This window comes from Cryptomeria japonica, chromosome 7, assembly GCF_030272615.1.
Source record: "Cryptomeria japonica chromosome 7, Sugi_1.0, whole genome shotgun sequence".
NCBI classification, from domain to species: Eukaryota; Viridiplantae; Streptophyta; class Pinopsida; order Cupressales; family Cupressaceae; genus Cryptomeria; species Cryptomeria japonica.
Genome location: NC_081411.1, coordinates 516,876,251 through 517,020,429, shown reverse-complemented (window position 1 = coordinate 517,020,429; position 144,179 = coordinate 516,876,251). Strand labels below are relative to the sequence as shown.

Below are 144,179 nucleotides of genomic sequence, written 5' to 3'. Positions count from 1 at the left end.
ATATGTTGTCACTGCTGTGTTCGGGTCCGGGGCATATCAATTGGCTACATCAGAAGGAGAACCGCTTGCAGATCCAATCAACAGCATGCACCTCAAACGGTTTTATACCTAAGCTGTACAGAGCATCAGGCTCCCCTACATACCAGAAAATACCAAAAACATTCAGAAAAATGTCCTGAAGAAAATACAAAAACATTCAAAAAAAGTAAAGAAAAATCATGCATCCAAACGGTGAACAACCACTCCGGTGGCACCTTGGGTAAGTACGATGGTGAAAACCTGGCAAACAGGCGCCACTCGTAAAGGCTATGGCTCCATTGTCTTTCAGACTTGTTGCGATCGCATCTACTTCATACATACATCCATCCATCCAAAACCATGGCTTGTTATTTCTCTACAATTATGATAAATACTTCATGCGTCTAAGCATCCCGCTTTTTCATAGTCATGTCTAAAACTGGGGGCAATGCCCTTAACCTATTGATGGAAGTGGATTCTACATTGTATTATGATTCATTTAAGTTCTTCATTCAAACAATCATCAAAAATCCAAAAACATTCAAAAATATCTCGCAAAAATACCAAAAACATTCAAAACAATTCAAAATCCAAAAACATCGACAAAACCATTGAAAAATCACACAAAAACATGGCAACACCTTGTACATACCCATCCATGCAGATACCAAAATAAACATTGACAAACTACTCACACAATGACCATTTACCAATCAACCACACAATCAACATCAACAATCAAACTGTCTTCAACAAGGATGCATCCTTCCTTACCAAAACAAAGACAAAAGTGACATTTTCTTTGACAAGAAAATTATGTTAAGCTATCAAATACTTGGTTGATTTGTGAGTACAATCGTTCATTTATCTGTATCAGGATCTTGCAGCATTGTTTTGTATCGTTTGCGCATTATTTCCGATGAAGTTCTGGGGCATGTACTAACAGTGTCTACGTGGGAAGTTCACTAAGCCACGTGATCTTATGCAAAATACAGTCATAGATCACTACGGCTTGCTGACTACAACGTATACCTCGACCATATGGACATGAACCATTACCAAGGATCCATATTCTTTATTCTTTATGTATATATTGTTTGTTTGCAGGTACAATGCTCTTCCTTTGGTTCCTCCTACCTCATCCAAACTGGATAAAGGTGTTATCTCTTAGTATGGTATGCACTTGTCTCAGGATATGATCAGCCTAAGATCAAGGAGGACGATCCAAGTCATGCATGAAAGGAGATAATCCTTGTCTATTCCGCAAGCAATACTCTGGTCGACTTGATCCCTTATATCAAGTCATTTGTATTAACTTGCTACATAAAATCCATGAAAGGAATACTCAGGTCATCTTGAATCATTATGTCAAGATGCTTGTATTCTCTTCCAACATTTTAAAGCTCAATGATGAAAATAGAGCACTATGGATCATCATTTCATCTCATCTGTTTATATATTGCATTCCGTTGCATATCACCCATCCGTTCACTCATTCATATATAGGCTTTACATGCAAAATGGGAAAATTAAGCTGGTCTTGGATACAATCACGATCGAGTACTCTGATACATCATCAATACATCATACAAAGTCTTACAACACCTTGCATTCCTCATGCTCACATCATCCTTACATTTAGTTGCATCTTGCATTAAACATTTATGTTATTTTTTAAAAACATTGCATATAGTTCATTTTTTACATTAATTTTCATCAAATCATTTGCATCGTTGCATCAAATCATTTGCATCATATAAAACATTGGTTCATATCATTTTGTTTATCCATATTGCATTCATCTAACACATTATCATATAAAACATTTGTACTTTACATTTTGTTTATCCATGTTGCATTTATTTTAACACAACATCTAGATGCATATCAATACATAAAATCATTCATTCAACCATTGCATTAACATCATCACATAAATCATCTCATCATTATATTGCAATAGGAAACATCAAAATCCTGTTCATAAAATCATCATAAACATATATCATCATCATGGCATTACATACATAAAGCATTGCATCAAACAAACCAAATCATACATATATAAACCTGCATTCATATGTCAGTATCCAACATCATACATCATCATAAAAACATGCATATAGGAAACATCTCATCAAATGCATACATATACATATACCTAATCAACTGCATATCATCAAAATATGGGATCTCCTCATATATATCATCTCATATATCTGAGTACAATGAAGTCTACAAAATCGGCTACCAAAAGCCATCCAAGATACAGTCCATAAATAAACAATGATACAATATATATGCAAAAATGCTCTCTCAAATGCCGCTCTGGCCAGATGCTGTACCACCACCACCACCTCTACCTGCTCCACCACTGGTGCCTACACCACCTGATCCATCTCTCCGTGGAGGCCTCATCGAACCCCCACTCCCTCCTGCATCTCCTGATCTCTCCCGCCTCAAAGGACCCATCACTCCCCCACTGCTCTGCATCCTCTATGATCGCTCTGATCTCGTCTGCCGCATCTGGGTATAACTGAGAGCTCGCTGACTGAGTGGTACCACCTGCTCATATAAACCTCGCCAGTACTCTATCTCAGCCTGTGCTCTCCCAAACTGCCTCATAACCTCCCCTGAAGGCCCCTATACTCCTACTCCAGCCTGGACTCTCTCCTGCAGCTCCGCCAATCTCTCCACTGCAGTATCTCCCTTCCGCAGCACCACCGTCAGCTCTGACTCCCGTGCAAATAGCTGCACATCCCTAGCTGCCACCTCTGCCTCCAAATCCTCTATCCGCGTCTGCAAGCGTACTATAATGTGGTCCCGCAGATCTCCAATGGCTCCCTCCTCTGTGTCCATAGCTGCCTCCCCTACACCTCCCTCTCCAGCAGTCCCCTCCCCTCTGTCCATCGGGATCTCCCTCACCCTCCCCCTCCCACTCAGCTGCACTCCTCTCGGAATCAATGGTCCCTGTGAGATCTGTAGAGGAAGTCCACCTCTCCCTCTCCGCTGGCTCCGCATCCCCAATCCTCCTCCACCTCCTCCACCACCTCCTCCATCTCCTCCATCACCTCCTCCACCTCCACCTACTCCTCCTCCATCTCCTCGACCTTCTGCCCTCCTCCGTCTCCGTCCCCTCTCATCCTCAAATGCTGGGATCGGCTCTGCTGGGTCCGATATCCGTAGGATCGAGTGCGCCGCCTGATACTGCGTGTACTCCTCTGTAACCCCTGCATCAATGACCCTCGGTCGTAAGTCCCATGGCCTCGCCTGCAGTGTCCAAAACTCTACTAGTGCCTGATCATAAGGTAGCACTGGACCCCATGCATACCTCTCCCGAATCACCTGTGCATACTCCCCTGATCCGCTAGGCAGTCCCTGCTGTCGTCCGAACTGCCTCATCACTCATCCAGGCACTTGTCTCTCCACATGATAGGAGGTCCTCCCAATGAGGAATCGGGTCATGAACACATACGGTAGTGCCTCTGCATCATCCTCCCATGGCTCACACTCCAAGTATGGCCGCCATATCACTGCATCTAAGTCATCCAATGCCCGCCGCCACCACTCTAACTTCCCCAAGTGGGGCTGACTCATCATGCCACTGTACATAAACATGTATGGCTGGTCCACGGCTCAAAATCTGAGACTCACTGGTCGAGTCACTGGTAGGTGCTCCCATGCCCAAACATGTAGCAGCGTCATGCCCACTGCTAGAGAACCCCTCCCTCAGTACACTACCTCGTGGAGCTCCTGATACATGTGCGCTAGCATGCACGGCCCCCATGCAAATCGGGTCCCCTCGGTCATCATCATCTCTATCACTTGTCCCCATCCCACTGCCAATCCATGTGACCGCCTGTCTGGACACAGAAGTCCTCCCACAATCCCTGACAACACTGCTAGAAGGGGCTCATATAGTGCCGCTATATCCTCCCATGCGATCGAGCCATCGTCAATATATACATCATCATCAAAAATCCTCTGACATGAAAGAATCCCCCAAGATCTGTCATATGTGACTAGCTCCCCTCGAATCGGAATCCGAAGGATGCGCCACACGTCCTCCAAGGTCACAGTCATCTCTCCCTGTGCCAAATGAAAGGTGCATGTCTCACTATGCCACCGCTCTGCCAATGCTGTAATCAAACCGTGATTCATACGAATCACGGGCATGTGCATCACCTCGTACGAACCAGTCGCAGCAATGCAGTCTATCTCAGTCTGAGTCAATCGGTCCCACAACCCCTGTGTCGCAGGATGACGCTCGCGTAACTGCAGTACGCGCAGATCCTCCTACACATAGACATTCATCAATCACCATCAGTTGTTTTGTTTTCAAACTTTCTTAAGTTTAAACCTAGACTATCAACAGATACTCTGATCAAGTATCTTCGGGTCTCAACAGGTAAGCAATCATGGCCACCTAGACTTCAACAGGCATTTATCCTAACAAATGACTTAAGTCTCATCAGGCTGCTATGGTTCAAAACAACTCCCACTTCACCTCGCCATCCATCAATCATTGGCATCAGGAGATTTGTTTTGTTCAAAACTGGGGCATCTCTTTATCCTAAGGCAACAGCGCTATTTAACCAACAAAAGCGCTAGTTTTACACAATAGCGCTACTCAACTAATACAAGCGCTCAAAAAGCTATACAACAGCGCTACAACTGCAAAAGCGCTAAACCAGCTATACAATAGCGCTCCTTAACAACAATAGCACTCAATTCACCCCACAATAGCACTACTTAGTCAATAGCGCTAATACTTGCATACAGTAGCGCTAATTCAAAACAAAAGCGCTTAAACAAAAGCACAATAGCACCATTGCGGCACAATAGCGCTAGTTTATGGAGCAAATGCGCCAAAACCAAAGTTCCAGCGCTCTTGCTCCGACTTGACTTGGACTCAGCTAAAAACCTATCAAAAATGCATAAAAGTTAAGTTTTCGAATTTGCGTACCGCTGGTCCATAGTCCTCTGGGCGCTGGAACTGTCGGACTCGCTCGAATCTGTGCTCGGTGATCGGAATCGGCATCGTAGCTGCTACTTGCTCCTCCAAATGTCACTATAAGAGCTCTCGTTTTCAACTGGTCGCGGTCACAAATGATCCTGTTTTCACCTCTTTCACCCCATTTATATCCTTCGTGGTCACCGTAACTTCTCCCCTACTCATCGCCGTGGTCCCCGTGAACTTCCCGAGCCCCCCATTTCTCCATGTTTCCCCCGATTTCTTCTATTTTTCACCAGTATACCTAACTTCTTCTCTTCTACCACCCTGCCAATTTTCATCCTTTTTCGCGAGATCGCCCGATTTTTCGAAATTTTTCGGCCCATCTCTCGAGGGGGCATACCACCCATTAAATTTACATTTTATGAGGCATTTCTTCACACCAGTTTTTCTTTCTTTGAAACAATGCGATAAACCGCACCGTCTCAAAGAGGGGCAAATGTAGTCACATAAATCTGTCCATTTTAATTAAATGAATATTTCGTATTTATTTGATTAAAAATCCACTATCCATCAGTTAATTAAATTAATATTTAATTAATTCATCCCCAAACATTCTTCTATTAATTAAATAAATTATTCAATTTATTTTAATTAGTTCATTAAATCAAATTCACAATCAATTAAATAAATAAAATCTATTTATTTAATTAAATCCTCCTATTCCTCTTTTAAATAAATTAAATAAAACATTTATTTAAATCATTATCCCCCACCCCACTTGCATTTTCCTACAAATGCAACTTGCACACATTTATTGGAATAAATAAATTTTTATTTTAATAAAATCCTATTTTCCCTCACCCACCAAATCCACTTGCAAAATCTAATCCCCTTCTAGATTCTTCTAAACCCTTCTTAATTAGCCTAATCCATCCTCTAAACTTTGTCACATCCCTAAGCAAAGGGAAGTCATTTCTCAAAACCTCAAAGTCTTTGATAACTATTAAAGGCTTCAAGTCTTCAACCACTAAATGGCTCAAAGTCTTTGATAACCTTTAAAGGCTTTCAACCTTCAACCACTTAATCCCCAAAGTCTCCAATAACCATTAATGGTTAATTCAAACCCTCCCACATGGTTAAAACATTTGTTTTGACTCAACCTCTACCCAACCCAAAGGTCTCATTAGGCCATTAATGCTTTGACCATGATTATCTCTTAAACATTTGCACAAAGATTTATCCTTGGATTAACTCTTAATCCAGTGGGTAATCTTAATTTGGACTTGACCCTTAGCCTTTAGATAACCATGAGGTCTTCTCGGGCCTTTAATGCCTCCAACCTCTTCTCTCAACCCAATCCTGTGTTGACACTTGTCACTATTTTATTGGTGCCAATTGTGCACATGGATCCCCAACTTTCAAGCTTGACCCTTGATTAAACCTTTCAATCCTGGCCATCCATTGCTCCATTTTTCCTATAAATAGAGCCCATTCCTTCATAATCCAGATCCTGAAAACTTGTATGCATTTAGGCTATAGACATTTTTAAAGAGCATTTAGCATAAGCAATCTAACATCTTATCATTTTGGTTAAAATATATCATGTTAGCATCAATAGCATAGTATTTAGCTTTTCATTTCATATTTGAAGCTTAATATTAAATCTCAATCCTCCATAAGCATCCATAGTGCAAAAAGCTGTTGAGAGCTACACTATTTTGGAACTTGGAGAGGAGAGGAACAAGGGAGAAGGAGCTAAGGCCATGCTAAGAGGCAGTTGGAGATGCCTCATAATCTTTGTTTCGTTTATTAGATACATTAGCATGCTTTTAGTGTCTCTCTTGGTATGCCTTTTTTGATTAGTTTTTGATTGACTAACACTAATGGTTTTTGTGTCTTTGGTGTTGTTTATCAGTTGCTAACCTTGTGCCATTTAGGAGGGCATCAGCATCCATTACACCACCCTAAAGTTGTTGTTCCACTTGTGGGTTTACTTTTCTTCTATATGCTCTAAAATTGGAGAGAATTGGAGATATCTCCTTTGCTATAGGTTCATCTATAGCCTCAACTCTAATTCTCCACTTGGTTTTCTTCTTACCATCTTTAACAATTTTTCCAGGAATATCCTTGACTTCTTCACTGACAAGGTTTAACGCCACCATTATGTCCTTAAGATGTTCCAAAGATTTGGATCCAGCATTAGTTGTGGAGAGACTATCTTCTACTTTTTGGCGGAAAATTCTTCTCACTATTTCCCCTCCTAACAACTCCTTTCCATCATCTCCAAGTATATTTATGTCGATTGTATCGAAAGAGCTCTTCATGTCTCATTGAAGATTTACATTCTGAACCACTGAAGCTATAAGATGGGATTGGAATTCATTTGTGACATGGTGTTTCCAATCTAACATCTCCGTCCAAAAGGTGATGTTATGTGCATCAGGATCCTCAATGATATGCTCTGAAATCAAGACATTAGGGGGCCATTTCACGATTTCTCACATCTCCAGAAAGGTAGTAGATAATCTACCATTTTCTCTTCTTGTCTTTTGTAGCTCAACTCGATGCACGGTGATCATCTCAATAAGAGTATCATAAATTCTCAAACCATGCTCGATAAAAGAGAGCCCCTTTAAAATTACTTGACTAGCCCAACCATCAACTTCTCTGGCTATGTCTTGTGATCGTTTAAAAATTTCTAACTTATCGGAATTGATAAGTTTTGTTATAGACACTCCCGAAGATCAACTAGCTACAAAGAATTTGGAAGACCAAGCAGACTGAATAAAGGAATTTAGGGCGTCTACATATTGTGCAAGCTCTTGATTCTTCCTTTCTGCAACTTTAGTTCTTTTTGATAAAATAGCAACAGAGAGTTTGGCATGATAAATATCACCTTCAGTCATCGAGGGACTCATGTCAGTTCTATATATTGAATTCACCTTCTATAATTTCTTGCTCATTTTTCTCTACGTTGGGATCAATGATCTCTAACACATGATGTTTTGTTTGTGGGTCCACGATCATCCTTGCTATTTGCCTTGCCTTTTTAGGTTTGCGCATTTCTCCTAATAGGCGTGTTACTGTATCAACCCTAATCTTAGTGACTGTTGAGTATCGCTTCTTCTGCTTCTCATTTGCCTTTTTGAGCCATGCAATGGATGAAGTAATCCTTGAATTTTTGATAGCTAGACTATTACCGGTAGCATCAAGTGACAACACAAGAATGTTAGATGTGGGTGTATGTGGATCTACATCATCAATTAGGGAAACTAGAGGATTTTGTTCTCCTTGTTTATCAAGAAACTAGGTATCTTCTACATTAGAGCTAATCTGCAAGGTTGTTCGCTTCTTCCTTGGTGGTGTCACAGCCCCTGCTTCGCAAACCAATTTTAATATCTAATTTTTCTTTAGGGGATCATTATCTCCACCAAATTGTAAATTTGTTCTGGATGCACCAACTTATGATATAAATTTTCCTGCTTCTTTTTTAGAGGTTTGAATAGCTGTATTGGTTTCTTTGGGTGTCCCTTTCTATGAGGAAGAGCCAGAATGTGTTTTAACCATATGATTTAACCAAACCTGAGACCTATTCAAAACTTGAGAAGTTCTAGCTTTAACATCTATCTCTTCTTCATTTTTTGAGCCACTGGAATGAAGGTAAAACAACATCATGATATAAGTTATCTATCATGTTTGAACCATCATTCACAACATTTTCGGGGGTTGAAGGAATAACATTGAAAGCTATCATTTGACTTAATGTCAGTCGCATGAAATTTCTCCTAAAATTTTCTTTTCCATCGACACAATCCTCCCAAAAGTTTTCTAATTTTGGCACATGGACATATTGAGTGGCCCCATAGAAATTTTGTCTGACATACCCCTTATTATCAAAATGGGCTCTCATAGGTAGAGAATGAAAACCAAGCTCAGTGAGCAACTTATCAGAGAATTTAGCAGACTCGTTGTTTTTGCATGAAAAATGAGATAAACTCATAGGAAAAGAATGTCCTTTCTTTCTCATTTGTACATATTTAATATTTACAAACGTCATATGGCGGCAAAGTTATAGGAAGACAAGATAATCAGAGGCATACATGGGCAACTTCAGAGGTGCCTTTTCATAACCGGTGACTCTCAAGTACAAGAAACATCTGAATTGGATGTAGAAGTTGTTGTAATTTTGAATCAAAGCTCTAGCCTCTTTTGAAATTCTATTCTCAGGGTTTCCTTCCATATCCCTTATGAGCATCATAAGGAAAGCATCATGGATGCAAGAAAAGTTCCTTGTGCCTTCTTCTTTTTGTAATTGGGGAAAACAATTGTGAATAGGAGCACCATTTGCAAGATTATCCACTTGTTTTAACCCAAGCCAAAACATCCTTCCAATAGCCAACACATCCTTCCAATAGCCAACACATAGAGAAGTACAAAGCATAAATGGAACTGTTTCCTATCATTAAAACGTGTAAGTTGCTCACGAAGTGAGTCACTTATCAATTTTGCCCAATCAATTTGATTCATATCATCACAGATAGTGACAATGAACTGGCACATCCGCCCAAAATATTTTCTCTCAGGTCTACCGACTACACGACACAACAAAATAATAATGTCCACAATATCATCTCTGAATAGTTTTGTTTTCATGCAGGAGGGTAACTTAGACTTACCTGGCTGAGGAGATTTCAACCAACCCTGAGCAATGGTATCAAAACACCAATCTATCCGGTTCTAAAATAATTCCCATCCCGACTGTAGATAAAAATTTACTTCATCTTCTCTCTTAGGAATATGCAGCGCAAGAGAAACATTATTTGTATCAATTCTAGCTATCACAATCTGATAAGTGCCCTGGATTTCACGAAATCGGGATGATAATGTTGCACGCGGGTGAAGACCAATTCTGGACATGCAACAACATATGGGTAACCATCGGTTTGAGACAAAGCGGACTCTACAGCTTTCTGAGAAATAGATCTTTTGTGTTGTGCAACCTTCTGTAGATATCAAGCAGTGCAAAGTGAGTGCAAACGGCCCTATTTATGTGTCATTAGTGTAGTCCAGCTTGTTTTCAATTGGTTGAGAGCTTTTGGGTGTCATAGAAACCGGAAGGAGAAAACCTAGGGTTTCTAACAATGGGTGAAAACTAGAATTGGGATAGAACGGGAGAGGAACATAGGAAGAAAAGATGTTCATGATTGTTAGATTAACAAACTCTTTCTATTTTATCAACATAAACAAGAGAAATTAGAAATTTCAACAATTTTGAGTAGAGAAATTCCCTTCTTTTCAAACCTGGTTTTTGTGTCTGTGCTTGAACGCTCCTTCGTATTCACCAAAGGTTTAGAATGCAAATGACAAGAGAAAACGTGACATACCTATGCATGCCTGGAGCAATTAATTTGTGCATTTCGGCAGCTGTCGTACTACCTTGATATTTGAAAAGAGACTTTTAATTAATGCTCCATCTAACACACATTACAAGTTGGTACTATGCTGACGTCACCATGCGGTTGTTGGTCATGAGACTTTCTACCATTGGAGCATTAGACCATCGCTCTCCTTAAGAACTGTGGAACAAGAGAAGTGTGCGTTGAAAAGTTCTTAAGGTGCGATCGACCGATATGTGACTTGTAAGGGACCCATTGACGCAATACTATCGGGGATCGGATGGAACAAAACTCAATGACAATGAAATGTAGAGAGTTAAGCTTCCATTACATAGTGATAAACTGATAAAACAAGGTGGGGCCCCTTTGGACATAATTGAGACTTGATGCTTGGAAAAAGGTTGATCAGTCGATTGGGTAAATTAGGAACTAAGGGACCTAACACATGAGCCGAATAAAAGAGGCTTATTGACCTAAAAGGGTTATTTCAACTTAGTGAAAATGAGGGGTAACAATTACAACATTGAATTTAAGGCATGACAAGATGTGTATATGTTGGCATATGGACACTCCAATGAGACATTGTGTGTGATTGAAGGTTTTGTCATTGATGGCAACCTTGCAATCCTATGGCACCGGCAAGACATTATACCAGCAAAGCATTACTCAGGAAACCAGCAAGACATTATACCGGCAAAGCATTACTCAAACAAAACAGTGCACCGGCATCAACAAAATCAATCTACACCAGCACCGGCACAGAAGATGTACACCAGCACAGAAGGAAATATGTATACCGGCACAGAGGCCGACAGGATTTCTGATATGTAATATTTTGTTTATCATTGTAAGTCGACTTGGCAAATTGTAAAATGACTCTTGTATATAAAAGAGATCATTGTAGGCATTTGTGGGATATGGATAGAATGCAATAAATAAATTATAAGGCAGACCTAATGTGCGAATTGTAGGTCAAGGGTATATGTAAAGAACAGAGCAAGAATCGATACTGAATCTGGCATTGAAGATGCTATTGTAAAGCAGTACAGAATATTGGATTTGTGTAAATCCTCATTGTAAGTCAATGTGACTTCTTATTGAGCAGTGAGCTCTAGGCAGTTGGCCTTCCTGCATGTGCAGGCCCCTATTGTAAGTAATATTCTCTTATTGGCCAATAAGTGAATATTGTGGGTCACAAATCCCACCGAGGTTTTTCCCACACCGGGTTTCCTCGTTAAACATCTTGTGTTATGGTGTTCATTTCATGTGGATGCTTTTGATTCTGTTAGTTGCATTAATTCTTGCATACCGGTATACTGTTACTACAGAACTGAGATAGCAATAAAGGAGAGCAAGAAGTTTATGGATGGTATAAACTTAATTTTGGGAGATATTCTTCAAATAATAACTACCCAACTACAAGGTTGAGGTTATAAATTGGTACAACTGCAAAATCTACTAACCTTTGTCATTGATGCCAAAGGGGGAGTAGTAGATGAGAAAATTCAAAACACGGGGATCACATGCTCAGGGGGAGCTCTCACATTTTTGGTAAACATTTTTGGTAAACATTTTTGGTAACATTTTTGGACTACACATTTTTGGATACTTTTTGAAATTTCTCGTGAGTGTTGCCATCAATGCCAAAGGGGGAGATTGTTGGCATATGGACACTCCAATGAGACATTGTGTGTGATTGAAGGTTTTGTCATTGATGGCAACCTTGCAATCCTATGGCATCGACAAGACATTATAGCAACAAAGCATTACTCAGGCAACCGGCAAGACATTATACCGACAAAGCATTACTCAAACAAAACAGTGCACCGGCATCAACAAAATCAATCTACACCGGCACCGACACAGAAGATGTACACTGGCACCGACACAGAAGATGTATACCGGCACAGAGGCCGACAGGATTTCTGATATGTAATATTTTGTTTATCATTGTAAGCCGACTTGGCAAATTGTAAAATGACTCTTGTATATAAAAGAGATCATTGTAGGCATTTGTGGGATATGGATAGAATGCAATAAATAAATTATAAGGCAAACCTAATGTGCGAATTGTAGGTCAAGGGTATATGTAAAGAACAGAGCAAGAACCGGTACTAAATCTGGCATTGAAGATGCTATTGTAAAGCAGTACAGAATATTGGATTTGTGTAAATCCTCATTGTAAGTCAGTGTGACTTCTTATTGAGCAGTGAGCTCTAGGCAGTTGGCCTTCCTGCATGTGCAGGCCCCTATTGTAAGTAATATTCTCTTATTAGCCAGTAAGTGAATATTGCGGGTCACAAATCCCACCGAGGTTTTTCCCACACCGGGTTTCTTCGTTAAACATCTTGTGTTATGGTGTTCATTTCATGTGGATGCTTTTGATTCTATTATTTGCATTAATTCTTGCATACCGGTATACTGTTACTTTATATTCTGCATATTCAGTTTTAAGAAAATTTCATTACCGATCAGATACTGATTCACCCCCCCCTCTCAGTATCTGTGGGAACCCTAACAGTATATATATATATATATATATATATATATATATATATATATATATATATATATATATATATATATATATATATATATATATATATATATATATATATATATATATTATTATTATTATTATTATTATTATTATTATTATTATTTCACTATATTTTGTTATTTCACTTGTGCATACTAAATATTTTGTACTTTGGCTTATATGGCATATTGATCGAGAAGAAGACTAAGAGGGTCCTTGTATAGTGTAAGGTTGGTATTATTGATGTTGTAGATTTTATTAGGATAAAATAATGATGATGAGCATTGGTTTTTGTAGTGTATCCTTATTATGTTCAATCAACTTATGTGGCTTTTGTGACTTAAATTCTATAAATAATATAATAACACCCTATGTAAGGATATGGCAAAAAAATTGTTACACCTTTAAGATATTAGAAAGGAGACATCATGTGGTGACTTAGATGTGATTGAGTGTTTTTTTATTAAGGGTAAAGCAAGTTTTGAGGGGACCTAAAACCTCGTACAACAAGTTTTAAAAAGACTCAAAACCTTTGAATTTTGTGGGGACTTGGAACCCGATTATAGAACGTTGTGACAAGATACAACACAGGCAACCAATAGCCAACCCATGGCCTACCAATACATATTAAGCATTAAAGAACTAGTTGTAAAAGCAGGTTGAAGCCATCAAACCAGACTACTTAGACAATCATGAACAAATGGATTTTAACAAGGCTCCCATAACCTTCACTTCTAGTGACATAAAGATAATACGTAATAAACTAACTATAATAAACTAGACCTCCCAAGCAGCCAAGAACATGAGGAGCATAGGGTTTTGACAGGCTCCCCAAACCTTCATAGTGGGTTTTAAAATGGCTCCCAAAACCATCCTCAAACACTTAGCAAAAGGCCCCATAAAACAAGTCCCCGTTTTCCTACAAATCTCATATCCACCTCAATAGGGACAGCAGAGAAAGAAACCACTAGTAGGAAGATCCACATCTGATCCAACCTCACAATCAAGTAGCCAAAGACAAGAAAATATCTCACAAAGCATCTTCCAAACTCTACCATAAGGCAAATCTCCACCTCCATATGGAACGCCTCCACCTTAATAGGAGTAGCAAAAGAGGAAGAAAAGAAACAGAAAGAGACAAACCTTGTCCTTACCCACAAGAAAATTCTCCACCTCAATAAGAGAAGACTCCACCTCCATATGAGCAACATGGAAAACGACCAAGGACAGAATAACACGAGCCCACTTAAGAACACGAAAACCTTCAAACCATTGGGCTCCAACATTACTCACAAGGCCAAACTTTTCCCCAAAACCAGAATCAACCCTTAACCAAAAATAAGAACAAAAACCCACAAAAATAGCTCCAAAAAAGCTAAAAGCCAATAACATGAGAAAAGGGAAAACAACAAAGCTCACCCCATAACCTAGAAACAAAACATTAGCATAACCCCTTAAAAAAACAAGTTTTTTGAAAAAGCATACCCACCCCAAAAAAAAAAAAAAAAAATGCATCCAGAAGTGCAACACCAGGAACGGCCAAAACAAACAGCCACCTATAAAACAAGGAGAGACCAGCATAGACCTCAAGAAAAGAAGCGGCATCACCAAAGAAAACCTTTACAGAGGCCAACATTAGGAGGACAAAGGGCCGCCCGAAAGAACGAACCATATCTCCAAAAACTCTACAAAAGGGGGACACCGGCTCCCCATCATACTCACCATCTTCCTCAAAAGCAGCAACACACCCAAAACCCCAACCAATAACTCCCGACACAACGCCCCACAAGGCAAAAGCCATCCAAACCGTATGCAAAACAAAGCCATCATGGGGAGTTGAATCACCAAAGCAAGGAAAAGAAAGGTTGAGGCAACTAGAGCCCCCAAAAACTACCGGAGAAAGAGAGCCCAAAAGACAAACTTGAGCACCAAAACTCCCTCTGTCGCAGATCCACCACACCAAGTGACGAAGCCAGAAGAACTGGTCAACAGAAGCTGGAAAAAAAACAAGCCTAAGCAAGTAGCAACGACCAAACAAAGAGAGCAAATAGCTCCCACAACGGCAACCAACACAACGAAGGAAACAAAAGCCACCCAAATAGAGGGAATAGGGTTGAATCCAACCAACACACAGAGGGAAGGAACCCCAAAAGATAGGGAATGACAAACAAGAGCGCATAGAACCCAGCCACAAGCAGAACTAGACCAAAGACAACTTGATCTCCCCCATCTTCGCTCCATAAACTCCTCTTAGATGTGATCCAGTGTTAATAGCAATATTATGCCATAGTTTATTTGTTAGCTAGTAATATGTTAGTTGGCTTCTTATTATTATTAACAATATTATCTTGTTTACTCAAATATAGTATTGATTAAAGCAGTTCTAATAGCTAGTGTTAAATTTACCTTCCCCACAATCAATTTGGTTGTGCATAACAACTTGTGAGTTGTATTAAGAAAGGTATCTTCTATAATAAATATCAATCAAAGCTAATCTACAACATCTAGCATAAAGTTGTGTAGAACTATAGTGAAGGTAGTATTTTTGAAATCAGTGTCATTTTAGATATGATTTTATCTTGAGGTACATTTTAGGATCATGACTCCAAAAATTCAATTATGACTCATATAACAATTTAGTGTTATTTTTAGCATTTATTAACTCTATGCATGGAATCGTTATATAGTGATGATTGTAACTTGAAATGAAGGTATTCATAACCAACATGTGATTTTCTTGATATTAAGCTAGCTTAGTTGATATATATTCTATCTTCTTTACCCATATCATATAGGATAGATTCATCTAAACAGAAAGAGTAAGTCGTGATTTTACAACTCTCACAACATAGGGAATGTTGATAATAGATCTATTAAGCCACCATTCAAGGAATGCCCATTAATGCAACACCAAATGTAGTTATCATTTCCCTTCATGAAAAATGAGATTTCTTGGTGTGAGATGAATAGTAAAATATAATTTTAAATTTTCTATTGTCTTTAGAATTGAGTGCATTGGATATAGTGAAGAAAATATGGATATGTTATTGGATTAATTATAGCCTTTTTTTACCTATTATATGACTTGGAAAGTGATGCAAGTAAAAGAATGTTGTGATTGAATTGATGCTTGGACACAAATGTGTTAATTTATTTAGTAAATGTTTGGGATTAAATTCTACCTTATTTAAATACAAAGTTGAATTATTTAGTTGGTTGATGACAATAAAAAGAGTTAATACAACCCACTTAAGATCTTTAGTAAATTGTCAAAGTGCGTATGTTTAGGAGACATTGATATGTTTCAATAAAATTGAATGGAAGATTTAAATTAGGAGTTTATGGATCTTGATCACACACTAAGTAAACCATTTGTATAGATTAGCATTAATTAAGTAGTTATATTAAATATTACATAAAGAAAGCCAACATTGGTATAACTAGCAAGGCCATTTAGATGTTAAGTTGTTATAATTTAAATTCTATGGTTAGAAAGAAACTCTATATCTTTAAAGGGGTAGGAAAATCCAATATGGATGTAAATAGAATGTTTGCTATAAAATTGGTTGTCAAACGGAGGCCCATGTTGAATAATCCATCTAAAAAGAATGAAACACTAAAAAAGGATGGAAGCTAGTTAATATGCCCAATAATGGTTTAGTAGGAATATGCTAAAAATATCTAATGGTGCAAAAGAAACCTTAGAGATTGAGTTAAGCTCAATTTGGGAATTATAGACACAAATCAAGGATTATCAAGAGCAATCTCTAGAAATAATGTTGAAGGAACTTTGCAAGGATTCTTAATCTTTGGGAGAATAAATACAAATAATAAGGTAGAAGTAATAGCTCATTTTGAAGTAATAAGATAGGCTATAGAAATAGGATGACAAAAAACTTCAAAGTGCAAGTGAACCCAATGCTAATTATTGAAGCAATCAAAAGGGAATGAACAGTAACTAGAGAATAAGCAAAATCCTTCGATATTTTAAGATGGAAGTGAAGAATTTTGAAATCATATACAACATATTATAAATCCAAGAAATATAGTGGCAAATATAACACCAAACTAAGTGTGGAAATATTGGAGAGATGTTTTCATATCCATCCTTTCCCCTCAATGGCATAAAAACTATTATCAAAGTTGTGTCATAGCAAGAGTCTATTCTTTGCTAGAAATTCTCAAACTCCAAATAAATAAATAAAATTATTTTTAAAAAAAGAGTTATTTGAGCCAATATGCGCAATTTTTGTTTCCTTGATTGAATCAAAGGGGAACACTACAAATGTGATGAACAACAAACAATCCTCCTACTTTTATTTTTACTAACCTTTTAACAACAAGAATATGCTTGGAGCTAAGAACTACAACTATCAAATAGATAGAAAATTAGATACTTTAATTTGAATTTTGAAACCAACCAAGAGTTGAATTTCAATTAAAAAAACATTCAAGCCTAAGGTCTATTAACCTTGAGTACCTTTAGCAAAAACAAAATAACAAAAATTAAGTTGGCCTAATTAATAAACTAAAGAGGTTTGAATGAATTAATATTATTAATAAGAGATCTATAATCCCTAAACAATTGGTCTCTCAAATTATGGCTAATGTACCTATTACCCTTTAAAATTCAAATCATGACTTAGTTGATTCCCTCCATGTTTGTTTCTCAAGGTTCTATTTGTTCGCCTCAATAATTTAAGTGCTCGCAGTCCTTGTGTAATTCTGAAGTTAGTCGTGCATCATTCACTTTCTCTAACCATGATCGCGGAGTTGTAGATTTTCAAAAGCCCTCGATCGCCCGACCTTTCTTTGTCTTGTGTTTTGGTCGCTCGCGCGAATGTTGTCAAAAGTTTGAAAACCCCGACAATGAGTTCTGAAGTTTGTGTTCTCCGCAACCGAGTGACTTGTGAAGCCTTCCTTGGATTTTGAGGCACCGCCACCATGTTGAGTTAGTTGTATGGACTAACCTTGATTTGCCTTGTAAGCAGGGATATGCGGATGAAGGAACCATTTTCAAAGCAGTGAAATAAATGCAGCATTAAAGGCATGTCACATCATATAGGTACATCGACAGGGTGGCGAATATTTTTCGAACCAACTTTCATTGTTTAATTGTGCTTTCATGAAGTGAGCTATCTAGTTCAAGCCCATGCAGAGCGGGATCCAAAATCATTGGGCTGGAGTGAAGGACACAGTGATTGAGTACTTGAACCTGGGAGAGTTCCTGCGAGATCTCAAACAGAAAGAAAGGACCCTGTTGTGAGATAAAAAAATTCATAGTGGTTTAGCCTATGTAGTTGGTTTTCCACATGTCGTGCCCTATGTCAACTTAATTGTTGCGTGTTCTAAAAGATACGACCCAGTGACAAGAAATTCGAAAAGAGAACGGAAAGGTCATTGCACAAATTAACTCTGAAAGTGTTTCACGTGCTCTGTGCCTCCTTGAGAAAGATGCCTCTGAAGACATGTTTGTTCTTGCCGGTGAAGATTATTTTCGAGCTCATGGAGACTAGAGCAAAAACTGCATTGCCAAGTCTTGACAGAAATCTGAAAGAGGAGGTAAGTCTCAATTTTCCTCCAGACTAAAAAGAATACATTTTAGGGATAAGATTTCAGAAATTATTGCCTTATTGCATCATGTAGTGGGAAATGCTCGTGTCGACTCTTTTGAATTTTGGATGTGTTGTTTCATTTTAGTAATTTGTAGTCCGCAAAAATCCATCAATTGGGCCTCTATAATTAGTTACCACTTAAATGAGCAATTGAGGAGTTTTCAACAATCTTTGACCTTTAGCATGTGTTCATACTTAGTATATGTTCTAGCAAGTTGAGAATATGTTTGGCATGGGTTGGAATTGCAATGCCCTCCCTCTGGATGTATGCCTATTTTCATAAAATTTTCCCAGCTCACCATGTAGGTGGACATGCAAACCTTTTCCTGCGTAATAGATGTCTTCCTAAAGGGACTTGTTAAGGAACTGGAAGGAAATCCCGGATTGCGAGTTTCCCATGAGGTTGTTGCCTTTGTGATGGAAATTGGAAGTTTCTACACCCAATTTGATAGATTCACATATCTTAAAATTGGGGGTTTTGAAAAAGCTTCGTTAAAGTTGCCTCGTTTTCCTAATGATATTATTATATTCTTGGAGGTTTGTTGGTAGATGGTTGTGGTTAATGTCAAATATTTGATATGGGAAAAAAAGGATATCTTTTCCCATTGTCAATGTCTCACTTTTCTTATAAAATAAATAGTGTTGCAAAAGGAGACGAGAAAACCCTAGAGGAATTTCGCGTTCATTCCTTGCCAACTAGGGATAGTTTTGACAGCAAAGGCTATGCAAAGCATTGCTTGTATGGAGCCAAGAATTATGTGCACCAGCCAGATATTGAAGATTTTTGGGAAGATTGTTCTGACGATGTTGAGTTGTTTAGAAGAGGTTTCATGAGATTCGCTCTTCAACAAATTCATGCTTTTGGCATTTCTTTTAATAATCTTGATAATGTGGTGGAAGATGAGGTCATCCTTGACCCAAAATATCACACTCTTGCTGACAAGGCTCCACCTGAGATTGATTGGTTAGAAGGTGAGCTCTCGGATTTGATGGCCCGTACAGCTTCCATGTTTAGAAGAATATTCGGTTGGTTGATAACAAACTTATAAAGAACTGAGAGGGGGGGAGGTGAATCGGTGATAGAAAAAACAATAACACTTTAATTGCAGACCGCTAAAAATGTTTAACCATTTACTAATGACTTTGCATGTAATCCAAAGTGTTATAAAAGCATTCACCACAATCAAAACATTCACCATAACACAAACATTTATACTGGAAAACCCGACTGGGAAAAACCACGGTAAGTTGGAACTCACAAGTTAACTATCTACAAAATAGGTAACTGACCGGTTAAGGTCTACAAATGCTTTGTTAGGAGCAGATCATGTTAAAGATCTCAAATCCTGTTAGGAGCTATACTCGGTTAAAGGTAACCTCAGTGGAGGATTTAGATCCAAGTTAATGAATCACCTTGTTAGAGGATTTCTATAATGAAGCTTGTTAGAGCTTACTCGATTAAGGGATTTAACTGTTGTAGTGATTAGAAAATAACAGGTGGTATGATCTAAGAATAGCACATTCTTCTTGTTTAGATCCTTTTTTGCTCACACATTACTGCATCACCGACATACTATGCAACTCCTTCAACAAATCGTATCAACTCCAACTCATAACATCACTCGTATCTTGCATTATAAAATAACTCATCACAATATCTTTTTATAGACTTTAGATTTCATGTCGGCTCTTGAACCTTGACACAATTTCCTAAGTTCAGTGAATCTAAACAATCTTCCTTAACACGACACAAATCTCTGCCATAGTGTCAGTTGGTGGTAACACATCACAACCAGTGATAACTCATCACACAAACTGCGAAACTGGTTGGAACACCGATATCGGTTGAGTGTTGACCGCATCAAACTCACAGACCTATTCACTTCAAATCAAACTGGATGATTGTCTCCATGCACCTCCTTGTCTCTCTCTGCTGCACCTCGAAACTGGTAACAATGGAACTGATCAAAATCGATTGTCTTAACTGCATATACCGGTTTAGACACCTTCATACCGGTTAGACTTCTTCATACATAAGATACCCGTTAACAATACATATGACTTACTAGTATACCGGTTTATCTTAACTAACAATCAAAACATATGTGTGCCATCAATGACAACACATAAAGTCATCAAATACAAAAATCATCATCATGCCAACATTCTCCCCCTTTGGCATTAATGGCAACACTTAGGAAAATTTTGACAACTAAGTGTGCTTACAAAAATGTACAGACTCCCCCTTAACAGTACATACAAAATTTTGACTCTTAAACTAATTCTACTCCCCCTTTGACAACAATGCCAAACATAAAAGTAAATTACATACATTACATACATTATATCAAAATTTGTCATCAGAAAATTGCATATATAGATAAATATAAGAGTTTTGAAGTCTTTACAATGCAATTCTCAATAAAATATCACTGAATGAAACTTCAATTGTGTAAGGTCATTGTCCCATGTTTCTAACAGTGTCTCAGTGATCTCAACATGTGTCAGAATTTGTGCAAGAAATTCTTCCATAGCATCAACAGTGCTCATCTTCAGGGTAGCCAAAATTGCTTCAGAATCCTTGTATGCCCTCTATAAGATTTCAACTTTTGAAATTAACTGATTCTTCAGCTTCTTCAAGGATCTGATCCGCTTCACCTGTTCAAAATCATAAACTTCTAATAGGTGTTGTAAGGTATCAACAAATTTACCAAAATTCAAAGCAAGATCTTGTACGAGTATGTATGCATCACTTATCCTCTAAAGTTGCTTCTCTGTATCTTCTTTCTTTTTCTTTAAGTCAAAACAAAATAATGAAACTTTAGATATAGTGGCTAAAATATTACTGCCAGTTTCTATACCAGTTTTTAACAAATCTCTATTTATTATTAAAGCAATCTTGCCTTTATCAATTTTTGAAATCAGTTGTTCTCCCCTTTTCTTCCTGCAATCTTTTTGTGCTAAGGCATGAGCTACCTCTTCAAGTGATTTTAGTTGTTCACGGGCATCAACAACTAATTGTCCAAGCTTAGCAATAGGGGTGGATAGATTACCTATATCAGTCTCCGGTAGGAGACTTGACAAAATGTCAACAACAGTTTCAATGGTCTTTGCTTCTCGGTTTTACTCTTTCAACCTCTTCTTTGTGCTTTAGATTTCATAACAGTAGCAATCTCCATTAACTCAGAGGCACTCAAATTGTCCATATCTATAGGACCTTTAATGTTGATTGAGTCATCATCATCATCAGCTAATGTTTTCTCCTTCTTCTCTGTTTTCTTCTCTTCATCATTTTTCTCTTCAGCTTTCTTCTCTAGTTTATGTTTCCCTATCTTTGTTTGTTCCTCCTGTGTTGGTGTTATGATGGGTGGCAGTTGACTTTCAACATTATGTTCTTTTTTCCGGTGATGGTTGTATGTCCACACTTTGTTGGGTAGCCAATGATTCCTCTACTTTCTATTCCTTAACCATATCAGGTTCTTGTTCTTTATCTCTAACCGGTTCAATATAGGTACCAGTTGTATCAACAGTATCCTGAACATCTTCAGTTTCATCCACAAAGAATATGACAGGTGGTGAAATAGTGTCACCTTTATCCTTCATAGGGTAGACTACATTCGGTGTAATAATTTCTTCAGTATCCAGCTCCGGTGGAGCTCTAGTATTAGTCTGATGATGCATATTGTGATAGTACTTTAACTAATCATTCATTCCTTGGATAGCTTTAGCTGCCCGATGAGTATCATCCTCAACTTCCTGATTTTTTCCTGCCAATAGTTTCATTTTCCTTGATCTTGTATGAAATTGTCCTTTATGCTTTGCAAGCATTTCTAACAACTCTTCATGAGACAATTCAGGAAAATATTGAACAAAAATTCCTCTCAATCATCTCTTGTTCTTGATCAATAATCAACTTCCATTTATTTTCAAGAATTAAAATTAAAGAATCAGAGATTTCCTTATGAATCTCATGTGATAACCGGTTATATTGACATAGGTAATTGATTAACTCTTGTACCACTTATTGTTTTTGAACTTCATCAAAAGAATCAAAATATTCTTTTACATTACTAAATTGCTTTCTCTTTAATAGTTTCAGAGTCCTCTCAAAATGACTCATTGGTTTGAAAGATGCAACATCGATAGAAATATTTTGCTTAGGGATTTCCCCTAATGATTTAGATTTCTTACCGATTGCCTTTAGCTTCTTCTTCTCTTCCTCAGAATCAATATCCTTGGATTCTTCTTGTAGCATGAGATGTTTGCCTCTCTTTCTAGTGCCAGTCTGCTTCTTTGTATACACTTTAGGTATCGGTTCCTTCTTGATTTGAACACTCCTTGTTACTCTAGTATCAGTTGACAAAGAAGTTGCTTGCTCATCTTTCTTCTTTTTCCCTTTCACACTACTGGGTTGTGTCGGTGCAATCCTTTCTTGATAAGTACCTAGTATTTTCTTCTTTGTATCCTTAGGTGATGCCAGAAGGTTGTTGGCATAACCGATTAGCAAGTCATAACTGACTTCATAGCCCATTTGCTCCATTTTTTCTTTTCCCGGTTCAACAGCCTCCATAAGGCAAAAATCGATGGTCACAGTGAAACAGATGTCTTTTTCAAAGTGTTTCACCACTTAATCTGATAACCTTAGTCTCATGCTCATCTTCTTCTGGAATTCATTGAAATACGTGTTCATAGCAACTGGAAATGTCTTCTTTGAGCCTTCATGCTATTCTTAATCTGGGCTTAGACAGGTGTATCATTAGACCATTGTATATCACCAACACCTGGAATAAAATTATGCAAATAGAAAAAAAAACCGAACAAAAGTTGTCCAAACTTAAACTTTCGATTGGTGTCCTTCTTGACCGATTCAAAATTCGGCATTAGTTGACTTCGCATAGCCTCGCACAAATCATAATCTGCATTTTCCTTAATCATCCGGCAGGCGGCATGAACCGCAGTCGATGGCACACTGTTCATTCTGCTAGAATGGAATATTCGGTAACTGATAATCATTGTAGCATATTTGGTTGCTTCATCTTGAATGTTACTAACAGACATGGCACGACCATCACAAATGGTCTTCGTAAGTTCAATGACAGTATTCTGCGAGATTTTCCTCAATTTAGGAACTTCACCGGTTTGGCAGAAACCGGTCACAGCATGGATAGCCTCCTTTGTAATAGTGTGTGGCCTATCTAAGTACATGTTCCCTCCATGGACACAACTGAGGATAATCCTGACATGTTTTTCCTCAAAATCTTCAAGAAAATAGACTGCATTATGAAAACCCTTTTCATAAACCCTAATGTGTTCGGGTTTCATCTTCCTGTTCTTGTCGCATAAAGATTTCAACTAGGAATAAATTGTCAAAGATCCTAAATCTTCTTCTAAAATCCATTGAAATACTTGTTCATAGCAACTGAGAATGTCTTCTTTACAACCTTTATACTATTCTTAATCTGGGCTGAGACAAGTGTATCATTAGACCATTGTGTATCACCAATACTTGGAATAAAATTCTGGAAATAGAAAAACAAACTGATCAAAATTTATCCAAACTTAAACTTCTAATTGTTGTCCTTCTTGACCGATTCTAGATTCAGCATTAGCTGACTTCGCATAGCCTCGCACAGATCATAATCTTCATTTTCTTTAATCATCTGGTAGGCGACCTGTACAGTAGCCAATGGCACACAATTCATTCTGCTAGAATGGAATATCCGGTAACTGATAATCATTGTATTTCTTCATCATGAATGTTACTAAAAGACATGGCACGACCATCATAAGTGGTCTTTGTCAGTTCAATGACAGTATTCTGCGAGATTTTCCTCAATTTAGGAACTTCGCCAGTTTGGCAGAAATCAGTCACAGCATGAATAGCCTCCTTTGTAATAGTTTGTGACCTATCTAAGTACATGTTCCCTCCATGGACACGATTGAGGATAATCCTAACATGTTCTTCCTCAAAATCCTCCAAAAAATAGACTGCATTATGAAAACCCTAATGTGTTCGGGTTTGATCTTCTCGTTCTTGTCGCATAAAGATTTCAACTGGGAAAAGATTGCCAAGATCCTAAATCTTCTATCTTACAATCTATGTAACTAGACAAATCACCCTTAATCAAAACTCCCTAGGGTACCTGTGATAATGTGTTGTACGAATCTATCTTGTCTGACTCCATTGACTCAGTAGCTTCACTGGTGATAAAAAGACTTTTTGATGGTGCAAAAGATGAATATGCCACTCTAATAACTTTGATTCAAGAGAGAAGATCAACCAAATGCCTTGTTTCCCTTCATGTTGCTAGGGTTTCTGGTTTCCCTCTCACTTGCACACCCAATTTGCCTTTCTTTGCTCCCAATTTGATTCAACTTCTCATTCCGTAGCACAAATCCGTTCACAATCTGCTAAGAATGCTTTGTTTCGCTTTGCAAGTGCTCACAAAATGCTCTTCGAATGCAAATAGGGTAAAAATAACTTAGTGAAATTGCATTTTATTAACTTTATTGATTGCATTAAATGCACTGCCGATAGGGTGAAAAACCCTAATTACCACTTAACAAACTCCCCTTTACCGATAGGTATGCTAACCAATTGATAATCCCTTACAAAACCGATAGATAACAATATCAAAAGTTCTCATATCCCAATTCAAAATGTAGAATTTTCTTACTATACATTCTTCAAGGGGTCAAGAAATAGATTTACCGATATGCTCCCCCTAGGCTTATTGAAAAGCTCAGTTTGTCGATGAAGGATTCTCCACGCTCGGTGAAGTATTCGACTCTTCTGATGGCTTTTCCTCACTTTTCTTCTTCCAAATTCTATTCATCTTCACTCTAGTTTCTTCAACATCAACCATCTGTTTTCCTTTCTGATCTGCATTGTGACTTACGGTTGGTTCTTCTTTGTTCTGCAAAACTTGGCAATGTGTCCTGGTTTGTGACAATGATAGTAGGCCATTCTAGATGCTCTCCAAGGTCCTGCATTACCTCTTACAGTTCTCCTTCTGTAGTTCATAGCCACATGTCCAAAGTTGTTACAAATTGAGCAAGTCACATTGACTCTCTTTTCCATCTCATAAGGACTAGATAGGTTAACATAGGGTCTTTTCGAATTTGTGTTGCTCCGATCAGTGATATTCCTGCTCCAATCACCAATAGGTCTTAGATTCATGTGAGATATCGGATTGTTTGCTCCATATCTGCATTCAACTGATCTATGCTCATGCATGTTGCATATATAACAATAACCTTCAAATCTTCTAGGCATATACCTAGTATTAGATCTATAACCAGTATTACAATCAGATCTGCTTCTACAAACATTAGCAGTATGTCCTTGTTTAAGACAGTTAAAGCAAACAGGTTTGTAATCTTTCTTACCGGTAGGCTTCTTAGCCTTAGGAGCAGTTTTAGCTTCTTGCATGTTGCTCTTAGTACCGGAAGATTCTCCTTTCTCAGATGTATTGTATCCTAACCCAGATGTATCACCTTTCATCCTTTGAGATTGGATCTGTTCATCCAGCATAGAGGAGATCTTGTTGAATTTATCAAGCTTCTCATTGGCTTCAGTAAGATCTTTAGTAAGATCTTCAATCCTTTTCATCAAGGTCTCTCTAAGAGACATTCCCAATTCAAGATCTGACTGTAATGCTTCTTTATCTTCTTTCTCCTCATACCAATGTTCATGCAAAGTTGCCTTCGCCTGCTTGACTTTAAGGATTTAATTAATCTTTCTCTTTGATCAAGTCTCCAGTTTCCCTCCTAGCTTCGAGTTCTTGAATCATACGGATTGTAAGAGCTTCAAGTTCTCTCCTTAGGTTAAGTTTCTCACCATTCAGTTTCTCCACTTCTTCAACCAGTGCATCAAAGTTCGCCTCATCTGAAGCGCTATTGTCAGAGATCTCTAATAATTGTTCAGTGAGTTCTTTCCTTTTTTCTTGGGAATCCTTGAATCTACCTCTCAAGGTTTCTAGCTCATCCCTAGTTTCAACAAGTTCTCTAGCCATCTCTCAATAACTCATATCCCCCATAATGGCTTTAGGGTTTCCTTCCAAGCGGTTAAGCCTTAAGGAAGTAGGGCTCTGATACCAGTTGATAAACTTATAAAGCACTGAGAGGGGGGGTGAATCAGTGATAGCAAAAACAATAACACTTTAATTGCAGACCGGTAAAAACATTTAACCAATTTACTAATGACTTTGCATGTAATCCAAAGTGTTATAAAAGCATTCATCACAATCAAAACATTCACCATAACACAAACATTTATACGTGGAAAACCCAACTAGGAAAAACTACGGTGAGATGGAACTCACAAGTTAACTATCTACATAATAGGTAACTGACAGGTTAAGGTCTACAATGCTCTGTTAGGAGCAGATCCTGTTAAAGATCTCAAGCCCTATTAGGAGCTATACCTAGTTAAAGGTAACCTCAGTGGAGGATTTAGATCCAAGTTAATGAATCACCTTCTTAGAGGATTTCTACAATGAAGCATGTTAGAGCTTACCCGATTAAGGGATTTAACTATTGTAGTGATTATAAAACAAGTGGTATGATCTAAGAATAACACATTCTCCTTGTTTAGATCCTTTTCTTCTCACACATACTACATCACCGACATACTTTGCAACTCCTTCAACAAATTGCATCAACTCCAACTCATAACATCACTCGTATCTTGCATTATAAAATAACTCATCACAATGTCTTTTTATAGACATTAGATTTCATGTCAGCTCCTGAACCTTGACACAATTTCCTAGGTTCAGTGAATCTAGACAATCTTCCTTAACACAACACAAATCTCCGCCATAGTGTCGGTTGGTGGTAACACATCACAACCGGTGATAACTCATCACACAAACTAGGAAACCGGTTGGAACACCAATACCGGTTGAGTGTTGACCGCATCAAACTCACTGACCTATTCACTTCAAATCATATTGGATGATTGTCTCCATGCGCCTCCTTGTCTCTCTCGGTTGCATCTCGAAACTGGTATAACTGCATATACCGGTTGTCTACATATATCGATTTAGACACCTTCATACCGGTTAGACTTCTTCATACATAAGATACCAGTTAACAATACATATGACTTACTAGTATACCAGTTTATCTTAACTATGACAATCAAAACATATGTGTGCCATCAATGACAACACATAAAGTCATCAAATACAAAAATGATCATCATGCCAACAGTTGAATGGAAAGTGGGGACAGCATGTTAACCCCTCACAAGGTCAGAAGTCATCATCTCGCAGAGATCAAGTGGTTGTCTTGGCTACTTCTGTTCAGGTATCAACAAACAAACAAACCTGCTACCAAATTGCCTAGCCAAGGCTCACAGTCTGGTGGTAATGGGGAAAGACCTGAGGAAATTGGAGCCAGACTCAAATCAACCTGCAAAAAGGATGAAGAGGTTGTGTCATCAAAAGGGAAGACACCACTTGTTGATACTTGGTTAAGATCAGAGATAATTTTAATGCTTTGGAGGTCGATCTGATGGATGGATTTGAGGAGAATGTACATGAGCTTAATCAAATGCTAGATCAGCTCAACGAGACTTATTAGAAAGAAATCGGAGATCCTCGAACCATTTCCCCAAAGGTGTTCAAGAGGCAGAGCCATCTACAAACTTACACAGTAGCCTTTGAAGTTGAAATTGATAGCATACATAGAAACATGGTTGATATAGACATATCACTTTCTAAGTCAAAGACAAGGTTGCATATCACAGCCACACCAGGGGATAGAAGCATTACCATAGTCATAAACAGGTACTAAGAATACAGGTAGAGAATTAAAGCTCAAGAGGCAGCATGTGATCCACAGGAGGTGGAGGTTATTGGCAATCAAAATTCTGAAGTTGGAGCAGCAATTTAGATTTTATAGTTTTTATTGATTTTCTTGATATTGGCTCATATGCCTTTTTTAATAAAGACTCGGTTTTAAATAACGGTTGTCTTCAAGAAACCGTTACCTTTTAAGATTTAAATAGTTGGACTTGAACTTAATTGACGATCTTTTGGGCAAACTTTGATTTTCTCATTAGAGAAAAACTTATGTTTATTAAGTATTTTTTTTTTCAGTTAATTTCAATATAGAAAGACACTAGTGGTTTCAGACATCCATGATCTTTGAGTTGTGGTGTATGAATTTTTTTTGTTTGTGTTGGATGATTTATTGATGAATGATCTGTATTGGAAAGTGAATGATTAAGTACCTCTGTTAATGCAAAAGCATTATCTATGAATGATACTTTTGTAGTGATTTTTGGTTTATTTAGGATTGGAAAATTCAAAAAGAGTATGATTCATGCTATATGTATGCCTTTCTAAAACTTTCTGGTTAAAAGCAATTATGAATGGTTTATTATTTGTTGAAAATCTTATGAAGGTAGTTGCCACCTTGTAAAATAAGCAGAGAAACAATTAGTAGATAGTTGTTTGAGATTGATTCAATTGTGGTTACATTTGTCACCTTTGTGGGTGTGCGAATATAGAGTTAGGTGATAAGACTGTTAACCAGCAGATTTTTGTCGACTCTTTTGGGGACTCTAAAGAACCCGTTATTGTGTATTATGATTTTTTGTGTAGTAGCTAGCCATGATTTTGTCAAGGCGGGTTGCCCCTATTTTGCAACCTAATGTGGATTGGATAACTAATAATCAAGAAGATATAGTTGTAGGTCTTCGACGGCTTGCTTGGGAACAAAGAAGAGTTGACCGCCAGTTTCACAGAGTTAACGAAGTTTTGGAGAGAGAAGAAGAGTTTGGGGAGAATGTCGTGCATTTAGATGTTGCCCAAGAAGGCGTGATATTTTTAGCAGATGAAGTTCTTCCCTTGCCGACCCCTAGAATTGATTAAATCTTCCATTGTAAGTAGAAATTGGCGACTCTAAGTCTTATTGTTTGAGCGTAAAATTCTGGCTTCCAAAAGATATACTAGAAGTGATAAAAAGAAAGGGGTGGTGGACAAAGATTTTGAGTTCTTGGAATCTATTAACTTTTCAGCCTTTTCACCCACAAGAAGGATCAAGTCTGTTAGCATACCATCTTCTCCTCCTAGGTCTAGTAGGCCTGCCCCTGCAAGTTCACATACACTTAGTCAAATTCTTGTCTTGCAAGGTACCATGTTACCAATTCAAGTTTGTTTTCCCACTCATAATCCCTTCGTCATGGCTCAACCTGTCCCATGGGGTGCTACCATAGGTCCTCTCGCATTCAAGGCTGAAGTTTAGCTTCATGATTTACCAAGAGTGTCTGGGAAAATTATACCTAAGTTTAATGGAGATGAAAAAGTTTCTTCCGATGAACACTTGAAAGTTTTCTTTACCGCATCCTCTATTCTGGTAGTGCAACACGAAGATGTTGCTATGAAGTTATTTGTAGAATCTTTGATGGGTCCTGCAGCAGATTGGTTTTATTCTCTACCTAATGGTTCCATGAACAATTGGAATGCATTGAGGACGAAATTTGAAAATAGGTTTAAAACAGCAAGATGATTCAGTCCTAGTTGCCTAGTTAAGCTCTATGAAGAAAGAAGTGCATGAGACCATGAGAGATTTTGTAGCCAAATTCAATAAATTATGTAACAGAATCACCACAAATATGAGGCTTGGCGATCATTTGTTGAAAGCTACGTTTATCAATACCCTGCCACCTGACATAAGTTTCACCGTTAAAAGGGAAGGTTCAAATGATGTAGAAGATGCTCAAAATTTGACGGTGGCAATTGAGGATGACCTAATAGTGGTTGGGAAACGAAAGAGAGAGCTGCAGATTGGTAAACCCTCACGAGTAAACTCCACTAATTCTGTAATTCAGAGGTTGGCGAATGATATCATCACTTTGAAAAGGCAAATGTGGAAGGGTCCGTCAACTTCTTATCAAGATATTCCTAGAAGAGATTATAATTACCAAGGAGCTCAAAATAAGACGTCTATAACTACCCCGAACCAAAGGCTAGCAATTGAAGGGCCTTATTCTTCGTCTTCAGGAATGCAAAATCATTGTAATTTCCACTTGACTTCTGATCATGATGGAGCTACTTGCCCAAAGATGATAAGGTATACACAGATGCTCTTAACAAGTGAACATGTCATCGAACCCTATGTAGAAGAGCCTAGATCATCCAAACATGTTGGTGTAAACTTCTTTGAGTATCTACCTGAGAGTGGTGATAAGGAAGATGTGTTAGTTGAAGTGAATGATCCAAATTGTGTTGTGTTCACAGATCACAGCATGCAAAGAGAGAACAAAGTAACTCTTTTTGCACTCCAAAATATCTTCTAACTAAGCAAAAGAAATTGGAGCAGGGAACTCCAGTATTAAACCCCAATTCTTTTGATATTATTGAGTCTTGTAAAAATACTAAGATCTAGATTTCCCAAGATAAATATCTAAGACTAAACCCTAAAGAATTGGTTAGACTAGTTAAGTATGTTAAGGAAAGAACTCCATCATCCTAGTGTGATGCCCAGCTCTCTTGTGAAAATGAAGTTTGTGTTGAAGGACAAGTTTGCTCCAATTCTAAAAATGATCCTTCTTGTTTGCAAGACCTCTCTGCAAGACTAGAACCTTTATATGTGTCTCTATTCATTGTTGCTTTCAAGTTAAGCAATTGTATTATCAACTCTGGGGCTTCAGAAAATGTGATGCCTGCTCAAGTAGCACAAGCCCTAAGTTTGTCCATTATCTCTTCTCAAGGTAAATGTTACTCCATGGATGGCTCTATAGTCCCAATCATAGGGCAGATAAAAGACGAACAGGTAGCTTTAGCTGCTTTCCCTAAAAAGAGAGTGAAGTTAACCATATATTGATATCCCTGCCAGTTATGGAATGCTCCTAAGTAGAAGCTTTTATAAAGACTTGGGAGGCGAAATATAGATGAATTGGTCTCATGCCCTAATCCCACTTGAAGGGAAAAAGATGCATTTAAACCTTGAGCCTATAGCCAAATTTACAGTATTGAAATCTGGGGATCCCAGGGCAGATATTTTGTTTGTAGAAACTGAGCCAGGCACCTACATGTGTTCCTCGACTCTCTGTGACAGTGCAGACCAAATTACTCCCAATTTGATGAATGATTTGTGGACACTAGAATTCGATGGAAGATGTGCCCATGCCAAATCAGAAGTAGGTGTTGTTCTAGTGTCACCTGATGGTTATAAATTTCCTTTTGCCTTCAAGTTGGAGTTTGCCAATACCAATAACACAGCTGAGTATGAAGCCTTACTACTTGGTTTAGGGTTCACCAAAGAAAAGGGGATCAAACAGCTTAGGGTTGTGGGGGATGTTGACTTGATTTTTAAACAAATGAGAAAGATCTATACTGTGAAGAATGGTTGGCTAAGACACTAGAGAAACAAAGTTTGGGATTGTATTGAGATGTTTGATGCTTTCTCGATTGAATCAGTTCCAAGAAGCCAGAACACTAGGGTTGATTCCTTGGTCATCTCAGCTTCTTTACTTCTACCTCATCCTGATTTTGTTGATAAAAAATTTCAAGTAGAAGTCATATACCAACCTAGTGTCCTTGATAATGTGGAACATTGGCAAGTGTTCAATGATGATCAACAGATCATCGAATTCTTTGAGAAATCCCACTCCTTTCCCCACTGTTATTTTGAAAGAAGTAATAATGAAAGTTGTGAGGTGTTAGAAGAGGAAATCATTACCCCCGATGATAAAGAGGTTGAAGTTGTGCAACTAAAACGAAACAAGATACCTAAGGGGTTAGTCTCTCTCGAAAGCCTATTTAATAGACATGATCAGTATTTGAAGCAGAAAAGAAAACCCTTCGAGACCTCAATTGAGTATGACCGAGTGAACATTGGGACTGAAGATGATCCAAAATTTGTCTGCATTGGTAAGTACTGCTCTCCCGAGGAGAAAGAAAAGTTTGTCCCCTTATTGATATGCTACCAAGATGTCTTTTCTTGTAGTTATGTTGATTTGAAGAAGTTTAGAAATGGCAACTTCCAACACAAAATCCCATTGAAGCTTGGTGTTGTGCCATTTAGACAAAAGCAACGCAACTATATCCCTAAAATAGCTTATGTAATCTTCAATGAAATTGAGAAGATGCGAAATGCGAAAATCATTTATCCCATCCATCACTCCACATGGCTAACCAACATAATTCCTGTCAGGGAGAAGAATGGAGAGATAAGGATATGAGTTGATTTCAGGAATTTGAATCAGGCTTCTCTAAAAGATAACTACCCTCTGCCTATCATGGATCATATTTTGCAGACTTTTGTTGGCTCTGAAATGATGTCGATGCTAGATGGCTTCTCAGAGTACAACCAGGTTGAAGTAGCCCCAGAAGATAAGCATAAGACAGTCTTTACTACTCCCATTGGTGTGTTTGCCTATCACAGAATGACATTTGGCCTTATTAATGCAGGAGCAACCTTTAGAGAGCTATGGATATATCTTTTGGAGATTTAAAAAATCAAATTATAGTGATTTGTTTAGATGACCTGACAATATTCCCCAAAAAAAGAGCTAATCACTTGCATGACCTAGAAGTTGTTTTACAGCGATGCTGGGAGAAAGGTATTTCGTTAAACCCTAAGAAGTTTGTTTTTGTTGTAACTAAAGGTAAACTCTTGGGCCATGTTGTTTCAAGGGAAGGGATTAAAATTGACCCTGAGAGGGTAAAGGCGATTATGCAACTAAGCTTCCCTGCGAACAAAGATGGCATTAGGTATTTCTTTGGCCAGGTAAACATTTTGAGGAAGTTTGTTCCTAATTTTGCTGAGCTAACAAAACCTATAACAAAAATGATGAAAAATCATCATGTTTTCAAGTGGAGCGTTGAAGGGAAACAATCTTTTGAGGATATAAAGGTGGTAATTGCAAACGCACCGACACTAATACACCCTGATTTCACCGACTTTGGAATATACTGCTATGCATCAGAAAATACCTTATCAACCATATTGTTATGGAAGAATGAACAAGGTAATGAAGCCCCCATTTCTTTTATGAGTATTTTGCTCAAAAAGTATGAACTGAAAAATTCTCCTCTTGAAAAACATGCCTATGTTGTGGTAAAGGCCTTGAAAAGTTTTAGGTTTTACATTTTGCATTCTCATGTTGTCGTCTTTGTGCCCGAAACCACTGTAAAGAGTATCCTTACCCAACAAGAGATTGGTTGTAACAAAAGAGGGTCTTGGATAGCCAAGGTGCAAGAGTATGATGTAGTCATCCAACCAGCTAATTTGGTTAGAGGGAAGGGTCTGGCTAAGATGATTGCAAAAGGTGGGCCTACTGAAGAAGAGAATCTCCTCTTGGTTTTGTTTACTAGCACAACAGATGAGTGGTTCTCAAATGTTTCGTATTTCTTAACATATGGTGATTGTCCTTCGCATGTGTCCCCCAAGGAGAGAAAGAATTTGAAACTTAAGGCAAGTAAGTATATTATTTGGGAGGGGAATCTACAAGAAAGGAGTAGATGGTACTTTCCTTAGATGCGTTGATACAAAACAACAAAGGAAGTTGTTAGAATTCTTTCATAGTGAAGCATGTGGAGGTCATTATTCAGCCTCTATGACAACCTTCAAGATCCTTCACTAGTTTTATTGGCCCGGAATGTTCAAGGATGCATATGAATGGGTTTCTAAATGTAAAGTGTCTGATGTTTACCGGTAGACCTCATCTAGCTGCCTTACCTCTGAGACCCGTGGTCATTGATGAACCTTTCCAACAATGGGGTATGGATTTTATCGACCCAATTCATCCTAATTCTAGTGTCAGACACACCCATATCTTAACAACCACATATTACTTTACTAAATGGGTAGAAGCTATTCCTGTGAAGAGCACTTCTTTTGAGGTGGTATGTAATTTCCTGAAGATCCTGGTAAGATTTGGGGTGCCTAAGAAACTGGTCACCGATAATGCTAGTTATTTTATTCTCCTGAGATCACTTTATTTTGTTATGAAAATGGCACAAGTCTTGCACATTCATCAGATTACTATCCCCAATGCAATGGACAAGCCGAGTCTAGTAACAAGAATCTAGTCTCCATCATTAAGAAACTACTAGACAAAAATCAGAGAGGATGGCATAAAAAGTTGTATGACGCTCTGTGGGTTGATAGAGTAACGTATAAAAGAGCTATTGGCTTGTCACCTTTTCAATCACTCTATGGAGTGGAAAGTGCCTTACCGCTACCATTGGAACTTTCAACACTCGGTTTGTAGAAAGCTACAGAGGACGAGCAATTTCAATCTGCAGTGGAGAAAAGAATCATGTATTTGAACAAGTTGGAAGAGCAAAGGGATGTAGTGGTAGATAAAATTGCCCAATACCAGCAAATGGTGAAGAAGATACTTGACAAACGGGCCAGAAATAGGAGTTTTACAATTGGAGACTCAGTCCTCCTCTAGGATAGAAGATGGGAGTCAAAAGGTGCACATAAAAATTTTGATTCATTATGGAAGGGACCCTGCAAGATTAGGCAAGTTCTTGCCGATAATACTTTTCTGTTGAACTATCTAGATGGTAATCCATTACCTCTTGCCTATAATGGGCAAGATTTGAAAACCATATGTTGAGGTGTTTTGTTGTCTTTTGTACATAGTTTTGCTTTCCCATTTGTTTGGTTTGTTGTGCCTTGTTTTTGACTATGTTGCCCATTGAATAAGGTTTTTGTCAAGTTAATCTGGATCCTCTACATCCTGTTAGTCCTTGTCCCCTTTCAGAGCCAATGTTACCCTTTAAAAATTCAGATTATGACTTACTTGATTCCCTCCATGTTCATTTCACAAGGTTCTATTTGTTCGCCTCAATAATTTAAGTGCTAAATCGCGATCCTTGTGTACTTATGAAGTTAGTCGCACATCGTTCACTTTCTCTAACCGTGGTCGTGGAGTTGTAGATTTAAAAAAGCCCCCGATCACCCGACCTTTCTCTTTGTCTTGTATTTTGTTTGCTCACGCGAATGTTGTCAAAAGTCTGAAAAACCCCAACCAAAGTTTTGAAGTTTGTGTCCTTCGCGACCGAGCGACTTGTGAAGTCTTGCTCGGATTTCGAGGTGTCACCACCATGTTGAGTCAATTGTACGGACTAACCTTGATTTGCCTTGTAAGCAGGAACATGCAGATGAAGGAACCCTTTTCAAAGCGGCGAAATAAATGCAGCATTGAAGGCATGTCACATCATATGGGTACATCGACAGGGTGGTGAATGTTTTTCGAACCAACTTTCATTGTTCACTTGTGCTTTCATGATGTGAGCTATCTAGTTCGAGCCCATGCAGAGCGGGATTCAAAATCATTGGGTGGGAGTTAAGAACACAAAGATTGAGTTCTTGAACCTAGGAGAGTTCTTGTGAGATCTCGAACAGAAAGAAAGGACCCCATTGCGAGATAAAATCTTTCAGAGTGGTTTAGCCTATGCAATTGGTTTTCCACATGTCGTGCCCTGTGTGTACTTAATTGTTGTGTGTTCTAAAAGATACAACCCAATGACACAAGAAATTCAAAAAGAGGATAGAAAAGTCATTGAACAAATTAACTATAAAAGTGTTTCACGTGCTCTATGCCTCTTTGAGAAAAAAGCCTTCGAAGACATGTAATTTCTTCTCGGTGAAGAATATTTCCGAGCTCATGAAAACTGGTGCAAAAACTGCAATGCCAAGTCTTGGTTGAAATCCGAAAGAGGAGGTAAGTCTCAATTGCCCTCCAAACTAAAAAGAATACATTTTAGGTATAAGATTTTAGAAATTATTGCCTTATTGCAACGTGTAGTGGGAAACGCCCATGTTGACTCTTTTGAATTTTGGATGTGTCGTTTCATTTTAGTAATTTGCAGTCCGCAAAATTCTATCAATTGGGCCTCTATAGTTAGTTACCACTTAAATGAGCAATCAAGGAGTTTTCAATAGTCTCTGGCCTTTAGCATGTGTCCATACTTGGTATATGTTCTAGCCAGTCAAGAATATGTTTGGCCTGGGTTGGAATTACAATGCCCTCCCTCTGCATGTATACCTATTTTCAAAAAAATTCTCCAGCTCACCATGTCGATGGGCATGCAAACCTTTTCCCGTGTAAATGATGTCTTCCTAATGGGACTTGTTAAGGAGCTGGAAGGAAATCCCAGATTGTGCATTTCCCATGAGGCCACTACCTTTGTGATGGAATTAGAAAGTTTCTACACCCAATTTGACAAATTCACGTATCTCAAAATTAGGGGTTTTGAAGAAACTCCGTTAAAGTTGCCTTGTTTTCCTATTGATTTTATTGTATTCTTGGAGGTTTGTCGGCTGATGGCCATGGTTGATGTCAAATATTTGAATATGGGAAAAAAAGGATATCCTTTCCCATTGTCAATGTCTCACTTTTCTTGTAAAACAAAGAGTGTTGCAAAAGGAGTCGAGAAAACCCTAGAAGAATTTCACTTTCATTCCTTGCCTGTGAGGGATAGTTTTGACAACAAAGGTTATGCAAAGTGTTGCTTGTATGGACCCAAGAACTATGTGCACCGGCCAGATATTGAAGATTTTTGGGAAGACTGTTCTGACAATGCTGAGGTGTTTAAAAGAAGTTTCATGAGATTCACTCTTCAACAAATTCATGCTTTTGGCATTTCTTTTAATAATCCTGATAATGCGATGGAAGATGAGGTCATCCTTGACCCTGAATATCACACTCTTGCTGACAAGACTCCACCTGGGATTGATTGGTCAGAAGGTGAGCTCTCAAATTTGATGGCCCGTACAACTTTTGTGTTAAGAAGAACATATGATTGGTTGAATGGAAAGTGGAGACAACATGTTAACCCCTCACAAGGTCAGAAATCATCATCTCGCATAGATAAAGTGGTTGTCTCGGCTACTTCTGTCCAGGTGTCAACAGACAAACCTGCTACTAAATTGCCTAGCCAAGGCTCACAATCTGGTGGTGATGGGGAAAGACCCAAGGAAATTAGAGCCAGACTCAAATCAGCCTAGGAGCAGGATGAAGAGGTTGTGTCGTCAAAAGGGAAGACATCACTTGTTGATTCTGAGGGCATTTACCATCAGATAATTAATGATAATTCATTTTCTGATTTATTGGAAATTTCTTCCTCTCTTGTTCAAAATACTCTTGTGAGTACTGCTAATAGAGACTCAAAACTTGAAAAAACTTCTCCAACCTGGCTGAAAACAGAAGTGTAGAAGAGAAAAACCGCCACATCTACCACCGGTGAATTTGATACAATCGCCCTGTTGTTGCAGAGTTCCCACAAGCCCAAGAAGGTGAAGAGGATGTCTCGAATCATCTCTGATTCTGTGTCTAGTCACCAGCTATTAGAAATCGTTGACCCCATAAAGGATATGAACGAAGGTGAAATAACAGGGAATGATTACAAAATCAGTCATGTGGATATAGAACCTTCTACCCTGGAAGGAGATGTTTATCATGTTGATTTTTCAGTGAATGCACTAATTAAAAGAACAAAGGAGCAAAAGAAAGAAAATTTGGATTTATAGTCTCAAGTGCAGTCATTGAAGGATTTCATTTCATCTTTTATAAATCCTATCACAAGGGAAGCCTCAAGTTCAAGTGTGTAGGGAATTGCCCCTAATAATATGTAAAAAATTTAGAGCAATCTCGAATACGCCAAGATTGTCACTGAGTGGATGGATGAATTGTTTCAGGGTGTTGTCATTTATGTCACCAAGTTTAGGAGATTGTATGTAATTGTGCTAAATAAGAGGAAAGAATTGGTAGTTGAGTTACAACAAGTCCAGAAGGAGCATGGCAATATATTTGAGCTTGCCCGAGAGGTTGCAGAGCTCCTTTCAATGAGTCATGCTACATTGGTGACTGAAAAATTGGTGGAGCATCCTAAAGAAATCGACCCTACTTGGCTTGAGGCTTTGGATTGGAAAGTAAAAATTTATGATGATTACATAGGTGACATTAATAAAGCACTCAGGTAGTACTTTGAAGACCTAGTTAAGATCAAGGATAATTTTAATGCTTTGAAGGTCGATCTGATGGATGGATTTGAGGATAATGTACGTGAGCTTAATCAAATGCTAGATCAGTTCAAGGAGACCTATTAGAAAGAAATCAGAGATCCTCAAACCATTTCCCCAAAGGTGTTCAAGAGGTTGAGCCATCTACAAACTTACACAGTAGCCTTTGAAGTTAATGGCATACACAAAAACCTGGTTGATACAGACAAATCACTTTCTAAGTGGAAGACAAGGTTGCAGGTCACAGCCACCAAGGGATACAAGCATTACTACAGTCATCAACGATTACCGAAAATACAGGCAAAGAATTAAAGCTCAAGAGGTAGCATGTGATCAAAAAGAGGTGGAGGTTATTGGCAATCAAAATTTTGAAGTTGTAGCAGCGGTTGTGATTTTATAGTTTTTATTGCTTTTCTTGATATTGGCTCAATGCCTTTTTTAAAAGACTCAGTTTTAAATAACGGTTGTCTTCAAAAAACCGTTACTTTTTAAGCTTTATATAGTTGGGCAAACTTTGATTTTCTCATTAGAGCAAAACTTATGTTTTATTAAGTATATTTTTGTTTTTCAATTAATTTCAATATAGAAAGACACTAGTGGTTTCAGACATCCATGATCTTTGAGTTGTGGTGAATGAATTCCTTTTGTTTGTGTTGTACAGTTTATTGATGAATGATCTATATTGGAAAGTGAACAATTAAGTACCTCTATTGCTGCAAAAGCATTATTTGTAAATGATTAGTGATTTTTGGTGATTTTTGGTTTATTTAGGATTGGAAAATTCAAAAATAGTACAATTCATGTTGTATGTATGCCTTTCTGAAGCTTTCTGGTTAAAAACATTTCCTTCGTTTGTTTTCCGATTAAAAGCAATTATGAATGGTTTATTATTTGTTGAAAGTCTTATGAAGGTAGTTGCCACCTTGTAAAATAAGCAAAGAATCAATCAATAGATGATAGATGTTTGAGACTGATTCAACTGTGGTTACATTTGTCACCTTTGTGGGCATGAGAATATAGAGTTGGGTGATAAATCTGTTAACCAACAGTACCACACTCCAATTGTTAGACCAAACAAATGACTGATAAATTTAATCTTTTCAATTTTTGTCAATCTTTTCAATGCCCTTTGACCCCATAGTAATGGTTATATACACAAATTGGTCTCTTACAACAAATTATGAGTGATCTTGTCATCAATTGAAGCATATTTATTATGACATTAGCAATTTTGGGCTAGTAAGAAACACCTTAAAATAGCACAATTAAGCATAGCATCTAATTTATATTAATCAATCATATTTTATTTTTGGGGGAAGGAGGGGAGAGGGGGAAGGGGAGGAATTGGCCATAAGAGTTAATATCATAGTAGAGAAATTGGTTTAACATTTTACATGATTCTTAACACATTTCTATATCATTTGTAGGTTTGATTGTAAGTGAAGAGATAATGTTAGCATGCATTTTAAAGGGGGGTTATATGCAATCGACTTGCATGTTCTAATGACTGATTTAACAACACAAAGTTACAATTACTTATGTGTTAACCCAATGTTCCATGCTCTAATAAAATGATGTTTGTTTTACAGCTTTGTAGCTACCATTTACATTGTATATTCATCATGCCATTGTATGCATCCTCACATACATGCAGACAATGCTCATTTATCAAGTTCCATGCCATTCATTTTGGTGTTACTGCCAACAAATCACCTTTCCTATCAACAAGACAATTTTATGGTAAATAAGTATGTCAAACTTTTTTTATTGCATACAAATGAATTCTAATTCAACTTATATTAAGAACAATTACTAAATTTGTAATCCCTTTTAACACTTATCGTACGCTTATTAATGGAATAGTTATATGGAATTAAAGCAAGCAAATAGATCAAATACAAAGAAAATGAGATCTAAAATATTTGCCCTAAATGAACCCCACACAAAAAAATCCAAAAAACATTAGTTATGTCTCTTCATCTTCACTATCTTACAAGTTTTTGTGATTGAATTGATCAATATGAGCCTTCAAAAATATCGTAGATTTTGCAAGCACATCTACAACAGTTTACTAGGTTTCCTCCTTTAAATCAATTTACTTATTCAACATTCTTGACTGCTGTTCTCAAACATGAAGTAGTCTCCTATATTAAGAACATAACGTGACCTCAAATGGCTAGATTTATGCTAAGCGTGAGCAAATGACCTGTGCAAAGGGTTCTAAATTACTCTCCCACAGAGTCTAATGAACAAATAGAACAAAAAACATGAGCTCAATTCTTAATTTTGTCGCTCTTTCCTTAATAGAACAAAATTATACCAAAACAAACTCGTCTAGATAACCCTATCTGTGATGTAGAGATTTGTCTCAAGCTTAATCTTTTGTATGGATTTCCTCTTTAAAAAAATATAATTCTATTGACCACTTATTTTTATTTTTAATTCAATTTGTTGCAAGGAAACCACCTTGTTTCGCAGCGTTTAGTGATGACTTCAAGACATATACCTGTTTTTTATAGTAAAATTGGTTCCAAAAAGGAAGTGGAAAAGATTCATTGTGCGAACAAAATATGCAGCACTAGAAAAATAGCCGAACTCAAAAAATGCAGTGTACACACATTTTTTAATAAAGAAATTGCATGTAACCCACATGTAAAAAACACAATTGGGGAACTAATCATCTAACTTCTTTCATTGGTTAAAGTGAAATTGTTAAGCATGGCTGTGGTGTGAGTAGTAGTGTGGCACTACAATTTTAAAAACAAAAATGATGAAAAGGGTTTGGTCTTTTATGAAGTAATGGACAACTGGCTTCACCAACTACGGATATGCCATTTGATTGATCTAAATTCTATTCTTTACTCTATCGAATTAAATTGTTCAATTCCCACGCATGTTAGCTTATAGGAGCTCTTATGTGCTTCAAACAAAGATGACAGATCATATTTGTCAGTAGCCTATGGATTATTAAAATGTCGCTACAGATGTAGCATCAGGGGACGACATACATTTGGATACCTGCAACACAAGTATGAGAATGGATCCGATGTATTTGCAGGACCACTACAAGCTAGTAAAATGCTGACAAAATCAAGAGATAAGAAAAGCTAGAATCATGAAGATAACATGCCAAACAAGACCTTTGACAAAAATTGAATGTGATGTACTCCCGAAATAAGTTTCAAGTTATTATACAAGATAATTAACAATCAAAACATAATCTTAAAAGAGTCAACAAGCAAGCTAAAGAGAACAACCAACAATAAGTGTCACGTTTAGTCAACCTCTAAAAAAGAAAAAGGAAATCCCTTGAATGCCTTCTCTTACCAAGAAACAAGTGCACCATCCTACAAGGAAGCTTCTCTAGACATTAAAGAGTCAGATAGAGGAGACTTTCATAATAGAAGACTGCAAAACATTAGAAACTAAGAATAAAAACCAAAGGAGAGAGAATTCAGCAACTGCTAAATACTAGGAATACAACACCAGCAAAAAAGAGATGAAATTCCAAAGGCAAAATCACAACAAATCCAGGTCATTACAAAATTTTGTAGACATGTACTTGAGAAACTACTAAGTTTAGCTAAAATCCCAACAATGAATAACACAAGATTCATGTTCTAAAATGTGAGGTACTAAAAAGTTAAAGCAAAAGCAAGTATGAGTAATCTAGTTCAAAAATACAACATACATCAATCAGGCAAATGGCACTCGGGAATGCAACTCATAACTTAGTACATATGAATATAGGTCCTTAATAAAAAGACCAAACTGGGGTCTTCAAAAGGGATTCTCATGGTTTGGATCAACAATGATTTTAGTTCAATCGGAGATGACAATAAACCTTGATGTTTTAATGGCCTCCTCCACAGTGAAGAGATCCATGGAGAAAGTTTTCATAGCAAAATCCTCTGTTTCTTTCTAGAAAATCCAAACCTGAAATGATAACACAGTGTGGAAAAAGACAGCTAGATATTATCCTCTGATCTGATAGGATGTCTGCAAAATGACTATCCTCCTTATTAAGGAAAAAAGAACTTCCTCAAAATGAACAGCAGTCTGAATATTATTGCAACCAAGTATCTAATAATGTTCCCTCTCAAGGACACAAAGATGCTTGATGCAACATAATCCAAGGAAGTCAGTTTATAGCTGAAAACATAAGTCGATGCCTAGTTTCTACACATTGGATGCAAGCTCGATTACACTGTATCTGACCAATGACCAGTAATAATAATACCCTAAGTCACCAGGTTCGAATTCGAATTCGAAGTTCGACAGCTTTGAAATTCGAATGAAGTTCGATGAGGAGAAAATTCGAAATGTATAAAATTCGAATTAAATTCACCATATGTAATTTTTAAAAAATTTTAATAAATATATGTAATATATCTATAAAATTGCCTAAATAGTTTAACATTGATAAATAGATTTGAAATCAAAAAGATGACATATTTATAAAATATAAACCATAGGAAACATATGCTTTCGTGATTGCAAAGATGTTCTTTTGTCAAAAATTCACCGCAGATGAAATTCGAAAAGAGGTAAAAATTCGAAAAAAAAATCATCATTAAATTCTCTTTATATAAATTTGAGTTTTTAAAAATATTAGAATAAACAATATTTAATTTATATATTTTAATTTAAATTTATCAAATTTTATATATTAACAACATTATTAGTTAACATTTATATTAACAACTGAAAGATTTTGGCAGCAGAATTGACAAGCTGGAGCGCAATGTCAAGCAGCTTGCTGATCAAAATTTCCAAATTCTTAAATCTTCGGTAGACAACATGAACATCTTTATCAACAGGTACGAGAACAATGTAGAGAAGGAAGGTGAACAAGAAGGGTCATGAAAGGAGGACCAGAGCCAACACAAAGAATAAGGTCAACATCGAAGGTCGTGAGCTGGAGGATATGAAGACCTCAGCAAACAACATGAAACAAATGGTTGTTCACGCTGAGGAGATCCTGAATAGTATTTAGTTCCAGTTGCTGTCCTTGGTTCTGTCTCTTTGTTGACTTTTGCTTTCCTGTTGTTGTCTATTCCGAGTTTTATGTAATTATGTAATGATGTTTTAAGCTGTGCCCATCCGGTGGGTTCATTTTGACTTTTTGAAGTGATCAGGCACTTTTTTATGCTTTTCTGTTCTCCTGGCTTGTAAAAGGTTCGGGTACCTTTCAAATACCTGTTTTTACTTAATCAAAACATTTATATTAAATTTTAATATTATTTAACATTTTATCCGGCAACAACTTATATTAGATGTTTAATAATATTAAATGTTTAATAAAGGTTCACATTTATCGGGCAACTTTATGAAGTTTCTTTAGTTTTAAAATTTACCTATATCCTCTTTCTCCCGATGCGGCCGTCTAAAACCCTACCGGCAGCAAGCATTGCGTCAACCATTGACTCGCAGCCCTCGTACCTCCCGACAGCAATAGCGAACTGGTTATCTGCCGACAGCAAAAAAAACACCTCTGCCTGTTTCCTGCGAATTTTTAACGAATTTTGGCCAATCGAACTTCAACGAATTTCAACGATTTTTATTGCATGTTTTAATGTTCGGAAAAATTCGAACTTCAAGGATGAAATTCGGCCGAACCTGGTGACTATGCAATCAGATGAACCATATTTTGCTTTATGTATTGGTCCCAGGATTCATAATGTACTTTGCAGTCACTGTAGCCAGTACAGAGCTAATTTATAACTAATGTCAGTACAGATTTTGAGGTCAGACTATTGGATACCATAGAGGACTGTTACTGAATTTCCTGGAAGACAGAATATCATAATATATATGATAAATGTCGAATTTCTTGAAGATCGCCCATTATGCACTACTCTAATGAATTTTTGCACTAGCCTCACCCTACACCAATAACAGAAAATATATTTTCCTTTCCCAAAAAACAGTTAACTTTGATAGAAACAATAACCTGAAGGGACACGAGCCATGTGTTGAAGGACCAAGCAGAGAAGTCCTGCATTGTAACAGAACCATTGTTATGTCTATCTTGCCTGGTTGGGTGAAGATCAATAAGACTTGAAAGGGCCTTAGAATGTGTGGATAGAATCTAATCCATCATTTAACATATTACACACCCCCAAATAAAGCATCTGCCAAGCATGGGGACTCTAAACAAATTAAACACGCAAATGAAAATGCAAGTCATTCATTGTCTGGTCATTGAAGAGCTTCCTTGCTTGGCTAGATGTTAATAATTATAAGGTTGGGATGAGTAGAAATTATATACTGAATCTTACAAAAAAAGTATATTCAAGGAAATTCAACTCAGCTGATACTCAAGTCTCAAACAATGGTGAGTTGAAACCCATCTGATAACACCGCTAAGGCACTTGTGCAGGAAATGGATCACCTTATTACTTGATTCCTGCATTTGAAAGAGACGAATGGCAGGGCCCAGCAGATGTCATGAAAGGCACTCCCTTGTATGTTGCCACACCCTTATCATCAGTGAATAAGTGCTACATAAGATGAAAAATTCCGTCAATAAAAGTACATTAGTTTTTAGCATATATTTTTCTCTGAATTGCTTAATATGACAGGAAATATATTTCTCTGAACATCAAATTACTTCTATTTTAGTAGAGTGAAGATTGTAACACAATTTGCTTCTTTTAAAACTGGAAAGACAACAGTGTTCTTTGTAAAAATTGTGCTTTTTACATAGATTTTAACTTAAGGAAAGATCAAAATCAATTATAATATCTAAAGAAAATTAAAATCGCTCTTTAGCTAATAAAGCCTTTTGGGCATCTACAATCTTCTGCACCTGATCAACCATGTCATAGGCTATCCTGTGTGTCTCTTTCAGTACAAACCTAGATAGTTACATTGCACTGTAGAAAAGAAAGTTTTTTTTAAAAAAAGGGTCATCTGGGCAATGAATATACACCCAACTGAATTCTATGGAATATGGTATTGTAAGTTGAGGGCTGAGGCATTGGTCAAATGGTAGAAATTGTATTTTATGGAACTCACCAAATTCTAACCAATAATGGATGAAGCAATGAATAAACAGGCCAAAAGATTTTTGACGATGAGCATCCCTTTTGTCTTGAGCTTTGAAGGACATGATGAATTTTATTTCAGATGTTATACAATTTTTCGAGTAAGTATAAAAGTCCAGCTGGTTTTGGGGGTCCCTTAACTCCAGGTACCTTTCACAAAAATGAAAACCAAAAAATTCCTTCTAGTGATCTATACTGCCCAAAGAAACATACAAGTGTGTCTGTCAGCAAAAAGGAGAAATTTAGATACCAATTACTGTTCAGGGCCTATGTTAACAATAAATTCTAATGGATGGTAATCATGGCAGTGTCATGCAGATTCTGATCCCGTCCAATCATTCATCACAATTACAATATTCAATGTGTGTGATTATAGACAAACTCTAAGGAGCCAACACTTATAACAACAGGACTACTTGCAAAAGGAGCCTAAAATTGTCCAAGGAGTTGAACTTAATTGGTTAAAGCTTTAAGTTCTCAATGTGGAGACCCAAGTTCAAATCACAATGGGACATCTAATATGGAATTCTAAGTTGTGACTCTTGGTCTTCCATAGTTGGCTCCTAATGTGGAGGTGTTTTCTAAATAAGTGAATTTCTAAATTGTGACTCTTGGTCCTCCATAGGTGATTCCTAGTGTGGTTGCTCAAGGAGCTGATATTAGTCTGGTGGTTGTGCTTTCAAAAGCTTGTAATGGTCTTGCTTTGATGCTCATATGAGCAAAAAATTTGTAAAGTCCCAAAGACCTCAGTTTAAAGTTTATATTTGACAGATTGTCAAATCATTGTAAAACCATGAGAGGATTGTAACATATGAGCAAAAAATTTGTAAAGTCCCAAAGACCTCGGTTTAAAGTTTATATTTGATAGATTGTCAAATCATTGTAAAACCATGAGAGGATTGTAATATAATATGTGATTTGTTTCGTCAGCATATAGTTGTTGGGTAGATGGTTAACAGAAATACTAGAAAGCTATTGCAGTCATTTGTCTGTAGAGGCATTGAAAAACTAGATCTGTTGGTGTCGTTTTAACATTATTTGATGTTAACAAGGTTATTTAATAAGAGTACTTCTTGAATATGAGAGGATATAAACAACTAAGTTTTATAGCTTTAAGTACTATTGAGAGACAGTGGGATACCGATGTAAGACAGGAATGTGCTCTGGCTTTTCCACAAAGTATTTGGCAATACTAACGAAAAAAACTTGAAAACTTGCTTGATTTTGCTTGTGGAGTGAGAGCATAGTTGTAAATTTAGCTAATCAGTACGTGCTAAATATCACTGTTTTGCAAGATAATTGTATTTACCGGTGTGATCTTTTCCAACTGCTTCTTCTTCGGATTCAAGACTTCCTCTGGCTTTCCTTCATGCCTATTTAGATAAATTACAAGAACAATAGTCAAAAAAACATAGACCAACATTCATTATAATGCCTTGTATTAAAAACTGAAAACTACAAAATTTAAACTCAAGCAACAGAGAATGATAACTTAAATAGACGCCTGAGTAGGGGCTGAATGCATAAATAAGACAACCATATAAATTTATTCAAGCATATCTTCCCCGACAAGGTTTAGATGGCTTCCCAAAAGAGGCATTCATTTACATCCAAAGCAGTTACACAACTTACCTCTTTGCTTTTTATTTTATAAATGCTAACTGAAAATTGCATTTTATTTACTTGTACAATTAAAGGTTATAATATAAAAGTTTGATATTTAGTTTTCTTATAATGGAAGCAAGTGTACCCTTAAGTTCTTTACCCTGATGTCTCATCATTTAAAACTTAGAGGCCACTCCCCACCCATCCATTGAAATTTGGAAGGCTTCCTAGCAAAGTTGCATGGACATGGATATTGATACAAATACGGATACGATATCAGATACAGATATGTGTTGATTATAATTAGGGAATGGCGGAATCCAATTGCCTTGGACAACATTGCAATCCGCCCAAGGGGGCCAGCCCCTTCCCAACGTGTAGGGCTGGGCCCTATACCCCACGGCATCTAAAGAAGACCCCACACTACATCTCCACACTACTTACATACAAGCTAACACGCCAACATAGGGCCAACCCTATCCTTATGCATTTCGGTTAATAAATTAAAGGACTTTAATTTATAAAGGCAAGCCGACATGATTAAGACTATTGCTCCACATATAAATAAACACAAACTTCACATCATTAATCATTCATTCAGTTCCATGTGAAATATATGTGCCTGCCTAATGCAAACTTAAAGGAGCAACATTGTATCTGCCATTACAGCGAATTACCTCTGCCATTAAAGTGAACTTCCATCTGCTAGTTAAGGTGCGAAATTCATCAATGTGGAAAGCGAACTGAGTGCTAAGGCTGCAGTCCATAAAAGAGCAGACTTCATATGCAAATATTGCAGATCTAGGGTTTGGACCTGATTGCTGTTAAAGGGGCAGATGTGACAATTTGATGTTTATGAAAGTGCAGTCTTGTGGAAGACATTATCAGTCCTAAGTGCAATCACCTTCAAGTACTTGAGATAAGTGTTGTAACCTTCATATGCATTCAATCCATAATCAGATCTGAGGATCTTTTCTAGCTGGGTTTTTCCTCCTAGGAGGTTTTCCCAGGGTAATTGTGTCTTGTACTTATTTTGCTCTTTTCTTGGTTATGCTTAAATCTGGAAAACTATAACCTATTCATTTAATCAATTTAGTTAGTAATTAAATTCTGATTTTCTGAGTTTACATTAATCTGAAAGTGTTAAATCAACATGGTATCAGAGCCAAGATCTAGCATCCTGTAGCCTAGATCTTGCACTTTCTTGCTGTCGTAAAATTGATGACAGGTTCCAGGATCAAGGAAAGATTGAAAAGGTTTTGTGATCAAAGGTTTAGCATGGTCACATCTTGGTCCAGTATGCTTGAAGATCTGACTCTTCAGCGTCATTCAAGCTAAGTATTTTTGAGTCATTGCATTCTTGATTGCAAGAGATTGAAGTATTATCGTTTGGCTGACCTAGTTCTAGGTCATATTGATTTTATGATTCTAATTGCCTTAGTGGGTAGACTTATCTAATATAGAACATTATTTAGATTTGCATACTCTTTTTGTTAGAACTTAAAAGGTATTCTAAATTTCTGTTTGAGTATTGCAAGGTATTATAGATCGATTCTTCGTTAATATTTTGATTGAAATCAGGAATGTCTTGGACTCATCATCCACAGTTGCCATCTATATAACTATGATCTAAATACTTGTTATGTTCTCTGCATATGTAATTTAGATATTGTTATTATGTTAAATAATATGGATTGGTTCTATTATTGACTTTTGATCTAAAAGTTCTAAGTATTCTTGTGATGAATACTTATATGCATTCTAAGTGAGTAGCTGTGCTTGGTTGAGTTATGATTTTTTTAATGATCTTCATTCATGACATTTTTTTTATTGACTTGAATTCTACTTGACATGAACGACTTATGGAGATGTGTACAGTCATGAGGAGCTAATGATTGTTTAACTTCGCATCATTGATATAAGTATACCAACTGAGGTGTAGGAATTTTATGTTCTATTAATTGTGGAGATGAACTCTTAATGAACAAATCAAGATCACTTTGACTTAATATTTTTGGCCTATGTGTAACTTTACTAATAGGTGTTCCTAATAGAAAAGTTTAGTTGAAAGATGATCTGCAATCATGTTCGTAGTATGCAAGGGTTAATGCTAGACAGCCTTGTAGTTCGTATAATATAGATCTTCTTCATGTGCTTTTGACGTATGGGATTCTTCTACTATCATAAACTACCTTAAGATCTGTTTGGTTTTGATCAAGTATAAATTGTGCTTGGTGGTTAACAAAGAGTATAACTAATATTTTATTAATATCATTTTGCAGAATGTTGTTGTTGTTAGATCAATGTTATCAATGCTCACTCGTTTTGATTTACTTCTAATTACTTCCTCTAGACTGAACTGCAAATAGATGAACTAATGGATATTATGGCTGCATTCAGTCTTTGGTCTTTTCTATGATTTGAGTGAACTATTACTTTCGTTTATTGTTAAACCAATGTTATAAAGTGTTCTAGTATTCATGTGTTTCAGAACATAGCCTTGAGATGTTCTCAAACCTTCAAATCTGACCATTGATGTGAAGAATGAGATCTACTATAAATGTTTTATGAAGAAGTTATGTGTGGCTCCTTGTTGTTTTAGAAATGTATTAAAGATTCCTTGATGTTTTAGGGCAAATCTTTCTTGCTTGGTTTTGTAAAGATAATGATCAACTATGGACCTTAATGGAATCTTGAGTTCTAATAATTGTAGATTCGTCACTTCTCCTATAAGAGGTTGATGGGGCACGGTTGGATGATTTGTGAGGGTTTTTTTTTTGTTTTGTTTTTTTGTTTTTTGTATTTGTGCTTACTCCGTCGTCTGTTCCAAGAGATTGAATTTATATCTTATCTTACTAACGTTGCATAATGTTCCTATTCATTGGCTGAAACTATTTTTAACAAATCTGTGATTCTATTTGTGATTTCTCTTTGAAAGATTTCGCAATTGATCTCTTAGGATTTTCATTTTCTATTGATGACATTTGATTGACAATCTTGTTGTGTAATCTCTTGATGGAAGTTATCCTCATCTTATCTCAACAATTGTGCTATGGGTTCACCTTATTGATTGAAAGACAGATGGACAGGATCCTTGAGATTAACATAAAAGATTGATTGTGCAGAAGTTAAGAGGGAGCACCTCTTTCTGAGTTTGGTATACTCTAACTTATGTTGGTTGATTACTTTTCTTATGAGCATTAGCATGGAATTATTTTCTTGGGTCAAGCATTTTTAATTTCATTGAACTGACTTGATGCTTAAATGTATGATTTCCTATCCTTAAGTGCAAGAAATTGATTGGATCTTTCAGTGGCTTGGAGTGCCTCTGAAACAGGGCATACTAATTCTTCCAGCGAAATTATTGGGATGGGCATACACTCGAAGGAAGTTTGAGTGCCTTGGAAGCTGTGATTGAACACAATTGCTGCTGAGAGGGAGTTCCAGCTATTTTGGTATATCTTAAGGGTTATGAGATTTAGGATAGAGTAACTCATGTGTGCAGATTGAAGAAAGCCATGTATGGCCTCAAACAGGCCTCTCGTGCTTGGTATGAAAGAATTGATAAATACTTGTTAAGTTTAGGGTTTTGTAAAAATGATGTTGACTCTAATATCTACTTTAAGTTATCCAATGATGAAATGCTAATTATAGTTCGATATGTGGATGATTTATTTCTTAGTAGTAAAGATGAACTTATCATTAGATGTAAGAAAGAACTAGCTTCAGAATTTGAAATGAAGGACTTAGGTTTAATGCATTATTTCCTAAGTCTAGAAGTATGGCAAAGGTCTAATGAAATTTACTATTGATATTTTGAAAAGAGTTAGAATGATGGATTGTAATCCTATGTCTACTCCTATGGAATCTAACTTAAAGAAGTTAAGTGTTTATGCAGCTAATTCTGATTTTGCAGATCCATTAGAGTACAGGCAGTTGATTGAATCACTGATGTATCTAGTTAACACTAGACCAGACATATGCTTTGCTGTGAATGCTCTCAGCTAGTTCATGAGATTGCCCAAACATGTTCATCTTGTTGCAGCCAAGCACATCCTAAGATACTTGCGAGGCACAATTGGTTATGGGCTGAAGCTGCTTAGGTTCAGATTGGTCAAGAAGTGTTACGAACAAGGAAAACACTTCAAGCATTCACCTGCTGGGATCTCTTGGACCTACAGGTACAGTCCTCAGTTGCATTGAGTATTGCTGAAGCTAAATACATTGTTGCAAGTGTTGCATCAAGAGAAGCAGTGTGGTTTCTCAAAATTCCTGTTATGTTGTTTTGATTTATTATCAGAGGTGTATAGAGATACCTGACAATTCAGTGTTTTATGACAGGACAATCATGTGTTGCAGATGTTCTCACCAAGTCTCTTGAAGCTTGAGTACTTCAAAAGATAGACTTGAAGTTGTGAAGAACACGCCTTGGTTGAGAGAGAGTCTCAACCTCAGTGATACATTGTGTTGTATCAACCACCCTCTTCGGACAATGTAAGGTGGTATTGTAATCTTCTCAGGGAGAAGAGTAATTGTTAACCATCCTCTGCGGGCAATGTAAGATGGTATTGTAATCTTCTCAGGGAGAAGAGTAATTGTTAACCATCCTCTGTGGGCAATGTAAGATGGTATTGTAATCTTCTCAAGGAGAAGAATAATTGTTAACCATCCTCTGCGGGCAATGTAAGATGGTAGAAAAAATCCTCTCCACCCTCTGCGGGCAATGTAAGGTGGATCCAGTATATGCTTGTGTGCGAGCTGGAAGATTATATTATGTAGTTCCATTGTATGCATGTGTGCAAGATGGAAGACTACAATATTCTGATTATGTCTATTCCATTTCTTGCTTGTGTGCAAGATGGAGGAATATGTTTATTAGATTCCATTCTATGCTTGTGTGCAAGATGGAGGACTATGTCTTCATTTTATGTTTATGGAGAGCAATGATTAAGTATCTCCACTCTATGCTTGGGTGCAAGATGGAAGATTATGATGTTACATTCTTCTTTGGGAGAAGACTGAGGTTAAGGCAATGAATGATAGATATGCGTGATCGATGGCATGGAAAGACTCCATGATGTGCATGAATAATTGTGTATGTATTCATGACTTGCAAGTGTGCATGTTAAAGTTTGAAGTCACCCTCCACAGGCAATACAAGATGGATACTATGGGATACTTGTTGTGATCCTCTCTCAATAATATTTCAAGTTGACAGCTAAAGTTCGGATTAAACATTGTATGTATTACTTAGGGTTGGGCCCTAATCTTGTAACCTAGTTGTAAGATTATCTTTCTCCCTAATTAAGAGGGAGTGTTGATTATAATTAGGGAATGGCGGATTCCAATTGCCTTGGGCAACATTGGAATCCGCCCAAGGGAACCAGCCCCTTCCCAACGTGTAGGGTTGGGCCCTATACCCCACGGCATCTAAAGAAGACCCCACGCTACATACATACAAGCTAATATGCCAACATAGGGCCAGCCCTATCCTTATGCATTTCGGTAAATAAATTAAAGGACTTTAATTTATAAAGGCAAGCCGACATGATTAAGACTATTGCTCCATATATAAATAAACACAAACTTCACATCATTAATCATTCATTCAGTTTTTCCATGCGAAATATATGTGCCTGCCTAATGCGAACTTAAAGGAGCAACATTGTATCTGCCATTACAGTGAATTACCTCTGCCATTAAAGCGAACTTAATCTGCTAGTTAAGGTGCGAAATTCATCAATGTGGAGAGCGAACTGAGTGCTAAGGCTGCAGTCCATAAAAGAGCAGACTTCATATGCAAATATTGCAGATCTAGGGTTTGGACCTGATTGCTGTTAAAAGGGGCAGATGTGACAATTTGATGTTTATGAAAGTGCAGTCTTGTGGAAGACATTATCAATCCTAAGTGCAATCACTTTCAAGTACTTGAGATAAGTGTTGTAACCTTCATATGCATTCAATCCATAATCAGATCTGAGGATCTTTTCTAGCTGGGTTTTTCCTCCTAGGAGGTTTTCCCAAGGTAGTGTCTTGTACTTATTTTGCTCTTTTCTTGGCTATGCTTAAATCTAGAAAACTATAACCTCTTGATTTAATCAATTTAGTTAGTAATTAAATTCTGATTTTCTAAGTTTACATTAATCTGAAAGTGTTAAAATCAGCAATATGGTGTAATGTCCCCATCTTGGGGGAACTCTATCTCTAAAACAACATATTTCAGGGGGGAACATGTCCTTGTGGAACATTCAGTCTTAAGACAAGAAGTCTTGCCCAACATTATTTTAAGTTTTTAAAAGGTAAAAGCAGTGTTCCAATCACTTGTAGCAGCAAAGATGAAAACAGCTATTTGAATGTGTAATGGCAGTTCCAGCACAATTCATACTCCTATTTCCAAGCATTTATTATTAGTTGAAAACAAGGAAGAGTATCAATATGTCATCTTTGCAATGACTGGGATTTGGGTGTTTTCCAAACAACATCATGTGATTTTCCCAGCCGCTTAGGGTTTTCAATGGTATGATGGTAATTCATTGGTGAAATTTAGAGTTTATTAGATTCCATTCTATGCTTGTGTGCAAGATGGAGGACTATGTCTTCATTTTATGTTTATGGAGAGCAATGATTAAGTATCTCCACTCTATGCTTGGGTGCAAGATGGAAGATTATGATGTTACATTCTTCTTTGGGAGAAGACTGAGGTTAAGGCAATGAATGATGGATATGCGTGATCGATGGCATGGAAAGACTCCATGATATGCATGAATAATTGTGTATGTATTCATGACTTGCAAGTGTGCATGTTAAAGTTTGAAGTCACCCTCCACAGGCAGTACAAGATGGATACTATGGGATACTTGTTGTGATCCTCTCTCAATAATATTTCAAGTTGACAGCTAAGTTCGGATTAAACATTGTATGTATTACTTAGGGTTGGGCCCTAATCTTGTAACCTAGTTGTAAGATTATCTTTCTCCCTAATTAAGAGGGAGTGTTGATTATAATTAGGGAATGGCGGATTCCAATTGCCTTGGGCAACATTGGAATCCGCCCAAGGGAACCAGCCCCTTCCCAACGTGTAGGGTTGGGCCCTATACCCCACGGCATCTAAAGAAGACCCCACGCTACATACATACAAGCTAATATGCCAACATAGGGCCAGCCCTATCCTTATGCATTTTGGTAAATAAATTAAAGGACTTTAATTTATAAAGGCAAGCCGACATGATTAAGACTATTGCTCCACATATAAATAAACACAAACTTCACATCATTAATCATTCATTCAGTTTTTCCATGCGAAATATATGTGCCTGCCTAATGCGAACTTAAAGGAGCAACATTGTATCTGCCATTACAGTGAATTACCTCTGCCATTAAAGCGAACTTAATCTGCTAGTTAAGGTGCGAAATTCATCAATGTGGAGAGCGAACTGAGTGCTAAGGCTGCAGTCCATAAAAGAGCAGACTTCATATGCAAATATTGCAGATCTAGGGTTTGGACCTGATTGCTGTTAAAAGGGGCAGATGTGACAATTTGATGTTTATGAAAGTGCAGTCTTGTGGAAGACATTATCAGTCCTAAGTGCAATCACTTTCAAGTACTTGAGATAAGTGTTGTAACCTTCATATGCATTCAATCCATAATCAGATCTGAGGATCTTTTCTAGCTGGGTTTTTCCTCCTAGGAGGTTTTCCCAAGGTAATTGTGTCTTGTACTTATTTTGCTCTTTTCTTGGTTATGCTTAAATCTAGAAAACTATAACCTATTGATTTAATCAATTTAGTTAGTAATTAAATTCTGATTTTCTAAGTTTACATTAATCTGAAAGTGTTAAAATCAGCAATATGGTGTAATGTCCCCACTTTGAAATAGAATTTAATAATAAATAATAATAATAAAATTTAAATATTAGAGATTAAATTAAATATAATTAATTAAAATTTATATAAGTTAATGAATGGTCAAAAGACATGGAAGGAAAAGTTGCGACTCCCTCAACAATGAGATATAAAAGGGAGAAGAGAACCTCATTTGAGAGGGGGGATAATTGGGAAATGAGAAGGGCACATCTGATTTAAATAAGAAGTACATACCTGATTATGAAAGGTTATGTCCCTTTCAAAGGCCAGAAATAATGAAGAGTTGCACTCTTTCAAAAAGATGCTAATGGTGAAAGGGTGTGTCCCTTGCCAAAGGGCATGCATGATGAAGAGGTGTGACCTCTCCCTCACATTGAGAAATATAAAGGAAAGGAATCCAAGCAACCAGGAACATCACCATTGATTGGATCAGATCAAAACTGTTACTCAGTTACAGGCAGTAGCTTCTTACTTAATTTCATATATATTCATAATTCATAGAGGAAATTATAAAGTCTGCCAGCAAGGAATATACATAGAAACTGCCAGGAAGGGAAAAGAGAGGAGGGAATAAACACGGATTATTGATCTAAGTCTGCCAGTAAGGTAAGAAAGGAGCACGGGAAGAATCTGCAGCTCTGCCAGAATAGGAAAATAGGAGCAGGCAGCAACAGGTATGTAGAAGACCATTTTTTGTTAGAATATTAAAGTATAGCAGTCAACAAATTATAATTATATTAAATCTTATTGATATATCATTAATGGTAACTGTTATGTATAGTGTTAATCAAATAGAAGGCATTAATATGATATTAATTTGAGAAAGAAATTAGATAAATAATATTAATAATTAAAATGATAATAGTGTCAGACTGGACGTATAAATATATATCTGCGCATTAATTTTGGAATACATAATACAATTAAATTCAGGCTGCACAAAATATTGTAATGCTGTATCTCCATATGATGTGACTAATATAAGGAATAATAAATTCAGTAAAATGGAATAATGGTAATAAATGGTTAATACTGATACAAAGATACTAACAGAAAATATTGATGATAACACAATACAAGGCACTAATGTAATATAATGGAATGTGACAATTATATCAGATATAATGGATTATCATAATGTGATGAATTGAAAAATATAATAAATGATTCATTGTAAATGAGGGACTCTCTTAAGTACGCCACTCCATAGTGGATGCCTACCACCTACCACATGGAGCCAAGAGGGGTGAAGCATCTGCTCTTGGGCTTAAGAGAGAAGGTGGTTGTGATGAGGGGGAATGGCGATAGAACACCTCACTGGGTATGCCACTACATGATGGATGCCTAACACCTGCCATATGGAGCCAAGGGGGATATGGTATTCTACCCTTCGGCCTAGGAGGGATGGTTTCTTGGACACTCTATCCAACTAGTGGACTAAAGGAATTGATTAGTAACTGACTTACAAACTGACTTTATATAATAATCTGATCTCATCTAGGAAATATAATAATCTGATTATATTCAACAGTCATTAATATAGCAGATTTGATATCATTCAATATAATTCATATTTCAGTTTAAGTATTATTTCATATATGTTCTCTAATTTTTTGTTGCAGGAAAACAATATGCAAAGGCATGCCTAATAAAACCCAATTACTTATTTATAGATTTGGCCAAATTTGGGTTTAATTAAAGAGTAACTAATTAGGGGACATTACAGTGGTATCAGAGCCTTGATCCTGGCATCCTACAAGGTTAGGCTAAAATAATGAATACATTTTAGTCAATTGGAAGATCTATCAATACATTTATTCACATATATGCTTCAAGAATCAAGTGAATTGATGTGTATACTTCATGTGCTATGTATGTTCTCATATATGCTTCGTGATTGATGTGTCTTCAACATATTCACTCCATAAGTGCATTTCTGATATATGCTTGTACCTTATGTGTATGTACTACTTCATTGTTTACATGTATGATATGTGGATGACTCATGCCTTATGCATATTCATGTCTATACTTCATATGTAATTGTTTATCTATGCTTCATAATTGACATGTTGGCTTTCTGCCTAAGGTGTTTTCCACGTGGGTTTTTCTCATGTATGACTTGGTCTTAAGTGTACTAATGTGCATGATTCATGCCTTACATGTATTCCTCTATATACTTCATGATTCATGCCTTTCGTGTATTCATATGTATTATTCATGCTTTACGTAGCTGCTTCATGCCTTATGTGTTTTGCTTCATGTTTTATGTATATCCATGTGTGTTGCTTCTTGCCTTACATGTATTCATGACTTCATGCCTTGCGTATACTCATAGTTTTTCTTCTTGCCCACGTGTAAATTATTTCATGCCTTATGTGTACACTTCATGTCTTATGATGTTTATGTGTGTTACTTCATGTATACTTTATTCTACGTGTATACTGCATGCCCTAAGTGAATTATGTGTATACTTCATGCTTAATGCGTTACGTGTATTCATGTGTACACTTCATATGTATTCAACCATATGGGTACACTTCATGTTTTATCAAGATGCTTCTTGCCTTATGTGTTTTGTGCTTTACACCTTATGCATATTCATGTGTATGACTCACATCTTATGTATTCACGTGCATGCTTCATACTTGATATATTGGTTTCATACATAAAGTGTTTACTCCGTATGTGTTTCATATCTATGCTTTGCACCTCTAAGTGACATATACGCTTCATACCTTATGTGTATTTATGGGTATTGCTCCATGCATTACTTATGTTTATGTTTCAAGACTTACATGTATACTACAAGCCTTGCATGTAATCATGCAAATGCTTTATGCTTTCCATGTGTTTATGACCATGCTTCATGTGTATCCATGGATGTGCTTGTATCTTATGAGATTGCTTCATGTATTTTTTGTATGAATGTTTTGATGCTTCATGCTTCAACGTGATTACTTCATGTCTGTGTGTGCCTTCCTTGAATATGCTTAGTATGCCTTATGAGTACTTACAAATGTTTAAGGACTATACTCTAAATGGGGTGCATGTTTCAAATCACCCTAAGCCCATCTTTTGCAAACATGAAGGACAACATAGGGGCTGTTGAAACCTATAGGAAGGAAGAATGTGTGAGAGTAAAATTATTCAAACCGTGCAATGATAGTATAAGAACTTGACGAATATAAGAAGTTCATTCCTTGCCTTCTCTCAAAGAGATATCCATAGGAATAACCATAATTGTTTCGCAATCACCATTGCTAGGGCTAGTTAAGGATCCACACATTGAGAAGATTTAGTTAGAACAATAGCTTGAGGACAAGCAATTTCGGGAAGGGCGGACTATAATGTCCCCACTTTGAAATAGAATTTAATAATAAATAATAATAATAAAATTTAAATATTAGAGATTAAATTAAAATATAAAAGAATATAATTAAATATAATTAATTTAAATTTATATAAGTTAATGAATGGTCAAAAGACGTGGAAGGAAAAGTTGTGACTCCCTCAACAATGAGATATAAAAGGGAGAAGAGCACCTCATTTGAGAGGGGGGATAATTGGGAAATGAGAAGGGCACATCTGATTTAAATAAGAAACGCAGACCTGATTATGAAAGGTTATGTCCCTTTCAAAGGGCAGAAATAATGAAGAGTTGCACTCTTTCAAAAAGATGCTAATGGTGAGAGGGTGTGTCCCATGCCAAAGGGCATGCATGATGAAGAGGTGTGACCTCTCCCTCACATTGAGAGATATAAAGGAAAGGAATCAAAGCATCCAGGAACATCACCATGGATTGGATCAAATCAGAACTGTTACTAAGTTACAGGCAGTAGCATCTTGGTTCTTGGTTTCATACTTAATTTCGTATATATTCATAATACATAGAGGAAATTATAAAGTCTGCCAGCAAGGAATATACATAGAAACTGCCAGCAAGGGAAAAGAGAGGAGGGAATAAACACGGAGTATTGATCTGAGTCTGCCAGTAAGGTAAGAAAGGAGCACGGGAAGAATCTTCAGGTCTGCCAGAATAGGAAAATAGGAGCAGGCAGCAACAGGTATGTAGAAGACCAATTTTTGTTAGAATATTAAAGTATAGCGGTCAACAAATTATTATTATATTAAATCTTATTGATATATCATAAATGGTAACTGTTGTGTATAGTGTTAATCAAATAGAAGGCATTAATATGATATTAATTTCAGAGACAAATTAGATAAATAATATTAATAATTAAAATGATAATAGTGTCAGACCAGACATATAAATATATCTGCGCATTAATTCTGGAATACATAATACTATTAAATTCTGGCTGCACAAAATATCGTTAATACTGATACAAAGATACTAACAGAAAATATTGATGATAACACAATACAAGGCACTAATGTAATATAATGGAATGTGATAATTACATCAGATATAATGGATTATCATAATGTAATGAATTGAATAAATATATTAAATGATTCATTGTAAATGAGGGACTCTCTTAAGTATGCCACTCTATAGTGGATGCCTAACACCTGCCGCATGGAGCCAAGAGGGGTGAAGCATCTACTCTTGGGCTTAAGAGAGAAGGTGGTTGTGAGGAGGGGGAATAGCGATAGAACACCTCGCTGGGTATGCCACTCCATGGTGGATGCCTAACACCTGCCATATGGAGCCAAGGGGGATATGGTATTCTGCCCTTGGGCCTAGCAGGGATGGTTTCTTGGACACCCTATCCAACTAGTGGACTAAAGGAATTGATTAGTAACTGATTTACAAACTGACTTTATATAATAATATGATCTCATCTAGAAAATATAATAATCTGATCATATTCAACAAATATAATTCTAAGTGTCATTAATATAGCAGATTTGATATCATTTAATATAATTCATATTTCAGTTTAAGTATTATTTCATATCTGTTCTCTAATTTTTTGCAGGAAAACAATATACAAAGGTACACCTATAAAACCCAATTACTTATTTATAGATTTGGCCAAATTTGGGTTAAATTAAAGCGTAACTAATTAGGGGGACATAACATATGGCCATTTTTTAAGACCCCCAATATGGATAGGGCTGGATACATCATTCATAAAAAAGACACATATATTTAACACAATTTTCTACGTTATTTGAGGAGATTTTCATTACTTCAAAAGCAATATAGACACATAAGTGCTACCTAAATAATGATAAGTTGATTTAACATTTTACAAATATACAAAAAAGGTAGAGTTGCATTGCAAGATAACTCAAAAAATGGGTCACTGAAATAGAAAAACATTTGATTTGTCTCTCATTTGGTGTAGGTTTTGTTATAGTAATTTTTTTTATAAATGCATGAATGAATTTTTTTAGAATTAAATTTAGGAAGATCTACATCAAAATTTAAAAAAATCAAATCACATAGTATCCAGCATGGTTGGAAATCAAGGTTTTTTGGGCGTGCATGGGTATAGTATTCGACATGTATCCGGGCTGTATTGGATACGTATCCGTTTCAGGTACGGGGATACACATGCCTAGGGAGGGACAAAGGAGTTTCCGGCTACTCTGCTTCCTAGATATCTCCAAATGTTATATGCCTGTCCATGCAGTCCAAACCTTGGTGGAATGCTAATAAATCATAAGGACAGGAAACTAACACCCACTTTATGGTCATGGTCTTCATCATTTAAATTTAGAGAGCTCTCGAGATACATGGGGATGCCAAGAACCATCCTTGTGCCTTCCCCGAAACTCTCAAAAGATCCAAATCATCCCTGAATGAACAGTCAGCAACCGAAATGTCCTAAGCATGTCCCACCATCCCCATGACAACCAAGGATGGTCAAATGTCCCTAGCAACAGTCAGGAGGGAAAAGAGCATCTACCATCAACATTTATCATTACTCATCTAAAATACCAATTCTGGTATGGATATAGCTATGGGTACCCAGTATGGCACTAAAAAATTCCATGTACTAAGAAATAAATACCTCTTAATTTGCGAAGATGAAAATACTCATAAATACATAATTCGATTATTTGTCAAATGTATTGACACAAAAAAAATTACAATTATTTAATAATCTTCATATTGCTCTTCATCAAAAGCATCAAAGTCAACATTTGGTTCAACTTCACTTAAATAACAATTAGTTACAGTGCACTTCCACTAGCCATGTACAATACAAGCTAACCTCTAGCAAGTTGTGCAAGCATCTAAGTCAACAGACTCAAGTATTAGATCCCAATTCCTTATCACCCCCTAATTCTAATCAAGTTTTTTAAATGACAAGAGATCCCAATAGCTAGAGGGGGTCTAGGAGTGGAGGCCCCAATGGGGTTGAGGGGCAGCACTCCTCATGGGGGTTAAGGGGCAATGCCCCACATGGGGTTGACGAATAGCACCCCTCATGGCGGTCTAGGGGCAAAGTCCCTAGTGGGGTCAAGGGAACCACCCCTTGTAGAGGTTTGGAGGCAAGCCAGCCCTCATAAGGTTCGAGGGCAGCGCCCTTGGCAAATTCCCTTTTGTGGTACAAGGTAGAGTTGAGGGGCAAAGCCCTTGCCATCAAGCCCAAATTAAGGCCTTTAAAATCACATAAACTTTCATGACGCATGCCATTTTCGCATTTTTATCACTTAAGGGCAAAATTATATACACAAGCACTTTTTTGCTTGTTAAAAATGTTTTTAAAAATAACTTTTTTTCTATTTTTTTTGGGCAGCCATTGGATTTGCTTGGGTTTGACCCATGGTGCCTGTCTGGCACCCGGGGACCCTAGGTGAACCCAATAGGTACCAAGTATGGCAACAAAAAATTCCATGTATTAATGAATAAATACCTCATAATTTGCAAAGATGAAATACTCATAAATACATAATTCAATGATTTGTCAAATGTCAATACACAATAAAATTACAATCAATATTTAAAAATCTTCATATTGCTCTTCATCAAAAGCCTCAAAGTCAACATTTGGTTCAGCTTCACTTAAAACAAAATTAGTTACAATGCACTTCCACTAGCCATGTACAATACAAGCTACCTTATCTAAAGATAATTTCTAGCATGTTGTGCAACGATAACATCTGAGTCAACACATTCAAGAGTTAGATCTCAATTCCTCATCACCCTCTCATTGTAATCAAGTTTCTTACATGACAATAGATCCTAATAACTAGAGGGGGTCTGGGAGAGGCCCCAATGGGGTTGAGGGGCAGCACTCCTCATAGAGGTTAAGGGGCAATGCCCCCCATGGGATTGAGGAGTAGCACCCCTCATGGGGGTCTAGGGGCAATGCCCCTAGTGGGATCAAGGGGAAGCACCCCTCATAGAGGTTTGGCGGCAACCCAGCCCCTCGCAAGGTTTAAGGGCAGCACCCCTAGCACGTTCCCTATCGCAATACACAATAGAGATGAGGGGCAAAGCACTAGCCACCAAGCCCAAATTAAGTCCTTTTAAATCACACAAACATTCATGACGCATGCCATTTTCACAGTTTTATCACTTAAAGGTGAAATTATATACGCAAGCACTTTTTTGCTTATAAAAATGTTTTTAAAAAATAACTTTCTTTCTATTTTTTTGGGGCAGCCCTTGGGTCCGCTTGGGATTGGCCCATGCTCCTTGTCAAGCACCCTAGAATGGACCCTAGGTGAACGCAATGGGTATCCAGTACAGCAATAGAAAATTTCCCTGTATTGAAAAATAAATACTTCATAATTTGCAAAGATGAGAATACTCAAAAATACATAATTCAGTGATTTGTCAAATGTCAATACACAATAAAAATTACAATCAATATTAAATCACAATTAGGTAAAATGCACTTCCACTAGCCATGTACAATACAAGCTACATCATTTAAATATATTTTCTAGCAAATTGTACAACAATAACATCTGAGTCAACACACTCAAGAGTTAGATACCAATTCCTCATCACCCCCTCATTGTAATCAAGTTTCTTACACGACAAGAGATCCTAATATCTAGAGGGGATCTAGGAGTGGAGATCCCAATAGATTGAGGGGCAGCACTCCTCATGGGGGTTAAGGGGCAATGCCCCCAATTGGGTTGAGGAGTAGCACCCCTCATGGGGATCTAGCAGCTATGCCCTTAGTAGGGTCAAGGGGAAGCACCCCTCACAGGGTTTTGGAAGCAACCTAGCCCCTCGCAAAATTTGAGGGCAACACCCCTGGCACATACCCTGTTACGATACAAGGTGGAGTTGAGAGGTAAAACCCCTGCCACCAAGCCCAAATTAAGGCCTTTGAAATCACACATACCTTCATGACACACCATTTTCGCAATTTTATCACTTAAAGACAAAATATATACACAAGCACTTTTTTGCTTATAAAAATGTTTTAAAAAAAAAAACTTTTCCCTAATTTTTTTGGGTTTGGCCCATGGTGAACCCAATGGGGACATTTCTCTGGACTTTCACCATCTTGGGGGAACTCTATCTCTAAAACAACATATTTCAGGGGGGAACATGTCCTTGTGGAACATTCAGTCTTAAGACAAGAAGTCTTGCCCAACATTATTTTAAGTTTTTAAAAGGTAAAAGCAGTGTTCCAATCACTTGTAGCAACAAAGATGAAAACAGCTATTTGAATGTGTAATGGCAGTTCCAGCACAATTCATACTCCTATTTCCAAGCATTTATTATTAGTTGAAAACAAGGAAGAGTATCAATATGTCATCTTTGCAATGACTGGGATTTGGGTGTTTTCCAAACAACATCATGTGATTTTCCCAGCCGCTTAGGGTTTTCAATGGTATGATGGTAATTCATTGGTGAAATTTAGAGTTTTCAATCTTATCATTCCTATTTGAAGATCAAAGCAAACACTCAGGGTTTCATTCTTATTCTTGCAATGTAAACTTTAGGATGAAAATCTAGATTTTTAGGGTAGTTCAATAGTCTAAAGGAGTATCCATGAGCCATTTTTTAAGCATTATTCATGACAGATTTCATGGTGACACTTCTTGTGTGTCTTTTGGCAATGTCATCAATTCTTGGATTAGGATTTGATCATCCCACATTCAGAAGATGTTGCTCGGGCTTTCCCATCTTTTCAAAACCCTAGAATATAAAATTCAAGTGTTTGGCATATCATCATGATTGGATTTTGGAATTCTTCAAAAGATATGATGGATGTCAAACAAAAATACGCTTAATAATTTTAGAGCTCATTCATGTGCAAATTCTTATTTCTAGTACTAGCTATATTAGGCAATCATCATTTCTAAGCATGTTCTATTCTAGAGATGGATGAGGGCCTATTTTTAGGCCACTTCAGTTAGTTTCTATTTTACTAGTTTTTTTTTACAGAATTAAGATAGGTTGCTTTAAAGATTTATTTTTAGGATATTTAAATATTATTCTCAAACAAATAAAGGTAATCAATGTAAGCGATAAATAAATGCCTTGGGCACAAGATATTCTTAATGGCAATTGAAATTGATCTTAATCAATCGAGATTTTCACTCACATATTTTATCCAATTTGTGTTATTGTGTAAGGTTTTATTAAGTGGATTGCAGTAAAGAACAACATTTTTTCATATTATTGGTAAAAGTAGATTTTTGAAGGGGCTCAAACTCTTATATGACAAGGCACTGAAAATAAATGAAGCCCCTGTTGGAAATATTGTCATTCATGTCAAAGGGGGATGGACAAGATTGTCATTTGATGTCATGTTATGCCAAGATAGTTTATCGTTGATGATGTCATTGATGGCAAAGAAGAAATCAGATTGCTACAGTCAGTTATACCCTAGATTGAAGACATCAGTTATACCCTAGATTGAATTACTATGATTAGTGTTGGAATCAAAAGAGATTGAAGAGAAGAATAAAATAAGTTTTGTTGAAGAGGCCGACTCCCTATGTAATGACCTCTTATAGGGAAGTTGAAATAAGTAAAATAAATTTAAATTAACTTTCGAAGCATGGACCAATACATGCCTTGTTAAGAACCACCTTCAAAGAAGAGAATTATAAAGTAAATAAAATTTGATTTATGAAGCCTAACTCTCTATAAGGAAGACTAAAATAAATCAAGGCCGACTTCAAAAGTTATAATCACCTCCTTCAGTGAAAAGATATAAAAAGATATAAATAGAAGATGAATGGAGTATCATGAAGCAAGTTTTCCAAGCAATACTGTTCGAATTAAAAAAAAATTAAAAGCAGATTTAGAAAAGATGAGCAGAGATATATGTGAAGGATTAGCATGGAATAATGGAGCAGCTAGGGTATGTGTGAGCAGAATTATGAAGGAAGCATAAATGCAGATGTATATGGAGAATATGTGCAAATACTAATGAAGAATAAATGCTGTGAAGAATTAGTGCAGATGTATATGAAGAACGTGCAAATACTTATGAACAATACATTGCAGATTTATAGCAGACATTATGTCTGATTTGGAGCACGATTAGGTCGGAATTTGGAGCAGACCTTGATGCAATCAACAAATCATTTTGGAGCAGTCATAAAGAGTATTCATCACATCAATTTTATTGCAGACTTTGAGCAGACTTATATGGCAGATTTGAGACTTATATGGCGTATTTGAGAATAATGAGATACTTATGAGCAGATTCATGAGAGATTTCAAGGCAGAATTGTGAAGAGTTTTGTTAGCAGATTAGAGAAGAGTTTTGAGCATATTTGTGAAGAGATCTTGATCAGATTTAAAAACAGATTTTAGCAGACTTGTGAAGAGGTTTAATATAGAAGAGGTTGGTGCCTACCATAAGAAGAGATCGGTGTCTCTAGTGGGTTGGTGCCTACAAATCATATGAGAGGGGATTGGTGTCTCCTATAAGTTGCTGCCTACAAAAATTGTTAGAGAGATTTATATATAAGCAATATTTTGCCGTGGTTTTCACATTAATCGTGTGTTCTCCTGTGTTCCTCTTGTGTTTCATAATTGATAGATCTTGTGTGGTAGCTATTGTTGTGATTGTTTTAGGTTTGAAAATGTAAACAATATCAAATACAGAGATTTTGCTTCCACTTCACCCATCTTTTTATTGTTATAGAATTATTGTTTTTGAGTCCATAAAAGTTATTTATATAATTTGAAACAAAATTATACAAGTAATGGTGTTATCAACAAACTGTTCATACTAGCATTTTACTTTCTAGTTAACTCTACCTTCAATTTGCATCAATCTTCTAATCTTTGGCAATAATAATGCTATAACCACACTAGCAATGTATTTTACAGAAGAGAAAGCTTAAAATTTATAACATAATTTGCTACTCAAAATTTACAAAAAATTAAAAAACCTTGTTATCTTACCCAGAAAATATGACTTGCTCACCAATTTTAGCCTCCTTTGGTGGCAACAAGGGTTCAATAATGCTATTGTTGGGGTTAGAAGCACAGAGAACCTACAAAGTTAAGCACCCTCATGAATGTCATTTTCAAATTAATAAACAAAACCCATTCATGCATCTTCAAACTAAGTTTAGTGTCATTCCAATTCTGTTATATCCAGATTACAAAGAGAGAAAGCTTGGCAACCAGAATATAAATCAAATAATAAAATATAGATACACAGAGATAATCTAATGACATATCAAGCTTTTTACCCTTTCCAGTTAGAAACAATTACTCCCAGGGACAACAAAATTTAAAATATCAAAGCAATATGTTTCGCATAGACTTCCTATCTGCAAAATTAGAATCATATATGACATATTAATGTGTCACGAGATTCATCTGAGGTTCCCTAACAATCCAAATTTAATTTATCACACTGAGGTTACCTCCAGATTTTGTAACTCAATCTAGGGGGTGTTAAATTATTTAGTAAAAGACTAGGGAGTGTTAAATTATTTGGTAAAGGACTCTGAAACTGAGGACATTATAAGTAATAACAACTCATAACAGTTAAAACTCTTCACAGACATTACATATGGCGAACACTTGATTTTAGTTGAACCTAATGAGACCATGGTTGTTGATATAAATATAATTATATGTATGTTAATTGCCGAAAGGTAAACAAGTTGGCATAGATAAGGAAAAGTACATGTTTATAATCTAAATGTACATCTCGTATATGTGTGTGTGTGTATATATATATATATATCCACACACACACACACATATATGTAGATATATATACATATATGTGTATATACATATATGTAGATATATATATATATATCCACACACACACACATATATGTAGATATATATACATATATGTGTGTGTGTGTGTGTGTGTGTAGGTATATATGTACATGTATACATACATATACATATATATGTACATGTATATACCCTGTTCCTGAGAATTGGGACTCAAATTTGAGGAAAAGGCAAGAAAGGTGATGAAATTCTAGGTTTGCGGGTGGTGTGAGCAAAATAAAAATCTTCAAATCTATGCAATGCAAAGTTGCAAGGTAGCCTAATTTTCGTTCTATTCGTCGTGGGCATGAACCGTCAGCACGAACAAGTCCATATAGGTGGTTTATGCTAGGCATGCTCCTATTTTGCTTCCAAACTCACTTGAACTGCCCATTATGCTTTGGGAGCCCAAGCCAAAAATTCACAAAACGGGGCCCCGTTATTTAAAAAGTAGTGCCTTGTTATTTAAATAATACTAATCTTGATTGGATCTTCATTTTACCTTAACCCTAATCCAAACCATAAGTGAACATAAATTTTAATTAAACTCTAAGCCTTATTAAATCTAACCATAATCTAATCATTATCAAACCCTAACCTAAATTGAACACACAAACACACACACACACACATATATATACATATATATGTATATGTATAATCAATGTTGCACCCAGCCAAGAGAAATTTACTACCGATGAAAAGGAGCAGTCTCAAACTCAAGACAAGAAGGATGTCAAGGATCTTGCCCAAGGGATAGCAAAATAGATAATGATAACTAAGAAATGTGGTCAAAGGCGAAAAATCAAAAGGAATCAAGACTGGGTCAAAAATTACTGAAGTGCTTAGTGTGACTTAAGAAATCCAGGAATAAACCAGAATGCCACACTTGGAGTGAAGGAATTTAAGGAAAATCATCCATGAAAACTAAGGTTTCAATTGTATGAGGAGTTTGGAAATGACAATTGTAGGGAAAAGTGCTTCATCGTCATTCTCATTAATGCTAAGTGGGTAGATTGTCTAGAGAAACTAGGTAGGTTTGTTGGCTAACTTATATATATATATATATATATATATATATATATATATATATATATATATATATATATATATCTGTGTGTGTGTGTGTGTGTGTGTGTGTGTGTGTGTGTGTGTTCCATTGCTTGAGCATGAATTACACATGATGGTGCATATATGAGGATAATGGTTGAGAGGCCACTTTTTGGAGATCCTCTACACCGTTCATGGTATTGGGTGGTAAAGCGATTCTCAAACAAGTCGCACTCCTTCCGATCGGGTAAGTAAACGGTGACTAGTTTATATACTGTGGTGAGAGGTACGTAGGGAAGAGATGTGTGTTCCCACGTGAGAAGACATATCTCTTCACTACCTAACCCCTCATCCACTTATATAGCATGCTTACATTGAGGAGGATGTACACACCGAAATTGATAAGTGTGGTGCATCTTTAAAACACGTTATAGCAGATAAAATACAACTTTCAGATCATATCTCCATCTCTTCTATTTTGATCACAGAATTTTGAAAGAACTTAACATGGTATCAAAGCGAAGTTAAGGAAGATCATATTAAAATTCTGTAACGATCTCATAAACTTTCACCAGGCTCTTACTAAGATCACATTCCCATAATCCTAATGGCAACCGGAATTAGATTTGAACATAGATTAGATGGAGCATCAAATTTTGTATCTTGGAAATTCAGGATCATGCTTGCTTTGAAAGAAAATAAAATTGACTCCCATGTCAAAAGTGAAATTCCTGAACCCTCTGATGATACAGAGAAAATTCAGTGGAGCAAGGACAGTGAGAAGACCCTTAAGATAATTGTTGATTCAGTAAGAGACCACATTGTACCAGTTATTTCTAAATATGAGACGGCCTTTCAAATGTTCAAAGCACTAGCTGACATTTATGAAATCAACAACACTAGCAGGGCTCTCACCCTAAAGAATCAACTACATCATATAAAGATGAATAAAGGAGAAACAGTTACATCCTATTTCTTGAGGATCACTGAGCTTAGGGATCAACTATCCACTATTGGACATCTAGTAGACAACAAAGAACTTGCTATGATGGCCCTACATGGACTTCCTACCTCATGGGAATCGTTCATTCAAGGAATCAGTGCTCGTTCTAAATTTCCTAAGTTTGATAGATTGAAAACCAATTGCATTCAAGAGGAATCTCGGCTTGTCACAAGAGGAATAAAACAAAACAATGGTAATGAAGACATTCAAGTTCTAAACTCTAATTCCCACAAGAAAGGAAAGAAGAAGAACTTTAAGAGAAAGAGGGACAACAACTCAAATGGGAAGAGGTCTTCAAAGAAGAAGAGAGACATTTCTAAAGTACAATGTTTCAGATGTGACCAATATGGGCACTATGCAATGAAGTGTCCAAACAGGATCAAACAACAAGCTTCAATGGCAGAAATTAAGAAAGGGAGTAATTCCGAGAAGCTAGTCTTCTACTCAACCCTCTCTAGTCAAGTCACCTCTAGTTTCAACACATGGGTGATTGACAACGGAGCATCTCGACACATCACTGGATTTCGTGAGCACCTAGATACACTTGTGGAAAGTTCAAATGAAGAAGTGACAATTGGTGATGACTATAATTATCCAGTTATGGGAATAGGAACCTGCAATATCAACCTAAAGTCAGGCATATCCCTACAGCTGACAGGAGTTCTATTTGTACCTGGTATAAAGAGAAACCTTGTCTCAGTTTCTGCACTTGAAGATAAGGGTTACAGATTAACCTTTATGGAAGGAAAGGTACTTGCTTGGCCAAAGAACTCCACCATCAAGAAAGCCCACACCATTGGAGTAAGACAAGGGAGCCTCTACAGACTTTGCACCACTCCACCTCTAGCCTTGATTCATGAGACTCCAGATTCGAATGAACTTTGGCACAGAAGATTAGGGCACCTTCATTTCCATGCCCTACCTAAGATAGAGAAGATGGTGATCGGCTTACCCAAGCTAAGTCAAAAATCTGAAGGAGCCTGCAAAGGGTGTGCCTTGGGAAAGAATACTAAAGGGTCTTTTAATTCTAGCAACAGTAAATCCAAAAATGTATTAGAATTAGTTCATTCTAATTTATGTGGACCCATGTTTGTACCCTCATTAGGAGGATTTTTATATTATGTAATATTTGTAGATGATTATTCTAGGAAGACTTGGATATATTTTATGAGGTACAAAGAGTCTAAAGAAATCCTTTCTAAATTTAAGGAATTCAAAGCTCTTGCAGAAAATATGACAGGTAAGAAAATCATAACCTTAAGAACAGACAATGGGGAGGAATACACTTCTGATATGTTTAAAGATTATTGTATAAATGTTGGGATTAAGAGGGAGTTAACTGTACCTTATAACCCACAACAAAATGGGGTAGCTGAAAGAAAGAATAGGACTATAGTAGAAGCTGCTAGGGCTATGTTGTTTGACCAAAATATAGAAACCTCATTTTGGGCTGAAGCATCTAGGACAGCTGTGTACATTCAAAATAGATGTCCTCATTCTCTTCTTGACAATAAAACCCCTGAAGAAGCCTTTACTGGCAACAAACCTGACATAAGTCATTTCCGGATCTTTGGGTGTCTAGTCTATATTCATGTCCCCAAAGAAAAGAGGTCAAAGTTAGAACCTTCTGGAAAGAAAGGAGTATTTGTTGGGTACAGTGAAACCTCTAAAGCCTACAGAATATACATACCTGGTCAAAGACAAATTGAACTAAGAAGAGATGTCATCTTTGAGGAAGACATAGCATTCAGAAGGTCCAAAAGCTCTAATGAATTAGAACACCAAGATCCTCCTACAAGCTTGGATGAGGATTCCACCCCTGAGATTCAGAGGGAGACCCCTGAAGATGCTGAGCATGAAGATCAAGGCTTACCTTTAGAAGAAAATTATCCCGAAACTAGGAAGAGACCACTTTGGGCTAAAAAGATGCTTCAAGAAGCTGAAAATTATGCTGCTCCAAAGGGGACCTTCAGAGAAAGTAAGAGACCTAAACTATTTTCCAATTATACTGCCTTGATGAGTGAGATCATTGATGCAGAACCTTCCTGTGTTGGAGATGCGCTCAAGCATCAAGTTTGGAAAGATGCTATGTCAGAAGAGTATCAGTCGATTCTGAAAAATGATGTCTGGGATATTGTGCCTAGGCCTAAAGGCAAATCAGTGGTATCTTCTAAATGGCTCTACAAAATCAAACATGCAGCAGATGGCAGCATTGAGAAGCACAAAGCAAGGTTTGTTGCCAGAGGTTTCTCACAGAACGAAGGTATTGACTATGAAGAGACATTTGCTCCTATTGCCAGATACACTTCTGTCCGAGCAGTTTTGGCTATTGTAGCGTGTAAGGGATGGAAAGTCCATCAAATGGATGTCAAGACTGCTTTTCTGAATGGTAAGATTGAAGAAGTTTATTTGGAGCAACCTGAAGGTTTTGTGATTCATAAGGCTGAATCACATGTCTACAGATTAAAGAAAGCTCTTTATGGACTGAAACAGGCCCCCAGAGCATGGTATGAAAGAATTGATCACTATCTCTTGGAATTAGGGTTTTTCAAGAATGAAGCAGATCCAAATCTCTACTACAAGGTAATCAATGGTGAATTATTAATTCTTATTCTTTATGTTGATGATCTACTAATCACAGGAGAGGATAATTGTATTTCTCGATGTAAGAAAGAATTAGCCTCTAAGTTTGATATGAAAGATTTAGGAATTCTTCACTACTTCCTTGGATTGGAAGTTTGGCAGTAGGCAGATGGTATAATCCTTAATCAAGGAAAATACACAATTGATATACTCAAGAGATTTAGAATGTTGGATTGTAGATCCATGACCACACCTATGGAGACAAATCTGCACAAGCTAAAGAAAACAGCTGCAGAATCAGAGTTTGCAGATCCTACACTCTACAGACAGATTATTGGATCTCTGATGTATTTGGTAAACACAAGACCTGATATATGTTATGCTGTAAATGCACTAAGTCAGTTCATGTGTGAACCCAGGGAAATACATCTTGTTGCTACAAAGCATATTCTGAGATATCTTCGAGGAACTATTGGTTTTAGTTTGAAATATAAACATGTAGAGCTTGACCTACATAGATTCACTGATTTTGATTGGGCTGGAAGCATAGTTGACAGGAAAAGCACATCAAGATGTTGCTTCAGTTTAGGATCAGGAATGATCTCATGGATATGTAGAAAACAGTCTTCAGTTCCTCAGAGTTCTATAGAAGCTGAATACATTGCAGCCTCCATGGGAGCAAGAGAAGTTGTATGGCTCCGGAAATTGCTTGTAGGACTGTTTGGTCAGCCCTTAAATCCTGTTGTCATCTATTGTGACAATTAGAGTTGCATCAAGCTTTCAATGAATCCAGTATTTCATGACAGGTCTAAACACATTAAGATTCCTTATCACTATGTTCGAGATATGGTGGAAAGGAATGTGATCCGACTGAATTATATTAGTATAGGTGATCAGATTGCAGACATTCTTACCAAGCCTCTCGCCAAGATCAAGATTGAACACTTTAGAGATAAACTTGGTACGGTTGAAAATGTTATTTAATTTTGAGATAGAGTCTCATTTATTCTGATATACTAATATATTTAAAGATGTTTAGTGTGTAAACTCTTTTATTTGTCATGTGTGTGACTCCATGACTGCATGGGCATTCTGTGAACATTATTGAAGGGTGACGACTTTTCAATAATGAACACTTGTTTCAAATTGATATTGTAAGGTGACGATTTTACAATTATCAATTTAACTATCTTGATGGATATCATGTGACTTGATATCTATGGACATGTCATGATAGTATATATATCTCTGAGACATTATGGTAGATATTTGTTGGTTGATATCATTAAATAAACCATAATTATGATAGAGATCTTCATGGTGAATATTATGAACATAATATTTGTGGACATGCCATGAAATCATTATCAGTATGGTAGGCATCATGTGACTTGATGCCAGTGCACATACCTTACTTGATAACTATGAGTTATGGTGAGTATCATGAGACTTGATATTCATTGTTGAACCATATCTCTGAATATCACTATGGTGTGATATCTCCTCTCTTCACAATCAATGGATGAATTGTGACGTTTTCTCTAACATGAAATGTGTCCTCCCTAGTTAAGAGGGAGTGTTAATTTTGTAACGTTGGTCATACTATTTCATGCTTCCGATATATATATATATTAATTTGATTACATATACTAATATGTTAACGTTAACTAATGATAAATAAAACCAAATTTAACTTATCGCGTTTGACCAACGGTTACACCATTCATGGTATCGGGTGGTTAAGCGATTCTCAAACAAGTTGCACTCCTTCCGATCGGGTAAGTAAACGGTGACTAGTTTATATACAGTGGTGAGAGGTACGTAGGGAAGAGATGTGTCTTCCCACCTGGGAAGACATATCTCTTCACTACGTAACCCCTCATCCACTTATATAGCATGCTTACATTGAGGAGGATGTACACACCGAAATCGATAAGTGTGGTGCATCTTTAAAACACGCTATAGCAGATAAAATACAACTTTCAGATCATATCTCCATCTTTTCTATTTTGATCACAGAATTTTGAAAGAAATTAACAATTATGTGTTGATTTGAAAGGAATGATTCCATGCCTTAGTCAAACTTTGTTTCTAGGCGGTTGTGGTGCACAACTATGCTACATCTCTAGTTTAAGCAAGAGATCATCCCAAGTTGCACCACGTGATAAACACTTGCACTCTATAGCTATCAAATGCCTTGTTAACATTTCCAGCGTTTCCAGAGGAAAAAAAAATTTGTACCAAGTTAAAAGAGTACTTGGGGCTTGAATTCATCGAGAAGCTCTTTTCCATTTTTTCACCCCTAAGTGGTCTGAACTAGAAATGGATCCAAAACCCAATTTACCTTAATACAATTGGATAACACATCTATAATTTCGATTGTAGATTCGTTGAACTTAACCTAGGAATGCCAAGTATAAACCTAGGAGCAGTGGGTCATGCAATGGACTCCACTTAATCCCATTGTAGCATCGTCCCAATATACACATGATCACACCACATGGATGGGAAAACTTGTGCGAAATTAAGACACGCATTCCTCTAGGAGCATTGCATTTCTTGTTTATACTTTTTCCCACACTTGAAAAACTTTGCGCGTTTTCTAAAGACTTGTGAGTACTCGTGAGCCTTAGTTGGCCATGAGTCACTTGCAGAAAAACTCGAAAACGGTTATTTTTTTAAATCACCGCAAGTTAAAACCTACAAAATTGCTAAAAATCATAGACTTGACCAAAAAACCGGCAAAAAACGAAATAAAGTTTTTAAAATTTAAGTTGTCCAAAACCTAAGTTTTATTTCATTTTTGTGTGTTTGTTTGCCAAGATGGGAGGAATTATTCGTGACACGAAAATGACACGACGACAAGCAAAAACCCCAACCAAGCCTCAGGTCTTCATCGATTTCTTGAATATGTTTTTGTATATTCGAACAAAATTTTGACTTTTTTTTTAAACCAGATTTCCAGCCTACAATTTGGCTTATAAAAAATTTGTTTGGATTTGTATTTAAATTTTAAAGCAATAGCTGATTTATTATTAGTTTTAAAACAACAGCAATTATAAAAAATCCAATAAAGATACAATTTTTAAAATCCAAATCATAGGCTAGCTGATGTATAAATTTTAAAACAACAGCAATAAAATTAAAGATTAGTGGAAGAGCAAAAGAGTATTTGAGAAAATAATGGCTGCACCATTCTATCCAATGGGTGAACGGATGGCAAGATTAAGACACTCGTCAACTTTCTAGTTGCTTCAGGTGGACAATTACTATTTTTTGAATCAATTGATGCCTCCAATGAAGTGAAGAATGCAGAGACCTTGTGCAACATGTTAGATGAGGTGGTGATGGAAGTGGGAGTGTAGAATGTCATCCACGTTGTGACCGATAATGCAGTTGCATATGTAGTAGCTAGCAAACTTCTAATGGCTAGGCATCCGACATTATTTTAGTGCCCTTGTGCTGCCCATTGTGTTGACTTGCTCCTTAAGGGCATAGGGAAACTAAGTTGGGTGAAGAATGTGGTTGAAGATGGAAGGAATATCACAAAATACATCTACAATCACACATGGGTCCTAAATCTTATGAGAGAGCACACTGATGGTAAGGATCTCATGCAATCGAGGGTCACATGCTTTGCTACCAATTTCCTCACCTTGCAGAGCATACTAGCTACATTGCCCAACCTGAAGCGGATGTTAGTGGGTGAAAGATGGTTGGAGAGACCTTATGCTAGGAAGCTTGAAGCAGAGAAGGTTGTGATTGCCATTTTTTATGCTGGTTTTCCCAAAATGGTGGAGGAGATTATCAATGTAAGTTTTCAAACTTTAATTGATAATTTATTATTTAATTTTCACATATTACAATCTGCTGATTTTGTTAAAATTTTTATATCTGGGTGTCAGAAGCATTGGTGAGGGTGCTACGAATGGCGGATGGGGATCATAACCCCATGGGGTATCTATATGAAGCCATGGATAAGGCTAAAAGGGCAACTCAGCACTTGTATGCGTCAAACAAGACCAAATATAAACCCATATGGCGCATAATTGATTGGAGGTGGAACCAATAACTCAAAGATATTCATGTTCCTGCCTACTAGTATCCCAAGTTTTTCTTCTCCCCAACTTTCAAAGCAGATGTAGAGTTTAAATTTGACCTTGACACATGCATTCGAAGATTAGTTGATGATGAGCACCTTTGAGACCTAATACTTGATGAGTTGCAAAGCTATAAGAAGGCCAAAGGGTCATTGTTTTTTCACATGATTGCACACATAGAAGAGCCTATAGCTAGGTAAAAAAAATATATGTTTGATTTTATTATACCATTTATTTCACTCTCTAAGTTTATTAAAATCTTAACAAGTTATAAATGACATTTTTTATCCTTGCAAATTTGTGGTGAGAAGATTATGGTGGCATAATGCCTAATCTTCAAAAGCTTGCCATCTGCATATTATCCCAGCCTTGTAATACTTTTGGTTGTGAGAGCAACTAGAGTGTTTTTGAGGTCACTCACACAAAAAAGCGCAGTAGGTTGACTCAACAACACTTGAATGACGTTGTATATGTGTGGTACAACCTTTGATTGCATGAAAAGAAGGTGCAAGGGCTGGATTCACATGAAACACTTGACTCGGGTGATATTGATCCATATTTAGTAGATTGGATTGCTGCTCTTGATGATGTTGATGTCGATGTGGATCCATTCCTTACTACTTACTAATGATCAGCAAGTGAATGGGAGAGTGTGGCAAAGGAATGGAATGCGGAAGTGGCAGTACGTGAGGAGGAACGTGAAGTTGGTCATGCAACAAAGGTACCTATTGAGGCACCTATCACTATGGATGAGGCACTTATTGAGGCACCTATTGGGGATGTTGCAACTACTTCAGCACCACCCACCCAACGGCAAAATTACAAAGGTTGTAGTTGTTTTGTGATCTATGATACATTGATATGTATTGAACTCAATTTTATTCAGATGTTGCACTTGTATTTTGGTCTATGCTATTTATTTAACTCAAACTTTGATTTATATATGTGATGGAAATCAGTATATGTTCTACAAATCCTATGTATATGTGTATTTTTGAAGAATATTTTAGGAAATTATATATTTTCAAATATTCGATAAATTTGCAAGTTATTGCCAAGTTTTTTGGCAAGTCACGAGTTTTTTTTTTAAATTGGGCCAGCCGAGTCATTGCCAAGTCCAAGTTTTTCAACTATGCTTTTTCCTATGAATTTGTCTATTTAACACCAAATCCAAAATCTAGTCTCACTCTAGCTTAAATTAATAAAAAAAATGAAATATTCAATCATAGATTTATCGGAGTAAAATCTGCAGTGTGAGTGTAAACTCATGAGTGGGTGTTCACATATTGGACAACAATTTCTATCATTGAGAAATCATCCATGAGTGCATGAGGAAGTGCCATGTGGTTAGTAGACCCATGCAAAATGAAAACACATCTATCTCAAAGTATCAAATCGATTTTTTTTTTTTTTTCAATGAATTGTCAATTTCAACCTTGGATTTGAAATTTGTGAAGTTTTCACACATCGCCCCATTGCAAATGGGGACCCCCACTTTTTCGCTTCTTAGCTTAGTTTTTTGTTTAATTCGTCTTTAGCTTGACAATGTAAGCTTTAACCTTTGTTTGCAAGATGGGTTTTGTCTAGTCAAGTCCGAGTTAAGTGTGTTTATCCATCCTTGAAGTGACTTAGAGTGCAAAGTTTGTCCTTAGGGTGTGATCAAGTCAAGAATTCAAAATTCGAATCTGAAACTTATGGATAGGTGTCAAGACTAAGGATTAATTGGGGAACTGTGAGGAATGTGAAAGCTTGTCCAAATTGCTAAAAGTTGTCAAAAATTGTCAATTTTGTCATAGTTGTCTAAACACCAAACAATCTTCTCTGTCTAAACACCATAAACATCTTTGAGAGAGCTTCCTTCAAAAGAGTTACATCCCTGTTAGCAAATCCAAAAACAAAGAAATCCTTCCACCACCAACCCAATGTTTTTTTCCCCCGAATCAGAGTAAACATAATCTTTTACAAAAGGCCCCCAAACTTGTTTAAGTGTTGTCTTGACCTAATTCATGTCAAGAAAACTATCAAGACTAGGATGACCGGCCCATGAGTCCTCCCTGAAAAGAGCCTTGCCACCATTATGCACTCCCCATGAAATGAAAGTTATAATGATTGACTTGCAAGACTGCATGAAATTCCCAACCCTTGACCCCCGTGGGGGGTTAGTGGTGGTAAAAATACTACTAGGGCAATCACTATCTAGATACTTTCTTTGCAAGATTTATGCCAATTTCCTATGAGATTCCTTGAACATTCGCCAAACTAACTTGGCTCCAAGCACTGAGTTTTGAATGGCTCAGCTTCTAATCCCAACACTGCCCTCATCCTTTGACTTGCATACTTTATCCCAGGCAATGAATACTATTTTGTCTTTGTCTTCATTTCCTTGCCAAAAAAATTTTGCATCATTTGATTGATCTTGTGGCTAACACCAGCTAGAAGAGCCATGCATGGTAGTACGTAAATGGGCATAGCCAACATGACCAACTTCAGCATGCTAATCCTACCGGCCCATTTACCCTTGCAGGAGGACATCTTATCCATTTTTAGTTGCAAGGTGTCCCAAAGTTTAGTGGATCTCAAACCTTTGTAAGTGCATGGTAATTGCCCAAGTTTGAAGTCGAAAATCCTAAGATTCTCCACATCATGTTGAGTTGGAATGTTAAAAAAGATCACTAATTTGTTCCTGGTCACCACCTGTTCTGATGCTTTGGAATATAGATTGAAGGCTTGCTTAAGCTAAAATGCTTCACTTCGTTTGTTGCTCCAAAGAGCATGGTATCATCAGCAAATTGTTGATGGGATAGAGGAGGCAATGAGCTAGTAACCTCTATGCCCCATATGTTGGCGGTGTCCATTTCCTTTGCCAAAGCTCTTCCCAAAGCTTTGGCCATGATGATAAAGAGAAAGGGTGAAAGCTAATCACCTTGACGAAGTCCGCAACTAGCCTCAAAAAAACCTTCAAGGGAACCATTCACCAATATGGAAAATCTTGGGACTGAAATGCATTGCTAAATCCAATTCAACCACCATTTGTTGAAACCGAAAGCTTCCATGACTTTTAGGAGAAATATCCAATCAACCTTGTCGACCTTGTCGTAGGCTTTCTTAATGTCCAACTTGATTCCCATGCTTGACTTCTTAACCGATTGAATAGAGTGTAGTACTACTTGAGCTATGATCACACCATCCAAGATTGATCCCCAAGGCACAAAGCTTGTTTGTTCATCCGAGACTATGTCAGGAAGGAACTCGTTTTAGTCTATTAGCCATCGACTTAGTCATAACCTTGTAGATTGTATTGCACAAGGCTATGTGTTGATGTGTTTTTTATGCACATGCAAACACAGAATAAAATACCCAAAAGTATCTTATCCTGTCTCGAACAAAGCTTCTCAAATGCTGAAGATTTGCTTAAGGATCACTTGAGACAACACCAAGGTTTATAAATGTTAGGTCTTGATGTGTGGATAAGCTCTGTTGGTTGATGCAATTGCTGGTGTCAAAAAGGGACTTATGTTGAATTGTCAAACGCTTGAACCGCTGGAAGATGCCTTTTATCCTAGAATAGCTTCAGCTTAAAAAAAAAGGCAAAAGATGAAGGGTTGAGAGAGTCTATTCTAAGACCTAGAATGTAAGAAGACAGTTGAATGATTAGCTAGAATCCTATTGGGCGGGGTCTCGCCATCAACTTGAACAATTCGACACAGGCTCAATGCAATCTTCTAAGGGCATTTCAATGATATTAGAATCAATAACATCAAACATTGATCACCATTCAAGTTAATGCATAAGCAATGGATGTATAATGATTCAAAGTTAAGCTCATATCATTCCAATTGACCACACAAGGCACACTTACAATCAGCAAGAGGCTAGTGGTATGGACTAAACGGATTCCACATAAATACATTCAACAATTTCCTCCATCCAATCTAATTAACATGAAAACAAAATGAGAAGTAGAACCATGAGGCTTGTTGAAATAACAAATTTCACCACAACTTCAATGAAAAGAGTATCTCATTTACAAGTCATAACAGCAATTCTTCCTTCTCCTAATCTACTCTAACTTCTATTTTGTCTTCTATTCATTGTTCACTACTCTATTCACTACTCACTATTCTATTTGCTAACTATTAACCTTTACAAATGAGAGATTTGAGCCTTTTATAGTGCTCTCAATACAATTCAATAACAAAGATCAATGGCCGAGATTTTACAATGAAAACCCTAACTAGGGTTTGTTACAACAAACTCAATTTTGGCCAATGAAATAATTACAACACTTTGGCTTGACCAATAGATGATAAGGGTGGGTGCCTCAAAGTTTGTACCATCATGGGTGAGTCGGGTACATTGAATCAAGGCGTGCTGATCTGGAACTCCTCAAATTGGTGAATAGTGACTAGGATGATGACTAGGATTCCACCTTTTAACTTGTACTTGTAGGCTTGATAGATCATCACGAAAGAATATTTCTTGATACTCAACGTTATCCAGCTTCCGTAATGATGATGATCTTCTAACTTTGATTAACTCTTCTAAAACAATCCTCTTGAGGGCTTCAATCATGGAGGTGCAAGGTATAGATCTTGGTTTTCTTTGAAGTATTGGTGTTGCCTTGGAACGAATTCTTGATGGCACAACTGCTTCTCTGCTTTGGAACTCCTTCTCTGTGACTCCCTGGTGCTCTAAGAGTTGAGATTCCTCTTGGGCATTCTATGCTTGTAAACGAAGTTTTCTTCCTTGCATGGTGATGTAGATCTTACAATCTTTCTCCTTTTGCTTTGCAATCACCATCCTCTCTCATCTACAAAACAAAACAAACATGATATCAAATACATAATATATAACTTTGATAGTTCTTCTTAATTTGATATATCCCTTGATTTTATGTGTTTTGTAGGTTTGATAAGAGGATTTAGAGAGAGTTCGCCTTCATCAAGGAGCACTTGAAGTTGTTTTTTGCTCTTAGAGAGGAGCTCCTGAAGTTCACTCCACCCTCTAATGTTCATGAAATTACCCTTAACTTGCCTTGGAACTCACTTTCATTCATTTATCTTCATTTTATGGGTTCCAATGATAAGCCTTTCCACCATTCATTGATACAAATATGATGAATTGCCCTTAGGGAAGACTACTAGAAGAAATTTGCTCCCCCTGCTCAGTTTATGAAGTTCGCTTTCAACTCAAAATAACTATTTCTTTGCATATGAAGTTCACTCTTGGAGGTCATCACATGAAATTCTCTCTCAAACTCATTCTCATGAAGTTCGCTTTCCATCTACAAGACATGAAGTTCGCTCATGTACCTCAAAACATGAAGTTTGCTCGTGTACCTTAAAACATGAAGTTTTCTCATTCCTTCTAGTTCATGAAGTTAAATTCTTACTCGTCTTTCATCATTCAAAATCGTTCTCTCTTAGGCATGCTAAAGTATCAAATTAGCTCTACGAAAAGATCTATTAGCTGCCTTGTATCTTGTCTTGGGTAAATTCGCTCATCTATGCTAATCCTTGAAGTTCGCTCATCTATGCTGATTTGTGAAGTTCAACATGAAGATCGCCCATGTATGCCAAAACATGAAGTTCGCCCATGTTTTTCTTTTAAGGGGATTTGGCCCACTCACTGAAATCTTTTTGTGACTGATTTTCCCTACCAACACCCCCGAACTTATCATCACTATGAAGGATAGCATTGAAATCGCTACCAAGAATGACGTTCAGGTCCTTAAGTGAATTGATGAACATTTCCACTTCTCTCCACAATTCCTTCTTCAAGCATAAATTTGGCCCATAAATATTGATTAGGACAAATTTACCATAAATATTGATTACGACAAAGTTAAGATCAAAAGCCAAACTTCTAACTTTGCCACTAATCCAATTAGATCGCTCTGCCAATTATCTATGATAACAATATGCGAGTTCCATAGGAAAGCTAAACACCTGAAAGCCCTCGTTGCCTATACTAAATATCCATGCCAAATCCCTAGCTTTGTTTAATAAATATCAAAATCAGCATTGTCATTTTTGTTTCCTCTATGAGAGTTGTCTCCTTTTAAAAATGTTTTAACCTCCACTTGACCAAGCATTGTTTGTGAGGGGCATTTCAGCCCCTAACGTTCCACGTTAATAGCCTCAGGGTAAGGGGGGCTCCCTTCCCATATATAAGCAACCAAGAGATTTTAGCCCAGCCTCTCGCCTCTCCATCTAAAGCCCTCTTTTCCTGATGAGACTTTCTTCCTTGCTGACTATTTCCCACAGTCTAGATTCACTTTTTTTGCAAGAATCCAACTGATTCCTAATTTCTCCCCAGACCCTCCATAGGACCATCCAACAATAGATCAGTGGGATCCCCAAAAGGTGCAATCTGCTCTTTTTCTATCATCTCCTCATCCTCCAAGTCTACTAGTTGTGCGATCTATTATTGCGGAGTGTTCAAATTAAGAGAATGTACATTATCTCCCTGTTCCTCTTGGATCTCTATAACATTATCCATCAAGTTGTATGCCTCCAATATTTGATCTTATAAGATCAAGAAAGGATGGGCTTCTTCATTCCTCCTAGATCTCTATAACGTTATCCATTAAGTTGTATGCCTCCAATATTTGTTCTTCTAAGATCGAGAAAGGATGGGCCTCTTCATTCTATGATTCCAAAAAATGCAGATCATCTAACAAAGAGACCTTCTCACATTGAGGGATCTCAGGATAGTCTCCAACTGTATCCTTCTCTAAGTTTTCATTTGCTTTGATCAGAAGTTCTCAGGGGGGGTTTTGTTCTTCCAGGATTGGGGATTCCTTTGTGAGCCCTTGAGTCTCTTTGAGCAGGATTAGATCCTTGACCTGGATGATCCTCCTAAACCCCAGCACTTGCTAGGGCATCATCACACTTTCCTCCTGCGATGCATCCAGGCTCCTTCAGTCCACAATCCTTTGCAACTAGGGTTTCTATCAACCTCTGCTTCTTTGTGGAGCCTGCCTCTATTCCTTCTATCCATTGTGATTTGCCTCTATCCTTTCCCATCTCAATCTCAACTTGGTTCACCATTTGTCTCATTCCCACCGTGTGCAAGGTGTTCCTCATGTCCACAAACAAATTTCAATTGATTTGGATGGCTTTGGATCCTCACATCCCTTGTTTGTGTGGGCCTTGCCCAAAACTACTTGCCTTCATATTTTTACGTCGAAGGCATTTGCCTATCACTTGAATTTTCTCCACAATGACCTTTTGAACCCATCTTCCAAATTCTGTTATGATTTCTAATTCTTCCAATACTCTGGAATCCATGTCCACCTACACAAGTATTGTAGTAATGGATCCATCTTTCCCATTAAGGAAATCTTTGTCTATGCCTATCAATGTGCCCAAGGCATCCCCAATATTGATTAGGGCTTCCATATTCCAGTAATCTGACGAGAGCTCTCGTAAATTGATCTCAATGGGCATTTTTTAAGTTTATGGAGCACAGGGTTGAAATTGGGTACCCAATCCATTTTATGAAAACTAGAACCCTCAAAAAACAAGGGATCCTTACAAAGAATGTCTATTTTTAAATCTAAGTCTATGCATTTGATCAAACACATAGAGAGATCGAACACATAGCTTGCCTTCAATAAAAATTCATTCAAGAGAGATCGAACACATAGCTTGCCTTCAAACTGGTGTAGCCATCATTCTCTAATCTTGGCTATTTGTCCCTCCTTTCCGCACCATTTAACAATGAGAGCATGATCCTTCAAACGATCCACAACTGGACCGATTAATTTCGATGAAATCACAAAGGCTTTGCTAGTGTTTGGTCTCTGATCTTCCTTATTTCTTCCTCTCCTAAGGTTTTCATTATACCAAAACCCCCCATTCCATTTTTGGCCTGAGGCAGTGTGTTTGTTGATTCCAACGAGACGGGGTCTTAGAATCCTACATTTTGTTCTAGCATCTACCTACTAAAGGAATATGGTGTCGGAAAAAATGTTCCCACACCTTTCAACATTTGTTTTCCTATCTTAGCGCTTCCCTTGCCCCATGTACTCCTGCGCATTTTTCCTTTGGTCGGCATTCAAGTGCATCCACGCACATCTACCTCGCAGTGCACCCCTAAATGCCATAAGTTGAAAAAAAAACACCAAAGGTTCTTACCTTGTGGTAAAAAAAATAAATGTTTGACAAAATGCATATATAAAGCAAACTTAAGTAAATGGTACATATTTGATTTACTCAATGTTTACTATCATCAATTAATAAACAAGAAGTGTTCTGACCTCTAAATGGCCAAACCATAGTTGAAAAACTCGAGACTCGCCGAAAAACTCAAGAAAATAATTGGCAATAACTTGGCAAATTCATCAAACATTTGAAAATATATAATTTCTTAAAATATTCTTAAAAAACACACATATACAACAAATTTGTAGAACATATACTAATTTCCATCATATATCAATAAAAGTTTGAGTTAAATACATAGCATAGACCAAAAAACATCTACAACCGAATAAAATTGAGTTTAATACATAACAATGGATCAGACCACAAAACAACTACAACCTTTGAATACATATTATGGATAAGGTTCGGTATCAAGGAAAATTGTAATCAAAATTTGCATCTACGAATAAAGCTCAAAAAAGACTATTGCCACTAGGTGGATGGTGTTGAAGTAGTTGCAACATCCTCAATAGGTGTCTCTACAGGTGCCTCATCCCTAGTGATAGATGCCTCAACAAGCGCATTTGTTGCATGACCAAGCTCGCATTCCTCCTCCTCCATGATACCACTTCCGCATCCCATTCAATTGCTTTCCTCTCCAACTCAATTAGGTGATCATCAATAAAAAAATGGATCCACATCAACATCAACATCATCAAGCACAGCAATCCAATCTGCTAAATATGAATCAATGTCATCCAAGTCAAGTGCTTCATGTGAACCCTATTTTTGCACCTTTCCATGCAATCAAAGGTTGCACCACACATAGACAAGGGCATTCAAGCGTTGTTGAGTCAACCTATTGCACTTTTTTGTGTGAATGGCCTCAAAAACACTCCAATTGCACTCACAACCAGAAGCACTACAAGGCTGCAATAATATGCAGATGGCAAGCTTTTGAAGATTAGGCATTGTGGCACCATAATCTCCCTACCACAAATCTGCAAGGATAAAAAATGCCATTTATAACTTGGTAAAAATTTTAATAAACTTAAAGAGTGAAATAAATAGTAAAACAAAATTAAACACATTTCTTTACCTAGCTATAGGGTGGCTATCCTACATTTGCAATCAAGTGAAGAAAACAATGGCCCTCCCTTTGGCCTTCTTAAAGTTCTACAACTAATCAAGTATTAAGTCTTCATTCCAACTTTAACCCCTGCATCTACTCTTAATGTCAAGGAGTGTAAAAACTTGTGGTTCAAGTAGTGGGCAGCAGCATGAATATGTTGGTGGAGTTGTTGGTTCCACCTCCAATCAATTATGTGCCATATGGGTTCATATTTGGTCTTGTTTGACCCATACAAATGCGGAATCGCCTCTTTGGCCTTATCCATGGCCTCATATAGATACCCCATGGGGTTTTGATCCTCATCCACCATTCGTAGCACCCTCAACAACGGTTCTGACAACTAGATATAAAAAAATTAACAAAATCAGCAGATTGCAATATTCAAAGATTAAATAATAAATCATCAATCAAAGTTTGAAAACTTACATTGATGATCTCCTCCATCAATTTGGCAAAACTAACATCAAAAATGGCTTTCACAACATTCTTTGCTCCAGACTTCTTAGCTTAAGGACTCTCCAACCATCTTTCACTTAGAAACATCCGCTTCAGGTTGGGCAATGTAGTTAGTATGCTCTACAAGGTGAGGAAATTGGTAGCAAAGCATGTGACCCCCAATCGCATGAGATCCTTACCATCATTGTGCTCTCTCATAAGATTCAAGACCCATGTGTGGTTGTAGATGTAGTTTGTGATATTACTTCCATCTTCAACCACATTCTTCACCCAGCTTCATTTCCCTATGTCCTCAAGGAGCAAGTCAAGACAATGGGCAACACATGGCCTCCAAAATAATGTCGATTCCTAGCCATTAGAAGTTTGTTGACTGCCACAAATGTAGTTGCATTATCAATCACAAATTGGATGACATTCTACACTCCTACTTCCATCACCACCTCATTCAACATGTTGCACAAGGTCTGCATTTTTCACTTCATCGTGGGCATCAATTGATCTTAAAAATACTAATTGTCTCCTTGAAGCATCTAGAAAGTTGACAAGTGTCCTATTCCTACCATTTGTCCACCTATCCAATAGAATGGTGCAGCCACTCTTTTCCCAAATTCTCCTTTGCTCTTCCACTAGTCGATGAGTGTTTTGGACCTTACTCATAACGACTTGGAGCCTTGAACCTACCAAACACAATCAATGTAGCAACCAAATGCTCCCAATATGGTATAGAAGCAACACTTAATGGAATATTATTGTAGAACCAAAATATAGCAAATGCCAACTTTGCCTCATATTGCAACTCTTTATTCCACACAGTTCCTTGCAATCCAAGTTGCGCACCAGGAGTGTTACATGGAACAAAAAAGTTTGCCATATGGCTGCCCACAATTCTCGAATCCTCATATTTATGGCCTAAGGGAAGAAGGGGTGCCCACATCTCCATGTGACCTTATAGAACTCAAATCTGCCATTGGGGCTGCCATTGTCTCTATTATTCTCTTTTTGTTACTTGCTTTTGGTCATATGCTTCAAGCATTGCTATTGTGCCCCCTAAAGCCTCTTCAGGACATTTGTCACGTGGTGTAATATCTTGGCAACCAATCTTTGCAAGGTGATATTTGGGCAGTCATAAGCCTAATGCACTGGATACAAATGACCTCTCCTCGCACTACACCTAGTGTCCCATGTTTCCAACAAGGGTCCCTCTTTCTGCCACCAGCTCTACTTGTAGGAAAAGTAGGAAGAGAAGCCATTTTCTTTAAGAAAAGTAGGAAGGGAACCTAGCAAAAGAGAGAGACAACATTAAAAAAATAATATATAATGCATATATTCTATTTTTTTGCCTCTTCTTCAATGCATGTAGAAAACATGGAAAACACAAACATAGTTTAACATATACTCTGTCAATTCCCTTGAATAACAGCCAAATTAAATTGGAGCTCTCAGACCCCAAAACCTTATCTATGTCATTTAAGGCTATGCTGTGTTCCAATGCAACTGAACATAATATGCAATGGCATGTGAACTCTCTAATTTACATTAATGTAAGTTAATGAATTATTTCTTAGGCCTGTAATTTGAAGATCAGAACCAGAATGTGAGGGTTAAAATATAATTGACTGAAAGGTTTCTATCATGTAATCTATTTATTTACATTCATGTTTTCAGGATTTTTCTGAAATACAAAATTGTTTTTATTTTCAGTAATTGGAGACAAAATTTGCAAATATAGAAGTTTGAACAGCTAACCAAACAGAGACCATTCACGTGCTCATACAGCATACTAACCTGATGCCAAAAAAAGAACCATAAACTAAGAAAAACAATTGACTCTTCAAAATTGGGTGGTATGACTATGTATTGTATGAATTTAAAATTTAATTCAAAATATCCTCAGAAAACATTATCACCAACATCCACTTTATTGCCCTTCTTGATAATCTCAAGGTCTCAACTTTTAAAACTTCTAGTAGTGAAGAAAACAAAAAAGCCAGCAACAAATAGATTCTCGTTGTTGATCACTATCATATTGGAATTTGGAAAATTGCAGAATAGAAATTACAAATTGACAAAAGCATATCTATTATTCACCATATTTAGTTTTACCATACATTGAATCTTTGTTGGCTGCTATTGCTTTCAACTTGCTGAATTTCTTTTTTTTCATGCCAATATTTTTTCCATTTTGATATTGTTATTCCAAACCTTTCCAACTACTGTTGTGAACCCTACAGACCCCTCTGACAGAAGTTATGACCTCTATGAAGTGACCAGAAAGTTAAAGTGAACAATACCCAATAAGGGCAGCAATAGATTATATGGGGGTTTTAAAACCATAGAAATGTAGCTGCGATTTCTACTATAGTCGTCTCCTTATTCCCACGCTCCATAAATTGAACAGCTTTGCAGATAGGTATGTGGATGGGTCCCATGATCCCTTTAATTTCCACTGTCCTTTCTTAAACAAGCAATAGTTCCAAATGTTTCATTGGCCCATTTTTCTATGTCACGATTTTCTTTCCCTTATGCAACTTGCCTTGGGAAATAAACAATATTTCAAAATAGAGCAGTCTGGCTTTATCTGCCATTCTAATTCACTCCATCGTCCAACTCCATACCAAAATCCTCTCCACAAAACCCTGTCCATGAAATCAATTAAAATTTGCTTGCAAATAATATCTAAAATAATCTTTAAACTAACTCTCCAAGAATGGTCCAACTGAAGAAAATAATCTTTCAACTCCCGGATATAAATCTTCTCAACCTCCAAATATTATGCACACTTGTGAATCCTGGATGAATCGCCTTGAAGATTGGCTAAGAAGGTTTTCGTCCTTAAAACCAATTTTGCCATAGGATTTGTGTCCAAGGGTAGAAGATGAACAATTGCTCAGTCTCCAAGCTAGATTTTGAAATGAAATTGCCAAGAATGAAATTTCCTTCACTATTCTCCTCTTTATACACTTTCTCCGAGAATAATAAAATATTATTCCTTTTCCTGCCTTAAGCAACTTAACAATTCAACTTTTATATTTGGCTCCTCATAAAGTCACTTTTTAATTTAACGTCCAACTTTAAAAAATAAAATAATTAATTAAATGCAAGTCACTTGAAGTTTAAACAATTTAATTTAATTAATTAATTATTCCGTTTTCCTCCCAATTAACCTCTGGGAATTAAAATAGGCTTAGAGTCCCTGTTTGGTGCTTACGTCTACAAAGGACACATTACAAGAATCCCACACCAAAACAGTTCTGCATTAGAACTAGAAGAACAAAATTGATAAACAAATAAAAAACCCATATTGAAGGCAACATGACCTGAAAAAACCCATGGAGTAAGCTCATAATAGTGGTCTTGTAGAAATCTCAATTAGCTCACACTTCATGTTTTCATGCAGAGCATACTCACAAGATTCTTCTTTTCTATGAAAATCTTAAGTCAATCATCATCTAACTCTCAATTTGCATATATTTCTTGTTTCTGTTTATTACTACTAAGGCCAGACAGAATCTGTGCAAAATTAACCAATTTTTTATCGAAATAATGAGACCACAAAAACTGTTTCTTGAAGCTTCTGCAATAGTTTACAATCCAGGTCCTTTTCGATAACTGGAATGCAAGCAAAAATTCCACTTTCTGATATGTTACTTTCAAAAAGGGTTCTGAGATCCTGTCTCATATAACAAATTTTGAAAATAGCCAAGGAAAGAGAAGAAACGATTGGCAAAATGATAAGTTCAAACAGGGTAGGGAATCATCATGTCATAAACATAAGGAGAAAACACAGTGAGTTTTCAACTTTTCAGAACATACATGACCTGCTTGAAAATAGTCATGTGAAAGAAAACAATTACTTAGCCTGTACATATAATGAAAGATGAAAACAACAACAAGAAAAACATCATTACTCACCAAACCTGCAGACATCATATCCCTGAGCTTCCCTGGCTTTACATTTGTGATAACAAGTACCCGACGATTCTGCAACAAAAAATGGAATGCATGATCAGGCTTCTCTCAATCCCTAGGTAACTGTGTTCACATGCATCAGCAAAAACTCTAACCTTCACTTGTAGAAAGTATTTAAGTAGGTATTGTCGTATGGACAGCATAAAACTAAAAACCAGAAAACCAAGTTAGAGGAACGATTGGCATTGGCAATAAGCTCCTATTAATAATAGACACTATTCAGAATGAGCATAACAATTACTCAGGGAAGCCAAAATAAGATCAAGATGCAATCACCCAAACATCCCATTCCAAACAATATGTCTCTGATAACAGTTTTTTTGTCACCCTCTTTAAAAATGGAAAGCAACCCCAATGGATGGACTAGTACAAAGAAACAATGGAAATTAATTTATAGAAGCACAATAAAATCACTACACAATCATCCAGGCATCTCATCCAATACAAAACATCTCTGATCACAATTTTGAATTTTCTTATTACCCTCCTTACAAATGGGAAGCAAACACAACTGATGGTCTATTGATCCATTATGATGTAGGAAGTTTCAAGGGTTCTTTATATCCACATGAAACAAACACAAAGAGATGCAAAAAGACAAAGGAAAACCAAGTGAAATATTTCTTCACACCACTGCTTATGAGTTTATCCACATACCAGTAGTTCATCTGCACCATAATGTTTTGCCAGTCCACTCACAACCTGCCTGACCTTGTCTTCTCCCACATCTATTTCCTCAACCAGCAAACTGTTACAAGTCAAACACAAAGCTTCAATAGTAAGAGTCACAAACTTCAAAGTTTCATGGCATTTCTCTGAATAAACATGGACAAGAATCGATAGCTTCTTAATTATTTACACATTCACCTCTCTGCTGATGGGTGTTTCCAAGCCTTGCGAATGACACCAACTTTAATGTCAAGTACTGAAATACTGACTTCTATTTCCTTCTTTTCAATTGGTTCCTTTTCTTCATTCTTCTTTTTCTCTTCTTTGGCTTTCTTCTTATCCTTTTCCTTTCCCTTTTCACTTTCCTTATCCTTCTTTTCTACATTTTTATTTTTATCTATCTGGATAAATCAACATGCTTGAGATTTCAATCAAAAAACATGGGGTACATTGCATAAAGAACTTTCATACAAAGTAGATGCATGCAAAGACTTTTAAAGAAAGAACAATCCTAAAAACAACTATAGGCTTGTGCATCAATTGATTTCTTGACTAATATAAACTACATATATGACTTCATCCAGTACCCAGCTAAACTTTTGTATTATTACAGCCAGATAATTGTTAGTCAAGATTTGTTAAATCAAGGGAAAATGGGAATAAAATAATATTTTTTGGCTGCTACAAATATAGAACTAGACAACTCAATGAACTGTTTAAGAACTTACCAAAACATAAATCTAAAATTGATACCATTATGAAGCAACCAACATATCCATGGTGTTACTCTGTTCGTCCTGTTATCTATTATGCTTTTCTGACAAGATTGCAATATGACTGCTAGTGCTGCACAATAAATGACATGAATAGGCCAGATTGTGACTATGAACAGATATGTAAATTTGATGGTATTTGTATACACAAATACCTCTTAAATTCCTCCTTTAAGTCAGCTATATAGGGTTCATTAACACATCAAGAATGCTATCATAGTCTCTCCATGTCAATTAGGATGTTTTGACCTTTTACTACCCTCTCTAGCCTCAAGTAGTGTTTCTCTAAGCATAGTGTGACCATCTGTAGAGGAGACTTAGAGGTCATTATGACTATCACGATGGATCCCAGGATTAAGATATTACACACAAACCGCATCAAATATTTATGTCACTGTTTGCTGTGATCTTAGTTGCTCCATTGGATCCCCATCTGAGGAGACGTAGAGGTTTTGTGACTGTCACAATGATTCAAGAATTAAGATAGTACACACAAATCACATCCACTGCTCTTGGTGCCCAGTTATAGCTCTCTCTCTCTCTCTCTCTCTCTCTCTCTCTCTCTCTCTGAATACTGGGTTGAGATCATCTTACATTGCTTTTTCAATTAGATAATGTTATTATGTCTTTTTGGGGCCATAACACATTTACTAGCAATTGATTTCACCTTCTACCTTGATATAGCAGTGAAGAGTGAGAAACATATAGACAGTAAAATGCAATCTAGTTATGCTGTAAATCCAAGGTCAAAGGAATTAAACAACAGAATGTCAGACGTTAATAAACTCAAATTCAGAGCTTAGCTTTGACTCTTTCTATGTTCTGAGTATAAGAATTAATAAGAAAATAATACTAATTGATTAATATTTGTAAATAATAAAATATGCCTGCTGGAACTAAGGTACCTTCTCTGTGCCATCGGTCATATTTATATCAGAACTAATAACTGTAGACTTAACACCATCCTCTCCAGGCTGAAGTGGTTTTCCTGGGAAGAGCTGGAAATACAAATGGACAAATTCAAGTATCAACAATACAATTTCAAATAAAGCAGGCCCAAAGGAAAAGATTAAATACAAATTACAATTATGTTGACAACAGTGACCAAGAGTTCCCCCAAGTCAACTGAGAATGAAAACTTTTTATTTTGTAGAAGCCAAATTTCTTATCAGCTACACTGCTAACTTAACATTTAAGCCAGGGGCAGGCCTTCAGTAAGAAACGCCAATATAGGAAAGGCAACAGAAAAGCTGAAATAGACAGTTTTCTTACAGTAGAGTTTGCCATCATCATGCAATCAGACAATAAAATATACATTCCCAAGCGTAACAGCAAGGATAAGATAAATATTTGCATTACCCGTGATATAAAAGGAAATGAGATAACGTGTACTTTAGATGTCTTTAAAAGAATTGAAGGCAAGTGGTAACATGAAAAGCGCATGCTAAATATGTAGAGGGAGGCCATTAATTCTTATATATACTACTTTCCAACTCTACTGTTCCATCTGACCTATTTAAAATGAAAAAGGATTTCACACTACTACATATTAGATAGCCAGTTCACCAATATACATGAATTTAATTGTTACGGGAATTGAATAAAGTACAAAAGAAATGTGCAGTAACACAGAATAAATAGATAAAGGAACCCAGTAGCTAAATGAACAGATTTTGCACCAAGTTAATTACAATTAACTACAACTATTGTTCTCTCGTATAAACATCTACAGTTCTCTCTTACATCTAACACTTCAAAAACCTTGAATGGCAATTAATTAGCGAGGATACTAAATGATTAATTGGAAATAATAAAATAACAAAAAGAGGGTAGAAAAAATAGGGAAAAATTGACCATAGTTCATAAAAAATATTTTTAAACTTTTGTAAGAAAATACAAAAAATTCCAAATATTACCACAACTGTGACTAATCAGAAATGCCTTGCTTTGACTGGAGATGTGGATAACGTTTGTTCATAATAATTAAAAGATACTATTTTCATTATGAATCCCCTCTACTTGCAATGCATTTTCCTCAAAACATAGAGAAAGATGGATGCAGATCCGTGACCATTTGATGTTCCCAAAATAGCTCATTTCTCACTCAGTAGATTTTATGGTGCATAATTAAAATGTTAAAACATCTTCCAGCTTAGCATAGAAGCTTCTGCCTTGCAATTATTTATCTTTTTACTACGTGTTCTTGAGCTGTGAATATTCTCCAAAAAATTACCTGGTGACCTGGCTAAAAAGCAAATTCCTTGTACAAGCTTCAAAAAGAGGAACACGAAAATGCATACTTCTTTTCTTTTCGTGACAAATGAAAAACATCATAGACATGACTTGATCTTGGTAACTTCAATACATAAGCTGCAGATAGAATCTTCTTATGGTCATAAACCTTGGTCAATTACTTGAAGTTTGACCACTCTGCTTTAATGAGGTTTGCTTGCATGGTTAAAGACTTACAAGTTACAAATAACCAACCTCCTTCAAGCTTTTCCTCTGTTCACTGCAAATCAGCTTGTTTCATGTGATTAGGAGTGCATTCCAAGTTTTGCTTAAGGATGCAAATTATCTTTCACTACTGTAGCAGATAGTTTAGCTGATGGAACTTTGATACTAGTGCCAGTGAAAGCCTTGATCCTTGGCATTTCGTCCCATTCAGAGCAATGAATGAAGTCATCTCAGTTGATATATCGTAAGTGGTATTCAGTGCAGTGCAGCCATTTTAACTACTGGTTATTATTATTAGAAGCAAAAAACCATAAACATAATTCTAAGAAAATGTCAACAGTCTGCCTGATCAACTGGGCAGAGGTTGTTCTGGTATTGTGCTGCAGTTGGTGTGGTCTCTCCTTCTGAAGAAACTTTGTTCTCTCCCTATTGAGGTGGGGGTTGTTTCTGTGCTGTTGGAGTTTGGTAACACTTTTGGTGGTCCCGTTTCTTCTATGTGGGCCCTCGGTGCTTCCACAATTGGTTTCCTTTTGAGGGCTTTTTCTCTTACTACTCAGTCCCATGGATCTCTTCTTGAGGTGTTGTGCCCTCCTATGGAGGTGGAGTGGCTGCTTGGTGTTTGGGTGGTTAAGGGGTTTTTTGGTGCTTCCTCTCATGGTTTGGAGGACATTTCTCTTGAGGCTGGTGATTTTTTGGTTGCTGGATCTTTTCTCTCAAGCTATTTTCTGTCTTCTCCTATTGAGGTGGAGAGTGCGGCGGAGCTTGGTTGGATGGATGCTTCCCTGATCGGGCCTCTGTTTCAGCTCAAGGTGGTTGAGGGTACCACTTCAAAACCCTTTGAAGTGGTTCTGGGAGCCATTTCAAAAGCTAGTTTTAAGGTTAGGGAAACCTTTCAAAATCCCTTTATCTCTAAGAATCTTGTTTTATTTTCCTTGTCTTTTCTTATCTGGCTGGTTGCTGATAGTTTTCAAGGGCCCAGTCCAGATTGTGGTTGTTTTTGGTTATGGGCTAGTCATGATTTTTGTTGTCTTAAGTCTCTGTCTCAGGTCAAGGGAGCCGGAAACATCCCTGTTGTTTGGCTGAGGGTGCATGCTAACCCTCATCATAGTTTGAATCTTTAGCCTAGCTGGTGTAGCCAACTTGATTTATATTGATTATTTTTTAAGTGTTTGGCTGGTTCTTCCTGCTGGTGTTTGCTGGTGTTTGCTGGCTTTTGCTGGTTTTTACCGGCTCAGCTTTGTTTGGGCTGCTGGTTTTCTTGGTTAATTTTCTTTGGCAGAGTTGTTCTTTGGGTTCCAGATCCTGGTAAAATCTGAGGGTTTCGGGTCCCTCCAAAACCTGTTGTAAGGGGTTTCGGGCTACGAAACCCGGGGACGCATGCCCTACCTGAAAACCCCTGTCCCAGTCCCGGGGACGTTTCGGGGACTTGGGGATGGCCAGGGGACGTCTCCCCCCCCCCGTCCCCAAATTGCCAGAATTTTGAGGGGACGTCCCCGAAATGGGGGGACGGCTTCCCTAGCTGTGAGGGACGTCCGTACGTCCCGGGGACGGCTGGGGACGGATTGGGGACGTCCCAGCCGTCTCGGGGACGGCTAGACATCCCCCACATCTAGGGCTAGGGAAAAATATTAAAATAAAAAAAGTCGTATTTTCATTTTTTTTTTTTAATGATGTTTTTTGCATAATTGAGGGAGTGAAATATCTCATGAAGGGTTTTTTGCCAATAGAAAAATAACACCCGACGCCTATATAAAATAACAAAAGTATTTTTTACCCCAACTTGGGGGCGCTGCCCCCAAACCCCCGTCGAAAAATATAGGGGGAAACTGCGCTGATGGAAGTAGTGAAAATTTAACCTCCGAGTCTGATTAGGCTCCATTATGTATGTTATTTCTTTAATATCTATTATGATATGCATATTGACAATGTGAATGAATTGAAATTCTGAATTATGAGTGCATATTGAGTATTGAGTCTATTGATAATGTTGTATGTTCGATGTTTGCATTCTAAAATGTTTTCATAGTATCATACACATGCTATATCCAAGTTTTCATATGAATATAATGTATAGATGCATGCTTTATCCATGTTTTCATATGAACATTTAGAATTTTCCTATATATTTTAAATTTTCCCTATATTTTATATAGCCGTCCCCTTTGCCGTCCCCCCTCGTCCCCAAATTTGGCAAAAAAATTTGCCGTCCCGGAAACTCGTCCCCCTATCCCCCCGTCCCGGAAACTTGGGGTAACATAGGTTTCGGGTCCCCTCAAAACCTGTTTTTCCATAATCAAAAACAGTCTGCCTGATCATCAGTTTGCATGTGGCTCATTGTCAATTACAGGCCAATGTGTAAACAGAATTCCTTCAAACACTACTTGCAAAACTAGGGTCTCAATTACATGTAATTACAGTAAGAAATCAATGTAGCATGCACATTTTCACAATATCAGTTTATGTGTTTGATTCGTCGAAATGTTTCCTTCATTGCACCAGTTTCCAACACCTTGTGAAGAATGCACATGGTTCCACATATTTAATCATCCAAAAACAATTAGTTACTAGTTCTTAATGGGTTTTAACGCTACACATCCCACAGAAACAATTATTCAATTGGTTTAATTGTGTTTGCAATTCCTTTGAGTAAATTGAAATTAGCTTTGTCACACTTTGTATTGATACCATTTATTCACTAAGTAGTGGCTTTGTATGCAACTTAGAATTTTATTTCCTAGAATTATGTCATTTAAATTGTTATTCCTCTCAAATCTTTGATTGCATTGAATAGCTGGTCTCTAATTTAACCATCTTGAATATCAGAAAATATCAGAAAATCTCGTTTGCAAGGCATGACAAATAATAGCAGTGAACCACAGGGACGCATTCTCCCCCCTTCCCCAAGCCCCACGTTTCCAGGACAGGGACATCTATGGGAGGTGGGACAGGGATGGTGCGTCCCTCACCATCCCGTCACCACCGCCGGAACATCTAGAAACGGGGAAACAGCCAGGCGTATCCAGGATGTCTCGGGTATGCACAGGCATCCCTCGAACGCCTAGGAGATGTCTGGGCATCTCCCATCGCCAAACCTTAAAAAAGTCAAAAAAAAGTGCTTTTATTTTTAAATTTCATTTTTTTGTTGCACTTTTTGGGTTAGGGTCGAGAACCCTAATTTGATGTGGACCCCATCCATGCCCTCTATGCTTTACCCCCTCAAATCCTCTCTTTTTCTCACATTTGTTTTTCTGATTTTTCCTAACAGATAGGTGAAGAGGAGAAAACTCAGAAAAGAGTGATTGAAGAAGTGAAAAGAGATAGTTTGAGTGAGTGCAAGTGTAAGAGGAGTGACAAGGAGTGCCAAAATTTCATTTGATATGTAATTATTATACATCTTTTCATAACTAGTTTTTCAAGTTTTTCATTCATTTGAGAATCAAATCTTGATTTCTGAATCCTAACTTGTGTTTTGAGTCTCTAGGCCAAACTCTACTATTTTACCATTAAAACTTTTACAAAGTTGCATCCCTTTTCTTACAAACTCTGACAGGTCCCAATCAGCCTTGTTCTACATCTCTATAGGATTTCCCATATTTAAATCAGAGAAGCAACTGGTTGTAGGCAAATTGTGAAACTTTGGAGTGCTTTCTGAAAACATTCACATTAAATCATTGCAAATCATTTTGCTTGCATGCTAGTTCTAGATTTGAATTTACTATTGCATTCTAGAATTAGTTTGCATCTTAGCTTGCATTGAACACAAATGCAATATTATTATTATATCATTATAATAATTAGCCAAGTTGCAAGGTTCGCCAGGTTTAAGGCCTGGTACTGGTCCGGTTCGGTTCGGGCTTGGGTCCTGGTCCGGTTCACCTTTGAGTTCGACCAGGGTTCATGCCCGAGCGAGTTGGTCCGTCTAGGGCGAACTTGGATGCCTGGGCACCCAAATTTACTATTTGTTTTGCAAAATTTTATAAAATTGATAAGAATGAGGGTTTCTTGTTTGTAGAGATATGCAAGTTACCATGCATGTTTAAGACTTAAAATTATAAAGAACAGCAACAGACTATTGATAGATTTTTTCAAATTTTGTTTGTGTGAAGCAAGATAAAACAGAGCAGCAAACAATTGAGTTCTGACCTCTTACTTGTTAAGCTTATACAGTGTACTGGAGCAGTGCTCAATCACAACAGAAAAAAACACATGCACTGGCTCATTCTGATTTACAATCCTCGGCTTATGAACAACAACAGAAATATTCAGTTTCTTGAGCTCACTTATGATTTACACGCTTAAGCAGTTGGACTCACTGAATACAGAAATCCCTAAACTTGTATCAGACCTTACAATCTGAGATATACACAATACTTCTGAATCTTGATAGAATAGCTGATCTCCACACAGATTTAGAGTCCCAATTTTCTCCTAAAATAAACATATGCTAAATTGCAAATAGCTTCTTATTCCCACGCCACTTTCATATGGCAGCATTGCAATGGAATGCCAGATTCTCTACGTAACATGATCCCCATCCTTCTAAGAGACGAATGAAGAGAAAGTGGGAGGGGCGGGGTGGGCCCATGCCCCTGGTTGGGTGGGAACTCTAGTGCAGAGGCCCCTACAAGAATCGACCTCCGAGGGGGGGGCAGGGGGCCGATAGGAGGCAGCTACTGCAAAGGGATGTCTTCTCTGCCCAAAGAGAAGTGGCACCCATTTGCTGGCTACTGCCCAAGCTGGAGACATATCTCCACCGGGTGAGTCCCTATCACACATGGGAGCTGTGGATCAATCAATCAAAGGGAGGGCTGTTCTCCTAATTAATACACCTGCTAGAGTAACCGTTGAGAACAATATATATATATATATTAGAATAATGAATATTCTCTACCTCCTATGATGATGATTGATCCAACGGTCAAGAGGAAAGATTGGCAACCCTAGCCTTTATTAGAGGCTATGTTATGGATTATAGTTGATCACACTAATTAGGCGGCGTAGAATTGGTTCTAACCTGAAACTATAATTAACTTTAGTAAGTCACACCCCCGGAATTTTGCGTCAGGGCTGGGTAGCTGAAGGTTCTACTGAAAAAAGGGTTGGGAGCAAGCTGCATACTAAAGTGGGCCCCTTTATAATAGTGGGCACTTAAGTGGTGTTCAATGGTCCCTTTGTAGAGTCCCGCTTATCAGTAGTCTGATATGATTTGTATACATTCGAAACTTCTTCAGTTGTAAATCACAGACAAGATCTAACAAGTTTATGGTGGTTTTGTTGTTTATATGATGCTATGTGACATTCTAATCTCAATTAATGCTTCAAGGCTCCATATATATATACACATTGTTTTTCTACTAACAAAACCAAACCCCTTTTCGAAATTTTGCCAAACCGGCGAACCAGGTTCTCGAACCCAAACCGGTGCCCGAACCCAAACTGGCATTCTCTGATCTCTCTGTTGCAATAACTATTAATTGCATTAGTAAAAGAGCATATAAGAATTTGCATTTGCATATTGCATGCACACTTAAAGATGCAAAAGTAAGTCTTAACTACCGATTATATGTACTAATGAACAAAATATCACTCAAATTGTAATAACCAGTAACCACCCTTAATTTTTTTTTTAAATGTTACATTCAATTGTAAATATTATGCATAACAGCTTCCTTTCCACTTTCCGATCACCCAGATCTCAAAATGGGCAAGGTAAGAGCATACGGTGTCAGGATTACAAATCAACTGGAACCATCCTGCTGCAAGAAAGCATTTGGAGGCAAGCTGGCCAATACTACTTCTTATTCAATGGGATGCATATGCATTACCAGAAATTAAAATTCATCTTCCACTTGTCCAATGGAGAGCGTAGGGGCACATTCACTTATTCAGCATGAAAGCTTAAAAATATTGAGAAGTTAAGCAAGTTCCTTCCATTGTCCAGTGGTGGACGATTACAACAAACCACTTATTCAGTGGGGTAAGTATTAGCAATAACCACAATAAACCCACTGGCAATACTACCATCCAAGGTTACAATCCAAAATGCATGAAAGAAAAGGTTTTTGGCGGTATGACCATCCAAACATTACAATATGCAAAATATCACTGTTCACTGCTGTTTAAAGAGCTGAGACAGAAGGTAATGTGAACTTGGAAAGATATATCATTCCAAATGAAGCCAAACCACATGGATAACGAACACAAAGGTACCTCAGCAGAGTAAAAAGAGAACTGTTGCAGGTCTACAACACTTGATTTCTGCTGGTAACAGAGCTGCAGAGGATCTGATATGACTATAACAATGCTCCAAAATCACCAAAATAATGTTATGCACACATCAAACAGCTTACCCAATGACAATAACTTCGTCAATAGCAAAACTAGGTTTACATAGCACTCCAACAAAAATAACAGCAGTCTACAGTCTGATATAGCTCATGACAGAACTATACGGCCTCCCTGGAAACCAACAAACAGCTCACAATGCCATGAAACTCAAAAAATCCCCACGCAATAGTGTTTGAAGGAAGTTCACATGAACCAAGCAACCCCCAAGCAAGGTAAATGAGCCCTCTAATCTAGGTGATTCATTCCCCATATTCCAACCCCATTTTGCACATGTATGGCCAACTTGAACATGGTGCTAACCTGGCCACAGCTCATCAAATCCTGAGAGCAAGATATTACTGGCCCACACTATTCAAAGATACATTTGATCATGTCAAGACTTGTCACACTTGCCAAGTCGCGGCTTTCAGAGAGAAGAATCCTGCCATGCCACTCAATCCAGTGATCGAAGCAAGACCATTTGCAAAATGGGGAATGGATTTTATTGGTGTCATCAACCCTGCATCCTCGGCACAGCACAGGTATATCATCACTGCTACTGACTATTGTACCAGATGGTCAGAGGCTCAAGCTCTCAAGGTATGCACTACTGAGGCCGTAATTAAATTCCTTGAGGAAAACATTATTACAAGATTTGGGTGTCTTTATGCATTGGTTTGCGACAATGGCTCGGCATTCACATCATTGAGATTTTCAAATTGGGCCTTTGAGTACGGTATAACCCTTAAATTTTCATCCCATTATTACCCTCAGGGTAATGGGTTAGCTGAGTCGAAAAACAAAAAACCTACTTAGTGTAATCAAGAAATTGCTGGAGAGAAGTCCAAGAGAGTGGCATACCCAACTAAGATTTGTCCTTTGGGCAGATCGGATCAGGACCAAGAACGCGTTAGGGATTTCACCTTACTTCCTAGTTTATGGTCAAGACCCAGTATTCCCTATGCAACTTAGGATCCCAAACTTAAGGTTTATCCAAGAATACATGGAGGACACCGACGTTGTCCAAGCTCGATTAACGCAACTGCTCAATCTTGAGGAAAAGAGAGATCAAGCCTTGGAAAATTTTGCAAAACATCAAGGAGTTGTCAAAAGATGGTTCGATAGACAGGCTAGAGTCAAGGCGTTCCGGATCTCAGATCTTGTCTTATACTGGGATAAAGCACATGAAAAGAAGGGAGAGCATGATAAATTTGATAGACTATGGAAAGGCCCTTATCAAATCTCTGAGATTCTAGGAGAAAATGCATTCAAATTGAAGACCTTAACTGGGGAAGACGTCCCATTACCTGTCAATGGGAGATATCTCAAGCATTACTTCCAGTCCTAAAGTTCAGGAGGTCTGCCTTTGTATATAGTTAGCCTAGTTTCTTTTCAGTTTGGTTTGTTTGGTTTGGTGTGTGGTGTGTTTTGTTTTAGGTTTTAGTTTAGGTGGTTTTCTTGGTGTCTTAGGTTGGGTTGGTTTGCTTGTTTTGAGGGGTATCCATTTGAAAAGGGCGATTTTGTGATGAAGCACTCTGACTCCCGTTGAATTGTCTGTTTCATTTGGTCAATCATGAAGTTTTTTTTTAGAAGCACGAAGAAGTTTTTCTTGATAAAATTTTGAGTCAGGCTGTATTTGCAATGAAGTAAGATTGGCTTATTGGACTCAAATATTCGTGTCCTTCAGTTATTATATCTTTTCACACTTATAATCTCCAAGTCATTATGGTTTTCAGGCTAAGCTGTGATTGGTGAAAAATCTAAAATCTGGCTTCAGCGCCACCGCAATCCTCAAACCCTAGTAAGCTTCACCGCTTGCGAGCCAAAGGAATTGATGGAATAAAAAAAATGAGGAAATGAAAGAGAAAAATCAAGAAAAGATGAAATAAAAAGAAATACCAAAATTGGCTAACGGGAATATACGAATAACTCCATCGGGGCTATGGACGCCCAGCTGGCAATGGAGCAATGTTCGTGAGCTTGCAGCGATAACCTCATCGGGACTATAGACGTCTGAATGGCAGCAAGGCTCTATCCAGGATGCTTTTGAGGTTCAGGTAAACTATGTAGCTAATCACAGGGGAACCTGGAGATCATGATTGTCTTGTTGAGGGGAATTGACTCATTGCACACACATGGATAACTATGGACTTAGTACTCTGTCTCAATATGAAAGTCTCTTCTTGTATGTGTTGTTTAACTCATTGATTTATTAAGGGAGATTCTCTGAGTATTCTTTAAAGATGGATTGATTCTCAGATGTTCACGAACATTCTTAGTGGTGTCGCCAGATGTTGTGACCATTTCACACATCGCCCCATCAGAATGGGCACCCCTCTTTTTCTTAGGGTTTTGCTTTCCCTTAGTTAGTTTTTCTCTTTGCTTGTTTGGTTTTGAGTGAGTGAGTGGTTGCCTGGGCTGGCTAGATTAGGGCCAATCTCTGAAAGCTCGTTTTAGGGTTTCTTTCAAGTTGCGTCTAGCCTAGTTTTGGGAGGTCATTACTTGTCTGCCTGGAACCTTAAGTTTGCCTTAATAAAGTATTTCGTTTCAGGAGAATCGGGATGGTGAGATTGAAGAAGAGGGTGAATAGGTCTCAGGTCAGGTTAGGTCTAGTTTAATGGTTTTCTTGTCAGAGTCTTGTTTTCTTCCAAGTCTGAGTCGATTGAGCAAAGTCAGTGATCAGAAGGAGATCGAAGTGGTGATTTAAGAAATTGATGAACAAATGCACCTGATGATGATTGAAGGAGTTTTGGAAGAATATGACCAATATTGTTGACTTTTGAGGCATAATTGAGAAAGTTGATACATTTTTGCCTTGAAGGAGAGTTTTTAGGCTTTGAAATGATGAAAGCCAGTCTAGGAGGAGATTTTCGCTCCTGACCCTTCCAAAGGGTCCAGAGCGAAATCTCCCTTTCCTGCCTTCCTTTAGCCCTGAAAACCCAATTCGACCTTACCTAGACCAAATTGGATGGAGATTTGTCTTGATTGTGAAGCAGGGGAGTTGATTTGATCAAGTTTGATGGAGAATGGAGTGAACCAAGGTAAGAAACTAGCCAGGAATATGATTTTCGCTCCTGACCCTTCCAAAGGGTCTAGAGCGAAAATCCTTGTTGCTTTCATTTTCTTCTCAGTTTTGGCTAAGTTTTGTTTTCTAAGGCATGTTTGAGGACGAACTGATATGTTCTTGCCTAGAGATGGAGTTGATTGATTTTGAAGAACAAGATTTTAGGCCTAAAGGAAAATTTCGCACCTGACCCTTCCAAAGGGTCCAGAGCGAAATTCATCATAAACCTTGTTTGTTGCCTTGAATGGGTTAGAAACCTTGTTCCTAATGTGGAGAATGATCTAATTTTGCCTTGTGAGGTGGTTTGAAGCTTGAAAAATGAGCAATCTAGCCTGGAATCATATTTTCGCTCCTAACCCTTCCAAAGGGTCCAGAGTGAAAATCTTCTTAAAGCTCATTTCCTTCTGAGTTTGGCTAAGTTTTGATTTGCAGGGTATCTTGGAAGGAAGGTTAGACATCCTTGTTGCCTTTGAAGGTTTGAAAGCATATGAAAATGAAGGATTTTGGACCAAAAGGGAAATTTCGCTCCCGACCCTTCCAAAGGGTCCAAAGCGAAATTCCAAAAGCTCTTATTTTTGCAATGAAGAAGGTCAAGTTTTTGATTTGTTATGATGTGGATGGAAGTGAAATAACTTGTCTTTGCCTCTTGAGGTCGTTTTGAAAGGGATAAATGAAGAATCTAGCCCAAGTAAAGCAATCCTTGTGGCTATCTTCATGGTTGTTTATCTTCTTGAATCACTCTCATCTAGGCTTGTTTGCTTCATGAATCAAAATCTTCACAACCTAGGTTTGCCATCAAAATTTTGCAATTTGCCTTCAACTTAGCCTAAACAAGGTGAATAATAGGTGTTCTCAAGGATTTCGCCCTGGACCCTTTGGAAGGGTCAGGAGCGATTTCCCTGACTAGGCCATGAATACCATATTTTCTTCACTTCAAAATCCTCCGGAAGGCAAGCTTACGCTTGTTTTGGCCTAACAAAGTCTTGAATTTCAATTTTTTAGCTCTTCACATGAGTAAATTGGGTGAAAATAGGCATTTCGCTTTGGACCCTTTGGAAGGGTCAGGAGCGATTTTCTCTTTTTTAGGTCAAAATTCACCTTTGCTTGATCATTGACCTTTTCCAAGGCAATCTCCAGGGTCTATTCATCTCAACCACTGACTTGGCTCAGCAATATTTTGAAGGAAACACTGCATTTTTGGGAATTTCGCTCTCGACCCTTTGGAATGGTCAAGAGTGAAATTCACTCTTCAGGCCAATTTTCCAATCTCTTTCACTTCAATTCATCAAAATTCCTTTAGTTTGAATCCACTTCTCAACTTGCTAGCATTGGTTTGATCCTCACAAGGCGAAAAAGGTCAATTTTGCTCAACAACCTAGCCAGGGACAGGACCTATCCAGAATTTCACTCTGGACCCTTTGGAAGGGTCAGGAGCGAAATTCTCACTTGAGCTCAAAATTCACATTTTTGAAGGTCATAATTCTTTCAAGGCATTCTAAATAGTCTCTTTCACCTTTGTTTAGGCCTAGTTTAACTCAAATCTTGAAGGAAAAGGTGACTTAGGGTTTTTCGCTCTGGACCCTTTGGAAGGGTCAGGAGCGAATTTCTTTGTTTGTAGCTCATTTTTCATCATTCCAACTTCAATCCACCTCACAAGGCTAGGAAATAGTTCTCTTCTTTCACCCAATCCAAGTTTGATTTGATTTTGCAAGGCAAAATAGGAGTTTTTAGGATTTTCGCCCTGGACCCTTTAGAAGGGTCAGGAGTGATTTTCCTCCTCTGGCCTAGAATCATCACTTTTGGAGACAAACATCAACTCAAAGGCAATCTCAAGGGCATCTTTTACCTTGGTCTAGGCATGGCTTAGCATAAATTTGAAAGGAATAAGTAGATTTTATGATTTTCTCTCTGAACCCTTTGGAAGGGTCAGGAGCGATTTTCTCTTTTTAGGGCTATTTTGCCATCCTTTCAACTTCAAATCTCCTCCAAGGCATAGAACATCTTGTCTCACTCCTCTCTAGGGTATAAAAACCAAAATCTTGTCTTGACTTGCAAGGAAAAAGGGGCATCTTAGAAATTTTGCTTTGGACCCTTTGGAAGGGTCAGGAGCGAAATTCTCACTAGGCTTCAAAATTTGCATTCTTGGCAACCAAAATCTACTCTAAGGCAATCCAAATGCCTTCTCACACCCTTGTTCAAGCTTGGCTTTGCTCAAAATTTGGAAGAAAAGATGATTTTAAGGATTTTCGCTCTGGACCCTTTGGAAGGGTCAGGAGCGAAAATCACTTCTAGGCTCAATTCCTTCATCTTTCATGGTTTCTAGCAACTCAAAGTCACTCTTAGGGGCAACTTCCTCTTGATTTTACCTTATCCCACACTTGACCTAGAGAAAACTTGATAGCAAAAGAGGTTTTGAGAAAATTCGTTCTAGACCCTTTGGAAGGGTCATGAGCGAAATTTTCATTCTTGACCAAAAATCATCATTTTTTCAACTCGAAACTTCTTTGCAAGGTAGGATTTCATCCTTCATTGTTGTAGGAACAAGGTTTCATGTCCAAGAAAGGTCAAAAAGTAGGTTTATAAGGAATTTCACTCTTGACCCTTTGGAAGGGTCAGGAGCGAAATTTCCTTTCCTGGCTAGAATCCTTCATTTTCACAACTTCTAAACATCCCCAAAGGCTAGATCATGTTCATTCTTCATCTCATCATGCCTTGGACATCAAGTTTTGGCCAAATAAAGCAAGAAATGTCTCTTAGAGAGATTTTCGCTCTGGACCCTTTGGAAGGGTCAGGAGCGAAAATCTTTGCCGATGTAGGGCGCTTCCCGAAACTTCTTCACATTGAAGTTTCCTAGGTTGGTGTCTCCGATATTGCTCCACTTGGACACCATCCTGGTCTCCAATTCGTCATTCCTTTGATCCTCCTTGATGAGAGCTTGTCGAGTAGTAGATCCTCCGGCTTTGGGGGTCGTCATTTGATACCTACACAAAAGCTTAAAGTTAGTTAGGGTTTGAGCATAATATTTTCATTATAGGAGATTTGAGACCTTTCAAGGAAATAACCAAATATTAATTTGAAAATAATGATAAATCTAAGAATTATGAATTTTCAAATTAAATTAAAATCAGATTGTACAAGACTTAGATTTTTCAAAGGATTACTATGGAAAATCAAACTAAATCTTGAATAAAAATTTCAAAAATCTGATTCTTCATACCTCTTCCTTGAATTTAAGCTATCAACCTTGAAAAATGAATGAAGGGAGATGAGAATTTGCTGGACAAGGACGTTTGATCTGAATTTCAGGTCCTCCTTTGGATGAATTATGCTTCAATCAGCCTTCAAAAGAATTTCACCTTCCACTAGCCTTCAAATACCTTCCAAATTCTGGAAATTTGCCTTCAACAAGCTCAATTTCGCACCTCCAAATCTGCTCTTCAAGTTCGCATGAGAGATAATGAATGAATGATTTGAATTTGTCAAAATATACCTCCCTTATATAGGGCACTCACCTTGATTTCCCTCAAGGCCGACTTGGCAAATATGGAATAAAATAAAATAAAACCCCTCTTGAAGGATGGCCGACTTGCTTGTAAAGGCAAAATAATGAAATATTGAGCGCTCAAGCATAATTTTTTATTTTTTTAAATTAATTCCAAAGCTTAAAGGTGGATTTTTCATGTATTTCAAGGCTTAGAAATTAATTAATTAGATTATAAATGCCCTTAATTTATGTGAACTTGTTTTAGTCTTCCAAATGTCTTGTAATAGGCAATTCTAGTGAAAGGCTATAGGCTAGCTTAGGAAATGTTAAGGCTTGATTAAGACTTGATGAATTTTTTATTCTCCTTAGGTTATCTAGGCTTGTTTATCTTTTTGATGAAGAATCTAGCCCAAGCAAAGCAATCCTTGTGGCTATCTTCATGGTTGTTTATCTTCTTGAATCACTCTTAGTAGAAATAGCATTTAGATTTTAAGTTTGAAGGACGAATGTTGTGCCTGATCTTTGATAAGACTCACATTCCAAACCACTAGCTTCTTACTGATTGTAAGAACGCCTTGTGTGGTCAACTGGAAACATTGAAATTGATTAAGAGTTCAATTATCATTGGAAGTATTGGTACGTATCTCCCTGATAGTATCTATCTCCTTGGTGATTTGAAAATCGTTGAATACCCTTAGAAGATCGCACCAATTCCAGTGGAGTTGTAATCCTTTGGCGATACTGAAATTGGTAGAATCTTATCAACGCCAATCTTCATTAAGTCATTCTTAGGATTAGTTTAAGTATCTCTTCCTTGAAACCCTTATCTTTTGATCTTTTTTGAAAATCTGTTAGTATTAGGAAAATCCTGTTTCCTCATTTGGAAAGATAGTAGCACGGACAAACTTTCTTTGAAAGTACGTAAGGCCCCTTGAAGAAACAGCAAACACAACGACCACTGGTGCTTATCCGCAAGTAGAGATCCTACAAAGCAAAACCTTGAAGTCCTTCCGATTGATCCTTTTTGCGATATCTTCAGCATTCGGAGACTTTACTCAAGGGAGAATAAGATACCTCTGGGTATTTTATTCTGTGTTTGGTCGTGTACAAAATACACATCAACACAAAGAAAACTCAGAAAAATACCCTCAGAGAATTCCAACAATGGTTGGTACAGCCTGAAGAAGGAAATGGTAAGACCCAGCAAATAAGAAACTCTTCAATCGCCAGCAAATAAGAAACTCTTCAATCGCCCTCCAAACTCAGTAACTCCAAAATATTCATCAAAAATCACAAATAACATCCAATATCAGAAAACATCAAAAATCCCCCTCTCTACAAACTAAAACCTGAAACATGGTGGCCTCTAAATGAAACCACACCAATCTAGCGAAGGGAGCTTTCGTCCTCGAAACTAGAAATCTTGAGAGGGTTCTTTTCCTCAAAAGATTGTAGAACCCAAGTTCGTTCCAGCTGCATAACAATATCATTCATCAGCATTTGGAATAATGAGCCCCAATACCTTATATAGCTTTTTTTGTTGAGGTAATTTGCAATTTGAAACTAAAATACTTCATTTTCACCTCAAAGGCCTTTTTGAAATATTAAACATCTTTTCATATGCAAAGACCCCACCTTTTCTCCTCGGTCTCCACCTTCAAGGTGTACTTAAAGAATTTTATAAAATATAGCAGTTAAGCAAATACTTTATTAATTCAACATTAGAAACTTATGTGTATATGTTAAATATTTCATCCGAGTTGTGGAAAGCACTCCAACCACATTGGAATCCAACTCTAACCACACCATGATGAAACTGAAATAGTAGGATGATGATCAAGTGATTTACTAAAAATAGACATGCTCTCCAAGAAGTTTGGAGAACACACCAAAGTTCGAAAACACTTCTAAAAGTGGCATAATAATACATATTGCCTACTGAACTCATTTCCAAGAACCAAAGTCACTACTAACCAACCTAGAGCACTCCAAAAATTTGGAGTCCTCCCCACACATAAGGAAAAACTCAAAAACTCAAAAACTGGACAAAATTTCACGAATTGATATTGCTACAAAATGGGGGCATTACAAAAATGAAGGAAAGGAGAAAAACCCATAGGAAAAAACCTCTCCAACAGAGAGAATGAAAGAAACAAACATGTAAAATGATGGAAGTGATGGAAGGAGGACTCAACATGACCCCTCAAGGACTACATCCATCAAAAATATACAATAGATATCCCCCCCATAGAAGAGAAGTGAGACTATAGATCCCCCCCATAATGAATTAGTTCCTTTGCAAATGGTAAATGTTCGTGGGCAAAAGAAAATCCAATGCCTACAAGCCAATGCCTACTAGCAACATTCCTCCCCTTGGGACAAAGTCTCATGATAAATGTCTCTAAAAATTGCTCTCGTCTCCACGCTAGAGTATACCACAAGAAAATCATGTGCTAACCCAATCAAAGAAGATGACAAATCAAGACCATGTGGAAACCCATGAAATGATGATGTGTAACAATAGTGTGTTAATGTTATCAAAGAGGAAGTGAATATCCTCAAGCGTGTCCTTGAAATCTACAATATGAAAGTAACAAAAAATCTAACATGCTTGTGATCAATGCTAAATCTAAAAGAATCTGATCATCTTGCTTAACTGAAGTACTGGAAGCCAATTTGAAGAAGCAAGAGGAGGAGATGGAAGCTTAGCACACATCTCAAGAACACCAAGGTTCAAGTGACCAAACTTCTTCTAAATAATATGATTCGCATTAGATGCATGAGTGTGAATATCAATCAAGGGAGTTGCATCACCATCAAGAGAAAAATGTGAAAAGGTATACAAGCAAGATGAATGATCAACCATTCCACTAGCAATGATATCTCTATTCTCTAAGTCTTTGTAATCACAAAATAAGAGGTGAACTCAACTAGCTTCTCTACTCCACTAAGTATAATCTGATAGATAGGATATTGGTGGGCAAGGATGGGACACAAAGTGCATCACTGAATGTGCCTTCTTCCATGTCAATAGATCCTTTCCCACAAACACACAAAATGCGACATAAAGTGCAAGGGTTGAATGAAGAGAACATATCCTATGATAAAGCCATAGGATGTGAGATTCCAAAATCAAGAAGCCGTCATCCTAACTCAAGACTTGTAGAAGCAAAAAGTACTTTACCTTTCATCTTTTGTTTCATTAGCTAATCTTGTTGTCCTTGACTGTGTAATGATAATGGTGTAGAAGAAAAGGGTGAACAAGAAGACATTGTTGAAGGCAATGAAATATTGTTCTCCTAAAGAATATGCTTCAACTCTTCTAACTATTTTTTATAACAATTGTGTTCATCATGACCTTGTTTTTTGCAATATGTGCATGTGGGTCTCTCCTTGTTAGGTTTATCTTCTTTAGAAAAGAGATGAAAGGCTCATTAGATTCTGTCTTAATTTTTGGTTTCTTCTTTCCTTTGTCATTGGGTGTGTGTTTAAACAATGCTTGACTCTTGGAAAGTGCATCTAAAGGATAAGCTTAGCTTGCTCTTTAGTCAAAGAGTAAGAAAATGTCACAAAAGAAGGCATATTAAAGCTTCACCTAAAGCATCCATAGTGGAATAGAAGGTAGAAGAAAAGACAGCGAATGGTCCTTTTAACATAAACAAAATCAAGAATATAAATTCCTTATCAAGTTTACTTTTCCCACAACCAGCCAATTGAGATCTCAATGATATGGAAAATAATCAAATAATCTTCAAAGACATTTCTGCATGCATGAGGTGAGAAACAAATTTTTATTTTTTTTTTAAAGTTTCCATTGATAATAATTTTGGGTGATATATAGTGGTAATGATGAGAAATTTGTTTCAAATTAGTGCTTAAAAAGAATTCTTCATTGAAGGAATCCTCTTGAGACTCTTAAACAAGTAATCCCAAGAGAGTCTAAAGATAGTATAACAAATAGTTACCGGCGTTAAAAAAGGGACTGAAGAATACAAAAAAATGCTATTGTCTGAGTTTGGGTGTACATTGACATGAGCAACAAGAAAAAACCATTTCCTTGATCTAGTAAATTCAACTCCAGAATTTTAACTTTGTTAATGAAATAAAATTGGTTTTACATTCTTTTGCACATTGCAAATTAGAAGGCAATGAAATCAAATTAACTGACAGAGTTTTTCAATAAATTAACAATATATAAAGGTTAGATGAAGAATGAAGCAAGCATCATATAAGCACGTATGATTCCTTTAATTCCCTATGCCAAGCAATGAGAGAAAGTGCAAGTACCGTCAATCAAAATATATAATCTGAAAAATCACTAATTATCATCTTGAATGAAAAAAGTAAATACAGCATACAAAACTCACTTTTGATGCGAATTCTGGCTTTTCCACATTGATCTTCTCATATACTGCACTGAAGTCTTCCTTATTCTACAATTTAAACCAATAGTTGCACTTTAAAAATCCCAGCAGTAAAAGCAGATTGTTTTAGTAGAATGAAAGATAATGCTACATAACATTTTTATATTTGTAACTGAAAATGACTTTGCTCAACCAACAATAAGTAGCAAGTCTACACAGTAACAACCATCACTGACGAATAGCACCAAATGTTGAATTTTGCTGCTACAAAGCATGAAAACAATTTACAGTATTGAAATAATAAATACCAATTGCTAAAAAAATTCCAACAACCCACTCTAACAATTTTAACTCAGTTATTTTCCTCTTTAACATTTTTCCATGCCAATGTGGTATGACAAAAAGTATCTTAAGTTTACTTAAAGTACAGATATTTTCTACCCGGGAAGTTACCAATAAGTAGTGTCCAGTAAAGCTGCTTCAACAAATTATAACTTGGAAACAATGTTGTCTTGCTTCAAACAGAAAACATGAGCACAAAGAAAATTAATGAAGAATAAATCATGCTCAACTAGATTGTCTCACAGATGACAGGAAGATCAAATCCAAGTTAAATATATCAATTCTTTGTAAGCCGCTATATCTTCCATCTAATACTTCACTAGTTAAAATTCTTTCAAAAATGATCCACATGACGAACTTAATGGGGCTCAAGTCTGAATTTTTTACAAAATTACATATTAATTATATCATTCTTTGGCTTCCTCAAAATCCATAAGTCCAAAATGCAGAGCTGTTAATCAAATAAAAACAACAGTCAAGTTTCTTAGTTGAGTTATCCGTAGCAGTACACAATTACAGAAAGTAATATGTTACAGAAAAGGCAATTTTATTTCTCATCTTTCTACATTGTGAATGCATGATATAAGCATACCCCCTACAATAAATTCAGTTAATGCAGTGCAAGGTGCAATACACTCTAAAGTATGAGAGATTTTTATAATTTAAGAGAGAGCACTGAATGGTAGAGTACCTTAAGGCACAATCACAAAAAGGCATAACTTATTGCAGGATTTTTGCCAAGGTAGAAAGTTCACTCAGCTATCTTGATCCCATGAAAGGTATCATATGAGCATACTATCTCAGCTTTGTATCTCTACCATTCACCTCCCTACAGATGCTCATGGATTCCCACCTCAGCTGCTTCCCTGAAAGGGAGATCTAAAAAATGATGAGGAAGAACAAATCATCTAAATGATCTAGATCTTCTCTCCTCTGACTCAACTCCAAACTAACTTCCTACTCCAAAAATAACCAGCAAATGTCAGGTGTGATCATTATTTGAACAGACAACTTACACAAGAAATGCTAGCCAAATGGCATTAGGTTCCCACTCTGCCAGATGAGAGTGAGCTCTCACCATCTCTACATTAAGGAAGACCCTCTGTCTCCCAATAAGACAGATTTTGCAAGCTTAATATTCTTTGGGAGGTACATAATTTAGAAATGTTAAATTTTGAATGGTCATTCTATTGGGGGGTCCAAGGAAGGTACTATCAGTCATTTCTCACCATCTCTACATTAAGGAAGACCCTCTGTCTCCCAATAAGACAGATTTTGCAAGCTTAATATTCTTTGGGAGGTACATAATTTAGAAATGTTAAATTTTGAATGGTCATTCTATTGGGGGGTCCAAGGAAGGTACTATTAGTCATTTGGAGAAATTGAGAGAAACTTACCTGCCTTTCTTTTGTTATAGTGACCAGAGATTTTAAACCCAAAAAATAGCTTAATATTCTTTGGGAGGTACATAATTTAGAAATGTTAAATTTTGAATGGTCATTCTATTGGGGGGTCCAAGGAAGGTTCTATCAGTCATTTGGAGAAATTGAGGGAAACTTACCTGCCTTTCTTTTGTTATAGTGACCAAAGATTTTAAACCCTCTTTCTTTGAGAGGCTTGGGTTTCAATAATCAGGCCCTGTGTGAATCTTCTATGCCTTTCAGCCAAATTACTTCATTCTTCAATCAATTTCAAACAACAGATGTATATGACAAACTGCAACTTTCATCAGTATCAACTCAGTCAGTCAATGTCCTGCTGGAATGTCTGGACCAGCTGCATAAGAATTAGACCAGCCTGCATTGGTTGATGATGAAAATAGCTCCTCTAAACCAATCAATCTGGATATCCATGATAGGACAGTATCACTAGATTTTTTACTTCGTCGATGAAACCAACTTTGGATGTTAGAACTTAGAACAGCCCATAATACTCTATTATATCTAAAAAAAAGTTCCAGCAGATACTCTTAGCACTAGAAAACTCTCTGGACAGCATTATAGTCTGTATAATGGCAATCTTTCAGTGATCGATACTTGATGGCTATATCAATCATAGTGTTGAGCACAATTGAAAAACTCGGACTCAGCAATAACTTGGCAGGCCTAAAAAACTTTAAAACTCAAGACTCAGCGAAAAACCTGGCAATAACTCGACAGCTTCATCAAACATTTGAAAATAAATATTTTTTAAAAATATTCTTCAAAAACACATATATATTGAATTTGCAGAGCATGTTGATAATTTTGTGTGTTCCACAACATTTCAGGGACAGGAGCGCGGACAGGTGGATGGCAGTCCGAGGGCCATTTTTTGTCACGGCGAGTGGACGGAGATAAAAGTATTTTTAAAAATATACATATAACTGAATTTTTCAGATTATATATAGAGAGAGAGACAGAGAGACAGAGAGAGACAGAGAGAGACAGATTTGCCGTATGGAGAGGATTGTTCATTGTGTTCCACCCCTTTGTGACAATAGGCCTAATATGCTCCTTGTAGAAATGAAATCCAAGATCCTTGTCACCAATTGCTTGCTTCATTTGATCAAGCATGCTATTAAAACTCTCATAACTCTCTCCAAGGCTAAGAGAGTTTCTATCTACATACTTGATTACCCCCACAACAGGTGAAATAGCAAATATATTTGCAAACAACATTTAAAATTTTAAAAATTAGGACATTAACACTATTAATAATGAAAAATAAAATTTTAAATAAAAAGCAAAAAGTAAAATGTAAAACAAAGTACAAACTCAGCCAATTTTCCTTGACTGATATCGGGCCACCAAGTGTCACTAAGCACTCTTTCTCTCACCACCTTTACTTCTTCTCTCGTTGATTGAACCCACTTTTTCCACTCTCCACAACCACCATGGATTGTAGAGCATCCTACACCTCCAACATCCTCTCTAGCAAAATAAAATAGCTAGCATATCTAGTCTCAACTAGTTTGAGGAATTCTTTCATTGAATAAGACCAGAATAGTGCAAGTCAAGTGTGATGCTTACATACAAACATTTGTATGTCTCTAGCCTTTGCCACTACTACTTCACCCAATCTATTTTGCCAATGTCTTTCAAAGCATGTACACAGCATGGAGTCCAAAAAATATGTTTGTAAGCACTCTCAACCACCAACCAACTAACAAACATGAGCTGAATCTATCACAACTTGTACAATATTAGAAGACCCAACCTCCACTATGGCCTCCTTCAAAATGCCAAACTGGTAATCGGCATCCTTAAATTTCCCCAAACAATCAATAGCTCTAAGAAAGCATGAACCAACAAGGCATGTAACAATAATATTAATTATTTAATGAGTGGCCAAGGTCGAATATCAGTCCACCCATCCATGACAATGGAACAACCAGTCCTAATCTATGTTTGTCTCATCTCCTCCATCAACATGTTCACCTTTGAATATTGTTTGTCAAGGAGGAAGGTGCGCAATCTTTGGTCTCCTAGGGGAGCATAAGAGGGTCCAACTACCATTGCATTTGTCATCATAGCTTTGAAATAAGTGACCTTGCGAAATGAATGGAATAGCATGGGCATTAAAAAAATTGGTCATTGAATCATCGACTTGCTCACGTTTTTGCATATTCATCAACCCTATCATTGTATTTTTCTGACCTGCAGAAAAAGAGGCCTTCCTCTTCCCTCTATCACAACTCTCTCCAACTAACACATTGGAATGGTCATGCAAATCAATAGATAACCATTTCTTATTGTAAGTAGAACCAATGATTTTGTCTTCACTCACTCCAACCAACTTTGCAATTTCAACTTTTGTTCCAATATTACAATTTCACAAAACTCTAACCCCATGTCCACTCTCATACAATAGATGGGTTCTAACCCTAGTATAGATCCCACGGTAATCAGTTTTGCAAATATGACATAACCAATGCCTGTTGCCCTCTGCATTTTTACCCTTGATGATGGTCAAATTAATGGCAAATTGAACTAATGGTTTCTTACGGTTTAAAGGGTCTTCTGCAAATTTTTGAAGGGAGGGTGAAGGGCAAGTAAAACATTCTTGTGGAATAGAAAATGAGTTTGGATTTTCAGAATTAGAAGAAGGGTCTACTGATATTCTGTTTACTTCATTTTTAATTTCTTCATTACCCTCATGACTAGCACTACTGCTACTGCTCATTTTGTAGTGTTTTTTTATGAGAGCAAACTGAAATTTTGAAACTAAAACAATGAAAACATTTTTAAATTTACAAACTTACTAACAAGCTAAAAATTAAAAAACCTAAAAAAATGGCATACCTTGACAGTTGACACTATTGTTGCTTCAAATTTGCAGTTGTTATTTTGTTTCAGGCTTAGAGCTTTTGCAAAATGTGGCAAAATGTAAAAGAGAGGCATCCAATCTCACCTGTCAAACCCCCTTCCTCGTCCCTGCAACACCTAACTTGAACCAATGACTAGGAAACTCAAACCAATGGCTAGGCAAGATGGAGGAAACTTAAAAATGAAATTGTTTTGGAAGGAATTAGGGTGTATAAGGGGTGTGGGAGGGTTTGTGGGACCCCCACGCTCCTTTACAACCCAATAAAGTTTTATAAAGTTTAATGTTATTTTATATTTTTAAGCGTTGAAGTCTAGGATGATGCAGGGGACGCTTGGTCATCCCCAAGACAGTCGGGAGATGTCTAAGACCTCCCCGTCCATCTTGGGGACAGCCAAGCATCCCCTTTAGTTTTACAGGCATTTCCTAAATTGTGGACATATCCCCAGACATTTTGGAGTTTTTGCAAATGGGTGGGATAGTATGAGGATGTCCCCTAACATCCCACCGTGCCTGAAACTAAGGGGTACAAAGACACAGGGTCTCAGGGTGGGAATGCATCCCCATGTAACACAATTTATAAGTGATTTTATAATATATTTTTCTAGAAAGCTCTAAAGGAGATTATAAAAAGAGGATGAAGGGTTTCATATGGGAATTCTGGTATTTAATATTTTCTAGAAACCTCAGTTGTGGAGTTGAGCAAAGTTTAGCCACCATAGGATGAAAACCCTACGGAAAAGGTTGGTTTTGGGGATGAATAATCTTCCCTAGCCAATTGCAAAGGTGGATTTATACAAAATTCACATATGAGCTAACAAGTGAAGTTTGTGAGTGCATTAAGATATATTTCCTCAACAATATCTCTATTGAAAGCTTCAAGAATGAGGAAATCTTTGGGATTTGCAAGGCAAATAAATATTTCATGAGAAAATTAATATTATTCATGAGAAATCGAGGTGTTGCATTGAGGAGCTGGATCAAGGATTTGATGAAGTTGGCATTTCCCTATTCCAACATCTAGAGATCATTGGCGTCTGTTGACTCTAAAATTTAACTTCCAAATAATAGCCTTATGGGAAGTTCAGTGATTGGGGAACCACATACGCTTCACTAAACGACATCCAGGATTTTAGAAGTCAGCTCTTCAGAAAGGGTGGGGGAGAAAAGGGAAGGATTAAATCTTCAAACAGCAATCTAAATCTAAAGCGATACAACAGAATTTATAATGATCTAAAGTATTAGTTGGAATCTAGAAACATATCATCTCATAATAGAGACACATAACAGCATACTCTTTTCTCAATTAGACAGATAGAACAGAGCATGTAAGGTCATTCGAACACATCATGCAATATTTATATCCTTTTGTGAAATATGCTTATTAAGGCTAAAGAGAGGAACATGTATCTTACTAACTCAATATTTCCTACTGATTTCCCAGACAAGCATGATATAACATCCATTTATTCAGTATAAGCAAATGAAGGAGTAGAAAAACATGATTCAATCACCAAACAGTCAAAATGGAAACTATAAGAGCTACGCAATATTTTAGCAATTCATCAAACTCATTTGCACATAGAAATTTAAACATTCACTTAGATTGAAGCTCACAACAAAGGCAACCAATGGCACGGTCTCATATGCTTCTTTCATTCATGAAATGAAATAAAACTAAAATCTAAGTAATAACTACTACTGCTATTTTTGCTAAGGAAATCAGCCCTTTTTCCAACTCCAGAAGTTATTTTTAATTTGAAGCCCATGGGGCTATTTAAAAGGGATTCCCTCAAGGAATCAATCAAAACCCTAACAAAAAAGATTATGGCATATTTAGTGCATGACCAAAGCAACCATTTCTGCAAAATGATCCAAATCTCATCATCAGACCATTACTTCTCAACAGAAAACTTTCCAGCACACCCCTCAACTTTTAGCTACAACAGAAAAGATGCGGGGTGCCAAAACATGGGCTCACATCCTTTCGACAGGTGCCACAGTCAATCTTCCTTGGGAAAAACCTCCCTAGCTTTGCTTGCAAAGAGTAAACTTTATTCGGGATGATAGAGCCTAGGACTCAACTCGGACACTTGGCAAGATGGTGGCCTCAAATCATCTCCTTTCCTTGAAAACCTCTAAAAACCACATGAAGGCAACATGTGGCGGCATCTTGAAACATCCCTCCAAACTTTATTTTTCAGAAGAAGTTTGCACGCTGCTTTGACACGTGGCGGTTGCACGCGCCACCAAGGAATATTTGGGCTGAAACCTTCCACTACACCCAACCAACACATGGCAACAACGCGTTCTGCAACAACATAAGAAAAGGAAAGCAAAAAGTGGGAAGAAAAAGATAAGAGGAAAAGCCCGCGAACCTTTGTAGCTTAATCTACAACGTCTATTGTAAAAAGGTGAGTTTTAAATTTTATTTAAAAAAAAAAAATTAAATATTCCAGAGTTAGATGCAGCTACCTTGCTTTGCACCCACCTAGAGGGATCAACTTGATTCAAGGGCATTGAAAAGATTCCTATGTTAGAAATTAGATTTTTGCAGCATATTTTAATATGTTGGATATTCAGCAAATAAGACAAACTCATGGGTCCCAATTTCTAGCACAAAAATACAATCATGGGTGTTCTTGGTGTTTTCAACTAATTTCTCCTAAAACCCTCTAAAGGTTAGCCACTTATCATTCTCAAAGATTATTAGGCCAATTGCAAATGACCAAGGTTTAATCCTAAGGCTTACACCTTCTGCACGTTTGGTCCCGCAAAACCAAGGGGGGTCAAGGGGGGTAGCCCTACCACAATACCTCTTGATCCTAACACTTGAAATTGGTATTGCCTTAGCAGAAACATTCTCTATAATTCAATCGAGAATTTATAATATGATCCATGTTTGGCTAGATTCTTTGATTATTATCCTTTCAAAGTGAGAGATAATCAAAACCCTGACTACATCCTTTCAAAGTGAGAGATTATCAAAACCCTGACTACACTACAAACAAAAGTAAATTTGTTCATTTTTATTTTAAAAGTTCTATAACCCTAACTTCAGAAGTTCATTTAGATCAATGCCTTATTAGGGCCATAGAGTCAGATCAGATCTTAACATCCATAATTGCTTAGCAAATATTTCTCAAAACCCTTGGGCTAAATGAAAATAATGCATTACATCAATTTCCCCACCACTAATTTATTGCAGTTCTCCTTGCGATCCCTGAAACCATATTCCAACCCTTATATTCTGATTAAAGCAATTTAATCTTCCCCTTGGAAAGAAGCATGAACCAGAACATACACCATGATTACTCACAAAGATGAAATACAAGAAACTTATATTTCAAAGAGATCTAAACACAATTCGATGGAGACAACTACACAAAATAGATTTTAAAACTCCATTGTATCATCTGATTTTGAATACTTGCTTTACAATTGCGAAATGTTGTTTCTGTCTTTCTGCTATAAACACTTAAGTATGACACAATACAAAGTTGTTTTCCAAAATTCAAAAGTTCCCAAGGAAGGTACAATGGCTCTGATTTGCCTTTTATTAGAACAAGGGAGCGAACAAGCTTCAAGCCAATTATACAGGTGTCACATTTACATTTGACAACCAGTTCTAACAAATTATCCTAAAAGATACGATATCAGAAATTAGCAGAGAAGAAGAATAGAAAAAGGAGGTGAAGGAGAATATGGAACAAGGGGAGATGATGGAGGCTCTTGTACCTCTGGCTCAACCTTTTGAGCTTCTCCCTCCAAGTCAATAATTTTCACTCCTTTTCCCTTCTCTTGCTGTTCAATGGCCACTTTCAAATTCTTTGCAGTGGCTATTCTTGCCTTATTTCTTCACCAGCAACCTGATGTTGCTTTCCCTATTTAACAATTTGCCTTTTGAGCAAGGCCTCAGCACTTTCCATCAACTTTTCAATTCTTACAAAATGGTTCTGCTCATCACTAAAGAAACTAGGAAAATTTGGTTCCATTTGTTTTCTCAATTCCTCTGCCTTCATTGCCATGTTCCATTTTCTTCTTCTTTCATTGGCCTCTTCAATGGTGGCACAATTTCTAATCGTATCTTCTTGATAAAACATGACATGATCAAATCCTTTCTTTGCATGTGCCATGAATCCCTCTGGATCAAAATCTCTCTCTTTCATACCTCATTCTATATGATTGCAATATAGAATAAGTTGTCAAGGCCATCGTTGTTTGCAGCAGTGAAGTCTGAAAATTTAACTGATGTTGGAAAGAATGAACCTTTTCTACTCTTTCTGAAATGAATTTTATCAGCTTCATTTAGCTGCCATATTATTTCCAAGTAAGGTAATCTTCTTGACACACACTTTGGGAGCACATGGGACTGAACAAATGTGTAATATACCATGATTGCAGTTGTATTTGCATGGAGAAACCAATCTCCCCAATTATGTGAAATCCCAAGATCCTTTCTTCTAGCAGCTAGTCTAAGAAAATCCATCACATCTCTGGGAATTCTGACCTCAAGTTCACTAAAGAAGCACAAAATCTTTTGAATAAAATATTGCTCAAAGATAACAAAATCTGCATTTTCACAGTTCTTATCCCAGATATATGTCCAACATTGGACTGTAAGACATTTTCCTTCATTATCATACATTTTGACTTGCAACTTATCATCCCACAACCCCTTCCCTCTCCATAGAAACATATGACAGTAGGAAGTACCACTTGAATTCAAATCTATCAAGGTGTCCTTTAGCTTTCACAAATTGTTCATGCATTCCTTCCAAGAACGTTGCAAAATCAAATTCTATGTTTACCATTGGATCCTGAGGAATTGGCATTCGATGCATAGCATCATGACCTAGAATTTGGCACAATGTATAGTAAGTTTTCACAAAATAGTCCTCAAAGGTATCCAAGGCAAAAGGCTCTATTTCAAACTTAGATATTGGGATAATTTGCCTCTTTGTTCCCTTAATTCTAAATCTAGGGATTACCACACCCCTATATGGATGAATATGTGTTTTATAATTATCCTCAAACTTCTGCAAAATTATTGGTTTTCAGGCTGCTCTATTCAAACCAAAAACCTCAATAATGCCTAATCTTGACGCATTAATCATCTCTTTGCCAATGGCTGTCAACACAGCTCTCTTCCCAACATCATATCTTTGCACCACTATTCTCATGAAATCGGCATCTACAAACACTTATGGGACTGCTAGCTTTCCCATATCCAATATCCATGCATTCCTCATGGGAATCTTCGACTTTATCTTATGATACCAATGCTCAAACAAACTCCATCTTGTCTCTGGCAATTTGGCATCTCTAACACCAGCTAAGTCATCTAGCAGTCTGTCCTCTGGGTCATTAGGACCATGAGCTGGTATGGGTAGTCTTTTCCTTCCAATTGTTTGAATAAATCCTCAGCCATCTTCTAGGAGGATCCAGAAGCAGAAACTTTCTTACTTATTTTTGTTGTTTCTGTTTCTATGTGAACTAGGGTTCTGAACTCTACAACCTAGGGTTTTTCCTCAACTACCCTGGAGTCGATTTTACCTTTTGATTTCACGTAGGATTTGCAAAGCTCAAAATTCTGAACATAAAACTCAAAAGAACTTGAAAATTAGCTTCACTTACTGTTCAAACCAATTTTTCTTCAATTTCGTCTGCAAACCTTAGTTCTTTATACAATTCACTCCAGAGCTCAAATTAGCAATTTCAACAAGTGCAATGAATTGTGGTGATCATAACGGTCCAGACTACATATTATTTGCCAGCAACAGCCCAAAATCCAACCAATTCCAGTCATTTCGCCATTACTATATTTCGTGTTAGGACTGCACCAGTGAATTAGCCGTTCTTCAATTTTGAATGAGAACCATTGATTTCTAAGGATCGCAGCAAATCAGACATCTGAGATTAAGAGATATTGTTTGAAAAATCCTTCAACATAGGTGCAAGATTCTGGCCAATGAACATCTTGCAGGTTAGCACTCACTTTTCAACGAGTGGAGACATGTCACCATTTTGCAGCATCGTGGGGCTGACAAGTTCCTGACACCTCTAACACCACAAGGCTGCTACAAAAGCTTTTTCTGCTACGTGTCACCATCGTGCAGCATCGCAGGGCTGACACCACCCCGACAGTTCTGGCATAGTGAGGGCGCAATCCAATAAGATGCAAGCAAAGTGTTTCCCTTTTAAGAGGCTCCCAGGTCCCATCTTTGATCTAATGATTCACACTGCATCACAGGCCTGACAGCTTTGACTCCTCTGATCGCTGCGAGCGCATGCTAGCCATTGATTAAGCCAGTAAAAACAAAAAATAAGACTTAGGAAAATTATACTGACAGATTAGGAAAAATTAAACATAACTAGAACAGCAGGTCACTAAAAAAGGGGGCTGGTAAAGAACAACTTATAACCCTTCAAGTTATAACTTAAAAACCCGGTAACTGGCAAGAGCAAGTCAACATGAAAATAGAACGAGTAGGGTTTAGGGTTTTAGCTCCAAAGCTAAAGGTTTTCAGGACTTAAAGGTTTAAGACACAGACTTTGACAAATTCAAACCAGGGGCTCAAAAGGATTTTTAGCCAAAATTTGAAGGTTCCACCAGGTGTCATTAACTACGGTGGTTAATAATAATTTAAAAGAGGGATCGCCAGCTGTTTCAAAAGCATTTAAAAAGTATTAAGTCAAGATTCGGGAGGATTTAAAAGGTTTTTGCTGAAGGAGGATTGGTATTAAAAGGTGACAGAGGGCCAAATAAGAAGTTGTGGAGTATATTCACCCCATATTGAAATGCTAAAATTTTCTGCCAACATTCCTTGAAGCTGCATGGGAGTATCAAGCACCGTAGTTGTCCGACGTGGAAATTCCCAACAAGAAGTCGCAGATAAAGAAGCTAGCGTAGGAAATAAAAAGTGGATGCTGCTGCCTCAATATAACCAAGGTGCATAGCCTGTATATGGAGGTGGACCAGGGAAGGAGAATTTTATCGGTCATCATTCTAAGGACTGAACCGGCCCAGCACTTTCAACTCCTATGACACCTACAAGTTACAACAATTATGGGTATTCTCTTAATTGTATTCCAGTTGGCATGTTAAGTTTTTGACAGAATGTAGATTCCAGCTAATTGATAAATACAGTGATAATTCATGAATATGAAACATTTGGTAGAGTTGTTATTAAAACTGTTTGCTTAATACTTCTCTGTCTTAAATTATATGAACTTCCATCTGTGAATAATTTTTATATTTGAAAGAAGAGTGACAGCTACTCAGAAATGTTGAATGATTCCACATTCCATCAATTGATTGACGAAATGCCAACAAGTTAAAAATCAGAAATAGTGCAAGTTCGTGGGAAAAATTCAGGTAAGGATCTTTACAGCAGAAACAGAAAACAATTTTTTCAGTGACAAAACTACAAAAAATTAGCACTGCTAGCCCTTTAGAATAGTAGGGGGCTAGAATAAGCACAGGCAGCTATATCCTCAACATTTCCCACCTCAGTATGGGTATACATGGGGTGTACTAAAAGGAACAGGCTGGGATATGAGCCCATTAGAATAGTAGGGCCCTTAGAATAGTATAGGAGCCCACCCACAACCACACCCTTTTATTCCAGTAGGCACCAGTTCTCTTCATCTGGCAGCATTGCATCAATATGGATCAAATAATCCATTGGGTGTGCATTCAAAGATGGATAAAATCGCTTCTTATCCCTATTCTTACACAAAGGATCTAGTAGGTCGGGTAGCTTCCGCTATCTTCTTTTCCATTTGGATTTCAGAAAAGAAGAGTAGCAGCCACAAATGGTATCTGTTCACACTAATTGGTATTAGAGCTTCTTGTTTGAACCTTTCATGTTGAGTATCTTTAAGCCCTGGAGAAGTCAAATTAACTTCATTCTTTGTAATCCAGATGATTAAGCACTTCTTAGTTGAGTGCTGTGGGAAACTCTACAGGTGAATGCAATTCTATAATGTGCATTTTGAAGCAATTTGCAGAGCAATTGCAACTGTCAAGATACCATTGATGTTGTTGGTTCCCTTGAATGTCCTGAAAAGGCCATAATCTTGTAAATTTGCAAAGAGGAGATAGTGGCAAGAGAAGGCAAGGCTTTATTCTTTTGGAACATTCCTACATTCGATTTCTCAAGGGTAAGAATCCCTTTGGGTGTGCTCTGTCTTTGTGATGTGTCAGTTCTTGCTTTGTTCCATTTCATACATACTTTAGTTTATGTCAATTACAACACTTAAACAATTCATTTCTAAGAATATATTGTCTGTCTTCGTAAGTAGAGATGCAAAAAGAATGGCATTCAACATCAATTAAGCTGCTAATGAATAAAAAAGATTTGTGTTGGTGAATTAGATGTGGACGTCTATGCTTATTATGGATCATTTAGGACACCAACCATGAATATCTGTACTCCAATGTTAGTTAATTCAGAGTCTCTATGGAAGCTAACATAATGAGAAAACAAGAAATAGAAAACAATCAATCCTTAATATGTCATAAGCATATGTTTGTGCCAATGCAGGGCATAGACACATCATAATAGCTTCAAAGGGATCCATTATAAAAAAAGTCTATTTTATGCTTATAACACTAAAGTTAATCAATTGGCATTTTTCATTAATTTTGTTAAGTCTCTTTGCACAGACAAATTTCAGGTATTTTAAAGATTATTTATGAGTATTTGGGAGGCTTTTGATAGAAATCCTTTTTGCTACGTGAGAATGGTGTTGGTATTTTGGTATGGTTTTGTCATTGATGTCAACACCTACTGAAACACTAGCACTTTGGAGATCCAGCAACATTCACCGGCAAGCAACTATTGCACAGTTACTGGTATATGGTTCAACGGCAGGATATAATGTTCACCGACACTTGGAATGATATGGAAGACACTTGGTAATGTCGAAGACATCATGTGGACACTTTGTTTTGAAGAATTAATCATTGGCATATTCAGATTTGCATATTTGCTTTTACCGGCAAATAGGTCCAGGGTTACCTAGGGTTACACCGGCAGGTTTATCTTTTCCAGATCAGTATGGCACGCTATGGAGATGATTTATTACTGTTGTAAATGCATTAAGCTGACATGTTCAATCGGTTATTGCATCGGATATTATATTATTTGTAAAATGTTTTTATTGTAATATCTTGTAGAGCTGACCTACTAAAATTGGTCTTAGGTTATGATATAAATGTAAGATCTTATTTGTAAGATCGAATGTGGGATGCGAAAAAAAGGAATTGTGAGAAGGTATATGCGAGATTAAGCAGAGGTATACACGAAGACATCATTTGAAGGTGAAGCTAGGTTTTTGTAGAAGCATATCAGCATTACACCGGTACTGAATCCAACATATGAAGATGCTATTTTGTGCAGTACATTCTTATTGGATTTAACCATCCAACTGTAGTCAGTGTGACTCCCATTTTGTGATTGAGCAGTGAGCTCTAGGCTATTGGCCTTTCTGCATGTGCAGACACCATTTATGTACACTTACCATCTACAGTAGTATCATCTGATTGTGGGTAAGGTTTCCCACCGTGGTTTTTCCCCTTACAGGGTTTCCACGTACAAATATTGGTGTTATGTGTTGTGAATGACTTTATGTTTATGTTTCATGCATTAATCTTTACCGATATAGCAATTTACTGTTAACACTGTCTACCGGCATACTTAACTGGTTTACCGGTATTAAGCATTAAGTTGGTTAAATGGTTTTGGTTTAAATTTATTAGATAGTTGATTCACACGCCCCCCCCTCTCAGTTGACTCCGGGACCTAACAAATGGAAACTGAATATCTTAAAGTTTATTGGGCATGTGAAGAAGACTAACTTGTGCATGGGGATTAAAGACCATCATGGGGTTTCTCATGATTGAATTAGCTGCATCAATAAGATTTGAAGGGGCATGGATTTAGTATTGGGTGTCTCCATTCATTACGTTGGTATTGTGATTGGCTGGTGCATCAGGAATATAGAAGGGTGGCAGAAGGGTTGGTTGACCACATGGCATAATATCTGGGGATATTCTTTGGGTAGACTAGCTAGGATTGGAGTGGGTGGTTCCTCCTTGAGGGAAAACGTCTAACCTAGAGCATTTTACCTTTTAGTGGGATGCCAAATAAAGTATTATCATTTGCAAGTAAAGTTCTATGCATGAAAATCTCTACAACCCAAACCTGCAATAAACAATTCACCAAAATATAAATTTGATACTGAGTAAGCCAACATGATTACCTGAAACTATGCATTGATGATACCAAAAACTTTGTTGGAACGGTAAAAAATTTGGATTAGATTTGGGGTGGGAATTAATAGTGGTATCAGAGCTGAGGTCTCGAGGTCAAGACGTGCAAAACATGGTGGGTTGTAATATCCCTCCATGCGGAGAATGCCCAGTGGTGGGACCCTGGCAGCCAAATGTCTATACGAGCCTGACGTAAATCCTCAGAACTCTTGGGTGGAATGCCAGCAGGGCCATCTTTAATGCCTGTGGGTGTCACCCTAGCCACAAGTCCAAGCTTTTGGCGTAGAGGTTGGGCCTTACTGGTATCAGAGTTGGTGAAACTGCCAGCCTATGAAGTTGAGTGTTGAAATGTGCATCAGATTTGGTGAACTTCAGTTTGGAAAGCAACTTTTTTTTATCAGGAAAACATTATTGCAACTAAGAGCAAATATGAACCATGGGTCCTTTCTTCAAAGACTTCAATGATACATTTAAGTGTGTCCAACCAAGGAACTTACAGAAAGAAAAGATAGTAAGAAATTGGCTCTTAATAATTGTAATTGAATTGGAGTCTGCACAATTTCAAGATGATGTTCTTAAATTGAAGGAATTGGAAACATTTTTGTCCAAGGTAGACCAATCAGAATGGAGGATTTTGAATTGGGCTTTGAAACCATCAATGCTCACTTTGGTCGAGCACAAACTTATGGGACATCCTCGTGAAGATGTAAGACTTGCAATTAATGCATGTCTCACAACTCCTGTAGCACCTGACAATGATGATGTGATGAAAAAGATTCTAAAGCTTGATTACTGGAAGCTTTCATGGGTTGGATAATACCAGAAGCCCATCTTTTGATAAGAGGGCTAAGATTCTATAAGTTATGGCTAAGGTTAGGCCATGTCTCATTTTGATTGATCTCAAGTGTGATGATATAATTCTCCAAATGTTCCAATGCTTCTTTAACAAAATCAGAAAACACCATTCAGACAATGTTAAAGCGGCCATGCTAACTATATTGTGTTTGATTTTAGATGAAAATGATGATAACTCCAAGCGCTTGCATTCTGACTAGTTGGCCATTTGGAGGAAGGAGCTGGATGTCTCCCCTATAGCTTATGAGTTCTCAAAAAGATTGATTGAGCAAAAAATTGAGAAGTTCAAAAAACAGTTGACTGAAGAGGAATTGATTTCACTGGGTTAATAGGTTACAGGATCTCCCAAAAAGAGCAAGAACCAAATGAGAAGAAAGCAGTGATGTTTCACATGTTAGGAGGCTTGGACACCTGATCACACGTGGGATCAATAAAATAAGTGAATTATTGTAGCCAAGTGATGTTTAGGTCAAAGAAACAGTTGAGGCTATGGAATTTGTAGAAAATGGCCTAACTCAAGAAGGGAGTATACTGAGTCCCAAAATGACTCCAACAAACTGCATGCATCTTCTTATGATGAGGATTTGTTTAACAATGACAACAAAACAGCAACCTTGGCTATACATTCAGATCAGTCCAACAAGGATTTTGAGGCCTATTATGCATTTGGCAACTCCATTGAAAGATTTGATGAATCATGTGTGATTTCTAACAACAGTTCACTTACGCATGATTGTGTTTTGGAGGCCAAAACAAGTAACTTGAAAAATCCCAAATTTGATGAGGAAGCGGATCAAATTGAGGACGCCTACATGATGAATTCAGAAATGGAAAAAATCAATGGTTGTTGAAAAGAGGTTTATCATATGAATCTGAAATTATTGCAGCATTTGGCAAATTTCCTTTTGACCAAGGGACTTTCCTAACTTGTGAGCCTAAACTATGCAAAGAAGGTAACATTGAGGGGGTTGATTTGGAGGACCCATCAAAAAATGTATTTCAAAATGATGGTTTTGAGACACATAGTTTGAAGAACAGCTGAAGGTCACTGAGAATATGATTGTTGTAGCCTTAGTATATTTTGATGGCATTCAAAAGATCATTGATAATCTCTACTGGAAGGCCCAAATTAAGAGGAGATAGAAGGGCATGGAAGGTGAATTCTCTCTTGCAGATTTGCAGGTGGTTAAAGGAGCTCTGGGTCAATAAAATCTGATTATTTGCAATTACTTTCAGACAGGTCTGATCTTCAAGATTGCTAGAGTGTATGTTGATGCAATCTAAGGAAAAGAGGATGAAGTTAATAAGCTCACCTTAGAACTTCAGGATACTAAGGAGACCTTGAAGAATATGTTAATAGCTTTTCTAGAAGTAGAAAATCAGCTTGTTGTCACTGCATAGTTCAGGGAGCAGGAAAATAGAGAAAGGGCAAAGGAACTCAAGCAAGTGATTGAAGAGCTTGACCGAAACCAAGAAGACTTTGACTTAGAGCAAAGTCCTAAATTGGCATTTTTAGATATGGTTTCAGCTGGATAGGTGGTCTAAGTTAGAAAGTGGGAATACTTTCCAGTTTGTTGATAACCCACTATTTGTGATGAGTGCTGATTTGACTTTTGATAATCCACTCATTGAGTTAGATGGTGAGGTGACTCTTGTTCTTGATGACACAAGTGAGGTGTGGAATCCAAGTGTGGTGTGTGATTATAAGGTGAATCCAACTAAAATGTCTATCGGGCCACCTAGGATCGTTGATGGTTTACTTCCTGTAGTGGACGATTGTGGGTTAGATCATCATGGGCTGGCAGTTGACCTTGTGAGTACCACAAGGAAAAGAGTACTATTGTGGTCTACAATTGGATGGGTTGGATACCATTGATGTTGAATCTGCAAGTGTTGTCAAATGCATTCTCGATGGGGTCCACATGCAAATCAGAGTAGCACAGCGCCTACATGGTGGAGTCACTCATTGTGTTAACATCTATGCACGAGACCATTTTTATGGCTTATTGGTGAGTAATGATGATGGAAGAAGCATCCCATGGGGAGATATGGACCTAAAAAGTGAAAATAATGTTGTTGTTTCCTCTATTTCCAGTCTTCATATGAGTCCATTTGAGTTCCTGCAGGTGGTCTGGAGAGAGATTATGAGTAAAACTTGGTCTCTAACTGAGTTGGTGAATTTGGGGAAGACACATCTAGCCAAGGACATGATCCGAAAATTCATTTTGGCCAAGACTATTTAGTATTGCAGTGATTGTTTTTCTTTGCAAATGTTGTATTTTAAAAATTCAGACTTGCGTAGCTGCAGATTTGAACAATTTCATTCCAATCAGCTCATTGTCAAGGTTAGTTTTTGGCCTTAGATGGAGAGAATGACAGGTTTGACTAACCAGTTTCAGTGTTGGTTGGATTTTCAGGCACCACATCATTGTAACTGCTTATATTCAGCTTGCACTTATGTTTGGGACAACATATTAGATTTCAGTGACAATTACCATGTGGGAGTGCAAGAAGTTGGGAATGAAAGAGCTAATGTTGACTATTTTGAGCTTACTCCTACGATGCCTTGGATTGATTTCTTCAAAGAGCAATTCTCTGAGGAGTTTACCAAGTTTTTGAACTTTTTGATTGCTCTTCTAATAGGTGGTTTTTAGGAGCTCCCTTGTACAGGTGTCCAGCAAGGCAGTACTTTGATTTCAGTTTGGTTCAATCTGGTGATTTTGGAGTTGAGTTGGTGTTGCTTGAGGACAAACAATCTTTGGGAAGAGAGGACTATAATGTCCCCATTTTCAGGTTCTTGTGCTTTACAATTGGCTGTCCTTCTAGGTGTGTGTCAACCATATCAAAGTGGTCGTTTGATGTTATCATCAAGTTTAAATGGCCTAGAGGACTCAGAAGGCACTTTCCAGGTTTATTTTCGGCTTGTGTTGTGTTCTCCAAGATTCTTGGAGAAAGAATCTATTTACAGGAAGTCACCCAATCGGGTACGATTATCACCATTCATCATTGATAGCACTCCTGTGTAGTCAGTTTTCAATTCCAATGCATTTCAATTGTTTCTGCAACTCAGGTGCAATTTTGAGCTAGCTACATTTAATTAATATTTCTAAGGCTGTCATTTTAAATAAAATAATTTTTCAAGCATCTCAGTATAATAGCTCATTGGAAAGAGAATGGAAAGTTTTAAATGTTGGATGCATAACCTTGTGCCTAAAGTGCTCAGAATAATCAACTATTTTATTAAATCATTTTTTGAGGTTAAGGATTAATTATATAATAAAAGTGATTTTATAATGCCCTTTTTGGAAAGTTCTAGAGATGGTTATAAAAGAAGGTTGAGGTCTCATTTTTATATATATAGAAGATTCTGAAGCTTGTTTTCTCTGCGAAGATTTCAGACATTTGTGTCTATGGCAAAACTCTTGCCTGCGAGACGAAAACCCAAGGGTTTCTTGGAGCTAAAGACAAAACCCCTCTTGCTTCACCAAGAGGATCCACATAGGGATCCACAGGGCGTTGAATGGTCCAAGTGGGGACGAAAACCCTCATTTCTTGATACAGATTTAAAGGTGAACTCAACCAAGGTTTGCATTTGAGCATAAAGAGGATCGTCAGTTTGGTTAATTGATTGAGATTTCTCATCAATTTTGTTAAGTCTCTTTGCAGAGACAAATTTCAGGCATTTCGAAGATTATATATGAGTTTTTGGGAGGCTTTTTATAAACTCCTATTTGCTACATGAGAATGGAAAAATCAATATCTTAAAAGTTTATTGGGCTTATGAAGACTTATTTGTGTGTGGGGATTAAAGACCATCATAGGGTTTCTTATGATAGAATTAGCCACATCAATCAGATTTGAAGGGGCGTGAATTTATTATTGGGCGTCTCCATTCTTTAGGTTGGTTTTGGAGGTCGATATAGTGATTGGCTGGTGCGTGAGGAATATAGAAGGATGGTGGAGGGGTTGGTTAACCACATGGGGTCAAAGGAGCTCACTGGGGAATCCATGGCATAATATCTGAAGATATTCTTTGGGTTGACTAGCTAAGATTGGAGCGTGTGGTTCCTCCTTGAGGGAAAACGTCTAACCTGGAGCATTTTACCTTTCAGTGGGATGCCATTACTGGAGCAGCGGGGTCGAATGTATTGCAGGGCCCTTATCAAGCCATATCTGCAATTAGTCGCTGTTCATTCCTAACATTTGGTCTGCTAAATACCTGATCCGTGGACTGGGGCAGCATATTCATACTTGGGTGATACTTTTGCAACTTCACCCTCAGTTAAAAACTTATTTGCTGCTATGTGGAGACTCGGATCTTCATCACATATGTATGAACAGGCTGTTATAATACTTCAGGTCAGAATAATAATATATTTACATTCCTTTTCTGGCTTCATCCAAGGAAATAAACATCGATATGGTATTAAATACTCAAAGGTTTGACTTCTGTATAATAATATCTTCAAATCAGTTCAGATTTTAATACTGAAATTTAGCATTCATTCACTGTACACTGGACTGTGATTTATTTTCTGAGTTGTGTAAACATCCCAACTTCTGCAAATAAAGTATTATCATCTGCAAGTGAAGTTCAGTGCATGAAAAACTCTACACCCAGACCTACAATAAACAAATCACTGAAATATAAATTTGATATTGAGTATGCCAACTTCATTGCCTGAAACTATGCATTCATAATACCAAACACTTTGTTGGAAGGGCAAAAAATTTGAATCGGATTTAGGGTGGGACTTTACACTTATCCAGAAGAGAGAAATTACTAACAGCCTGAGATTATCCATGATGCAGACAGCAAAAATGTCTTGACAGTGGAACCATGTGACTGAAAGAAGGTTAAGCGTAACCTGGTGCTTAAGATGAATTGGTCCACAAAGAAATAAAGAACTAAAGAAAAAGAAAGTTAGAAAAGAAACATGAGTACCACATTACTGAGCACTCTATAATAGTATCGCAATTCTTAAACAGATAGATTACACTAATGACAATACAACATTGTAAACAATTTCCTTTTAAATAAAATCAGAGTAAGAATTAGTCCATTCTGAAACATTATTGCTACCTGAATGTAATCAAACCACCGCATCAGATTCGGAACACTTCTTCTGTCAGCAGCGGAAAGTGCAATCTGCAAAGCAATTCAAAATTTCAAACAAACAAGTTAAGCTTCTTTTATAGTCATGCAATAAAACAATTAATAATTCAGCGAGAACAAGTTATATCATCTTTAAAAGGACCTTTTTTGCTGAATCCAAATATATTATGCCTTCAAATAATTTAATTTTTGACCTTCAAATGATACCAAACAACGAAGTGAATTAAATCCAATATCTTTACCCCATGCTTTCAAGAAAGGGTGTCACATGCATCCAACAAGATTAACACAGAGATGCAAGGCACACATAACAAAGTGCCTGTCATTTTTCCAGTAAATTTGTACATGACACATATGAAGGATTGAGTCTGCAAAGATTCGTACCACAACATCATGAAGTGATATCCACACGATCACATCAGCTACAGAAGGGTTTAATCCCTTGGATGCAAGAACTGACCTTTGCAGTAAATTTTCATTGAAATTCTTTAATTTAGACAAACCAGAGTTGGAATCTAAATGAAAACTGTTTGCATATTCTAACCATCTGCGAATCTGCAAAACAAAAGGGAGTACATTAATGTTCATAAAATATGAACTAAAATTATGGTTTTCCTACTAATGAAAGGCAAATATTATCACCTCTTCATGTTCCTCAGAAGAGGTGCCCAAAACACTTTCTTTTCCCGATGATGTTACCAAGTTTGTGCATATAGATTTAAGGTCTGGCCATTCTAAATAAGCTTTTGGTAAAGCATCCTGCATGCACCAAACTTGGCAGTTAATGTTAATGTAAGAGCCATCAGATGTAATAGTCATCCATTCTAGATATAATAGTCAAAGAATTAAAATAACAAAGAAAGCAACAATTAAAATTCAAATAACAATCATCTACAAATTTATTTTGCTGGACTTCTTATCTAAGAGCCATCAGATATAATAGTCATCCATTCTAGATATCTTACATTTTTTAAAATCAAACAAATAACAATGGGGGACCAAAATGAATTGAAAACAGAACATTGGTCAAGAATACGTACTGACAGAATAAATATTATGTATTCCAAAATAGCCACTAAAGCACTAAAATAATCACAAGATTGAAACAATCTTTCTAAATTTTTAACCAGGAAGTGTCTCTGTAAATCGATTCCCCCTGTTTAAAAATCAATAAGAATCCACGAGAACAAAATCTTAACAGCATTGACCACAATGATTTGAACCAAAAGTTAGAAGAGGACTGCCAATCAAACTTGGCAGTTAATGTTAATGTTGTTACTATAGACTGAAATGAATCGTACATTCACTATTAAGGTTTAAACAGGGAGGTATAATTGGCTTGCTTCTCGGGTATCGTCTATTAGAACCACAAACAAACAGGTCCTTTATATAAGTTTTTGGGCAGTGTGACTAGAGAAGAACTAAAAACATAGAAAGCTCGGACCAGAATGTCTGGCAAAAATCAAGCGCTTGCTGGCTGGAATTTGGTTTTTCTATGATTTCAACGCCGTCATGAATGGCACTCTCAAAAATAAATTCTGACCGATAAAAGAGAGATATTTTAGAAGGAGCTTCCAGCTAGAGGGTTGGCTTCTTGATTGAACCCAATAGAGTCACAGAGAAAGAAGAAGAAGATGATCAGTGTAGGAAATACAGAATAGAGGACTAATTTATTGTTTAGAAGACAGAGCAGACCAATCTGTGTACTAATGTCGGTTGCATAAGAGAAGTGCAAAAGATGGTTCCTTGGGAACTGTATGGTAACTGTAATTGTGAATTGGCGAAAATTGCGTTTCCTTTGGGTCTGCGTACAATAAATGAAAGCGGGATTGAGCAATGCAGACTACTCATTGGCTTTTATGAGGAAGACTTGAGCTTTGAACATTTAGTGGGTGAATTATATCGTTTCTATACAAAATAAATTCTTCCACTGAAGCCACAGTTGATAAATATTACATGACCCGCTGTCTGCCTGAACAGGGAAGATAATGTCGTTGGAGAGAAGAGAGAGTGAGTAAGAATGCTGCACTTACAGGAGGAAGATTGATTGAAAGATATTTGCAGAGAACCGTTATGCAAGCTTGCTTGCGCTTTGCATCTTCCAACCCTGCATCGTTCTCCCTGCCCATTTTAGAAAACCCGGCTACAATGAATTGCTCACTCCTCGCTTCCCTTGGAGGTGTTGGCACTTGCTATATATAGTTGTTGCTGTGCTATACGAAAGACCGTTCTCCTCGCCCATTTATTTTAGGTTTAGTGTGGCATTTTTGTATACAAATTTTAATTTGTTGTCGTTTTTTAGTTAAACACAGATTTGAGGTCATTTATCATTTCCCAAAAGAAGAACTTAAAGTTCAAAATTAATTATCTATGCCGTTTTTTTAATGTTTTGGGTGCATTTTAATTAGTATATTTATATTTTTTTTAAATATGTGAAGTATATTTAGAGATATCAAATTTTCAAATATCTATCATTCATAAATATGAATAAATCATAAGATTTCTTATTAAAAAAATAAAGAAAATTATAAATTAAAAATATTCAATTTTATACGTATGTATATTTTTACAATATACATGAAATCTATAATATCTAATGGTTGTTTGTGATGTAAGGGCTCTATTACATTGATCAATTGTCAAAAAATGGATGAGCTAACTTAGACATATCCAATTATTTTATTTGAAATGTTTGAAAACCTTTTTAATAAGAAAGATATAGATAGAAGCAGTTGAATGTAATATAATCTAGAGCTTAGCAATTGAATCTAGTGAAAATCAAGATATATAGTCATTTTTTTATTTTTTTATGACAGTGTACTTAACCCTAAATATGTATTTATTGGAAAGGGCTTTTCGTATAATGTCCCAAAACTTGACATCATCTTGTTCTTCATGCTTCAATGTGTTTAATACTTTTGTCGTAAGACCCATAATTTCTTCTCTTGCTTCTTTAAAAGTAGTAACCCAAGTGAAAGCATTATGATCTTGCACTTTGCATTGAAGCATATATTTGTAATCACGTTCAAGAAAACTATTATCACATCTGTCACAATTCTAATTATCATTTCCATATTGTTCACCTTCTTTTTACATTGCTTATGTTTGTTTTTTGATGGGCAAGTTGTATAAGAGAATTTATCCACCTTTATGAAATAAAAGGTAGCTTTTATCACAATCCAATAAGATTTATTAGATCTACCAAGTCCCTCACCCTTAACTTGTGTCATAGTTTTCAACATTATAACTTGTCTAACATATGAGATTTCCTTTGTAATAAAATGAGAAGCGAGATTCTTCACTTCTATTGTAAACCAAGACCTTAATTGTTGTGAGTCTAGAATATCTAAATTTTATAAGAAGTAGGATTGTGTTCATTGTTCCCACCGATTTTCTACCAAAATCACTAATTCATCCATCCTTTATAGCAAGAATGGGAAAATTTCTCGAATCACATAGTTCTTGGAGTTGTTGGTAATCCTTATTGTAGAAACCACCCCACAATGCCAACTCCACTTGAAAATTCTTTCAATTAAAGAGTTGTTTTTTATGAGTTTGTGTGGCATTGTTTTTTAATATTATTATTGAAATATCAATTGATAAAACAACACCAATGATATCAACATATAGAATTACTTTCCATGCCCTCAACTTCAGTTAATGACATAAAATTGAAGTGTTGTTTAGGTATAAAGATATCTTCCTCCAAACACAACCCAAATATGGAATAACTTTGTAATAAAATTTTCCAGACATTCTTTACATGGTTGAAATTATTTTGTGTGGGTTTGAGCTCCCTTCTGAGATTGTAAATTATATCCCGGACAACTGAGAGGGGGGGTGAATCAGTTGCACCAATTGTTATCTTTTACTTAATCTACAGAACCAGATCTGGTAAACAAACTTATGATAACTTAACCATAAACAAATATAAGCATGAAAGAGCACACACATACACAAGAACACCAAATATACGTGGAAAACCCAAGGAGGGAAAAACCACAAAGAATGCTAATTCTCAATTATGAAACACATGTTAGGGTGATACTGATTAAGAGGAGCTCACTACCAGAATGCTCACTGCAAGTGGGCTCATTGCTCGGCTACAACCGCCAAAAAACAAGGGCTTACTGCCTAGAAGAAGAAGAAGAAAAAAGAAAGAATCCACCACTGAAGCACAACTGACACAACATTGCAATGCTAGAAGAAACCTTTGGCTCACTGCCTCCAATACCAAAAAACAACAACACACAATCTCACTGCTCAACCACAACTTCACAACCTTGTACACGTTCGTAGAAAACAGATCTTCATTTTTAATCCAGTTACTTCTTACATGTTTTTCATTACAACCATCCTTAATTTATACTGATCTATTGAACTAAGAATCTCTCCAAGTCAGACAAAACACAATTTGAAATAGGTCTGCACTAAACATTCTCGCAATGGAAAAGAAATGAGAAGTGGACCACACCACAATGCATAACATTGATCAAAACAACATTATTCATATGCCACAAATGTCAAAGCAAAAACAAAATCATTCAAGGTCAACCGAACCCGGAATGAACATATCAGCAACCACAACTCTGAAGCTCATCATCACGTTCCAAATCAGATTATCAATGTTAAAGACATGAATAACATAAATCTAAAATCGTTGTCAAAGCTTCAGCGGAGATTTTGGCGACAACGATGGCAAAGCTAGAGAAACTTTACACGGATAGGGTTGTGGTTGATTTGGAGAAGGATAAAGATCTAGCTACTAATGACTATGGACCAAGCAAGCGTACGAGGGCTAGTGTGAAGAAGAAGACTATAAACTTGCCCCAAGACATAAAGGAAATGAAGGATGTTGCTCATAATATGCAACAACTTGAAGGTGAAGTTGTTGAAACCTTGAAGAACCTGGGCTAATTCTTGCCTGGTGCTATTGATCTCTCTGCTGGCATGTTGTTGGCTTTTTGCTATTATCTGGACTGAGTGTATTTCTTTGTTTTATCAGTTTGCTCACAGTCCTATTTTTGTTCCTATTTGTTCTATTTTGATGGGCTTATTTGATATATCTTTTGTAACCTCTTTGTAAAGAATTTCAAGTCCCTTCAAAACCTATTTTTGTCGTAATCAAAAACAAAAATCCGAAATCTCATCAACATAGCGAAAATGCAGAGAAACGCGAAGCTCTGCAAACTCTACCAGAAAACATCACCAACATTGAATAGACTTATGGAGAACATCTTTCGGACCACCAAAACATAGAATAGCATCTCGAGGCAATATCAAATGGCCTGCCAACATCATGAATAGATCTACAATATATAAAAAATGCAGAGCAAAAATGAAACACTAAAACACAAAATCAATACATTGACATCAATGACAACCATACTGACATATCGTCAACTTCAAATTTGCAATAGTAAACACTCTCCTAGTAACTATGAAATCAAAAAAATTGTCCATAATAGCATTGAAACATTACACTCTTATTTCACCACTATTAGAATCAACTAGTTCAAAACTAAAAACTATTCCATCTCCTTTTATGTTAATAAAATGACAAAGTTGACCTTATATAGTAACTCTAGCCTTATTGTCTATTTGCTTCAATAAGGATTTAATGTTGCAATAGGAATGGTATTTGTGGGAGCCTCATTCCTTGCAACAATTGGAAAATCATATAAATTGTTGGTAGAATTCATGCATGTGTCATTATAACATAGACAAAATATTAGTCAATATATTAGCCTATAGTTAATTCTAATTATATCAATATAATTATCATCCAATTTGAACAAATTTGATAGAATTATCTTGTAGAGGAAGTTTGTTCATGTCAATGCCTAAAAGGTTTATCATTTGAAAAGCCTTGACATACCATTGAAAGAAGATCCTACATTGTGATAAATACATAGAGGATTTGAAGCTTTGTATAAATACTTGAAAAAATGAGCTAAAATGTTGATCATTTATCTAAACACGTGTATCATAATAACTACTTGAAAGATCTCTAAATGTTCCTAAAAAAATAAACAAAAATGACTTCTTAAGAAACTAACTTTTAACTTAAAAATAGTTAACATAATATAAATGATGAAATATTTAATATTAAATTCAACAAAAAAATATTTTAAAAAGGTAATCTTTTATTTCCAAACTCAATAGAAAATATATATTAAAGAATTGAGCTTTTAACATTTTAAATACCGATATAGAAATAAATGTGAGCTATATTGTCATTAATTGTTGAGGCACCAAACTATATCTATTTGAGGAATACAGTTGTTCACTATTATGCCACATACTGCTATGAAGTGATTTGGTCTATTAATATATGGTTTTTCTTTAGTATACGTCCTTTGACTCTTCTAAATTATGGTCAATTTGTCACTCTAGCATAAAAGCTCAAAGACTCAAAAGTATTAGAAGAAGGAAAAGATGAATAAATAAGTAAAGATTATTATATGATAAATCCATGTCTTGCTTTTAATTCTTAATAGAAATTAAAATATATTACTTCATTTAAAAATAAAAAAAATATCCACTTCATAGAATTTGTCTTAACTCTTCATGAATTTGATTCTTATCATACAAAATCTACATGAAAAAGAATTCATTTTCAGTAAGGAAAATGTTTGGTTGAATTGCTAGAAAATGGACATTTTGTATAACAAAATGGTGGTATTTTAGAATGGATTGTCAATGCATCCTCTGTTATCATGATGGTAAACCCTTAATCTTGTACAACTTATGTGGAGGTGTTGAACACTTCCAGATGCTAAGAGTGTGGATGAATCAACATATTATAAAATTTAAACCAATTTAACCACTCAATTATCATTCATTCTAGTTACCTCATGTGCATGAATAAATAAAAAACTAAAAAATACAAAAGTAATTACACATGAAAACCTAGATTTTACATGGAAAACCTAATGAAAGAAAAACCACAGTGAGAACTATCCCACTATATGAAAAATAGGTTACAATGTTTAGGCTCAAGGCCAAGGAGCTCACTACCCCTAATGCGGACTTGCAAGACTGAGGTGCACAACCTTGAAGGAAAAGATACAAAGACTTGTAGACACTGAAGCTCACTTCTTCAAGGCAAGATAACTACATATTCAAAAGAGAAACATCAATATGATTGAACTGCAAGCAACTGCATCCCCTAATATATGTTGATTACAATCCATTGTCAAAACACATCTAAAACTATCTCCATTACTGCCCTATTGTTCTTGTGAACCTTTGCACAATTTCATATACACTTCGCACAATACATGCAACTCATACCTACATCTCCAAAATAATTTCATCTTGTATATGCCATTTGCAATCAAAATAACATCAATTGGGTTGACCTAACTAGATGTAACGTGTATGATCAAAATAGTCGGCCCAAAAATAATATTCATTGCATTATGGAAGGGAAAATGAAACATGTGAGGCATCACACCATGTCAGCACACCTTCCTAACCATCCCACATCAATGCCTATAGATCCTCACGCTACCACATGGACCAAAACATTATAGGTCACCTCCAAATGATAAAATAGTTAAGGCACACCAACACAACTTACTCAAATTACAATGCAAACCACCAAAAACACTTGTAGATGCTCAACATAGCATCACCTAATATCAATAAATCCAAATCATCAAATCACATGACCAAAATATATGAAGGCAGAGGAATGCAATGCATTATTATACATTGCCACTCTATCACTATACAAAATAATTCAGATTGACATGAAACCAACTATGGACCACTAAGATCATCTCCAAAGCTCTGGAAAAGCTATATTACAAATTTTTATACCATCCAAAGTGATTGCAATTAGTCACCAACCATTTGCATGACCATTGTTACTGAACTACTCCAAATCACATATGGACCAAACATATCACCGAGTTACATATCCAAATCAACAAGTTTGACATCAATGATAACAAGAACTCATATTTGCAACAATATCTCCCTTTGTTATTGACGACAACACTTGTTCCAACTTAAAACTCACTCCTGTTTGACATAAAAGACAAAGTGTGTCTCCTCAACACAAACTCAAATTGTAATTTACTATGACATAACTCCTCCTATCTATATCAACTCCTCAAAAATAAAATGTGACCACAATTATACTCCAATCATCATCTACATATCCACATATATAAGAACAAAAATTTCTTAGCAGCAAGATCTCAAGCACCTTGCAGAGCAGGAGGTATAATACTTTTGTGAATAACCTTAAGTTGTGACTAGGTAGGTTTCCATTCATCTCCTGCAGAGGTCAACAATACACATTGACACTTAATCTTCAATAGAAGATCCTCCGCCTCTTTGCAGCTGACCAGAAATATTATTGACTTATCTAACTTCTAGGAGTCTTAAAGTAACTTCACCATACTAGTTGAGCTCCAGCTCCACTACATCTCTCAAAAAACTAAACCGTTTCTTTATCTCCTCCCTCTAATTATTGAGTAGATTGAACTTTAAATATGAATTTTCCAATTGAGCTCTTGCATTTCTATCAACATCTTTCTTCAAATCTATTACACTAGAAAGTTATGCAATCTATGCCTCTACCATATCCATTTGATTTTTTATCAATGGATACTAGCCACTGATGACAAACCTAACACACAACCATAATATCATACATAGTCTTCTCAAATACACTCATACTATCTTTTAATCAAGTGTGTGCATTTGCATACCTATTTGCTAACTCCTTTTTTCACTTCTCCTCTACTCTCCTCTCTACATCCTTCAAAATTGTTGCTTCTACGTTGTTGGAAATATGTGTTAATATATTGTTGTGGTTGTCATTGATGTCAAACTTGTTGTTCTAGATTGGTCTAGAATGTCTATGGTGTAAAGTTATCTTGATACGTTGTTAATGTAGTTGTTTGAGAAATGTCCAGGTCTAAAAAGTTCTATTGGTATTGATTATTATGGTTATCTTTATTGGTTATGATTTTGGAATCATGGATATGATGGTTCTATGGTCTGAAAACATCTTTGTGTTCTTCGGGTGTTGTGGTGTTGTTCATTGTTGGTTGTGGTATTCTATGTTTGACCTATCCTTAGGTCTAAATATGATTTGTGGGAGCTTGTGTGATATGTTATGGGTCTCACCATAGTGTGTGGAGAGCCGAATTTGAGTTATTTACATTGAAGATTATGTTTTGATTGTTAATTGCTTATATGGATGAGTACAATGTGGATATATTGTTGGTTACGTTCCGATAATTATGGATCAGTGAAATAATCTTTGGAAGATGTGTTTTGGTCATCTCTTTCTCCTGGAGTGAATCAACATGTCTATTTTTTGTTCAGAAAGTATATATTTTGGTTTAGGTTGACTTGGTTCAAGCTTTGATTATCTATCTTGTATATAAGGAATATGTGTAATTGAGTTAGATGGAGTGTGTGAGAGAGTGTAATGAGAAGAGAATGTGTGATGTGGTGAAAAGCGAAGATCGAGGGAAGCATGAGAAATGAAGAAGAGTTGTGTTCAAATGATATGCAAGTTGTGTTGAAGATTGTAGCAAAGTTATGAAACAGAGTGCTGACAGTTGAGGTCTGAGTTGTGTGTGTTGATGTTGGTCATTTGATGCAAAGTCCAAGGACGGATTCATGATCAAGAGATCCTTCATTTCATTTCATTTTTGTATCTTTCCCTGAGTGCAATTAGCTTATTTTTTTTGCAATTCCTCTTTTGTATCTTGATCCATAAGCAGTTAGCCTTGGATAGCAAGTCTAGAGCAATGAACTATTTTCTTTGTAATCCAATATACATAGTGGATATATTTTTGTGGGCAGGTGCTCACCATGGTATTTCCCTATTTGGGTTTTCCGTGTATAAATCTTGGAGTTCATGTGTTATTTATGTTTTATTGTTAATTCTATGTTGCGGTAATTGTTTGTTTAGACTGATTCACCCCCCTTCTTAGTCCTGCCTTGGGTTCAACAATTGGTATTAGAGCAAGGTTCCTCTCGAGCAAGCTTAACCACTCGAGGTAGATCCAGTATGGTATAGGACATGCATTACAAAGTTTTGATCTTTGATGGTACAAACTTTTCATACTAGAAGGAGAGAATGGAGTCACATTTGGAGATTTTGCATAATGGAATTTGGGAGATCATTTAGACTGGATATACACCTCCGCAAGGTGGTGCTCAAATTCTGGATGAGATAAATTTAAAGGAAGCTAATGCAAAAGCTAGAGCTATTATTCTCAGTTGTATAAGTGATTCAGTGTTTGGAAAGGTAAAAGGATTAAAAGAAGCTAAATCTATGTGGAACAAGATATGTTTGGCATATGAAGGAGATTTGAAGACAAAGCAAGCTAGGCTGATGAATCTAAAGCAGATGTATGAGTACCCGAGAATGCTTGAATATGAAGTGTTGAGAACTATATTCATAGAGTGATTGATCTTGTTGATGGTATTAGAGTTGTTAGAGGACGTTTGGACGAATGTGATATTGTGCATAAGATCTTGTTGGCTATGCCTAAATCCCACAAGCTACAGAGATGTGCTTTACAAGAAAGCAATGACTTGAATAAGTATACTATAGATCAACTTATTGGTACCTTAGTAGCCTATGAGATTTTTGAAATGGAGGAAGAGAAAGGAGAAAAGAGAAAATAAAGAAGCAACATTTAATGTTTCAAGACTTGATGATCCAGAATGCAGTGGAGATCTAGATGAAGCTGAAGTGAATTTTGTAAGAAGACTACATTGAGAAACTGAGAAATACAAAGACAAGTTAACAATGAAATGTTTTTCTTGTGGTAGAATTGGACATTATGTTTCTAATTGCAGTTACAAAGAAGATTATAAGAGATTGAATGATGATGAAAAGAAGAATATTTTTAAAAGACGCAATTTCAATAGAAAGGAGAAGAAGGTCTTATGTTCTATTGAGGAGCATGCATCTGAAGATGAAATTGATGATGAATCAAATGAAGAATCCTTATTTCCAGTGATTGAAGATAAGGAGAATTCTTTGGAGAAATTAGAAGAAGAGAAAGTTGTTAAGACATCATTGCATGCTAAGATTGAACCAAATACATGGATTATAGACTCCGGATGTTTAAATTATATGACCGATGATAAAGGCGGGTTTATTAATCTTAGGAAATATGATGGAGGATCTATAAAGTTTGTTGGAGAAAATGGTGCATCTATTCGAGGTATTGGAAGTGTTTCTATTGATGGTAAGCATAAAATTGATGATGTTTATTATGTTGAAGAATTGAGACATAGTTTGTCAATTGTTAGTCAAATGTGTAGAAAAGGCTATGAAGTTTTGTTTAGTAGAATTGGATGTGTGATCATAAAGGATAAGACTTATAAAAGAGTTGCAGATGGAATTATAATAGGTGGAAATGTATACTACATTGAGGATAGAAAGGAGAGTAAAAAATTTATAGCGTAGAAGATTGAAATTGTTCTAGCGGTTCCAGAGAAGACAAGTGATCTAGAAGAAATCAAAGAAAAGAAATCAAATGAAGAAGAAGAAGAGGAGGAGGACAATTCTGCAAAAGTTCCAGCTAAGTATGTTCAAAAGTATCATTCAAAAAATCAGATAATTTGAGACACGACATAGAGTTCTCAGACAAGGAGGAAGATTGCGGAAGCTCAAGATCAATCCAATTATTGTTTTCTATCAATGACTGAGGCAAATACTTATGAGAAAGCAAGCTAAGATGAAATTTGGATAAAAGCAATGGAAGAAGAACTAAATCAAATTCAGAAGAACCAGACTTGGGAATTGGTACCTAGACCAATGGACAAGAATGTGATACGAACTAAATGGGCATTCAAAAATAAGTTGAATGAACAAGGACAAGTGACAAGGAATAAAGCAAGACCGGTATGTAAAGAATATTCTCAAGTAGAAGGTATAGACTTTGAAGAAACTTTTTCTCTCATAGCAAGGATGGAAGTTGTGTCGACTTGAATTTCATCTTCAGAATACTACCTGTAGCATATTAGCTTCACAAAATACAAAGGAAATGCTACAGGAAATCCAAACTCAACCAATGAAACTACATGAAATGGATATAAAATAAAAACATTATTACCTTCATGATTTAAGTCTCATTGTGTCCTAACTCCACTGTTCCTGGTTGCAGATGATTTGCTCTCAGACAAGCACTAGTAGCTTCCAAGATGGCATATGAAGAATGGACTGATAGTTAACTGATACTATGATATGCAAATGATATTAAGCTAAAATGATATGAAAATGATTTATGCTCAAAACTCTAAAATGTTGTTTGCTTCAAACTCAAACTCACAGATGCAACACGAAGATTCTTAGATGACTATATGATTAGCTATTAGTCTATTTTTCTATCAGTTTCAAAATGTCTTAGGAGACTTCTTTTTATAGATTTTTTAGTGCATGAGCTTAGGTGGCAGATATCAACGGTCATGATCAAATCTTGCAGATTGGATGGCTATGAGCAAGAAGCTGAAGGTTGAGAG

General features: G+C 36.8%; 1 protein-coding gene across 4 annotated transcripts; it reads right to left on the bottom strand.

Annotated features, from left to right (window-relative positions):
* Positions 1-40,063: 40,063 nt before the first annotated feature.
* On the bottom strand, positions 40,064-133,925 carry LOC131061665 (uncharacterized). 4 transcript variants are annotated; one of them, XM_057995479.1, is made up of 14 exons: positions 133,703-133,925; positions 132,312-132,428; positions 132,054-132,224; positions 131,637-131,702; positions 110,776-110,841; positions 91,982-92,074; positions 90,502-90,704; positions 90,292-90,382; positions 89,578-89,646; positions 66,355-66,446; positions 46,879-46,942; positions 44,915-45,023; positions 44,474-44,518; positions 40,064-40,238 (listed from the first exon to the last, which is right to left on the bottom strand). In XM_057995479.1, exons 1-12 carry the CDS (start codon positions 133,796-133,798, stop codon positions 44,919-44,921), a joined length of 1,233 nt encoding a protein of 410 aa, XP_057851462.1. In that variant the 5' UTR covers positions 133,799-133,925; the 3' UTR covers positions 40,064-40,238; positions 44,474-44,518; positions 44,915-44,918. The 4 variants fall into 4 exon arrangements, with proteins under 4 accessions (XP_057851462.1, XP_057851461.1, XP_057851460.1 ...); XM_057995478.1 differs by lacking the exon at positions 44,474-44,518; XM_057995477.1 differs by lacking the exon at positions 40,064-40,238 and having other exon boundaries at positions 44,408-44,518.
* Positions 133,926-144,179: the final 10,254 nt, after the last annotated feature.

Coding starts and splice junctions, on each gene's coding strand:
- LOC131061665 (XM_057995479.1), bottom strand. CDS start 133,798: ATGGGCAGGGAGAACGATGCAGGGTTGGAAGATGCAAAGCGCAAGCAA. Junction 132,429..133,702: donor TTTCAATCAATCTTCCTCCT/GTAAGTGCAGCA, acceptor TGGTGCATGCAG/GATGCTTTACCAAAAGCTTA. Junction 89,647..90,291: donor ATGGTGCAGATGAACTACTG/GTATGTGGATAA, acceptor TTTTTGTTGCAG/AATCGTCGGGTACTTGTTAT.